The sequence below is a fragment of the Halichondria panicea genome, chromosome 11 (assembly GCF_963675165.1).
Source record: "Halichondria panicea chromosome 11, odHalPani1.1, whole genome shotgun sequence".
Taxonomy (NCBI): domain Eukaryota; kingdom Metazoa; phylum Porifera; class Demospongiae; order Suberitida; family Halichondriidae; genus Halichondria; species Halichondria panicea.
In genome coordinates this window covers 2,467,479-2,599,707 of record NC_087387.1, presented here as the reverse complement: position 1 = coordinate 2,599,707, position 132,229 = coordinate 2,467,479, and the positions used below count along the sequence as shown (strand labels likewise).

The following is a 132,229-nucleotide window of genomic DNA, read 5'->3' as shown; positions in this document are numbered from 1 at the left end:
ATGTAAAATGATCACGTGAACTGCTTCCGTTACCAATCCCTCTTACTTTTCTATCTGCATAGTAAACCACAGTGTACAATAGGCTCTTAGCTTTAAAGCTAAGAGCCTATGTAAAATAGTAAACTTTGTAAATAAATTACATGTACAACCAGTCAAACCGTTACAATAGATACGTGTACATACTAAGCTTTTCAAGAATGCTATCATAGGTATATCTAGGCCCTATTAAATAAAAGAGCAAGCTTACATGTAGGCTAGAATGCAGATAATGATATACGTACATGCAAGGTTTCATCTAGTGCATGGGGGGCAGGGGTGAACCTTCTCCCCCCCCTGTAGAATAATGACGTCATCACATTAGTACTGTCTGTGATGTGCAATACGTAACTAGATCTACTGTGATGCACTAACATGTAATAGGGGGTAGGACATTTTGCGGCGTTCAACCAAACCTTCCCCCCAAACTTTTAATCCTAGATGAAACCCTGACATGGCAATTTTCTTTTGCAAGTGCACTGCAAGTCTGCAATCCCTAACTATGTATACCATATAGGGTATAAATTTTCGCAGAATGACTGTTAGAAAGGTTTTTGCGGAATAGCAACATGCATGCATGCGATATTAAATTCATGGTTATAATCACGGTACATGCTTAATCAGGCGAAAACCACAAAAATAAAATATACACGCTATATACGGTATCTGTATGTATGTATGTGATGACTAGGGACAGAATAGGTGTGGCTTATTGGTTAGGGTGATGGCTTAGTAGATTAGATGATAGATTAGGCGTGGGTTTGATTCCCGGTAACTTTTCTTACTTTTTTACAAATCAGTTAGTAATTTCCCGATACATCATACATACGTACGTAATGAAGTTGGGTCGTCGCCCGGTTTCTGTGAAACTTGCCCTTTTTAGGTAGATTAGGTTCTATCTAACAAATTTTATAGAAATGGCCAAAATTGTTCACTGTAACATGCTGCAGTATGTATATATAAAATTGCATGAAGTTAAGATAAAAACATCTGTAATGGTGGTTTACTTCAAAAATGTTCCAATAGTAGCACAAGGCACTATAACTAGGCAATTTATAAACAACAATGCCTCCATGAATGGTCGTTTTTCTTAGCTGAGTTTTTTGAGCAACTGAGTTAAATGCCATAAAGTTGTTAAAAGCATCATGCAACTCTATGTACGTATGTAAAGCACTAAACCGTTTCCAATCTATTTCCTCCTTAATGTATTGTCATTGGTTTCCTACAAGCTAGTATATAGTGTGGGTGTTTATTTATGGGGTGTTATCTGTGTCAAAATGACTATGACAATGTACACATGGTGTGCATTCATATACACATTACAGTGGACTGGACTCAGAGGAGGTACGCCAATGTCAAAAGGTCACTAATTAAACATCACGTGGGCTTATGTTTTACATGTAAAACTGAGTTTACCCTCGCACCCCTGCATGGGTTTATACACCACCACTAGCTTCATCCTCTTCATAATCATAGCAGAAATCAATTGAGCTATCGCGCCCCAGACGAACAAGCTTGAGAGAAGAGATCTCAGATTTAATTGCAACCTTTGACCTTTGATTGCATTCTTCGAAACCACAAGATATGGAAATTTAAAAGTGACCCTGTTGACCTTGGCTTACCTCCTCTGGACTGGACTAGACTACTGGACTACTGGACTGAACTTTGACTTGACCACAAAACAAAATGATTGTGATTATAAACCATTACAGGGTTTTTTAAAATCCTTGCAACAGGGCTAAACAGACACTACAATGACTTCCATATATGGAAGTCAACTGCTGACTATAAAATTTTGTATTTTGTGTACATGTATTGTATATGCAGCATATAGGGATATATGATTATCAGGTTGTAAGCATTCATAAGGTTGATACGAAACACCCTCCAAACAGTGGTATTGGCTGATATTGATAAGCGTGAAGACAGAAGGTCTTATAATTATTGTAACCAAATCTCCTCTGGCAATTTCTTTTGTCAGCTCCTGTCTCATCAACATTTCAGGATGACCATTGCATAATGTAAGTCAGCAGTTGACTTCCATATATGGAAGTCATTGCTGTGTCTGTTTAGCCCTGTTGCAAGAATTCTGCAAAACCCTGTACTTTTTTACCACATAGATCTATATATGTACTACACTATGTATACATTACAAACACACCCAGAACACAATGATAAGCAGCATTCTTGCTTACACAACAATTGAACTGTTGTTTAACGTAATTATAAACACAGCAAACGTTCAGGTAAACATTTCCAAGTGTATCTCTAAACATTCATGCCTTTTTTCAAACCCCCCCAGAAACAGCACCCTTTTTCAAATGATTTTCCTTGTACAGGAACATCCTTTATCACTACGACTGGATGTCTTGTTTGTGGTTAGTTTACTAGAAAGATAGTGTGTACATGTCATTGTGCAAAGGCTTCATGAAAAGTACGACAGGAGCATGCACACAGACATTGCACATAGACTCTTTGTACACTATGAAAAATGGCAAATATTCACTCTCCACAGCTCAACAGAGAAGCAGACACGCTTTATCGGACTATCAGTGTACCATTTTCAATTTAGCCTCCTTTTGAGCCTAAAACAACAGTTCTATAGATGCCAATTGTGGTTCAATTAAGCAAGAATGCCCAACCAGCTAGGCCATGCAGTTACCTGTCCTCCTATACTATACAGAAAGCTAAACATGCTCTTCCATCACCATGCATGCAGAGTCTAATTTAAAATACACAAGCATTTTGTTCTTGCCACTATGAGGTAAGAAGTATGTTCTTCATAGTAAATGTATATGCATCTGTCATTGTCATTCATTGTGGTCTTGTTTTGAGGAAAAGGAATGTAATTGGTTCAGTCCAGTCCAGTCCAGTCCAGTAGTCCAGTCCACTGATTGCAGACAGCCCATTACAATATGCATGGCAACATTCATATGTACGATATGCATGTTACAATATGCATGTTACAATACAATATGCATGTTACAATATCCATGGAAACATGCATATACACACGGTACAATATGCATGTCAACGTGCCATATGTTACAGTATAATTATACATGTCAACATGCATCATATACATATTACAGTATGTATAATATCAGCATAATTATACAATTAATGTCAATATACACATTACAATATGCAATGTTTAATTATCGTATACCAGCGTGCATGTCAACATGTATATCGTATGCATTCATATATACATGTCAACATGTAGTGTTGCAAGCCACACCCCTTCACTCGAAGAAGAGTCTGACAACAGTCCCAGTGGAATTTAATTACGTATCACTTTTCACGCCCACTATTAGCTGCTCAGCCTATCAGCATGCTAATCCATGACATCATGTGGTGTGCATGGTTTAACGATATGACGTTTCACAAATTTACAATCTGATTGGTGGTGGCACACTGTTGCCAGACCCTTTTAGAGTGAAGGGGTGTGGCTTGGGAGACTATATAATTATAGTCAACATGCATGTCAACATACTTAATTATGATTGTATAGATAGGAAAGGGTGGAGCCTAGATTATTGTAGTCATTGGGTCAAAGTACACTATACATCTATACTCACGTAGAGTATGTATATTGTAACATGTATATGCTTGCATATCGTAATGAATGTGCATGTTGACATGCATATTGTAATGCGGATATGCATGTTGTAGTGTGTACATTGTCATATACTGTACAGCGCAAAATTTTCGAGGGGCTTAATTTTCGCGGATTTTATGGGTTAGCAATCCTACACGAAAATTAAGTCCATGAAATTTGTTCTTTAATTAATTATCTGCTATATAACGTGCAAAGATTTAAAGGCGTGGCTTCCGGTAAGCAGTCACTCCGCGAACATTGTGCAACGAAATACTTTTAGAGGCCATTCCACAAAATATAAGTGCCTCGAAAATTTCGCGCTATACGGTAGTCATTTTGACACACTATAACACCCCATATTTTATTTTATTCATGGATGCTCTTTGCAAATAGTTACCTTTTGCTGGAATCCCTACTACTGGTTCAGTTTACCTTGCCCATGATTTATTACTGTACACTATATCTGGTCCCAGTCGGGATTCCTGGAAGTGAAGGATACTTCCTTGTTACTGAAATAGTTGGATGTGAACATCTGTACATGTTCCGATCGTCTACTCTTTTTTATTACCTCCAACCACAGTGAAAAGTTTACAAGGGTTGGAGGTACTAAAGGAAGATTAGACCATTGGAATGCAATTAAAATGTTTTCTGGAAGCAGAAGAACTTTTGACCCTGACTATCCTCTACTGGGATCTTAGTGGTTTGTTATACAAAAGAAGCATACTTTAATTAAGGGGGCAATCTTATAGCATGTTCATACGTATATATATGAGGTATTTTGTTGGTGTTGGCTGCTGGCTTGTAGTTGTACCTAAGATCTATACTGAGTTGGAGCAGCATGGTCTTAGTCTAGTATAGTTGTGGGGTCTTATATATGTACAGTGGAAGCATAATTATAGTGCCTGCAACCCTTGAAATGAAGTGAAAAATGATGCTACTCTGATTGACCTCCCAGTGTGTAGGAATAGCGCATGTAGTTTCAACGGTTGTCTGAGGGGGTGGGGTATATTGATATTTTAATTGAAATATCAAGCGGGTGACTGACATGTAGGAAATTTATGTGCTCCAAGCAGGTGAGAGAACATTTCAAGCAGGTCGAAATTAATCAGCTAACCCGCACTGAAATAAACCTGACTGTATCTAATGCAGTGTTGATACATGCAGCACAATGCATGAGTGTATTGAAAGTATATGCATGGTGTTGTGTTATCAGTTTGTGCATGTTGGACCGCAGTATATATATACTATCTGCTTGCACATGCAATGTTCATTGTGTCCAAAGAAGTCTGCTATATATCTATAATACACTGATTCAGAAGAAGGTGAAGTTGTTTGCTTTTGTTTCTCTGTGTGTGTTGTATAGATATGTGCATGGTGGTGCACGTTACCATATTTTGCGTGGTTGTACAGGATATTTTGATGTGCATGGGTGCTAGGTTTGTTGTACTTGCATAATACAGTCAGGTACATCTATATTTAAAAATTGGGTGCCTATATGATTTATAGAGACTATAATTATATTTGAACACGATCGATATTGCGTGTTATCTATATGGTAGAGTGTTATGTGTGTATTGGTAGCATAGATGTGCTTTATAATTGTCAGTTTGCTCATTCTCACGGTCAACTTAATTGTTTAAACTATAGTGTCTTGGAGAGGAAGGAAGAGATATATAGATTCTTAGTTTAGTACCAGCTAGAGAGCTCTATAGGCAAAGCTGTGTCCCTCTGCTTCTGATATCATTCAGATTAGGTATACAATATCCTCCCACACTCATAGTACATGGCATTGCTATTGTCTTAAATACTATATATACACAGGTTTGCATGCATGGCCATCTATAGCTTGTATGCCAGAGACGATTGATGGTAAATATATAACTATAACATATATATACATGCTTTGGAAAATAATCAACTGAATCAAATTAGAAGCTCTAGCTAGATCTTTAAATTATAGCAAGTCCTTATGTCAGTTTGTGCCCTCTGGCTTAGTTGCTTATCCTCTCCTTCAGTATCTCTTCAACCGCAGCGAGAATCTCCTCCTCAAGCTCACCTGAATTTATGCAGTAAAATAACTATATGCATGTATAATTGTAGCTGTACTCTTATTTATTTAGTCTTACTACAGAATCACGGCCTATGCATAAGGTTACAAATCCTAATATCCTCACGCCACAGATGAGCGATGATGATCAAGTTCATTCAAGACTGACGAGATTATATGATATAGAGCTACACATTAATTTTTACTTACTCTTAGTGTCCATTTTGTTCTGGCTGACTATTGAATCTCCGTAGTTCTTGGAACCAACGTACCATGGATTATTTATCCCTATAATGAATGGAGAAATCCCAGTACACATGCATGTTAATTCAATCACCATAATTATATAGCCTTATTAAATAAACTGCATGAACACTATATCTTAATGCTGCTATCATGCAGGTCCATAAAGCACAATGCGTAATTAACATTCAAGCTCACCAGGTGGTCCCCCAGGGCAGTCAGGGGGGGCCCGACACTTTTGATATGTTTTCTCAGTGCAGTATCGTTGACATGCAGAGAAATTGTCTCCATTTCTAGGATTTCGAGCAAGCATGCAATAGCAGAATGAATTGACATTGTTAGTGTCTTGAAGACTTTTCTTCAATAATTTCTCACCTATACGAGCATAATTTTATGTTGAAAAAACAACTGTGACTTCAACAATACACTTACCATCACTTTGGCAAATTGTATTGAGATCAATCATTTTCTGTATGAGTTTACGAGACAATTTTAAAGGATTGCTGTCAACAACGACATTATTTTTGTCTCCAGCAATCGTTTCCAAATCCTTCATAAATTTATTTCTTCCTTGAATGTTGCTTTTATATCCATCATGGCCGGCAGCTATGATTTTGATGCTGGGATTTATAGTGAGTTCCCTGAGTTTTTTGATCTGCTCGTCTAGTTTCGGATTTTTCGCTCTTTGAGCGTCAGTATCTGTAGATTCATCGTTAACTCCATCTGTAATCACAATAACCACTCGTCGACGATTCGCTTTTTCTTCTCCATTAACAATTGCCTTGTCTATTTTGTTATTGAGTAATTCAAATGCTGTTGCAGGGTATGTCAACATACTTTTCATGTATTTTAAGTAAGGACTCACTGGGGTGGCCCTATCAACGTTCATAAAACCATCAATTAAGTTGTTGAACTTTCCGACTGCTTCCGTACAACCAACACCAATGTTCAAAAGGTTAATAGCTTCTCGAGGCTTATCTCTTAAATCCTTAAATCTTCCGTCGTCTCCCCTAATAGTGGGGTACATCACTACACCTAGGCGAGTTCCTGCAGTAAGGCTACTCCCCGGATTCAATGCTGATATCATCAACTGGGTGCTGTATTGGGTTCGACAGAAATTTGGACTAATGTAACTGCTAGTAGCATCGATCAAAAGGTAGACGTCTTGGGCAGGGGTACAACTCTCCGTGCAACAATCGTCTCCACTAAATCCAACATTACACGTGCACACCCCTCTGGTACAGGACACAATATTGTCCACACAGGGTTCTGTAAAAATTATAATGCATCACTCACGAATCAGATATGTTACCACCTACCAAGGCATGTTCCGTCATAAGCCTCGTACAAGTTCTTCTCACAGTCACAGCAATCAGGTGGTAAATAATTCTCTTCACAGGTGCACACGCCACCAAAACAGCGTTTAATATTATCACAAATTGGTACTACAGAAGATACGAGTCATTCAGTAAAACAAGTAAGGAATATAGGTTAATTGCTCGGCTTACATTTGCATTCATTACCGTCTTTGTAATAGTCGGGAGCACACTCGCAGCAGTCTTGAGATAAATAGCCATCTTTACAGGTGCACTCTCCATTCATGCACTGAGTTTTTATATTAGGCTGACATCGGGGTACTATATACAGTAAGAAAATATTTTAAGACACGTATATTAAGTATTTATATGTGATGAAATGTAATTCTAGAACCACATGCCTTCTATTATTGAAAGCAGTATACATCCCTCCTTGTATATATATATAAGTTTGTTTCTTTCTCTTAAATCTTACATTTGCATTTTCCGTCTTCTTCATCCTTGTAATAGCCAGGGGCACAATCACAACAGTCGTGAGGTAAGTATCCAGGTTTGCACGTACACTCTCCATCGACACATTTGTCCACATTGAGTTCACATTTAGGTGCTACAAATTCATAATGCTACATAATTATGCAGGTATAAGGAGTATAAAACGCTCATTACATTTGCAGGTATCATCTTTTTCATCCTTGAAAAAGCCTCGATCACAATTGCAGCAGTCCTTAGGCAAGTATCCCTCGTTGCAATAACACGTTCCATTAGAACAAGTATCCACGTTTTTCTTGCAGGGTGCTGAAGAACAACGTGGTGAATTAATTGTTTAAAGTGGGAACTAATGCTTCCCAAGCGACTCACCAATGCAATTATGCAATTAGATTGCTGGAAAACCATACCACCCAGCATGCATTATATAGCATGTATACAATATGCTTTACTCCTCATGCACAAACAGACAATGTGACACAGATGAAGTGACACTTTCGAATATAATTATGCTATTTTAAATAATTTGTTGGATGATTGTAAATATAGTTTGGGAACAAAAGTATATTGAATAAAGTTGTTTTTACTCCTTAGTCCTTATTTGGAGGCCCTATTGTTATTGCACAGTTCGGTAAGGACCGGTATATGCATGAATGCATGTATAATTTATACCTGATTACTCAGCCCTCGGGGCTGGCGCCCTCATGCTTCAGTGCAATATATTCCATACATCCCGAGTGCACAGCATAACAGCTTTTCAGGCATATTACACTCACAATCACAAAATCCCTGGTTGTCAAAGAAGCCATCATCGCATCGACAGCAGTCTCTGGGCTTGAATCCAACAGTACACCGAGTGCACCCATTTATTGTTGGCTGTGGGCAGTTTGCTTGACAGAAAGCTGCACGTAATTAATTAAGCGTGTTAAATTACACTCTGTTTTGTAAGTTTACATGCATTCCCAAGCATGATCAACTTGGGTGCTGTATAAAAGAGCTAGATATGCATGCAGTGTTGTATATTAGCCCTTGATAGGTTGAGTATATATATCAAGTGCATTCAAAGCCACACTGGTTAATTGGTTCGAGCAGGTATATAATATAAATGAAGTATATTTGAATTCTATCAGTGCATACAAGCTTTAAATAACAAACCAAACGCACTTGTTAAGTTATGCAACAATCCTACATTGATGTAACACAGCTTTGTGGGTTGATAAAAATTTATTGAACACCATAGACTCACATGTGCACTGATTTGTGACTGGGTCCACGTAGTGAGATTGGCGTCCATTATTAAGCCCCACACATTCGCAACAGTTAGGAGGGGCAAAGCCCTTTTTGCAAACACAGGCATCGTTAGTACAACTATCTATATTCCCAGTCAAAGTGTTCTGAATGCATCCTGCAAGCATATGCATGGGAGGGAATTGTCAGCATCAGTGAAACTGACAAGGACATGCACGACACAAAATCATATATTCTTGTCTTGCATGATACTTATTAAATTCCAGAACCCATTATATACAATCATAGAAAACTTAGTGATGTTTGTCATGGTATACACACACACACAAGAATAATAGCACAGCTCGATTATTATGCATGTCGCTATATAATTAACCAGTTAACTTACTTGGTTCATCACAATCTCCTCCTGGTCTGCACCCACTGCAACTTTGAATGGCCTCGTTTTCAATATCATAACACACTCCTGAGATGGATAAAACCACAAGAATGCACTAAAGGTTTGTAACCAATAAATTGTAGGTCACCTATCGCTCCATGAGCTGAGTAGAAATTAACACTTGTTGAGAACTGGTCACTGAGTTTGAGTATGTACCCTTCAACAGGAGTCGGAGGGATACTCACAGAGGGAGAAGGAAGGGTGCAACAAAGTCCATCACTAACGAAACAGTACGTATTATTTCCTATATTATTTGAGCATATAGTTATTATAATTATACATAGGACATATAATTATATAGCAAGTAACAGATTAGCTACATCTTATTACATAATTACACCTGGATGAAAGAAGGCTGGCTTACCTAATTGAGAATCGAATCCACTCTCACAAACATGGACGTATGTTGTGAGGCCCTTATGGCTGTATGTAGCAGACTGGCAAATTTCTCTGCCAGATTTCTGTTGCACACTAGCCGTGGAGGATGCCTGGAGTAGTCTCGTTTCTGACTTATGAAAGTAGCCCATGTCGTCAAAGTGGCCTCTCAGCTTGCCAATCCTCGGCTTGGCCGTGGAGAGAGAAAAGACAGTGCACAGGAGAGACAGAGTGAAGATCTTCATGGCTGATACCGTACGTGTTGAAACAAGCTTGCCCAAGACGTCGTTTTTATATGCAATATTTATAGCGCATGCGCATGTAGGACCAGAAATCGAAAAAGGCGGAAGTGAAGGTTAAATGAGTGGGCGTAGCAGGGCAATGCATTCCAAAGTTAACCCCCTTGACTTTGCCCATAGAGATGCTCTTGCCTGATCACTCAGAGGATCACTCTAATCTATGTAAGTATTAAAGTAGAAAGCTGGCCAACCTAGTTTTAAGAGTCAGGTAAGTAGACTCATCATTGTCTGCAGTATAGACTCGATATAGCTAGCTACTTGCACATGTCTGCAGTAGTGTTAATTCAGCCATGCAGTCACCTAACTCCTACTTATACTCCCCAATTTATTGTCCTGAGGTTATTTGGCTCTACTGAAACACACCGAGCCACTTTTCTGACTTTCTGAGAGCCGTGATTCGAGAACGAGAACTGGAAAATAATTATGTTCAATCCTGGTCTATTGACAAGCACTGCAAGTATCAGCCAATAGTTGATCCGACTAGAAAAACATTTGCAATGTGAAAAATTGCTAGGATTGGCCAGGGGAACCACAAAAAAGCGTGGAAACAAGAAATCAGACGAGAGCATAACTCCAATCTGTTACAACGTCAATCACATGTACTGGTAGTTTTCCATGTTTTCCCGTCCATGCGCCAATATACCACGCAATTTTTACTGGTGCATGGAGTGATGACCATGCAATCCCTATATATATTTATATTTTGGAATGTGCGGGCATATAATCATGTGATTTGTACTGAATTGATGTTCCTAATACATGGAGTCTTGAGCACAGGTATACACAGTCCATCCATGTGTAGTAACATTCACAGACCGTACTGGTGACCTGTATGGAATGATGTGGTGGATGGAAGCTGCATGGTAGATGGATCTGGAACACAGTCTATATACTATGCACTGTACATGTTCATGACGTTGTAACGGATTGGAGTTATGCTCTCGTCTGATTTCTTGTTTCCACGCTTTTTTGTGGTTCCCCTGGCCAATCCTAGCAATTTTTCACATTGCAAATGTTTTTCTAGTCCGATTCCCTTTCTTTTTCAGTACAGAAGTATAAATTTATGTATTATGACATGCATAAGTGGAACGTCAAGAGGCAGTACAGAAGTTCAAGAAGAGAAGACAGGACTAATCAGACATATTCTCGAATATCTCTGGACTAATAATTCAGTAATGAGTAATCAGTATTGCTTGATATGTTGAATTTGTGAATCAGTATTATAAATGACAGCCATTTTAGCTCTTAAATTAAGAGCATGATATCTAGCCAGTGCATATAGCATGCCTGTCAGAGAAAGGGAGCTAGAGCTGAACAATGTGAAGAAAAGCAACACCTCAGGCTCTAGCACTGCACTGATTTTAGGCACACGGTTTCTTAGCCACGCCTATCTATTATTATTGGCCACAACGCAATTGCTGAGTCATTAAAGATGGCGGAATTGTCTAGGTAAGAGAAATAGAGACTGAGAGGTCATCTGCCTCGTGGAAGCAATCGCAAATCTGAAGAAGCGCTTTGTAATCCAGATTGTAGTCGTTTGGAAACCCTGTGCAGAATGTCCTGGAGATGGCTGTACTTGGAGTAAATGTTGGGCAAGAAACTTACTCACTCACTCACTTACTTACTTAGTCAGTCAGACAAAGAGCGGTGAAACGTCGAAATAGTGCAATTTTTAAAATGACAATATTCATTCATTAAAATGTTCATGGATTATGAAATGAGAGATACAAAGAGAGAAAAGGCTAAATAAACTATCTGTTTAGCCAGTTTCTTAGTGTGGCCTTTCCCTGCCGCCAGAGATAGAACAGTTTGAACACGAGTCAAAATAATTGAAATATTGCTAAACACGGGCAAACCCATTGCCAATCCTATGTAAAACCTACTGGTTTTACTAATATACTCTATAATCGACTGGAACTTGCTTATGGTGAGCTTTTTGTTTCAAAATGGCGATACAAAATACCATGTGTTGGTGTCCCAAACTGGAAGGATAAATCGACTCGATGTGTTTTATCAACTCGATTTTATCGACTTCATCTGGTAGACTAGGGATCGACTCGATGTGTTTTATCAACTCGATTTTATCGACTTCATCTGGTAGGGATCGACTCGATGTGTTTTATCAACTCGATTTTATCGACTTCGTCTGGTAGGGATCGACTCGATGTGTTTTATCAACTCGATGGTAGGGATCGACTCGATGTGTTTTATCAACTCGATTTTATCGACTTCATCTGGTAAGGATCGACTCGATGTGTTTTATCAACTCGATTTCTTCTGGTGAGAGGATCGACTCGATTCCAGGTCGCTGGGAGAAAAGGCGAGTTTCGAGGGCGACCTGATATGTCTGTAGTCGCTGTATTGCGCTAGGCTCAGACAAGACACTGAGACTCTTGAGGCCACAGGCACGCCTACAGCAGCTCAGAGTAGCTCAGATGGGGACCTTCTGAGCCTGAGATCACACAGCAGCTACTTGCTATGTTTCATGAACTCAAGAGTCAAGTAGACAAGCATGCATTTAGTGATTTAATTTACTGTGATCCAGCACAAGTAAGCTGCTGTGACCTTCTGCAGGCGTGCCTGGAAGGTCAGCTACTCTGACCTGCTGTAGGCGTGCCTGTGGCCTCAAGAGTCTCAGTGCCTTGTCTGAGCCTAGCGCCTTTGTTGCAAGAGTACGGCCATATATAGCCTCGGTATCAAGCCGCCCTTGAAACTCGCCTTTTCCCCCAGCGGCCTGGAATCGAGTCGATCCTCTCACCAGAAGAAATCGAGTTAACAGCTTACTCCGCAACAGCCCTAGCACTATACTATTCTGTCCTAACCAGTATGCCATGATGGTTTGGCTTTTGGAAGCAAGCTGGCTCTGCAGACGCCCGCCCTAGCGTTCAAACCGATCTCTGCCTATAAATGTTTGATTTACAGGTGAAATAGTTGAGACGAGCCGAGGCGAAACCCTAACCAGCTGCCCCCGTCACAGTGCCCTCCGCCAGGGAAGGGCACTGGAGAAAATTATGTTTAACGAAAAATAGATTAAAAATAAGAGGTAAACTAAACATAAGAGATGGGCCAAGCTATGGCGCTAATGGGTGGGAGCTCATGGGTTGGGGAAAGAGATAGCACACTCGTTCTGGTTGCTGCTGACTTACGCCACGAGGTAACGAATGTTACTGCACATGTGTCTAAGTTCCCATGTGAGCGCAAGCCACGAGGTAACTGACTGCCCATTGCTGCGCATGTGCGAGCCCCTTTGACCTGCTCCGCCCTGTTAACCCCATTTAATAAACCACTATATTCAATTTAACAGCTTACTCCGCAACAGCCCTAGCACTATACTGTTCTGTCCTAACCAGTATGACCTAATGCCATGATGGTTTGGCTTTTGGAAGCAAGCTGTCTCTGCAGACGCCCGCCCTAGCGTTCAAACCGATCTCTGCCTATAAATGTTTGATTTACAGGTGAAATAGTTGAGTGTAGGACACCGAGCTATTTGTTATGTTTTGGGTGCAAACGAAAGCAATAGCTTGAGCAACCTCCAAATTAAGCCCAAAACAGAGTATTATGGAGGTTATATAATTATATAATTATAATTTTGAGTCCGGGCACCCGGGCAACACAATAGCAGATAAAAACAAAACTCAACCAAAGAAAACAAAAAAAAAACCAAAATTGAATGACTCAGTACTAGTTGGAAGGGCTCAGTATTGGAGGAGAACACTGCAAGTTGCTCCTTTGGAGTCTTGATATATACCAAATACGCAGAGCTGGACCATCTTCCCAATGTCTGAATTGTAGAGTCATTAAGGCCACGTGAGTGGGCTGTAGTGGCGGCCCCTATGCGAAAGGAATGCCCCGCATAGTCCTTTGGATTGAGCCCAGCTGTGGCCAGTGCAGACCTGACTGCTTCGACAAAACGAGCTTTGGTCAAGGGCCTTCCATCCCGAAATTTAAAAAGGAATCCGGGGCTATTGCCTCTGAGTGCAAGGTAAGCCAGCGTGGCTGCGACAGGGCACAGTTTGTCTGAGGTCCTACCCACCACCACGTCCACGCCTTTACGAAAAGGATCAATTTTGAACGCCTTGAGATGGAGCTTCAGCAGTGAGGGGTTAGCGATGTCGTCGATGGTTATGTCCTCCACGGTGAGATGGGTAGTTGGGTCAAAGGCATTGTCTGACGGGATTGTGAGTTCCCCTGCTCGTGAGAAGCCGAAGAAGCAAACTGTTGATGCTGCCCATAGCATAACATGGTCCTGCGATAGACCCTGGGCCTCCCATACTGAACTGATGCGTCGAAGGATGGTGGGTGTGATGGGGAGCCTTGTGCGAGCTGGGTGATTGGATCTTGCTCTGGTGGCCTTTATGCCTTTTACTACCCCATCAAGCTTGGCTGCTTGACATACATGGGTCTGGGAAGCCCGAGGCGATCTGCAGATGGCGAATCGCTGATAGGTAGCCTTTGATTGTGGAATGGGTGAGGTTTTTTGCAGCTAAGTGGGAGCAGAATCGGCAAAGTTGGTGTTCGGAGACTGGTAAGGGTGAGAGTTGGAAGGTTGTGCAAAATGTTTTGTAGTTTTGTTGTGCTGAAGCATAGATGTGTTGAGAGCTTGGTGCTAGAGCCGACCGAAAATAGAATTCCACAGCTTGGTCCAAGTTGGTGAGGTCCAATTTGGCTGTGACGTGATTAAGAGCTCCACTAGTTCCGGGGGAACTCGAGTTGGGAGGGGTTGAGCCTGAGTGTAGTGAGAGAGGAAGTAGGCTATGTTATTCCGAGATAACGCATCGGCCAAATGATTATCTACCCCTCTGATATGGGCGGCAACTGCCACAAAGTTGAATTTTGCCATGAAGAATGCAAAGCAACGCAGCTCTCTCTGCTTGACCCTGAGTTAATCAGGGCCACCACCGCCGAATTGTCTCATAAAAACTGGACAGATTTGCCGCGCCAGTCACTATAGGAATCATCTCTCGGATAGAGATATGTGAGGCCGCCATGGTAGTGGGCCATTCGGATTGTATCCACTTGTTTCCTTCAAAGGCTCCGCAACCCCACTTCCCGGACGCGTCTGCTGTGACTGAGCGTTGGGGGTTGGCCTTGTCAAAGCGAGTGAGCATGGAGGTGCCGTTCCAGTGGGAGGCGAATAGGGACCACCACCGTATGTCCGACCTGGCTGCTCCGTCGAGGCGGATGTAGTGATCAAGATGTTGAACTGCTGTGGAGCGTGTGATCAGCCTCCGTAGGAACGAGCGGCCCTGACGTACCGCCTTGGAGGCGTGTTGCAAGTACCCAATGAGGGACAGCAACTCTCTCTTCGTGCCCGACCTGCGTCCCTCCCATTCGGATAATAGATGTCGAAGGCACTGAAGTTTGTCTGTCGGGAGACGTATTTCCATTCTTATTGAGTCCAGTTCCATTCCTAGGAACGTGAGGACTGGGCCCTCGCATTTGCTTTCTTCCAGGGGAGTGCCCGTGTAGTTGCAGGTTCGAATGATACCCTCGAGGTTGCGGGAGCATTGTAGCGAATGGGGGGGGGCCCAGGGTAATGAAGTCGTCCAGGTAATGGGCTATGGGGTGGACCCCTTTTCTGGCCATGATCCATTGCAGCGCGTCGGCAAGGGCTGTGAAGATGATGGGGGCTGACCGTAGGAGGACTTTATCGGCAATAATTTGGCCCCCCCCCCCATTGGACGCATAGTAGGTGGCGATCATCTGGGTGGACTGGGACTATGTGATAGGCCTGTTTGATATCAGCTTTTGCCATGAGGGTGCCTTTACCCAGTTGTAGGATGATGTCCACGATGTGGTCGATAGTTATGTAGGTTTTGCTGCAAGACTCCTTGTGTATCCCGTCGTTGACGCTAGCATTAGTAGGTGACGAGAGGTCTACGATCAGGCGCCACTTTCCTGGCTTAGCTCGCTTTGGGATCACCCCAAATGGGCTGATGTAGCCTTGTATGAGTGGGAGGTGGGAGCGGGGGATGATCACCATGCGGTTCAGAAGTAGCTCCTGTCGCAGGTACTCTGAGACTACTTCGGGGTGCTCCAGTGCCGATGCCATGTTCGTCGAGGCGCTTGTTAGCTGGAGTTGGCGGCTGCAGCCAATCCGGAAACCCTGCCGGATGCCGTTAACGATATAGTGGGCGAACGTTGGGCTGGGGTGGTGGGCTAGTTCTGATTCCCAGACCGTGGTGATGAGTGGTGTGGATATTCCTGATAACACCACCGGTGTGCCCACTGGGTGGGTCGGTACACACGCTTCTAGTTGTGCCAGCTGATGGATGTACAACGGGGCATAGGGTTCTGTGAGGTGAGGGCGGAGAGGGTATAATCTTTGTGGCGAATTGATGCCATGTATTTAGTGCCCGTGTGTATAGCATGCTTGATTTGGTATATATATCTGGTGTATCTATGCCCTGCACTGTCATGAACATGTTATATAAAGATTTCATGAGCATATGAAACAATGAGAGAACAACAATGCAAAAGGGGGTATAACACTATAGGAGTGTCCATTGTGAGTGTTCATGCCGCCTTGTGAGATGCATTTCAGCACCCCATGATTGACCTCTCGACAGTTTGAGCATACGTGGGCATAGCCACATGTGTCGCCGTGGGGGCAGTCCATATAGTTGTATCGGTTCCATTTTCTGCATGCCTCCTCTGAGGGGAATTGGGGTCGGGCCCATTTGGAGGGTGGCTTGGTTCTAAGCGACGGCCGCCTGCTCTGAGCATAGTCGACTGACAGGCCGGATGTGGGTCGCTGGTAATCCGATGGGGGTTGGTAGCCTTCCGATGGGGGTCGGCGGTAATAGTCGACCGGGGGTTTGAATGGGCAGGTGGTTCGGACATGGTCCAGGGAGGCACACAGCGAGCACCAGCCCTCCTCGCATAGCGACATTCCCGTAAAGCATTGGGCGTGGATGCTGCTGTCCACCCTGTCCCACTTCGTATTGCTGCTGCCTCGTGACGAAATTGCTGATCGTAGATGATCCACGAGGGCCAACGGAACTTTTTGCTCAGTTTGGAAGAAAGATTGGGCTCTACTGGGGTGTTAGCCTCGATCCCAGGCCGATCCGTCTCTAATTGAACGCTAGGTCGCCTCCTCGGCCGGGTATTGATTGTATCTGGGCGTGACCGGAAACTGGTAAGTATCAGCAATGTACTGTAAAATCTTCAGTTCATCACAGTTGGCTAAAAATACAGTGATATAATGACACTAGAAATTAATACTGTGCACAGCCAGTACTGCGTCCATAATAAATGCAGATGTTTAGAAGCGAAGATCTCAAACAAGAGCTTCCAGAAAGACTTAATAATTACTGCGTTGGATATGCCTGCTAAGCCTTCAGGTGGCATAACAAAGATTGTGTGTTCACAGTGCATCAAGAGACAGTAGAATCCTGACGTCACTGGTCAGGATAGCAACCACAAGTGTTGAAAGAGCCATTCCACGTCAGTAGTTTTAGTGCAGGTAGTTCTATAAGATCGGACCCTTGGGAAGGACACGAGTGGCACTGGGGCATCCTCTTTCAATGAGTTCACACCCATCAGCTAGGAAGAGTACGACGGGGGTTGGAGGGGAAGGTTCCATTTTGCTCCTGTATACAAATTAGTATGAACTTAAATTCACCATTCCACTATACATTTTGTAACTCACAGTGATGGTCCACACAAAACTAGCCACGATCCCAGGCCGCACTTCCTTGAAGGCCGGTGAAGGAGGCTAACACAACACCAGTGCCAGTGCCGTAATGTCATATCTTGATCCAGATACCAAGGATTGGGCTATAGGCTATAGTGTACAATTTCCAATGATGAAAAGGGTATTATTGATTTATATCGCTCACCTTGACAATACATCCCAGGCCCAGCCACTTGTGGACACCCCTGAGCATAGTATACAAGAGATCGATGGCCAGAGTCTGAGGATAGACTCTACCAAGTGTATCTGGCAATCAATGGTCTAATCAAGCGCTTGTATTAAATTGTGTAGTCAATCAAAAGTAGCCACTGATAGCAGAAACTTGAGAACCTAGGTCTGTTCTTTCACAAGAGTGATACTCCTTCTTCCTTCGCACAAGACAGCTCCTCACACTCTAGCTAGCTAAGCCTATATCTATGACAAACTAAACTTGCAAAGAATAGACCTATGACACGGAGTTCTTTGTGATTTCACGGTGATTTTACGGAGTAAGTATGCTTACATACACTATTAGTGTTTCTATTCGCTCCACCTTGCTCAGGTATTCGCTCTTTTTGAGCGAATACCTGAGCAACCACAGCAACCACAGCACATGCCCAGATACACGCCCAGATACAATCAATACCAGGCCGAGGAGGCGACCTAGCGTTCAATTAGAGACGGATCGGCCTGGGATCGAGGCTACTGGGGTGTCTGCTCAGCCGAGTACAGTGCAAAGCACTGGCTCCATGTGGCGAAGTCCTTTACCTGCCGTCTGGACTGCAAGTAGTCAGCCGCCTGGATAAGGACAATTTGTCCTTTTGCATCCCCGGACATGGCCTTTCCGAGACCTTTGGCAGGGGGGAGTTCCCCAAAGTCCACGTACTTCTCAGCGAGGATCTGATCCACGAGGGAGCGTTTCAAGGCTGGGGCTGCCACAACCGTGTCAGAGGCCTTTGAAGTGCTAGGAAGCACCGATGGGATTGTTGGCAGAGCTGGTAGCGTCGGTGGCAGGGACGGGTGGGAATCCCGTCCTAGTGTTGAGGTCAGTGGAGTTGGGCGGCTTGGGAAGCTGCCTAGTCCGAGAGATAGGATGGACCCGCTGCTGGGCATACCGCCGAGCCCTCCTGATAGCAACCCTATTGGGTGTGTGTGCATGTGGCACATGATTAGCGGATGAGCAATAGAAAGTACTGTGGGGGTGGCCTAGACCCGGTAAGCTGCTGGGCTTGTTAGTACTTTGAGGTACAAAGCCTGGGTCTGCCACCCGGACCAGCACTGCCCCAGATTGAGGGAGCTTGGTCGCACCACTGGTGCTAATTCGTTGTGATAAATAGTATGCTTAGGGTGCTTGGGGGTTTTTAACTTGGCTTAAGCGACTGTGTGTACTCGTTTACGGTCGTCATGCTGTATGCTTGATAACTAGTTTACACTGCTACAGTATTGCGTGCCAGGGGACCTATTCCTCCTGTTGATGCTTCCCTGGGGGGGGGGCTGTGTCGCTCCCCTGGCACCTGGCTATAGTATATTTGTAGGATAGTATGGCGAACCTGGTACGAAAGCAGGTAAGGCTCCTGCCGGAGTCCCGCTGGCCGACGACGGGGTGGGGATGGCGGCACGAATCCGGGCGTCCAGGGTTGCCATGAACCCCGTCAGTGAGCTGGCCACCGCTTCATGGACCGATTTGTCCAGCATAGTCTTAACCGTAAACGTTGAAATTTTCGACGCATCAAAATTTCGCACTTTCTGCACTAGGCCCACAATTCTTAAATTTCGTGCGCATAAATTTTCGTCCGTTATATTAACGTAGGTGTGGCTTAATTATTTAATTTCGTGCGTTGAGTCCAAGCATAGATTGAAAAGGAAGGGGATTGGAAACGAAAATGTTTGCGTGAAACACTCCGCGTTATAGGACGTGGCTAAAACTACAAAGGGATTATTTTATAGTCAGCATGCTCATTACCTGTCTTGGTTGCCATACAATGTGCTGTACATAGAAATGGTGAAATTGATCACTTTTAATGTTGAATATTCTAAAAAGTAAAGAGAATATAGCTCTAAAAGGTCGACTAAGCAACGCAACCACTATCACTAAACAAATAAATGGTATAAAAGAAGGAATAGCCCTTACTATGAAGTCGTGAGAGGTCAAGGCCTGTGGTGTGTCTAAAAGTATACTAAAGCAGTTTGAAGGACTATACCTTACCGTCGCGAAAATACGCCCACCCTTTTCTGCGAGAAGTCTAGGCTTATTAGGGGACTGGGCGTTTAATCGCGAATGGCGAGTTTTCATTCGAATATACGCCCACTCGCGGCCTCAAATCGAGGTTTATACTTTGCTCTATGCCAATTCTTTATTAATTTATTGTATTTTCATTTTAATAGATGGTATGAACATTTTAATGTTATAAACTAATGCATGAGTATGATTAAAGCATGGCAAGAGAATGAACATGAAGAAGTGGACTCTGACTCTATTCGTTGCTTGTTGATGTCAGATGTAGCAGGAACTTCTCGAAGGATGGTAGGTCATACTCCTACAGAGCAGCTATCAGGTACTTTGTTTCAGAAAACCAAGGCAAGGTAACCTGCAAAATTAGCCTGTGTGATAACTTTCTTTAATAGACTTTGTGTTTCCTTCTCAGCATATAGGACTACTTGTTCCCTGCATATACATCTTCAGGGGCAAACAGATCCATACAGAGAAAGTTATAATGTCTGATCTTGGTCCAGCAAGGAGTATAGTCTTACTAGCTAGCTACTACCTAAAACTTCCTTTCTTCACATGTGGCATTCAGCTACTGCGCATGCTCAACTTCTTATTCTGGGTGGGCTTATAATCGAGTGAAAATACCCTCGTGCAAGAACTTCGAAGCAAAAGAGGGTATGGGCTTTTATTCAAGATGGGCTTATTTTCGCGAGGGTACGGTACTGCAAACGTTTATGAACAGTAAAGCTTATCCATGGCATGAAACCATTCTATATAGCACTTAGATACATAATAACCAAGTCAAGCAATGTCTTTTGCTGTTTAGGCTTCGCAGCAGGGAAAGAGAAAAGTTGACATGGAGTAATTCAAGCTATACTCAACAAAAACTAAAAACAGAGTAAAGACAGCGGACTTAGACAAGTTAGAGCTTGTCAGTGATGTAAACTTACTTCTCTAGAGTAACCTCCCAGCCTCTGAGTGATCGCTAGTGGATAGGAGAGCTAGAAACAGTTGAAATGCAACCATAGTACGGTCAAAACAAAAATAATCGCGAGCGCGAAATCATAACGCGGAGTGTTTCAACCATTTACATAGGGAGGCCTGGTCGTTTCCAATCCCCTTCCTTTTCAATCTATGGTCCAAGGTAGCCTCGATCCCAGGCCGATCCGTCTCTAATTTAACGCTAGGTCGCCTCCTCGAGGAGGCGACCTATTCCTCCTGTTGAATAAGTCCAAGGACGAAAAAACGAATTAAACACCCGTCGAAAATTTCAACGTTTACGGTTAAACCCTGTGACACCCGGGCTACCCGATGACACTGGGGTCAGTGGCGTTTCTAGGAATATCAGTAGGAGCAGAGATACAAAAGAAGAAAGCGACTAAATACAGGAATATGTCCAATGTCCACCTTTGAACCTTGCATATAAATACACGTTTTAATGGCCGTTAATATTCAAACTGTGAAATCACCAGAGCTTGAGAGCGAGATGCATGGATGAGAGCTAGCTAGCTAGCTAGTTAGGGCCTGGGGCTAGAGGGAACAGACTGCAGTCGTTGCTAGCCTCCTTGTGGTGAACCATGTATTCTCTACTATCTATGGCACAAGTAAGATAAAATTAGGAAGACTCTAGTCTATAAAATTATAATTATATCATCTCAGTACAGTACATGCAGTATACACAATAGCTAGCTGGTACATGGTATGGTATAGATACATGTCTGATGTAGATCTAGTATTAGTAACGCTTGTTTGTAAAGACAGACCCTTCGCACCACCTTCACTCTTGTTTCTTCTTTTCCGCTATATGTCCATTTACTCCATACGTTTCATACTATCTCACTTGTAATTGTTGTTTCACCATTTCCCAGGCCGTACTGTACAAGTGAAAGCAATCCTTGAGATCTGCAACGTCTTGGTCTACAAAGAGTCTGTCGTTCACTTCTCATTTCTGGATTCTTTACCCATGTTCCTGTGCATCATTACTGTGTGGCTTCTGCACTGAGTACATATTCAAATTTTGAGTGGAGTTCTACTGGGGCTATTGTAGCATTGTCCTTGGGACCGAGGCTATAGGACAAATCAGACTGCTCTGCCTCATAAGTGAAGAGGCGAACACAAATGGCAGAATGTTCTTTCACAATAATGATTGTTTTTGTGCAATAAAACAATGTTTGCTGTATTAATTTGAATAGTTTTACAACATGTTGGGATGCATGAGCACATTATTTTAATACCCTGTATGGATCTGCACTAGATCTAGTATTAATTGATGATTTAAAGTTTCATGTGCTTCTTGTGCAAAATCCTCTGGAGCCAGCCCCCACATTACAGTCAAAAATTAATTATAAGGTCAAAGTTCATGGACATATTCCTGTCTTTAGGCTCTCGTCAAAAGAAAGGGGATTGGAAACGACCGCCCACGCCCTATGTAAAAGGACTGACATCCGGTGAAGCACTCCGTGTAATTATTGCGCTCGCAAATAATTACATGGAGGACTGCGCTACGGTTTTGTATCCCTGGTTTCTAGCTCTCCTATCCACTAGAGATCACTCAGGGCCTGGGAGATACTTGAGAGAAGTAAGCTTATACCACTGACAGCTCTAAGTCCGTTGTCTTTACTCTGTTTCCAATTTTTTTGAGTTTAGCTTGAAAGTTGAATTACTCTATGTCAACTTTTCTCTGTCCCTCCTGTGAAGTCAAAACAGCAAAGGACACTGCTTGACTTGGTTATTATGTATCTAAGTGCTACATAGAATGGCTTCATGCTATAAATAAGCTGTACTGTTCATAAACGTTTGCAGTATAGTCCTTCAAACTGCTTTAGTATACTTTTAGACACACCACAGGCCTGTCCCTCCTACGACTTCATAGTAAAGGCTATTTCTTCTTGCATAGCATTTATTTGTCTAGTAATAGTGGCTGCATGGCTTAGTCGACTTTTTAGAGCTAAATTCTCTTTACTTTTTAGAAAAATCAACATTAAAAATGATCAATTTCACTGTTTCTATGTATGTAGAGCAGTCAAGACAGGTAATGAGCATGCTGACTATAATCCTTTGTAGTTTTAGCCACGCCCTATAACGCGGAATGCTTCACGCAAAAATTTCGTAAAAATTTCGTTTCCAATCCCCTTTCTTTTGAATCTCTGGTAGGAGGGTGCTCAGGTCGCGCGACAGCGCTAAAAATTTGGGGTACGCCCACGCACCGGAAGCCGCGCCCACCGTGCAGGAAGCCACTCCTGCATTAGTGTTACTGCGCATGACAACACGCCTTTGACAATAGGACAAAGACAATCAATCTTCAAGCAGATCTACCATCTGCATCCTTCTTGGATGACGCCTACAAAACTCATCTATAGCTACATCAATATTTACAGGTATGTCACGGTGTATGTGTAGAAGTGATAGTCCAGTTAGTCGTTCTGTTGTCATAGATGATCGTACTGCCGTCTTAATTCTTTTTAGACCACTGAAAGACCTCTCTGCTGAGCAGCTAGTGACAGGCAGAGTGCACAATATACTAACCAAGGCTCTGATATTGGGGAACATGGTCGTGGCGTGCTTGAGAGTAACAGTAGGACTTCGTGGAAGGCTACTATCTCCATGGTCCTTACAGTATTGCTTCCACTTCATCTGCCAGCAGTGTAGCTCACTCTCGATGCGGGTTGGTGATGGGAGATCATCCTTGTACAGGTCAACTAGTTGGCTGACTTTGGAGCTGTAATCTTCTGCCAAGAGGCCCACCATAATTGATGGAACTATGGAGAGACCTTGTAGAGCTGTTTTCTGATGGGCGCTGAAGCGAGATTTCATCTCTGAGCAGATGGTCGAGTACCGGGATCGATATCGAACGACAGTAGAACTGTGATGGAGTATCAGCAGGAACATTGCTTCGATGGATTTGTCGACCACATCTCCTCGGTTCTCAAGGTTCTCATCAAAGTTCTTACCAAGGCTCTCGTCGAGGCTAGTGCAATCACCAAGAACATCATTCTGTATCGAAACCATAGTATAGACGATTAGTTTAATTATTTAGGGATTCTTATTATAATTATTGTAAAGTATTTTTACCCGGTAGAGTGTGATCAGATTCGTCCTCTGATGGTGGTTGGTTCACTGTCTTGAAATACTTTAATGATTTTGCAGAGTATAGAATCGTATACATGTAGTATCTTAGCCTCGATTCCAGGCCGCTTGAACAAGGCCTTGTTCAAGCGGCCTGGAATCGAGGCTAGTAGTATCTATGATAGAATGATGGAGCAATATCTAGCAATATCTAGCTTTAATAACAGTCATACTGCCCATGTCCAGGAAACTTATTTGACCTCATGCATACTTGAAGGTGTGGTCTCCAATCATCGCGTATAAAAGCTATTATTCTTGTGTGTGTGTATATATATAAACGTAGTAATGGCCACTTGCACATGCATGATTTTTTTATCATGTACCGTAAAAATAGAGAGAAGGAACATCTTACTATAATTATTATGTATATATAGGGATCACGCTTCGTAAGTAGCTAGCTATAGCGCTATAACTGATAGAATTTGGTATTAAGGAGGATATATTCCCCTCCCCTGGATCTACCCTGCCATTCTATATACAAAATCTGGGTATTTTTACGATTCAAATCATAGCACATGCATTCATGCCCTCACCCGAATAGGTGGGGCATGCAACTCGGCCTATTTTCAGACTCAGCAAATTTCGTATTCATGCCCCCATTTTTATGATACCTTCGTTCCCAATCCCTTTTCCTTTCTATCTATCGTATAACCAAGGGCATGCAACTCACTGTTCATTATACGCAATTTATCAATGTGAGAAACCGGTATATATAAATTATATATACAACTCTATAATTGTATGCATGCATGCTCACGCATGTAGATCCCTTGAGTAACATCAGTCTACTTTACCCCGTGATTCATTCGAGGCTGTCTCCACAAGCCAAAGCTATAGATGGGCGCGGCCGGCCGTCTATGGCCAAGCTGATGGCCTATATTTCTACACACAGTGCATATAATAACCAGTCTGCTTATATTTAAAGGATCTATACCTATTGTAGTATAGCTATAAATTTTAACCAGCACGCTTAAAAGTTAAAATAATAGTATATAAAACTTTGGAAATCTCTTTTCACTGGGTGTGGTCAGTCATTAGCACGCGCATGCATGGCTTGTTATAAATTGCTGATGTCTCGAGCTAGGGAACACAACTTTCTTATTTTGAGTGAGTTCCCGACAAAATAGCCCCATTTATAGGGTGAAAGGCGAATAGTTTTCGAGGCCCCACTATACACTGCAGATCCGAGGAGGTACAAGTACCTCGATTAGGCTTGGTCAGGTGCAAAATTCAACAGTAAAGTCATTGTTGCATGTGACTAATTACCTCAATTTTAGCCTAATTGAGGTACTCGTGTCAGACCTCCTCTGTGACTTGCAGATCCAATGTGAAAGCATCACGTGCACCACTCCGGTACCAATCCTTCTTCCTTTAAACATTTGTATCTATACTGTATTTATCATAGCAAAGAAAAAATATATATACATCATAGTGCAAAAAAACTGTTTTAAAATGCAATTATGAAATTAACTGTTAAAGCTGATGTCAGTCAAATGAATGCAGGGACCGAATCGAAGAATTAAATTTTCTCACAGTCAATCTACCACGTATGCATGCTCCTCTTCCCAGTATTCTTGCAGTTGCACCACCAGCTGGCTGAAAGTAGGCCTTCTCTCGGGCAGTAGCTCCCAACACCCACCCATCACCAAACTGTACCTGAATGCATCACCATTATGTCAATAGTACATTTTTGAAAGACATACCTATAGCCTATAATAATGACAGATAGCTCAAAATAAACATTTTGCGGATTTTATTTTCAAGGATAGCCGAGCCCTTTTACACTACCGGAAGTACTGTATCAAAAAATATTTTCACCTGCATAAAAACTTGAACTCTGCCATGAGAAAGTCTTTGTGAAGCACTAACAAGCTGCTACCTGTACCTAGTAGCTACGTACGTACATGTAGCTAGCTGCTAGCTACGTACAGAAATGCTAGAGTCAAAGTTCACTGAGGCTACTATTTGAGTGCGGCCTCTGATCGAGCATATACGGTATGCGCTAATGGAGAAGTGCACATGCATATGTCATTGAAACGTCGTGGGCGTGGTTAACAGTGGCAGATCCAGGAATTTTGAGAGGGGGTTCCAAAAGTGTAAGGGGTTGTAGATTTGGTCTGGCAAACTCACTCCTTGCTTTGCAGGCGCTGATACTCGTGAATTTCACCTAAAAAAAGGTCATCACTCTTCCTCAACAGTCAGCATGCGCATCAAAATGGCCCTGCCCACACCAATTACATTATCATTCCAGTATACCATGCAGTACGAGTCGGAGTTAAATAGTACAGCTAGCTAGTAAGTTGAGCTCCATCACAGTGTGTTCTTGTGTGAAATTCTAGAGTCAAAGTTCACAAACAAAAAAAAAACTCGGCCTGAAATTCGGCCACTCGCTATTCCGTATTCTGGATGCCCCAAACTAGGTTTTTAAAATAGGCCGGATATGACATTTTGTGTGTGGTTTATAGCAAATTACATTTAAATAGCTATAGAGAGCATAATGATTCATTATTCATTATCCTCAAGACAGAACCGCAAAATTATAGCAGATAAAATTTGTGTTTGTTTTCGAGTTTTGTTCCATGGAACCTGTCTGGATCCACCACTGGTTAATGTGGTTAATCTCTATAAGCGCATTCGGATAATAGGCGCATAGAGGTCTGCTCTTTTCTCTATAGGCGCATACACTTATTATACGGTATACAATGATTCCAAATTTTGAGGCGCAATAACGTTTCGAGATTCATGCAGGCCAATATATACCCAAAAACTGCGAAAATTGATGACATCGTTACTATTAAACGGGTACTCATTTTAGCGAATTTATAATTAACGCTAGTCCACACTAATAATGTTTCTTCTTTTTTCTAATGAAAATGTACTTTTGAGAAAATGCTAAGCAAGCTAGCTAACTCCAAACTTTCCATTCAACCTTAAAACTCATACTTATACAGTACAATTAGTCCGGCCACCCTTGGTGGGACAGTGCAGCTTGGCCGGAATAGCGAGGTGTAGTGGCTGCATTTCAAAAAATAGCAGCGGCTAAAAATCACCCTACCTCAAATCTAATGACTAATTTTGCAGTTCTGTCTTGAGGATAATAAATAATGAATCATTATGCTCTCTATTTAAGTGCTTTTAGCCAATTATCATAGTTGATCATTTCCAGAACGGGTAATAATTTCTGGATTGCTAGCTAGATGTTTTTACTGCACAAAACTCGGCCTAAAATGCGGCCACTCGCTATTCCGCATTCTGGATGCCCCAAACTAGGTTTTTAATGTAGGCCGGATATGACATTTTGTGTGTGGTTTATAGTAGATAAGATTAATTGGCTATGTAAGAAGCCTCGCTTGCACATGCGCACATCGAGGCATAAGAAAATAATGACATTGTATGTAGATTGGAATCCCCCAATTAAGGCATGATTGCATGATTTATTTATAATTATATATGCATGATATTGTCATATACTTTACTCGATAATTGCATGAGGAGCCTCCTATCACAATAACATTCAGTGCTATTTTTATGAGACTATAATTATTATATACAGTAAAATCAAAGTACAAGCAAGTAAACCGTATTGTATATATAAGACAACCCCTCAACAAAGGCCATGACCCTATAGCTCTGCATGCATGCATGCATGTATCCCCAAAGATGTCTAGCCTGTTTCTACCTAACTTACAGCTTAACAGGACAGAGGGATGGCTTCTCTAATCTTCGACCATCATTGGTAATATATTTAATGATGTCCTGATTCTCTATTCCAGGATAAGGGGCTCGTCCCAAAGAAAACACCTCCCAACAAGTCACTCCATATGACCACTGTGTTAATAAATAAAATAATCATAATACATTATAATTGCAAAGGGAGTAGTATACACAGTGTTATAGGCACATAAGCTATTGCATGGGTTTCTGTAAATTCATATGATGCCTGCGTGGAGTTACGTTCTATGATGGGCACAGTATAATAATATTATGCATGGATGTAAGAAAGGAGCCTTGTATATACGTACATGTTCTTAGAGAACAGGAATAGACTCACCACATCAGTTTTCTCGTTGCTAATGGCATCAATTAGTGTCTCTGGAGCCATCCACTTGACTGGGATCTTGGCATCCTTTTTTGCTCTGTAGTAGTTACTGCTGTAGATATCCCTGGCCAGCCCAAAGTCTCCAAGCTTTACAGCCAGTTGAGTGTCCACCCTGAAGACAATTAATAATAGACAATTAAGTGCTAGTAATTTTCAATACAAAAAAAACAAGATAGGTTGGTGTTGGTTGTTTTGTATATGGTCATGCCGCCATCGTTCAACTCTGCATGCATGTATGTGTAGGCGATGCTTTGTTCTTATTGTTTTTATTACGGCCAGATATAACGTTTTGGGTTTGGTTTGGCACATTAAATAGAGAGCAGAATGATTTATTATTATTCATTATCTTCGAGACAAGAATCGCAAAATTTGTTATTATATTGTCGTTTTAAGCCGCGGCTATTTCCTGAAATACAGCCACCTCGCTATTCCGGCCAAGCTGCACCCAAGGGTGACCGGATTAACGAGAGTCTACTGTTAATACTGGCATGCATATACATGGCACTAAGTCTTACATGCAGTTCCTTGCTGCTAAGTCTCTGTGCACAAACTTTTCCATTGCAAGATACTCCATACCACTGGCTACATCCATACACATCCGCACCAGGGTGGACAAACTTAAGTCCTGAATCGGTTTAAATGATACAAAATTAATAAGCTGCTAAGTCATGCAAGCATTTCCCAAAGTTAATTAATTTGTATAAGTACATGCACAGTCATGCATGTAGGATAATACTGACACAATATTACATACAGATGTTGAAACTGTCACTGGATATGACTCATGTATAGTTGTGACAATATGAAAATGGAACCCTGCATGCATGCAGAATGAACACCCACAGATTTTAGATTTTATAAACCTCTGGCAAGATGTCCACATTTGTCACATGGGTTCGTTTCCCCTTTAGGTAATCCTTCAAGCTTCCATTTGCCATGTAAGGAAGCAGAATGTAGGGCATTCCATCAGGCGTGTCAAAACACACTCCAGTGAGACCGAGAATGTTTGAATGCTTAAAGTCTTTCATGACCAAGCTCTCTTCAAAGAAAGCCTTTACCTCATTTTCAGAGGTCAAATCTGATTATTGAATGTAAGTAAAACAGTCAGTTTGTAAACTTAAGGACTTACTTTTGATTGTCTTAATAGCAATGGGCCTTGTTTTGACGTCAGCATTATTCACCAGTTTCAATCTTCCAAGATAGACTTTACCAAATGCACCTGTGCATACATGCATTAACAGAAGAATGATAACACTGCATGCATGGGTGAACACTACTAACCTTGACCGATTTCTTTTTCCACAGTTAATAAAGAATAGGAGACAAGTGTGGCGGAAAACACCTGTTTATAGAAATGATGATCTTCTTTCGACAAGGTAAAACCTTCGGCCACATTAGTGAGCTCATTTAAGTGGTACGGATCGTCTGTGTAGTCAATTAACCACTATATACGCGGCGATAAAAAAGTGTAAACTTATACCTATTTTGTTAGCAGAGGAGTCTTTTCTATCACCACGTCTGCATATAATTTTTACAATTAAGAAGCTGATCACATGATGATAATACATAATTATACACTCACACAAAAGTACATGCAGCTACACTATCAGTAGTAATATAGTGCACTTTCTGTATACAATAGTAGTCTAGAAAAAAACATTTACAATGTGAAAGTTGTTAGGATTGGCCAGCACCAAAATCAGGGAAACTTAAATCCCAACGCCCCATGTTAATAACACATATTAACAGCGTATAAGCAACTTTCACCTTGAACTGTTTTTTCCCAGACTAGTATAATTTTATACTGGTATAGATTGTTGTATAATTATGTGTAAGAAAACTATATAGCTGACAAATTAACCTCAGCGTTACTGTGCCCTTGTATCCAAGCTGGCTAGAATTTGCTTTTCTTTTTCTTATAGTCTTGAAAACAATGACTAGACTGAAAGTGGCCACCAGCATGAGCAGAACACCTGCAACAGTACCACCTGCTATGGTTGCGGCATCAATGGGTGCTGTAATAATGAGTAAAGTTGTACTAATAAAGTGTCATGCACCATGCATGCATGAATGAGGTTAACGAATGGACCATATATGCACATTATTTGATTCACTGCATGCATGCATGCCGCCAATTAATGCGGGCCATGGTGTGCAATTAATGCACCATGTATTGTTTCACTGCATGCAGCCAAGTAGCTTAGATGCATGCCTAATTAGAGTTTCCATCCAGGACAGTACATGGTGGATCTATATAGAGGGTTCTTTGGCTTTAATTGAACCCCTTTCTCAGACAGAAGTGAGTGGGAGGCTTAAGCAACTTTTTCTATTTATAGTTTCAACAGGTAGTTCTGTAAGCCCTGCTATACTATATTTGTTCAGTTTAAGTAAACTAAAAGGTTATATCTCTCCATGGCTACTAGCTAGATAGAGATACTGCGCTATTTTATCAAAACATTTAATTACATGCATGAGTGTGGCCAAAAGGGGCGTATTTCCCAATTTTGCGCTGTATACACGGGTTGTAATTGCTAGCCCCTCTTTAGATCCGTCATTTCTGAGGAGTACCTTTGTCTTTTAATTGGTGAGAAGAGTATTATATATATAGTATATATAGGTCGCCTATATAATATATATAATAATTATGCTTACTTCACGTTGTCAACGTAACAACTTCAAGGGTGTATAAAGTCATAATTATAAAGAATGTTTTGCGAGCATCAAACATTTGCGAATTTTGCGAGGGTTGATCAATTCGCATCAACACAAAACCTAAATTATTACTAGTAAATACACACGATCCTTGCCAGAACGCAATAGTTAGATCACAAAGGGTCAAATTTTCTGCTGATTTGGCTCATTCGCAAAGGTTTTTCACCCGCAAAATATTCTAGTAATACGGTACAGTTCTTTATTATTTTTATTACACGGTCGCGTACCCTCAAGGCATGATTTGGTAAGAGGGCGCCATGATATAAAACACATAATTATGAATCTTCATATACAGGCAACTCACCCTCGTGCTTGTGCCATAAAACACTCGGTCTCATGCTACATACATGCGCATGCTGAAATTTAAGCTCTATTCGTAATAATTATAAGTAATATCAGATGTACTTTTTTACCTGAGTAGGATAGTGTGTCAATACATTGGCCAGTAGACATTGTTTCCGGGAAACCACAGGTAACAAACTGAAACTCAGAACAGTTGAACACATCGAGAACTACTGCGAGTGCATTACTTTCAGTGTATGGCTGACCACATTCCTTAATCAAAGAGGTGATGTTGTTACACAAATCCGAGCAAATTTCAATCCGATACCCTTTGGTAGGATCACATGGTGGAAAGATGTAGAAACAGCTCACAAATGTGAAAACTTCAGTACAGTATGTCGTCACGTTCTCTAGTTTCAAACTATTCAACAGGTGTAGAAGGGAGCCTGTGTCTCTACCTTCCAAGGGTATGTAATGATTGTATTGAGCCAGTGGTGTATTTTCACATTCTGTACCCAGTAATGGGGCTTCCACACAGCTATAGTATAAGTTAACAATATTTATATGGACAAACTATAAACATAAACTCACTTGTATGGTGCATTTATACGACTTTCTGCATAAACGAAGGAAATGCACATCAATTTACATTTACGCATGTATACCGTATATATATAGCGGGACATTTTCGTGGGGTGCAACATTTCGTAATTTTCGAGGGTAGAGCAGTAACGCGAAAAATAAAACCTGGATAAACTCCCATGCACGCACCGGTATTTTCACATGCAAAGCTATTGGTGGGTGTGGTTTCCTGACATTTAACCGCAAATATTAGAACCCACGAACATTTCTGCTGAGGGCTCTGGAGTACGGTGGCCCTGAGCGCTACTCTAGTTGGTAGTTCATACTTGATAGTTCAAATGCGTAGTTGGTAGTTCGCAGTTGCTACTTGATAGTTCAAATGCGTAGTTGGTAGTTCACAGTTGCTACTTGATAGTTCAAACACGTAGTTGGCAGTTGGCAGTTGGCAGTTGGTAGTTTGCAGTTGGGAGTTGGGTACGGTGGCCCTGAGCGTTGCTATTAGTTCACCTTAGCTACTTGATACTACTATCAAGTAGCTAAGGTAGGTGAACTATCAAGTAGCTAAGGTGAACTCTAGTAACGCTCAGGGCCACCGTACAACTGCCAACTACCAACTGCCAACTACCAACTGGAGTAGCACTCAGGGCCACCGTACTGGAGCCATGCAAATAGCGAAAATTTTCACCCACGAAAGTTTCCCGCTATAAATATATATACACAGGAATCACAGAGAGATATTTTCGAGAAATTGTAAATAAAACATACAGCATGCTGGCATTATAATTATGTATACGTACCCTTCTTTGAGGAACTGAACAGATCAGTGCACTGACTGGAATCAATGAGCGAGTTCAAGTCATCATAAAAATAGTAGCTGGTTGGGATTGCACACTCAAAATCGAGCAGTATTTTAATGAGCACACTCACTGTACCAGTATCAATGAAGCTGGAATTTAGTAGACCATCACCAAATTCTTGCAAATTTCTACACCCCCCCTCTTCCCAAATACGACAAAAGGCGAAACAACTTGTATCACAGATAGGTATTAGCAGACCTGTGTCTTTATTACAGGGAGGATTCAAAACCAAGCACAGGGTATGGGTTACCATCGTTACACAGTCGGGATGACTTGGGGGGTTCATGTTGTTTATAAGTGTGAGGAGGAGGTTTATATGCCCGACATCCAGTGACATGTTGTTGCTCGTGAGAGTAGCCGGGAGTTTTTGAGGGTATTGGTAAAAACTGTTTCGGCCTGGTAATGAATAACAAGGGTGGGTATTGCCCACAGGAGTGCAGTTGTACCTGAAGGAAAGGTTACATCATACATTTCGATGCTGCATGGTCGGTATTTATTTTTTTATTTTTTATTTCTCGGTCACCCTTAATTGGGACAGTGCAGCTTGGCCGGAATAGCGAGGTGGCTGAATCTAATTAATAATTTTGCGGTTCTGTCGATCATTAATGCAGTCTATTTAACCATTTTACCTGCCAAACCACACCCAAAACGTCATATCCGGTCGTAAAGATATACACACCCTTAAAAATCTTAAGTTGTGGTTTTCATTCAGTTTATTCATGACTTCCTGTGTATTATTAAACGTTTTTCATGAGTCTGGGTGCATTCCACAGCCACCACAAGTAGTTGAAACTAGTTGTCCTATAAAAGGAGTGATGTGTACACGGAAAGGAATGCACAAGGAATGCAACAAATCAGTTGTTACACAGCTCACTCGTGCGCACATTGGATATATTGGCTCAGTAGTGCCTTTGCCCTCGAGGCCTGTGGCCCTCGGGCCTAAGTCACTACTGAGCCAATATATCCCATGTGGCACTCATGCATGTGTCACAACTATAACGTATTGCAGCCATGGCAGTGATGCAACATGCCATATACTGAGCACTGGATTGCTTTGATCTGCCCACTCACTGGGCAACAACTACATATATACGGTATCAAGAGTACATGAAGGGGAGCTAGCCACACCAGTTGTCTCTCTGTATACGTTACAAACACTTGTAGTAATGTAAACTGTGTGGTTTGACATGACCTAAGGCAGGCAGGCTACAATCAGAATTTCTACCCCATGTATGTGCTTGCGCAATACACCAGGGGCGTAGCTTAATGGTTTCCTATAGTTGCCCAGAAACCCAATTACTGGTAGTTGTAAATGAATAGCATCAGTGATAATTATAACAATTATGACTGTAATGTTGGAAATTTGATTTCACAGTTTATACAACAGCGATGCGCATGTGCATAGTTGTGACTTAGGTTGGCCGGAATGGTTTTATGTGGAGTTGCGTACTCTTCCTATAATGAACTCTTGCCGTTATAAGCTTAGAAAGGTAGTTTTCGTTCAACGAAAAGGGTCAATTCTGCTGATTTGGCTCACTAATAATATTTGCAAAGGTTTTTCACCAGCAATATAATCACACTAAGATGGCCATGCATGGGCGTGGAGATGATGTGACTGATGTGACTGCATGAGTCGAATGTGTGTTAGCCTCAAATCCAGGCCGATTAATTAAAATACATATTTTAATCGGCCTGGATTCGAAGCTGAGTATACATGTAGCTATGTGCATGTGTGTATGCTGTAAAATTAGTACAGTGTATGGCTATAATTATATCAGACTTACTGTGCCAGTGAACTGTTCAGTCTTTGGCCTGCAGCTACATGGGATGAATATATGACTATATCACTCAGCCACTGTCACATTACAGTCAATATGATAGATCTATACACATGATAAATTATAGATAGATATTATAATTTTACACATGCATGAGTAGAAAATTATTTAGAATCTACCTCCACCACATCTCGTAGATAGAGCAAGGATAAAAGTGGAGAAGACAATTAGTTTTGCCATTCAAACAGAGTGCTTTGTAGCTGTAGTTGTAGCCGGGTACGTTCATCAGCTAGACCTAGATCTATATAGTTTTTTTTATAGATCTAATTAGAATTAAAAGAACACATCCCTTTCCGCCCTATCTATAGTGGCCTTTCATGGGCCATGCAGCAGACCAGTTTGGCTGTGTGTGTTGCTGCGCTGTTTGTTATTTGATTTCCTGTCCTGGTTGTAAGAACTCTGCAATCTGATTGGTGCTGCCATGAAACACCCCCTCCTACCACCAAATAGATTCCTCTACAGTGCCTTCAGCTTTGAGAGTAAATTTAACCACAGAGTGAGTAGTTGTACTTAAATGTATCTCAAGATTGGAACATTTCTAAGAAATTGTGCTGATACCATTGTGTAGGTGAATAAATAAGCTACAACCTTATTTGAAAATATTTCCCCAAAAGTTGTTGTAGTGGGAAATCATTTTAGGTAAAAATGGGGGTGATCGTAAAATATATGTGTAATATGAAATATCTCTGGAACTAAAGTATTGCAGGACAACTTTTTTGTATCAAAAGATAGAAAATTTATTAACAATTAATGTGCAAAAACAATTAGACCTTAGCCGACAAATTTGCTTGAGTTCCATCGCTAAGCGAAAAGGCACCTAAAATATCCCATAATTGAGTATTAATCAGTATGTGTACTTATGTAAGCTATACGTAATCATGCATATGTTAGCTAAACTATTCAGGAATGTTGTGCCAAAGTTCCATACCTTAGCCGAAAACAATTGGTCTTTTCCATCGCTAAGCGATTGTCCACTATTGAAAAATGTTGGTGTTTTATAAACCACCACATACCCACCACCTTTGGTTGCCATGGAAATATTTTTGTATATGTTTTAGATAATTTGTTCACCAACACAATGGTATCATCATATTTTCTTAGAAATATTCCAATCTCAAAATATTTACATTTATGTACTAACACGTACCAAATTGCGTTTATTTACTCTATAGACTAAAGGCACTGTACATTTTCCCACTAGATACTAACACTGTCAGATAATTATGAATTTTGATGGGTCTGAGGTGCATGCCCTCTTCTCTTTATATAGTATAAGCCCTTGGTATAATAATTATATAATAACTGTTACAATTCTTCTTATGAAAGGTGTCCTCGGAGATCTGACGCCAAAGTTCTTAAGTCAGATTCTTCAATAGTATCCACCAGTGTCTGCCAAGTTAGTGGATGTCTTCCTTTACCAGCTATCCATTCACACAGGATTTTATCCACAATAGTCTTTGGGTCATAGTGGCTACTCATTTCAATTATGTTCACTTCAGTTTCACTTTCCAGAAGAAGCTCTCCAAATTTTTTGTAGTTCGATCCGACTTCAGTGACAATATCAATAACTCGATTGTCATTCAATTTGAAACTGCGTAGCTGTACTATATTAGGACGTTGACCTATACCGTGATGTGTGGATGGAGGATTAAGATAATTATAATACACAGTGCATGTATTAACAGTTACACAACAGATCGTGATGATATGTCGTCAACTAAAAACACGTAAGTATACTAAACCCTTACGATCATGCAGCAGCTGTAGATAGACCTGTAAATACATGTGTGTCTCACAACGTTTGTACAAATCAATATGAAAAGCAGTAGCATGGATTCCCGAAGCTGATTATCAGCGATTCAATTAGCAGGGACTAAACTAATGAAAGCAACACGGGTGCAGATGCATCGGTGGAGATGCCAAAGCTATACACAACATAAAGCTACTATATATACATGCACACATACTGAATCATCATAATTATCATGATAAACATCTTGTTTTGCTGCATGCAGGCAGAATCCAGAATCACAGGAAAATTAAGAGTGGGTAATGATCGACCATGATTGTTGTAAAAAATCTAAAATTACTAGGGGTTGTAATGGCATTCCAAGTAAACACACTACCGTATACTTCGCTTGCGCATGTGTACTATAGTATGTATATAGGAAACTTATAGCAGTAACTACGAAGGGCGATGAAAAGTAATTTACAGAGAGGACAATCATATATAGATATAGGATCACAGCAGAGTGAGTAAAGAAGCTTAGAATCTTATACCGACAAATACGGCACCTGGGTGACATGCACTGGCCTGGAGTATTACAAGTACGACACCAGGCTGACATATGCAATGGCTGATGGAACCGCGGAGTAGGTACATAGTAGAGCCAGTGTGGAGTCTCTTTCCAGGGCTCCACGTGGCTGTAGTATATTGTCACCGATACAACACTCTAGATAGGACTACTGAGGTAGGACTATAGCTATTCACGGTAGCAATAACAACCAAACAACACACAAGATACAGACACACACAGCGTTCAGTTCTCTACGAGGTTTCTCACAAAAACTAAATCAATCCAGGCTTAGCTGGCATTAAGGTAGTGGGCTCATGTAAAGTGTATCTAGAAAGTGAAAGTACTAGGAGAAAGCAGTGATGTCATTGTAATGATGTCATGAATCGTGTAATCACCGTAATGTGTGTAATCACCGTAATGGGTGTAATCACCGTAATGGGTGTAATCACTGTAATGTATGTAATCACCGTAATGGGTGTAATCACCGTAATGTATGTAATCACCGTAATGGGTGTAATCACCGTAATGTATGTAATCACCGTAATGGGTGTAATCACCGTAATGTATGTAATCACCGTAATGGGTGTAATCACCGTAATGTATGTAATCACCGTAATGGGTGTAATGATCGTAATCACCGTAATGAGTGTAATCACCGTAATCACCGTAATGGGTGTAATCACTGTAATGTGTGTAATCACCGTAATCACCGTAATGGGTGTAATCACCGTAATGGGTGTAATCATCGTAATGAGTGTAATCATAGTAATGGGTGTAATCACCATCAGCCATGGATCTAGCAAAGGAAAAGGGCTCCTCAAGCTGGTTGACGACGTTGCCTCTGGAGGAGCATGGGTTCTGCCTACACAAAGGCGCGTTTGTAGACGCTCTGGCCCTGAGATATGGATGGTGTCCGCCAAACACTGCTACAAACTGTGTCTGTGGTGCAAATTTCACTATCGAACATGCTCTCTCCTGCCCAAGAGGTGGATTCCCGTCAATACGCCACAACGAGATCAGAGATCTAACTGCCACCCTAATGACGGAAGTCTGCAATGACGTGTGTGTGGAACCGGATCTCCAACCACTCTCCTCGGAGACCATGGCAAGACGCACCGCCATTACGACGGATAACGCCCGACTAGACATCGCGGCAAACGGCTTCTGGGGAGGAAGACTGGAGAGAACCTTTGTAGATGTCAGAGTGTTTAACCCCCACGCACCATCGAACAGGAACACGAGCCTGGAGCAGTGCTTCAGAAAACACGAACTAGAGAAGAAAAGAGCCTATGAGCAAAGAGTGAGGGAGGTGGAACATGCGTCCTTCACCCCCTTAGTGCTCTCCGCAAGTGGGGGGCTAGGAAAAGAAGCAACAGTGTTCTACAAAAGATTGGCTTCCCTCCTAGCTGAGAAATGGGACCAACCATACCACCAGGTCATAAACTGGCTAAGATGCTCCCTATCATATAGTCTGCTCAGATCTGCTATACAATGTGTTCGAGGCTCCCGGTCCTCCCGTGGTCGTGCCATCAAGACCATCCCACCAATGGATTTGGTGTCGGCCGAGGCACACTTATGCCAAATGGACTAACAAGTATATTTTTCCTTTTTGTATAATTTTTGTTTTTGTTTTTCTTGTTGTACTCTTTATTATTTTGTCTTGCCTAGATTAGTACCCTACATGAGTAACTTTTATTAAAAAAAAAAAAAAAAAAAAAAGTAATCACCGTAATGGGTGTAATCATCGTAATGAGTGTAATCACCGTAATGGGTGTAATCACCGTAATGAGTGTAATCACCGTAATGGGTGTAATCACCGTAATGAGTGTAATCACCGTAATGCATGTAATCACTGTAATGAGTGTAATCACTGTAATGAGTGTAATCATAGTAATGGGTGTAATCACCGTAATGTATGTAATCACCGTAATGGGTGTAATCACCGTAATGTATGTAATCACCGTAATGGGTGTAATCACCATAATGGGTGCAATCACCGTAATGTATGTAATGGGTGTAATCACCGTAATCACCGTAATGTATGTAATCACCGTAATGGGTGTAATTACTGTAATGGGTGTAATGATCGTAATCACCGTAATCACCGTAATGTATGTAATCACCGTAATGGGTGTAATCACTGTAATGTATGTAATCACCGTAATGTATGTAATGGGTGTAATCACCGTAATCACCGTAATGTATGTAATCACCGTAATGGGTGTAATCACCGTAATGGGTGTAATCATCGTAATGAGTGTAATCACCATAATGGGTGTAATCACCGTAATGGGTGTAATGATTGTAATCACCGTAATGAGTGTAATCACCGTAATGTATGTAATCACCGTAATGGGTGTAACCACTGTAATGTATGTAATCACCGTAATGTATGTAATGGGTGTAATCACCGTAATCACCGTAATGTATGTAATCACCGTAATGGGTGTAATCACCGTAATGTATGTAATCACCGTAATGGTATGTAATCACCGTAATGTATGTAATGGGTGTAATCACCGTAATCACCGTAATGTATGTAATCACCGTAATGGGTGTAATAACCGTAATGGGTGTAATCATCGTAATGAGTGAAATCACCGTAATGAGTGTAATCACCGTAATGGGTGTAATCACCGTAATGGGTGTAATCATCGTAATGAGTGTAATCACCGTAATGGGTGTAATCACCGTAATAGGTGTAATGATCGTAATCACCGTAATGAGTGTAATCACCGTAATGTATGTAATCACCGTAATGGGTGTAACCACTGTAATGTATGTAATCACCGTAATGTATGTAATGGGTGTAATCACCGTAATCACCGTAATGTATGTAATCACCGTAATGGGTGTAATCACCGTAATGTATGTAATCACCGTAATGGTATGTAATCACCGTAATGTATGTAATGGGTGTAATCACCGTAATCACCGTAATGTATGTAATCACTGTAATGGGTGTAATAACCGTAATGGGTGTAATCATCGTAATGAGTGAAATCACCGTAATGAGTGTAATCACCGTAATGGGTGTAATCACCGTAATGGGTGTAATCATCGTAATGAGTGTAATCACCGTAATGGGTGTAATCACCGTAATAGGTGTAATGATCGTAATCACCGTAATGAGTGTAATCACCGTAATGTATGTAATCACCGTAATGGGTGTAACCACTGTAATGTATGTAATCACCGTAATGTATGTAATGGGTGTAATCACCGTAATCACCGTAATGTATGTAATCACCGTAATGGGTGTAATCACCGTAATGTATGTAATCACCGTAATGGGTGTAATCACCGTAATGGGTGTAATCATCGTAATGAGTGAAATCACCGTAATGGGTGTAATCACCGTAATGAGTGTAATCACCGTAATGGGTGTAATCACTGTAATTGGATTGGATTGGATTGGATTGGATTGGATTGCTGAAAGAGACCTGAAAGAGACTGCTGAGTACCTGAAATTCTAATAAGAGCGCACCTTGTGTTTGCAGCATCTGTGTGGAACGGCACTTGGAGAAAGACTGCTGAGAGACTGAGAGATTGAGAGACTGAGACTGAGAGATTGCTGAGCTGAGAGACCTGAGAGATCGACTGCTGAGAAACCTGAGAGACTAAGAGATTGCTGAAAGAGACCTGAAAGAGACTGTTGAGAACCTGAGAGACTGAAAGCTGCTGAGAGACTGAGACTGAGTGGGAGAGGTTATCCTCTTTATTATTTATTTATTTATTTTGTTTTGTTTTTTTATTTTTTTTGTTGGCCTATTCAAAAGAATAGTAGCCCCAACTTACTTTATCTTTTGGCCTACTCCAAAGAGTAGAAGCTATACAATTGACTAAAAAGAAGGTGCAAAACTAAACTGAGCGGAGAGTCTCTCTTATATAGACTCTGACCGGTGCGGTTGGATTTAAGATGGTGTGTTGCAAATGTAACAGAACTGGTCTCTGTAAGGGCTGTGCCTGTGTAAAGGCAAACAGAAAATGCTCTGACTGCCTCCCTAAGAGACTGGGTAACTGTGCAAACCTGGCTACACCAAGCAATCAAATCCCTCCAACTTCTCCTTAAGCATCATCTCAAGCTTCTCATGGCCCTCCAGCATTCCCTCCAGGCCCTACCCTACCATGTTTTACACCCATGAGTTCACCTACATTCACATGGGGAGAATCTAGTGCCACTGACTTCTCACAATCTCTTGAAGAAGCTTACCGTGTTGTAGTACATTGGAGAAAGAACAGCTTCATTCCACCTCAGAACAAAGCTGGGAAAGAATTCGTAAGAGAGCTAGCAAGACTGTACCTAGCATTTGGTATGTCATCTACCCTGGAATCAATCGCTTTAAAGGCCACAATTGTCCTCCCACTGCTTCTCCTGCAAAAACCACACAAAACTTCTAAAAACAAGGACCATACGATTTGCCTAGAAAGAAGAATGGAAATCTGGAGAATGGGGGATCTCTCCAAACTGGTGGATGAAGGCAAAGCCATTCAGAATAGACTCCCCAAGAAACACCCCAAACACGAGGAAAATACAGCCAGGTCCTTCGCAAATTTGATGTTTGCTGGAAAATGCAAGGTGGCACTGGATATGCTAAATAACTCTGAAAGCAACTTGATCCTTCACCTTGATGATCTTGAAAATCCTAACGACCCAACCTCACAATCTGTCAAAGACATACTCATCAGCAAGCACCCTAAAGGCCAAGAAGCATACAGGGAATGTATCACAGAAGATGAACCACAAGAACCTCATCCGATAATATTCGAAGGGATCACCTCCAACAGCATCCGTTCATGTGCTCTTAAGACAAGAGGGGCAGCAGGTCCCTCTGGATTGGATGCCCACATGTGGAGAAGGCTCTGCACCAGTTACAAAGGGGCCTCAAGTGATCTCTGCGATTCATTGGCAAGGGTGGCCAAAAGAATCTGCTCTGCATATGTAGACCCAAACTCAATGAAACCACTACTAGCATGCCGTCTCATTGCCCTATCAAAAAACCCAGGAGTGCGCCCAATTGGGATTGGAGACACCGCAAGAAGGATTAGCTACTGAAATACGACATCCAGCAAGCATGTGGCTGCCAACAGCTGTGTGGAGGGCAGCTGTCAGGTATAGAAGCAGCAGTACATGCGACAAGACCAACCTTTGAAGTGAGAGAAAATGAGGCCATGTTAGTCGTTGATGCATCAAACGCCTTTAACTATCTAAATAGGCAAGTAGACCTACAAAACATAAGAAGAATCTGCCCTCCTATCGCAACTGCTCTTATCAATACTTACCGTCAACCAACAGATTTGTTTGTTGATGGAAACACTCTACTATCACAGGAGGAACAACACAAGGGGACCCTCTAGCAATGGCCATGTACGGCCTTGCAACCATACCCCTCATTAGAAAACTGGAAGGCCATTGTAAGCAAGTGTGGTATGCAGATGATTCTGCAGCTATCGGACAGATAGAACAACTAAGTACCTGGTGAGACACCCCGAGAGAGGAAGGACCAAAATTTGGCTATTTCCCAAACCCATCGAAAACCTGGCTTGTTGTTAAAGATCCACAGTGTTCGGTATCTACCATTGCAAACAGTGGGATAAACATCACGACCGAGGGGAGACCGTATCTTGGAGCCGCCATTGGAACAGAGAAGTACATGGAGGAACATGTGAAATCCAAAGTGGCAAAATGGGCAGAAAATATCACAACCCTTAGTTCGTTTGCCAAAACCCAACCACACGCATCATATGCGGCTCTAACACATGGATTAATGAGCAAATGGACCTATCTGAGCAGAGTAATGCCTGCCATTGGTCAGCTGTTACAACCGCTTGACGAATGTATCCAAGCAAACCTAATCCCAGCCCTTACGGGGAGACCACCACCAAATGACCTCGAAACAACCCTACATGCACTACCTGCCAGCCTAGGGGGACTGGGCATCAACATTCCATGCAGAAAGGGAATTCCGATCCTCACTAGCTATTTGTGGGCCTCTCATTGATGGAATTCAATTGCAGGACCATGCTTATAGATTGGAAACTCTTGACACACAACTGGCCCAGAAGAAAGATGTTAGGAGATTGAATAACCATGAGAACAAGTTAAAAGCCACTGAGCTAAATCAACTTCTCCCAGACACTCTGCAAAGAGCAATGGATCTTGCCAGCGAGAAGGGAGCTTCCTCATGGCTGACGGCACTCCCACTGTCAGAACATGGCTTTACCCTACACAAGGGAGCTTTCCAAGATGCCCTAGCATTGAGATATGGCTGGAATCCAACAAACACTCCAACAAATTGTGACTGCGGCAAAGCCTTTTCTACTGAACACGCTCTCTCGTGTGCCAAAGGAGGTTTTCCGACTATTAGGCACAACGAGATAAGAGACTTAACCGCGGACCTGCTCACTGAAGTATGTAACGACGTTCGCATAGAACCGGACCTGCAGCCAATTACTGACGAAACACTCTGGTGTGCTACAGCCAACACTCAAGAGGGAGCTCGTCTAGACATCTCAGCAAACGGGGTATGGGGAGGCAGACTGGAAAAGACCTACTTCGATGTAAGAGTGTTCAATCCCCATGCCCCATCAAACAAAGGCCCACTAACAGCTTGCTACAAGAAACATGAAAGAGAGAAGAAAAGATCCTATGAACAGAGAGTACGAGAAATAGAACATGCATCGTTCACACCCTTGGTAATGTCCACTACTGGAGGGATGGGCAGAGAGGCCACAACCTTCTATAAACGATTGGCTTCCCTGCTCTCGCACAAATGGGGCAATCAGTACTGCAAAATCCTCAACTGGCTAAGATGCCGCCTCTCCTATTCACTGCTTAGATCCTCGATCCAGGCAATAAGAGGAGCCAGATCTTCTCGCGGCAAGGCAATTATCGCTGCGGAGCTGGCTACAGTGGAATCAATGCTGCAACAATGAACACCTTACTTGTTATAATTCTTTTTATTTTTTGTCTTTTGTGTTTGCTTTAGTTTTAGTTTTTGTTTTTGTTTACTGTTTTACGCCCCGAGATGGAGTGCAAAAAAAAAAAGTAATCACTGTAATGAGTGTAATCACCGTAATGAGTGTAATCATAGTAATGGGTGTAATCACCGTAATGTATGTAATCACCGTAATGGGTGTAATCACCGTAATGTATGTAATCACCGTAATGGGTGTGATCACCGTAATGGGTGTAATGATCGTAATCACCGTAATGAGTGTAATCACCGTAATGTATGTAATCACCGTAATGGGTGTAATCACCGTAATGGGTGTAATCACCGTAATGGGTGTAATCATCGTAATGAGTGTAATCATAGTAATGGGTGTAATCACCGTAATGTATGTAATCACCGTAATGGGTGTAATCACCGTAATGTATGTAATCACCGTAATGGGTGTGATCACCGTAATGGGTGTAATGATCGTAATCACCGTAATGAGTGTAATCACCGTAATGTATGTAATCACCGTAATGGGTGTAATCACCGTAATGGGTGTAATCACCGTAATGGGTGTAATCATCGTAATGAGTGTAATCATAGTAATGGGTGTAATCACGTAATGTATGTAATCACCGTAATGTATGTAATCACCGTAATGGGTGTAATCACCGTAATGGGTGTAATGATCGTAATCACCGTAATGAGTGTAATCACCGTAATGTATGTAATCACCGTAATGGGTGTAATCACCGTAATGGGTGTAATCACCGTAATGGGTGTAATCACTGTAATGGGTGTAATCACTGTAATGCATGTAATCACCGTAATGGGTGTAATCACCGTAATCACCGTAATGTATGTAATCACCGTAATGGGTGTAATCACCGTAATGTATGTAATCACCGTAATGGGTGTAATCACCGTAATGGGTGTAATGATCGTAATCACCGTAATGAGTGTAATCACCGTAATGTACCGTAATGGGTGTAATCACCGTAATGGGTGTAATCACCGTAATGGGTGTAATCATCGTAATGAGTGTAATCATTGTAATGGGTGTAATCACCGTAGTGGGTGTAATCACCGTAATGGGTGTAATGATCGTAATCACCGTAATGAGTGTAATCACCGTAATGTATGTAATCACCGTAATGGGTGTAATCACCGTAATGGGTGTAATCACCGTAATGGATGTAATCACTGTAATGTATGTAATCACCGTAATGGGTGTAATCACCGTAATCACCGTAATGTATGTAATCACCGTAATGGGTGTAATCACCGTAATGGGTGTAATCATAGTAATGGGTGTAATCACCGTAATGTATGTAATCACCGTAATGGGTGTAATCACCTTAATGTATGTAATCACCGTAATGGGTGTAATCACCGTATTGTATGTAATCACCGTAATGGGTGTAATCACCGTAATGGGTGTAATGATCGTAATCACCGTAATGAGTGTAATCACCGTAATGTATGTAATCACCGTAATGGGTGTAATCACCGTAATGGGTGTAATCACCGTAATGGGTGTAATCACCGTAATGGATGTAATCACTGTAATGTATGTAATCACCGTAATGGGTGTAATCACCGTAATCACCGTAATGTATGTAATCACCGTAATGGGTGTAATCACCGTAATGGGTGTAATCATCGTAATGAGTGTAATCATAGTAATGGGTGTAATCACCGTAATGTATGTAATCACCGTAATGGGTGTAATCACCTTAATGTATGTAATCACCGTAATGGGTGTAATCACCGTAATGTATGTAATCACCATAATGGGTGTAATCACCGTAATGGGTGTAATGATCGTAATCACCGTAATGAGTGTAATCACCGTAATGTATGTAATCACCGTAATGGGTGTAATCACCGTAATGGGTGTAATCACCGTAATGGGTGTAATCACCGTAATGGGTGTAATCACCGTAATGGGTGTAATCACTGTAATGGGTGTAATCACTGTAATGTATGTAATCACCGTAATGGGTGTAATCACCGTAATCACCGTAATGTATGTAATCACCGTAATGGGTGTAATCACCGTAATGGGTGTAATCATCGTAATCACCGTAATGAGTGTAATCACCGTAATGTACCGTAATGGGTGTAATCACCGTAATGGGTGTAATCACCGTAATGGGTGTAATCATCGTAATGAGTGTAATCATTGTAATGGGTGTAATCACCGTAGTGGGTGTAATCACCGTAATGGGTGTAATGATCGTAATCACCGTAATGAGTGTAATCACCGTAATGTATGTAATCACCGTAATGGGTGTAATCACCGTAATGGGTGTAATCACTGTAATGTATGTAATCACCGTAATGGGTGTAATCACCGTAATCACCGTAATGTATGTAATCACCGTAATGGGTGTAATCACCGTAATGTATGTAATCACCGTAATGGGTGTAATCACCGTAATGGGTGTAATGATCGTAATCACCGTAATGAGTGTAATCACTGTAATGTACCGTAATGGGTGTAATCACCGTAATGGGTGTAATCATCGTAATGAGTGTAATCATAGTAATGGGTGTAATCACCGTAATGGGTGTAATCATCGTAATGAGTGTAATCACCGTAATGAGTGTAATCACCGTAATGGGTGTAATGAGTGTAATCACCGTAATGAGTGTAATCATAGTAATGGGTGTAATCACCGTAATGTATGTAATCACCGTAATGTGTGTAATCACCGTAATGTATGTAATCACCGTAATGGGTGTAATCACCGTAATGTATGTAATCACCGTAATGGGTGTAATCACCGTAATGGGTGTAATCATCGTAATGAGTGTAATCATTGTAATGGGTGTAATCACCGTAGTGGGTGTAATCACCGTAATTGGTGTAATGATCGTAATCACCGTAATGAGTGTAATCACCGTAATGTATGTAATCACCGTAATGGGTGTAATCATCGTAATGGGTGTAATCACCGTAATGGGTGTAATCACCGTAATGGATGTAATCACTGTAATGTATGTAATCACCGTAATGGGTGTAATCACCGTAATCACCGTAATGTATGTAATCACCGTAATGGGTGTAATCATCGTAATGAGTGTAATCATAGTAATGGGTGTAATCACCGTAATGTATGTAATCACCGTAATGGGTGTAATCACCTTAATGTATGTAATCACCGTAATGGGTGTAATCACCGTAATGTATGTAATCACCGTAATGGGTGTAATGATCGTAATCACCGTAATGAGTGTAATCACCGTAATGTATGTAATCACCGTAATGGGTGTAATCACCGTAATGGGTGTAATCACCGTAATGGGTGTAATCACCGTAATGGGTGTAATCATAGTAATGGGTGTAATCACCGTAATGTATGTAATCACCGTAATGGGTGTAATCACCTTAATGTATGTAATCACCGTAATGGGTGTAATCACCGTATTGTATGTAATCACCGTAATGGGTGTAATCACCGTAATGGGTGTAATGATCGTAATCACCGTAATGAGTGTAATCACCGTAATGTATGTAATCACCGTAATGGGTGTAATCACCGTAATGGGTGTAATCACCGTAATGGGTGTAATCACCGTAATGGATGTAATCACTGTAATGTATGTAATCACCGTAATGGGTGTAATCACCGTAATCACCGTAATGTATGTAATCACCGTAATGGGTGTAATCACCGTAATGGGTGTAATCATCGTAATGAGTGTAATCATAGTAATGGGTGTAATCACCGTAATGTATGTAATCACCGTAATGGGTGTAATCACCTTAATGTATGTAATCACCGTAATGGGTGTAATCACCGTAATGTATGTAATCACCATAATGGGTGTAATCACCGTAATGGGTGTAATGATCGTAATCACCGTAATGAGTGTAATCACCGTAATGTATGTAATCACCGTAATGGGTGTAATCACCGTAATGGGTGTAATCACCGTAATGGGTGTAATCACCGTAATGGGTGTAATCACTGTAATGTATGTAATCACCGTAATGGGTGTAATCACCGTAATCACCGTAATGTATGTAATCACCGTAATGGGTGTAATCACCGTAATGGGTGTAATCATCGTAATCACCGTAATGAGTGTAATCACCGTAATGTACCGTAATGGGTGTAATCACCGTAATGGGTGTAATCACTGTAATGGGTGTAATCATCGTAATGAGTGTAATCATTGTAATGGGTGTAATCACCGTAGTGGGTGTAATCACCGTAATGGGTGTAATGATCGTAATCACCGTAATGAGTGTAATCACCGTAATGTATGTAATCACCGTAATGGGTGTAATCACCGTAATGGGTGTAATCACTGTAATGTATGTAATCACCGTAATGGGTGTAATCACCGTAATCACCGTAATGTATGTAATCACCGTAATGGGTGTAATCACCGTAATGTATGTAATCACCGTAATGGGTGTAATCACCGTAATGGGTGTAATGATCGTAATCACCGTAATGAGTGTAATCACTGCAATGTACCGTAATGGGTGTAATCACCGTAATGGGTGTAATCATCGTAATGAGTGTAATCATAGTAATGGGTGTAATCACCGTAATGGGTGTAATCATCGTAATGAGTGTAATCACCGTAATGAGTGTAATCACCGTAATGGGTGTAATGAGTGTAATCACCGTAATGAGTGTAATCATAGTAATGGGTGTAATCACCGTAATGTATGTAATCACCGTAATGTGTGTAATCACCGTAATGTATGTAATCACCGTAATGGGTGTAATCACCGTAATGTATGTAATCACCGTAATGGGTGTAATCACCGTAATGGGTGTAATGATCGTAATCACCGTAATGAGTGTAATCACCGTAATGTACCGTAATGGGTGTAATCACCGTAATGGGTGTAATCACCGTAATGGGTGTAATCATCGTAATGAGTGTAATCATTGTAATGGGTGTAATCACCGTAGTGGGTGTAATCACCGTAATGGGTGTAATGATCGTAATCACCGTAATGAGTGTAATCACCGTAATGTATGTAATCACCGTAATGGGTGTAATCATCGTAATGGGTGTAATCACCGTAATGGGTGTAATCACCGTAATGGATGTAATCACTGTAATGTATGTAATCACCGTAATGGGTGTAATCACCGTAATCACCGTAATGTATGTAATCACCGTAATGGGTGTAATCATCGTAATGAGTGTAATCATAGTAATGGGTGTAATCACCGTAATGTATGTAATCACCGTAAGTGTAATCACCTTAATGTATGTAATCACCGTAATGGGTGTAATCACCGTAATGTATGTAATCACCGTAATGGGTGTAATGATCGTAATCACCGTAATGAGTGTAATCACCGTAATGTATGTAATCACCGTAATGGGTGTAATCACCGTAATGGGTGTAATCACCGTAATGGGTGTAATCACCGTAATGGGTGTAATCACTGTAATGTATGTAATCACCGTAATGGGTGTAATCACCGTAATCACCGTAATGTATGTAATCACCGTAATGGGTGTAATCACCGTAATGGGTGTAATGATCGTAATCACCGTAATGAGTGTAATCACCATAATGTACCGTAATGGGTGTAATCACCGTAATCACCGTAATGGGTGTAATCATCGTAATGAGTGTAATCATTGTAATGGGTGTAATCACCGTAGTGGGTGTAATCACCGTAATGGGTGTAATGATCGTAATCACCGTAATGAGTGTAATCACCGTAATGTATGTAATCACCGTAATGGGTGTAATCACCGTAATGGGTGTAATCACTGTAATGTATGTAATCACCGTAAGTTATAGTTAAACAATGGCCTCGAGTGGTATATTTGATTTACACGCGAGAGTAATCTGATAAACCACGAGGCGCAGCCGAGTTGGTTTATCTGATTACTCGAGCGTGTAAAGCAAATATACCACGAGAGGCCATAGTTTAACTGGCTTGTACTATGTTTAGAACTGTACTACTATGTTTAGCTACTTCCTGTCATGCTTCTTCAATGAATATGCTTATAACTACTGTTTGACGTCACTGTTGCTATAGCTATGCAATGAATTTGCTATCTTTTTAAAAAGCGCGATGGCTGATTTCAAGCAAGCGTCTATGATTCAAGCAAGCAATTGTGAAGGCTGTGTTTCTGCATCTTTATAGAAGGCACTTCAAGAAAGTACACTGGTGCTACTTGTCTACAAAGAGTGCAAATGTACCCGAAAATATCATTCCACAAGCCTACTGTACTGGCCCAGTGCAGTGCAGTCTCTTTAGTCTGAGAAACACTTGGCAGTCTGGACCCTTCTTACTGCTCCCGGTCCCATGCAGCAATGCAATAAGCAGGTTGTGACAACCAATGTTGAAAGTTGAAAAAAAGCAACACAAACAAACCAGTATCGTTTGGTTCACGGAGTTCTTCCAAATTTGCCTCCTTTTTGGAACTATTCATCGCTCGAACTTGGCTCTTTTTATGTTGACTAAAACATTAGTAGACCCTTTTTTGTATTGAATTCTCTCTAGCTCTAATATTGATTGAATTGAGTAGATCTAGTGTGTCATTGTTTTAATTGAAACAGTGTGTCAAAAAACCCAATTTTGTTGCAAAGGTGGGATACTGTATTCAGTTCTAGCTGTACATGTAGTTTGACCACAAGCCACGGTATATGGCTGTTATACACTAGGGTATAACAGCCATATACCATGGCTGTGGTCAGACAGGTTGTATAAGTAGTATAAACTACAACTGAAGCCTTTGATCTTTGGTGCAACCATAGTACAATGGGTGTAATCACCGTAATCACCGTAATGTATGTAATCACCGTAATGGGTGTAATCACCGTAATGTATGTAATCACCGTAATGGGTGTAATCACCGTAATGGGTGTAATGATCGTAATCACCGTAATGAGTGTAATCACTGTAATGTACCGTAATGGGTGTAATCACCGTAATGGGTGTAATCATTGTAATGAGTGTAATCATAGTAATGGGTGTAATCACCGTAATGGGTGTAATCATCGTAATGAGTGTAATCACCGTAATGAGTGTAATCACCGTAATGGGTGTAATGAGTGTAATCACCGTAATGAGTGTAATCATAGTAATGGGTGTAATCACCGTAATGTATGTAATCACCGTAATGGGTGTAATCACTGTAATGTATGTAATCACCGTAATGGGTGTAATCACCGTAATGTATGTAATCACCGTAATAGGTGTAATCACCGTAATGTATATATGTAATCACCGTAATGGGTGTAATGATCGTAATCACCGTAATGAGTGTAATCACCGTAATGAATGTAATCACCGTAATGGGTGTAATCACCGTAATGGGTGTAATCATCGTAATGGGTGTAACCACCGTAATGGGTGTAATCACTGTAATGTATGTAATCACCGTAATGGATGTAATCACCGTAATGTATGTAATCACCGTAATGGGTGTAATCACTGTAATGGGTGTAATCACTGTAATGGGTGTAATGATCGTAATCACCGTAATGAGTGTAATCATTGTAATGTATGTAATCACCGTAATGTATGTAATTACCGTAATGTATGTAATGGGTGTAATCACTGTAATCACCGTAATGTATGTAATCACTGTAATAGGTGTAATCACCGTAATGTATGTAATGACCGTAATGAGTGTAATCACCGTAATGGGTGTAATCACCATCGCACCCTATTAATCTAGTGTCAATTTCACCATATATATTTTGGCATTATAACTTTATACAGAGAGATAATTACAATAGTGTGGTCCTTTTAACCACAGTAAGTAGAATTACATCACAATTAGACAAATTTACTACGAAGAAGTTTTAATACCGTGTTTAGTAAAGATAAAGTGACTACACATATTCAAATTCACAACACATTTTTTACAGTGTACGTAGTAAGTGAGAATAAACTAATTTAACTTTGTTCAAGTCTATATAAGTTTAGTTATCAGTTCTTTTGTCGTTTTTTATTTGAAGGCAATGAGTCAGGAGGGAGATCATCAAGCAACATTTCAATTTTAGTTCTTTTCCGTCCTATAAATAGAAAGCACAAAATTTACACGTGACCATGCACAAAGTATACTATCATGCACTCACCACGTTTTGTTTTGTGAACACCAACATCTCCAGGACCAGCATCCAGCAACATGTCAACTTTAGTTCTTTTCCGTCTTTTCTGTCCTGCATAATGAAAGTACAAATGTGACTAAAATTGTAAACATGCAATCGTGCACTCACCACGTTTTGTTTTGTGAATACCAAAAACTCCAGCCGAGTCACCCTCTCCACCGTCCTTCACAACAACAACTCCAGCCTCTCCACCGTCTTTCACAACTCCAGACTCTCCACCGTCGTTCACAACAACAACTCCAGACACTCCAGCCTCTTCATCGTCCTTTACAACTCCAGCCTCTCCGTCGTCCTTCATAATTCCAGACTCTCCACCGGTGCCCTTCACAACTCCAGCCTCTCCACCGTCCTTCACAACTCCAGACTCTCCACCGTCCTTCACAACTCCAGACTCTCCATCGTCCTTCAAAACTCCAGCCTCTTCATCGTCCTTCACAACTCCAGCCTCTCTGTCGTCCTTCACAACTCCAGCCTCTCCATCGTCCTTTACAACTCCAGACTCTCCGTCGTCCTTCACAACAACAACTCCAGCCTCTCCACCCTCCTTTACAACTTTAGACTCTCCACTGACAACTCCAGCATCTTTATCGTCCTTCACAACTCCAGCCTCTCCATCGTCCTGCACAACTCCAGACTCTCCGTCGTCCTTCACAACTCCAGACTCTCCGTCGTCCTTCACAACTCCAGACTCTCCATCGTCCTTCAAAACTCCAGCCTCTTCATCGTCCTTCACAACTCCAGACTCTCCATCGTCCTTCACAACTCCAGCCTCTCCACCGGCATGTCCTTCACAACTCCAGCCTCTCCATCGTCCTTCACAACTTCAGACTCTCCACCGTTTTCCTTCACTGGATTGCTTTGATCTGCCCACTCACTGGGCAACAAGTGACTATACATGCACCTATATATACCAACACATGCATATTAAGTATATATACCTAATACTATAAATACCACAACAGGTATCATGTTACTATATACCTATACCAACACATAACTATGTAATAAATTATACTAATATACCTATAAATATCAACACATGCAGTTCCCTTTTGATAAAGGGTGCACTGTACACGTATTGTATAGTCATATAATCATATAAGCGCTTAGTACAATTGTGTGACTGATTATGAAATTCATCGGTAAATAGTGATGACATATTCAAGTTTGGCACGCTCATGCCTAGACTCACAAAGCAGCACCAGCAACCTGACTACCTAGCTGAGCTGGACGAGATCGCAGAGCTTTCAGACATGAAGGATGAGATACTGTCCCGTGTATCATCTGCCATAACACAGGTGAACAAACAGTCAGTGCTGTTTACAGTGATCTCTCTATAGTATCTGGTAGTATATGCATAGTTGCCCAGAAAGGAAGTTGTGAAAGTTAATAGCCACAGAGTGGTGGTGGTGTCAGTACAGTGGGGCAATGGTGTACGGATAGCAATTTGTACCAAATTTGTTCATCTGACCCTGCATCTCACACACCCCAATTGCAAGTGTGTGTTCTAACTGTTACATTGGAGTACCGTACATTCACTCCTGTAATTTTGGAATTACGAACTTTCACTCCTGCATTTATTATAGCGGGTATAATTATTTCGAGGACATAAAACTTCAAGTTCGCAGAAAGACCGTTAGAAAGGATTTCAAGAATATAACTTTCGTGGACTATCAGCATTTTGGCACATGGTATGCATGCGATAATAATATTCATGGGTATAAATGTTTGCAGTACATGGTTACTCAGCGAAAAACGCTGATGTTTATACTCTAGAAATATATCCGCTTAGCGGCTATACTGTATACGTACATTAGTATGTTACATGTGTTCATTTTACCCAATAGTGTGTACATTTTATTCTATTTGTGTTCAGAGTATGGAGTTCTGCCAATCCTATGAGAACTATGCCTACCTTTGGGTGGATGATCGCAATGAATTCCTACGACAGTTTCTAATTTATGGACACGTTCTCACACCGGAAGAGGTATTTTTGATGTGCTGTTTTTGTAACTAAACGTTTATTTTGTATTATTTTGTACTGTGCACAGTATACCTGCAGTGTATGGTGACACACATGTAGTATTATAGTCACACAGTATTGCATCTCCCTTTGAAAATTGATTACCATAACCAAATACTGTTAGCCACATTTTGTACGTTAATATCTGTAATCTACGGCCTCTAACTAGTTATAAGGGTTCACAATCAAACATGTGTAGCAACATTGTTCATATTTACGTGTGTGGTCTTGATATAAGTACGACATAAATGAATAAAAATTATGAAGTCTTGAATTGACAGTGGTAGCTACCCTAAAATCAATCTGTATAATGAGTTATCCTGTCATGTGCTACGTTAGGTAGAGGAGGCTGGTGATGTTGGTGTACCAGAGACTCCTCCCAGTCTGAACCAGTTCAACGAGCAGGTGGATAGCTACGAGAAGATCCACTCAGAGGTGGAACAGTTTCAGGTGAGAATAGGGTTAATTATGATTGTTTTCAAATTTCATGTCCTGCTGTGTCACTATTCTGAATGTTTCGGTTGGCTATATCACCTACAAAAATTGCATACGTAATGGCAGTAATGATATTGATATTTAGAAGCTTTTTTTTTTCGTATTGTAAAATCCCATAGGTGGCTGTGATGTTTAATTAGTTGTGCATGCTGTGACAACCCAGATTCGATAGAGATACCATGAAGTTCTAATTTTGGTTTATTGTTGTTTATTGTTATAAATTACTGTACATGTGATATATTGTGTGTAGGGCACCACCGTGTTCAATTTGTGGTTCAGAATTGACTCGAGGCCATTCAAGCAAGGTCTGCTCAACATTGTCAAGAGATGGTCGTACATGTTCAAACAGCACCTCATTGACCATGTTACATCAAGGTAATCAGTACATACATACTGTACATTATATCCTGAAGTGTGTCTACTGATCAGTATATCACCACCATTGTACATGTACGTATGATTATGACTATATAATTCAAAATCGCTCCTTTCCCTAGTTTGAATGACCTTGAGTTATTCATTAAGACAACTGTGACTGGTCTGGGACTAGAGGTCGAGGAGGGGGACTATGATGGACTAGTTGATGTACGTTGATTATATCACAACATAACTGATAGAATGCACTAGCTTTTATATGAAATTTGCTGTATACATGTAGATGTGTTTGCTACAAGTCCTTGTTGTATAAATGTACTTATCGGTATTGTATATGAAGAGAGGAAAACTACAGTACATGCCTGTTTTAATGTTATTGCTCCAAATTTATGTATGCTGTTCTCTGTTCAGATGATGAGTCACCTGATGGCAGTGAAGGACAAGCAAACAATTGCTGACAACATGTTTGAACCTCTCAAAGCCACCATCGAGCTGCTCAAGACGTACGAGCAGGAGCTGAGTGATGATGTCCATCTTCAAGTACAGGTCATTACATAGCCAAGAATCCTGGCCGATTAAAATACGGCCTGGTACCTATTGCATGTGTGATAGTGCGCATGCGCTTCAAATTACCCAGAATATGGGTAATCAATCGTACTACGAACGTAAAACCTTAGTAAATTTTACCATAAATTAGTCTGTTTACTAAGAATATTCCGTAACACTTCATCTCCATGACTGAGTTCCTTGAAGCTGTGGCTTATGCCATCTATTGCGTTGGTCTAGAAGGCTTAAACACTAGTCTGAAGACAGAAGAGGCTCTCATCTACGTCTATGATGGTCCTATAGCCGGATTCTCTTCGCAAGTAGCAGCTAGAAGCACCATACACTTCCCATAGCCTGTACACATTTATTATTAAGCTAAGAGACCGTACAGCTGTCATAGAGGTAGATGAGAGCCTCTTCTGGCTTCAGACTAGTATGAAAGCCTTCTGGAACAACGCAATAGAGAGCTATGCTGATGTACGTAGATAGAAAGTAAATGAGAGAAATAAAAAGGGGATATTCCCCAGATTCTGGATAATACACTAACGCATGCGCACTATGACCATGCAATAGGTACCAGGCCGTATTTTAATCGGCCTGGATTTGAGGCTAGTCTTTACACTGACTATGATTTTACCCACATGTTTAGTATAGTGCCGACTAGTATTGCTTACGTACACATTTCTGAGTCTGGGGTCATGGCAACTACTATTCTAACTACATAATTAGTAAATGATTTCTAACTATTCTGTTAATTCATTCTAGGAGCTTCCAGAGCAGTGGAACAATGTGAAGAAGCAGGCTGTGTTAATGAAGCAAGCAGTGGCTCCTCTACAGGCCACAGAGGTTGGCATTATTCGGAGGAAGCTCGCTTCCTTCGACGTGAAACAGCATGAGTTCAGAGAGAAATTCAGACAGACTTCTCCCTTTGAGTTTGATGCTAAGCTGGATAATGTCTACAGCAGGATTGATAAAGTGAGACCATGCGTGTTGTACTGTGTATTTTTTTTTATACGTACGGGTCGATTTGGATCACAAGTCCAGTAATGTGTACAGTAGCCCTCATATAAAAGTACCGTTCAATTGCATAAAATGATTCACGTAGAAATAGAACAAAAACGGATGTCCAGCTCTATTAAAAATTAACACGGTGCGGAAATTACCCGTTTCAATTCCGAAATAACAATCGCACGTATATGCTACCTTATTGCTCATTGTGGTCAGACATCAAAGGGTGGTACTATGGTTGTAAGCCTGGGTGATATGTATATTACCAGGATGTGGTCAATATACCTGGATATTACCATAGATAAACGAACAGTTATCTATGATATTACTCAGGATGTAGACCGATGCAACCTAAAGCAAATTACATGTAGCTTGCATTGCTTTTACTAGCCTCCTTCACAAGGCCTCAAAAAGGAGGCCTGCTTGCGCATGCGCAAAATTATTGGATAATTTCCCCGTAATGTTTCCCATTAAACTGAATTTTTACCCGAATTATATCCTGAATAACATATATAGACAAAGAATACTCTTTATAAAGTCAGACACAGAGCTATATAGCTAGCTAGCTAGAGACAGAGCTGTATTGGTTACAGCAGCAATTTCTTTCTGATAGAGTCGACTTTCACCATGGTTAGTGTCAGATGGGCGTGCCCTATCCATATAGGCTATTGTCAGCCTTCCCTCCGTTCAGAGGATTGTTATCTACACTGTTGCAGGCTGTGAGTCCTTTGTTAACATAGCAGGCTAAGGGTAGCTATTAGAAACCTTTACAATCGCACTTCTATCCACTTACTTAAATCCACTTCTGTTTGTCGTGACGTCATTGTTTTACTGAACATTATACGATGATATCCGGAGTCCCCAGTTTCTGGGGATTATGTGGCGCATGCGCAAACAGTCGATACCAGGCCCTCTCTTCGAGGAAGAGCGGCCTGGGATCAAGGCTATACTTTTACATGATTATATTTCCCACCTACTACACTTTTGCTATGTAGTCTAGTGGGGTTTAACTGTCATAAATTGGCACCTCAGGGCTACAAGGGAAAATATGACTCATAAATTGGCACCTCAAGCATATGCAGTAAAAATAAATTAATGGTGTTTTCGATGAATGAAAATGTCTTGCATGAGAAACAAAAATTAATGTCATAAATGAAGACAGAGGGTGTAGTCTGTAGACTAGTTCATCAAAAATTATGCTGTGTGCTTGCAGAAGGAGCTGCTTTAGAGACACTCTGGGAGAGGGCTAGGGCTCAGGCTGAGGCTTACTCACTAGCACTAGTACTGCACACACTGCACTAGGCCTGTTCAGCTTCTGTAAAAAGAAACCAGTTTAGTAATAATATAGGAGTGGCTATTTTAAGCTTACCTTTGCTTGCCTACTAGCCTGGCATAGCTGAAGAGAGCTGGTCTAGACACCGTCTAGAGCTAGCTGTGTTGTTTCTTCTGGCTGGTTGCTGCGCAGTAAGTGGAGGGAGGGGCTTACTAATTGAACAGAGAGGGGGAGTGGCTCTGTACCGTTCGCTTTGAGGGAGGGGCTGGCTGCTCATATCCTGTCCAGGCTGCGCAAGGATTTGAGTGTGAACAGCAGCCCTGGTGTGAACGAGCTATCTTTTCCTAGTTGTCTTCTTGTTATGCCTCGAGGCGTAGCCGCACCAGGGATACGGTAAAGCTGTAGCCTCGATCCCAGGCCGAGTTTTCGCTTTTATAACGGTTAGGCGAACAACTGGGCCTGGTACTAGTTGTCTGCGCATGCGTCAATCGTTTGTCAGATTCTGACGAATGGATATTCTCGTTCACTTTCGTGACATTTATATTCGTGTACTATCGTGTACTAGAAGTCAGTTCCCGTTTTATCATTATTGGAATCGATTGGAATGGCTCTTAGCTGAAGCTTCTCTCTTCTCTGAAGCTTATTCTGAAGACTGAACAACAAGGGAAGAGGTATAAAGCTTTGTCAAGCTTGTTAAGGTCAGATATTTTTGTGTGGGCCCTATGGCCGGCTATGCTATCAAGTCTTGTTCATGTTTGGCAAGAATGTAGGTAGACTATAGTTTCATCATTAATATGGTGGATCAAGTGAAGAGTGTGAGCTAGAGAACTTGGTGCTGCCATCATCAGCTCGTCGACAATGACACTATAACCGAGAAATTTAATATGTATAGATCTACACGTATTTAAAATGTCTACTTCTCTGTACAGGAGCAATGGCTAATATCCAGCTATCCCAACAGTGCTCCTCTTGGCTATACTAACGGACGAGACTGGACAGTTTGAGGTAAGGGTTTTACCGTCTTTGGTTTCTTTTAATATTGTCCTATACTCACAGACACAGGACTGGAGTATGACCTGCTCATTCGAGCGTTGCTGGGTAGCTCAGAGACATCAAGAGAATCTACGTTTTCTCAAGCAATGAGTTACGAGTTGGGGCCTAGAATCAGAGAAGTCCAGCAGCCTGCTAAATCTTTTTGAAACGTAATTTGAAGGCATTCAATCATCCTGAAGTTGCCCTGGGTCACTGTAATTGTGCTGCAGCACAACTGGCAACTCCCCAGGCCTTTGTGAAGCAGCTCCCTATGTGCATCTTTTGTGTACTCACTCTGTGCATTTTCTGTGTACAAATTTCTATTATTGATTTATTAAATATTTTTGCCGACCACAAATATACAATGAAAATTTGACGCATGCGCAGACAACTAGTACCAGGCCCAGTTGTTCGCCTAACCGTTATAAAAGCGAAAACTCGGCCTGGGATCGAGGCTAGGTAAAGCTGCTGACTGTGTGTGTGTGTGTATTCCAGCTATAACTGCTCAACGGTTGCAATGTAACGAAAACTAACAGCTTCTATAGGCTTCTAGCCACGTTCTCTTGGATTTTGATTCGTGGATTAGCAAACTAAAGCTTCTTTCTCGAGTTATGGCTAGTTTGACTCACATTGAAGGCTGTTGCAGTCTCTTCAGAATCTTTCATAGCATCATCTGTCCGCACAAACTTTCTATTCAACATATGAGTTAGCCTTGCACTAATGCGCTAGCTTTTTGTTAGCTACAATACTCAGAAAATATATGTTAAAACAGCTAGCTAGCAGTAGCCATTTGTGAAATTGATCTCTTTGGACACACCTTTAATTATTCCTGTGGATGTAATGCGCATGCGCGCTCATTCCCATGTGTGAGAAAATAATATCCAAGATCCTCCTGGCAGAATCATCTTTGTCTTGAGGGCCTGGTAAGCCACAAAACACTACCATATAACAATATAGATAACAATATGCATGTACACAGGTCTTAGATATTATATACACTGAACTACAGATCCTGGAAGAATCAATTTTCTTCTTTCTTGAGGTCCTGGTAAGCCACATAATACAACAATAGATGCATGTAAATAAGTCTTTTCTTCTCAGTGACTTTATATAACTTTAATACTAATATAACACTCTAGCGAAAGCAAAAACATGGCGAGAGGCATTAGCACAGCGCCAGCTTGAACACTAGTTTGAATAGTGTTGCTATGTGGTAGTCATGCAGCTTGATGCATAGCAACCAGTCAGCCAATCAGATGGGACATATATCAATAGAAAATGATCACCAAGTGGCAACTGTGTTCTTTGACGTCAAGAAAGCATTTGACTCAGTACCCCACCCACAGATCATATCCTCTCTCCAAGTCGTAGGCATTTGTGGCAACCTACTGCATTGGATAAAAGACTATCTTACCAACAGAGAGCAAAGGGTAGTCCTGGAGGGAACTATGTCAGACCCTGTTGCAGTGACCTCAGGTGTCCCACAAGGGTCAATCTTAGGACCGCTATTATTCAACATTTTCATGAACTCAATTGCTAACATCAACCTGTCCACCAATGCCAAACTCATTCTATACGCAGACGATATCCTTCTCTACAAGCCCATAAACTCGACAATTGAAACTCAGGACCTACAGGGAGACGTCAATGAAATAAACTCCTGGATGCAATCTCACGGCCTCACAGCAAACCACTCCAAGACCAAACTGCTTACAATAACTCACTCTACACGCACTATCCCAATGAATATAGATATAAATAACCATCGGATCTCCCCATGTGATACTGTAAAGTACCTTGGTGTTACTATCAATAATGATCTAAAATGGGCATGTCACATACACAACACCTGCAAGAAGGCCAAACAACATCTTGGCTTCATCCATCGCAAGTTCCATAAATCACCACCTCAGATCAGGAACCAGATCTACCGCACGGCTGTTCTGCCTAAGTTAGACTATTGCGGTGCAGTCTGGGACCCTCATCACCACACAGATATAAAAAAACTGGAAAGCGTCCAAAAATTTGCAGGGAAAATTGTAACGAAGCAGTGGAGGGCAGAATACCCTGACCTGCTTGCCTCCTTAAACTGGAAACCTCTGTCATCTCGAAGAAAAAACCAAAAACTGAAAGTCTGCTTTAATATACTTAATAATTTATCTATAATATCTCCCAATGTTTTCACCCTCCATCCTCGCCCTTCCCCCCGTCACCCTCATAATCAAATTATTTTTAAACCATATGTTAAAACCCTAGCCCATAGACATTCCTTTTTTGTAAGCGTAATCCCCATTTGGAATTCCCTTCCCCTAAATGTTATCAGTAGCCCTAGCCCATCTGCTTTTAAATTATCCCTGTCAAAATTATAGCAATAAGTTAAAATTTTTTCCTTTTTTCTTTTTTTCACTTAAGTACACCTGCACCTGCACCTTTACTTTTCGGTTATGGACTGACTTCATTATTAGCTTCATTTAGCTACCTTGTCATATCCTGTATGCTTCCTCTGCATCAAACATTATAAAGGAAAAAAAAAAAAAAAAAAAAAAAAAAAATGCACAGTGCCTCGGGGTTTATGACAGTAAACCACACCTCCCCCTCAGGCTTACGCCCTCGTAGTCGGGAGGTTTACTGTCATAAACCCCTCTACACTGTACATTAACTAATACGTATAACAAACTGGAGTTCATTGATGCATGCACGCCGAATTCCAATGGGGTCGGGTATAATCCTGCAATCTGATTGGTCCATAAGGTAATGATCCTTAAGATTTGATCCTTGAAATTATTACGCAATCAGGTTATTACGTCATGCCCTTGTGTTGTACTGCTAATACAACTCTAGCCTCGACCCCAGGCCGATCCGTCTCCAATGGAACGCTAGGTCGCCTACTAGGCCTGGTATTGATTGTATTTGGGCGTGATCTGGGCGTGGTTTTTTAATAAATAATTGACTCTGTGGTACAAAAAATGAATCCTCCAACAGTGGTCTTCAACAACAGCCTCTGGGGCAGTATACAGCAGGAAATACTTCCCAGAAGACACTTCTTTGGCAGTGGCAACCAAATCTTTGTTGATTCCTTTATTGCTACTGAGGATGGCAGCAGAAACACCTCTATTGTTTAAACTCCTGACCTGGTCAATCATGAGTCTCATGATGAGAGATACAAGGGGAGAGACAATTAACAAGAACAACACTTTTGTCAACAGGAGGAGCCTTAGTCCTACCTAGCTTGTAGTCCATTCAAAAGGGTAGCAACTGATATAGCAGAGAGACTTGCCATACCCCGTTGGGAACCAGATAAACACGTCCCTTCCCTCAAACAGGAGCTTGAGAGCCTGGGCCTGTTCTGCCATGAGAGTGAGGCCATCTTGCTTCAAACAAGACAACGCGTTGCATGCCATAGCTAGCTAGCTAGCTAGATATAAATTGAGAACATGACACGGAGCTACATTACTGTAACTTTTACGGGAGTAAAATGCCTCTACGTACACCTTTAGTATTACAGAAAAAAAGCAGGAAACAAAATGTGAAGAATCTCTGCTTTAGTCTCCGGTTCCTGCCACGCCCAGATACAATCAATACCAGGCCGTATTTTTCAACTTCGTTCTATTAAAAAAAAATCGGCCTGGGACCGAGGCTAATACAACTCTTGCCCTCGGGCTCGAGTTGTATTAGCTGTACATCCCCTGTACCTGAGTACTAACCTATACTTGCTGTGTGATAGTCGTACGGTAGCTACATGTAGCTGGCTATAGTGTTCTAAGAAATCAAGTTGGTGAACTGTTCTACTAAACAAAGAATCCTCATCCTTTACGGACAGCTACAGAGCAGGTACAGAACCCCTAGGAAGCAAGGTCAAGCGAGCTAGATCTACATGTAGTTAGACTACTGACATTCAGTTTATACTATTTACATGTATTTGTTCTTCATGTGACATTGTAAGATTGCGTATGAAGTGTACAACAAACTAAGATTCCAGAGGGCCAGTTGATTTGATTTGCTACTGCCAGCTTTCTTATCTTCTTCCAACCTTACATAATTATAAGTGCAGTATTCCCAGTGCTTTTCATATGCCGCTGGATTACACTAGAGAAGTTAGTACATTTTTGTAGCTAGCTTAGTAAGTACAGATATATTATTGTTAACTCAGTAAATTCCACCTGTTTTTTCTCCGTAGAACGGTATACGTATTACAGTGCGTTTTATAAATAATACGCTACCGTTTAGTTTGCGTTTTTCTTGAAAACGGAACGATACGTGCAACGCAAACGCAACGGGAACTTTTATTTGAGGGCTATTGCAACTATTATTCTGTGTACAATGTATATATACATACATACATTTGCATACTCATACAAATAGTACGCAATCACGAATGTTACTGTATCTTAGATTGACTGCATACGTAGCTCTATATCATGTGTCTCTAACTGTCCTTGTTTCTGTTCTTGGATATCTTTACGCACCAATATAGCAAGCAATTCCTTCAAAAGTGTAACTACCTTGAACCACCTCATTCAAGTCAGGTGTGTAAAAGTGCTCACCATTGTATGCACGGTACAGTGGCGTATTTCCATTAGCTTCAATGAGTTGCTTTGGATAGCAGTAACCAGCGACACCTTCAGATGTGTATCCGTGCACTGTAGTACCAATCTCGTGGCTATTTGTAGTGTAGAAATGGTCTCGTCCATTGAAGTATCGATATAGTGGAATGGTGCCAGAAACTTGTGTGTCATGAATACGACCTGCTGTACCCTCAGATCGGTAGCCGTGTTTTCCGAGTTTCCCGTGAGTAGCTGTTCCAATTTCATTGATGTTGGTAGTGTAGAAATGATCGAAACCATTATAGTAACGGTAGAACGGAACAGTTCCTGCAGTGGTGGCTCATTTACGATGTTTTTTAAGCTCCCATTTTTCAATTGATATTGGGTTGGTACTTAGTGTACCACATACTGGACTGTATAATTATCTGTGTACTATAGCTATACTAGTTAAAACATTTTCCTTAATGCGACTAGTTAAAACATTTTCCTTAATGCGACTTACCTGAGAGTCCTCCAGTCACTTGCATGAGTGTAACCACACTCACGAGCAAAGCAAGGTTGAGAAAAAAAGCCGCCATTCTTGAGGTACGTATCTTCCCACTATTTTTTTACCAAGTATCCAATTGAATCAGGAGAATGTACTGGAGCTGTCCAATACATTCTTCTGCGTCAGTTGCTCATTTTATATTCTACGGTGTGTATGGGGAAGTAGAGCACATGAATGTGCCATGCGCTAGTACAAAATAATGTCAAACATCTATACGCGTTTGTAGTACAAATACATGTAACTGATAGTACAGGTTACTGTTTGTAGGTAGCGAGTACAGTTTGTGTAAATAAAGCACTGGTCTTCCTTGAGCTCCGTGTAGAACAAGTAACTGTTAATATACAGCCTGTATAGACTAAACATGTAGTACATGTACATGTAATTGTTCGTGTAGATAGTATAAAGTTCTATCCTTGATGCACTTGTTCGCTGAAGGTAACAAACTTGTAGTACAAGTAACTGATGGTCCGCTGTAGACTACTGTTTGAGAATAAAAGCACTGGTCTTCTTTAAGCCCAATGTAGAACAAGTAACTGTTAATGTACTGAAGTCTGTGAGCTCCAAATGCGTATGTTATGTTAATGAGTCTAGTAGTTTCTACGTCAGAATGACAAAGCTCTAGTAGTTTCTACGTCAGAATGACTAGAATATTTGGCTGATGAAAATCTTTGCGATTGAGCCAAATCAGCAGAAAAATTGACCCTCTGCGATCTAGCTATTGTGTTCTGGCAAGGATCGTGTGTATTTACCATCGTCGTACAGATTGCAGTAGATGATTGGGGTCTAGGTACTACGTCATATCATATGCGAGGATATTATTATCTTTGTCTAAGCCGATGTCACATGCCCATTTATCTCTGTCACGCTAAAGGTTGGGGGTCACGTGACTGCGGTTAGGTTTTGGGGAGTACTGAGAGAGGGGTCCCTGCGATTAGCATTAAACACGTAAGTGTTAGAGGCGCTTATTTAGCCCCCCAAACAGTATACAACATCGTTGAATGGAAAATATAGGTCTTAACCTCGTGAATGGGAGGATGGGAAGCTTAAGATTTGAGCAGCCAATTTGTCTGTGGATCGTTGACAGCAGCTGTACTTTAGCACGTTGATGCTAGTGGATGCGCATGTGCGGTAGGCATGCATGTGACTGGAAACCACGCCCATGACAATATGCTTCGAGATAAGGCCGCTGTTAGTGTATTTCCTTGCGCATAAAATTGATACGCAATCTATGAACTGCGCGTTTACGCACTCGTTGCTAGAGCGCTACGCCCACGGTATAAAAGGGGCAGGGCCCGGCCGGAAGTGAATGCTGCTGCAAATGGCGGCTAATTCAAACTCTGGCTGCTCTCTGACTCTATGCACACACACGTACAGTACACAAACACACTTATTTTACTGCACATGCCCAGAAGTAGCCTTAGAAGGCCTGAACACATGGCAGCAACACTTCTAAGTTTTTTCAAGACCCATATGGTTTTTTTGTGGTACAATGGCTTCTGGCAGCTCCAACAGCGATGGAAATAGACAGTAAGAACACAATAGAACAATGTAAAAAGTCATACAAATCCATACTTTAGCTAATACTAATGAGTGGGGAAGCAGTTCCAAGTGATTGGGTGGACAGGTTGAACGACTTTCTCCGGAACAACCAACCAAGCGGCAATCGAACAGTACAGCTGACGTTGAATGCAACACTAGCACTAGACACTCATAGCGACGACTCAGAACCACAAGAAGGTACATGTAGAAATAAACACACAAGTCAAATTTTTTTATTAGAATACCCGCACCATGTTCGTGGTTACCAGCACAACCCAGCAACTCCAGTTCTCCGTGGCATTGATCACTGCATACACTGCCTGTGTTCACCGTGTGTGATTCAGCTTCCTCCAGACTTTCTAAGAGGATCTTGTGGCCCCCATCCTGCCAACGATGAGAAAAGACATCAACTGTACAGAAAGTTCTGGAGGTTGCTGAATACACTGAGAGTGTGGGTAGATGATGAGTATTTGGCTAGGAAGGAGACGAAGACAGTGATACATGACAAGAGGGAAATAATCCCGAAATGTGTAGTTTTAGTAAGTGATAAAATTTTACAGGTATGTACATGTACTGTTTCTCTTGTGTAGGAGATTAGGAGGAGGTACCCCAGCCACAATGGCATATACCGTGACTACAGGTAAGGCCTTGATATCAAATGGAATAGTGTGCCTACTATGCTAAGAGACTAGGAATTTAGCATAGGGGGGCTAACAAGAGCAAAGCAAATACTAATTCCTTATTACTATTACAGATCAACATTTGAGGCAGAAACTGATGAGTATTTGCCAGAAGAGGCTGGTATGGAAACCGAGTCCACCTCTAGAGAGTGACTGCCTTATAATTATCCTGTACACACCAATTACGTAGTAAATAAAACTCATTAATTGTTAGTCGGCCATGTCATCATTAATTGTTAGTCGTCCATGTCATCGTCCTCAGCCTCTGACTCGTCAGAATATTCTGGTGGCATCACTCCGTCTTCTAAGGTCACGTCATCATTCTGCTCCTCTACTACGTCATCTTCTTCGATCAATTCTCTACGAAAGTTACATGTCAAATGCCCTTACATGTACGTACACATTGTAATCATACCTCATATCAGCTTTGTTTTGTTCAACATACATTGCCCATAGCAAAGCAACAAATTTAAAACCTTTCTTCACTAAGGCTTTCATTGCTGTGCGGTGATCTGGTCGTCGAAGGTCACTCACTTTGCTCACACTGGTGTAAGAGCGATTGACGTTCTCATTCTAGAATAAAGCAATTATCGATAGTATAGACTGAAATTTAAAGTAAATGTAAGCTCTAAATACTACTACAAATTAGTGTACGAGAAGCTCTCCCCCCACATAGTGTACACATAATAATATTCCATGTACGTACCCAATCCAAGACAGCCAAATTCATTCGCATTATGAACGTCTCAGTCGAAAAGTGAATGCGCTTGGGCAGGTAGGTGAGGAGTTGATGGTTGAACGGCTCAACCCAGTAGGTATCACGACACTATACAATATACGGGTATGTTATACAAACAACACATGTTTAATCCTTACCGAACAGAAATCTTTAGCATAGCGGTAAATGTACGTCGTATGGAGCTGCTTTATGAGAGCTTCTATAGCCTTTCTGCTAACAAGCTTGTCCCTACTGGGTTCGTAGTCGTCCATGTGGCAAGTAGAGGAAGGGTGGCAATTTGTGTGGATTCTCTACAAAAACATCAATGTATTACTAATAAACACGCAACAATAATAACTAACCTGGCAGTGATTAGGGATATTCATTATTATCTCCTTCAGTTTCTCAGCAGACCCTCCGCAATTTTTCATTGCCCAATACAGGTGGATCTTTATACTTCTTCCTATTAATGCACACCTTACTAGTGTACATGAAAGTTTAATTAGTAGATTCTTACGTTTATCTGATAATTCAGGAAACCAGACCTTCCCTCTATCACGAACTAGGCCCTGTGTTACTTTCTTTATTTCCTTCGACACATTCTTCGTTCCTAAAATGTGTGTGAAAATGATACAACATACCACACATTTTCTTACCATGCCAAGTGTCGTAGGAATTGATGAGTCCCAACTCGTCTGACACGTACTTTGCGACCTGCGCCTGCATATCATGAGCTACCTCGATGACTTCAATACCTAGATTTGGCAATAATTATTATGTGCATTCATTTATTATGGGGATAAACCTCTGCTTTACACTTGAGGGATAACAAGCTTGGTACACACAAGTTCTCTGGTCTGTGCAGTGGAGTGTTCGGCCCGAGAGAGAGTTGATATGCCGAGTATCTTCTTGTTGCTGAAAATATACAAAATAAATACAAAACCGACAGAGACACACTAACTTCCCACCTTCCAGACAGGCAAGGCACAGTTGTGTGGTATGCGTTGGCTGTTGAGTCGTGCCGGGCATCAGTGATTACCCACTAAGTTTAAAACAATAATAAAATTATTTATTACTAGTAATACGGTACACAAACACACCTCTCCTTTGTTGGTGGTATACTCAGGAAGGGCCTTCACATCAAAAACAGCCGACATCATGCTCACGTTTGCTGCCCTTTGTACAATGTCACGGTAACCTAGCTTTCCGTACACTGAGGAAACATAATTATGAATTTACTTACACTCTGGGTATAGTTGGAGTGAGCTAACCTTGTCGGATGTAACTTTGACCAACAGTCCCTAAACCACAGAACTGACTAAAGTGGGTGTATTGGGAGGGTAGAATTCCAGCACAAGTAAACCCATGAACAACCCTATATAAAATATACCAGAGATGCAGTAAACACATAACTATGGTGTGGTATCCATAAGCTTACTTCTGGTTCACCAAATAATGTCCTCCAAATACACGGGAGCTAGACCACTTTCTCTTCTGCACCTTACAGCGTCGGCAGCAAAAAAGAGCTCGTACCACATGTCCTTTCTACAAAAAAACACACGTGTAATTTATAAAACTGATAGTCAACTTTCAACACACACCTGTACTATTGACTGGACTTCCCAGGGACTTCTAGTTACCCCACACGGACAGGGCGTGGCAAGCCCTTTCACTAGGTCAGTGAAACAATGATATTCCGTGGCAAAGAGTTGTTGCCCATCGGAAGTATCGTTTTTGTACATACCTGTATGATACTTCATAGAGCATTTACTTATGATGCTTGTATTGCTTACCATTGTTGCTCATAAAGCTCCTGATTGCAGTAACAGGGGTAGGGGGAGGGTGTGAGTGATCTGGGTCACCTTCAACAGAAGCACAGAGCGTGCTCAACAGGCTAAAGTTGTCAAGCAGAGGGCTTCCAGGAGGCTTTAGCAGCTCACGGACGTGCTTTAGGCGACCAAGAAACGCTTGCTTCTCCTCTTCATCAACGAAGTGAACGTCCATTGTGTAGCGCACCCGTTTCCTTGAAGTAGCCATCGCAAACTAGCTTACTGTTTACTGACTAAAAGACCACGTGTCTAAGCGGATGTCAAGCGTTCAATACGCCCCTTTTACGTTCATAAAAGCGTTGCTAAAGGCAGTGAATCTGGGATACAGCCTGAGCGCAAAGAGTAGCCATTTTATCCCTTATAAATTTTGCGTGCGACATTTTTTTGGCCGGGCCCCGCCCCTTTTATACCCACGCTTCTCGTTTAAAACTACATTAAACTACATACTAATTTAGGTTTTGTGATTTGTTGCTAATTGATCAACCCTCGCAAAGTTTGCATATGTTTTGATGCTCTAATAATACGGTAGTCATTTTAACGGAGCTAACGGTGATTACATACATTACAGTGATTACACCCATTACGGTGATTACACTCATTACGGTGATTACGGTGATTACACCCATTACGGTGATTACACCCATTACTGTGATTACACCCATTACGGTGATTACATACATTACGGTGATTACACACATTATGGTGATTACACAATTCATGACATCAATACAATGACATCACTGCTTTCTCTTAGTACTTTCACTTTCTAGATACACTTTACATGAGCCCACTACCGGCATTAAGGTAAGGTAAATACATCTACCTAACAAACACAAAACGATCAACACACGATGTTCCATATAGTGCGCGTGTGTATAAATAATAGTTAGACACTGTTTAGGAAGTTTCTACATGATATAGAAGCCCAAAGGGCTGGTTGTAGTATCCCGAACGCAAGTAAGTACATGATTTTCTAAGTTGGATAGAACACTTCCTTTAGCCAATCAGATTGCAGTATTAATGGCAAACATGATCTAAAGCTTCTTAGACTAAGACTTAAGATTCGCTTGCTCTTATTCTATACATGAAGCTTTAACATGAAACGGCCACTATTAAAACGAATAACTTAATTGCTGCATGTGTGAAGGCATAGATTATTGAAGGAGGGATTGGAAACGCATGCGTGGACTCAGTGAAATTCTGGCCCATCCGTGTTTCGCCTACACCCACGCAGTACTGTTGTGGCGACTTAAAGCATGGAGTCTTTTAGAAGGACAGAGAAGTGCCTTGGCCTCAGGGGTATTGCACAGGGCCATTCCAGCGAGTACTATATAATTATGCTCTTTAGTACCTATTATAGTTGTAACCTATAGCTTCACCTGAAAGTGTCTACTAAAGGAGTTTCATGAGTTTTTTTTAGCTTTCCTCGACTGGCTGAGGATTGTAGGATTTTTTTATCTCTCCAAAAAAAACTGTTCGAGATTGGAGACAAGTACAGGGGTGTGTTTTGAATGTAGCAACTTTGTTTGACTTTCCAAGGTAGTAGTCTATTTGCAATCAAATTTATTATCACTCATGACTTTCACTTGTGGGATTTTGTGGAAGTGTAGGTGTTGAAGTAGCAAATGTATATAGGCTAGAAGTGACCCTTTAATGTTACTACATACTTTTGTACACTTTATTTGTAGTCATACGAATGGGTCACCAAGTTTTTGGGGGAAGAGTTATGAGAGAATAAACGACGAAAGTGTCAGTTGGAAGAGCCAAGGTAAACTGTTATCTCATTGTTTTTAATCTCAGATTGTATGCATCTTATGATGCTTCTTCAGGGTGTACTTCGGCAGACTGTAGCACGTTCACTGAACCACTACCAAAGAGGACATTCAAGGAAATCACATAATTATTTCTGTATTTACATCATAAGTACAAAACAGTACAAATAATTGCTATTTGTAAATAAATTGTATATGATGTATACTACTTTCTGAAAAGAGGAGTTGACGTGTTCTCGAACTTCTGTTAATACTCCGTCTGATCCCACTGTAAAATTTTTCATACAATGATGAAGAGCTCCTCTGAAACACGAATGGAAGGTAGTAGCCCAACTTGATCCTAAAAGCTAGTAGCCTCCCTGCCTGTCTCATGTCTCTTTCTGGCTAGTCAGCTAGTAGTAGCCTTCCTGCCTGCTATTAAAGATGTATTTACTAAAATTATCATAGGACAAAGGCCAATTTCATGTGACGGAGGCAGAAAAGGAGGAAACATAACCATAACACGAATAGGCCACGCATTTACGTATGCGTTTCCAATCCCTCTCTTCAATAATCTATATGGTGGAGCCTATATCCATGCTATAAACGCAGTTGCTATTATATGGTACCGTATTACTAGAATATTTTGCGAGCGTCATAACTCAAGAAACAATGCAAATCACGAATCAAAATCCACGAGAGCATGGCTATATATAGAAGCCTGTAAAAGCGGTTAGTTTTTGTCGCATTGCAACTGTTCACAGTGAGCAGTTACAGCTGGAACAGACACACACACAAGATTTAATGCATGTATCCCTCGTGCGGCTATGCCTCAAGGCATAAACTTACTAGTAATTCACTGTACACATGTAGTAGAGCGTACCTGTGTGGATGAGAGTGACTGACTTCCTACGATTGATGACAGATTGCCTCATAGCTGTAAAATGATTATAATTATAATTATGTATTATATAGATGCGTAAATCTGAAGTGAATGACAGTGATACATTATATGCATGGACAGGTACACCTATATAATTATAATAAATCACTGCTTTAAGGGTGTTGAGTTCTTTCCTGTGCTATAAACAGAAGGATTCTAATCAAAAAACGATTACAGCTCAGAGCTGAGGCATTTCAAACTAGCAGAGACTATCAACAAGTTGAAGTTTACTTTCAAACAAATTCTTAGAGATAATAGCGTAACAATAACTGACATTTTTAGAACAAGAGAACTGACATTAACATCAGCAAACATAAACAACGGGCTTGCTAAGTACAGTGGATTAAATTACGTAAACACTTGGATCAATATCGACAGTGATCATAAATTATTAGATGGTTCTTTTGCTCCAAGTAAAGACAAGCGGTGAAACAGTCTGCTCAAAGGTTCCTTTGCCCATGCACTTAACTGATAGCATGGGATGATTTTGCCGGGACCAAAAGAGTCTACCTGCTTACGCTATAATAGAATAATACCCCTATAGATCTAGATACAAGGCTCATTGCATTAAGGCCAGACGTGTTGTGAAACTAATAGTATATTGTGCGTGAGAATAATTACGTAATTATAATAACTTTTCATGCTGTTAGCCTCGATCCCAGGCCGCACTTCATCAGGGAAGTGGGCCTGGTATCAACTGCTTGCACATGCGCTAACCATCCGCCGGTATCTGGTGGATCCAGATGAACAACATTTGTGGTCAGTAAAACAGTGACGTCACAACGAACGGCAGTGGATTGAAGGAAGTAAAGTTCAATTGAAGGTTTCTAGCCCATCCCATCTGACAGTATTCTATAAATTACACACACTATACAGTATTCACCACTGGTACTGTGAGAGGTGTGATGCTCCATCCATCAATTGAAACTCCGTCCAATGGGATGTAGAGTTTTAACGTATCATCAACGAGCTCGATTGCAATAAAGGGGCCACTTAAAATGTGAAGATACTCTCCACCGTGTTTCACTTCTTGATAGTACAGCTTGACATATTCTAAACAATGAAACCAGGTAGCATTGACAATCCATGAATACAATGCATGCATGCATGGTAACATACTCTGATATGTACTTCAGTGTCCCAAGTGATAACGAGGTGAACTACCCAGTCTCCCAGAGCTCGGCCCAAATAGAACAGACTAGCACTGTACAGCCGGTCAACAGCTGCATGTGTAAAGTGTAACCATTCAATAAGAACACCAACCCAATTGTATGCATAATGCACTATATAGGTATAGGCTAACTGAATATACACTTTTACACAATCTCATAACTGCAGGGTACATAAAACACACCTTCACATGCAGATCGATCAATGAAAGTAATTGCATAGCCACTAAAATGGCTTAACTCAAGTGATCCATAGAGACTTTTTTCTGAGAAATGTCCGAGGCTAGGAACTTCCTTAAACCAGTTTGTAATATCCGAATCAGCTCGAACAAATGTGAGTTTGTTGTTCAACTTTAAATTTGCACAGTGTTGTAAATTAATTGTTAAACACTTTAAAAAGGTGCAAGACGGGCTGGAATTAATCCAGAAAACAGGGCTAACTAGCTCATTCTTATAAGGAAACTTGTACGATCCAGAGGTACTGCTGTATATATATAGCGCACATGTAGTGTAAGGGACAATCGAATTATCAGGGATGCTAATTTGGAATCCATGCTCCTTCCATGTAAACAGCTTGGATCGACGATCAACTTGTATGGAGATAAAATCTAAGTGACGGTCCGACAGCACACCCTTTTCAATCGCATCATTTCTCTTTTCAACTTTCAGAATCGCAAAATCTATTAGCCATGAATGCATGCATACATGCAATCAATGTGAATACATGCACAAATGCAATCAATGTGAATATATGAAATTACAGGATTCAAGAGCGAGTTCATCTGATTGGAATCCCACCAAAGGTTAGGTTTAGCCTTCAGTGATTTAGGTCTATACGATGGCCCTGAAGGTCACTCACTACTATACTTGTGTTTGCTCCAGTTAAGGTTATATCTATATATATATGAGTCTTTCTGGTTGTGGAGTTTTATACCCGAGCCTTCGCTAGCTGACAACCTTTTACCTATGGGTGTGGCTTTGGCTATACCATGCATAAAACAAAACTATGAGTATACCGTAGAAACTGGATTATTAGCGCATGATGCGCTTTTAGGGTCAATAGCAGAGCTCTATACGCTTATATTCGAGAATGCGCCAGTCATTCCGAGCCCCACCCAGAAACCGGATGTCTCTGTGATGAGAGCTGACTCGCAAGCTGGCTAGAAAGTGAGCAAGCAAGGCAAGCATGCAGGCAACCCTAACTGGATCTATAATTATCATACTATTATGTTACAGTTTATTTTACAGTTCATTTACATCATTTAAATTCATATTATAAAAACATTCATATTGACCAGGAACTTGGAATAAAAGGACCTCATCCATGTCTCACATTCTCTCAGCATGATCAGACAAGGTAACAGCATGCCCAGAGAGTCCTTCCAGATGGATATCACCAGCTAGCTATCCATGCACTGTACAAGCTAACTTAGCTCATAGATAAACAAATTAGCTGAATCAATTTCCTAATAACCTTCTCATAATTGGAAAAGCGCTTCAATTCGAGTATAAAAAGCCTGCAGTTGAGCATGCGCTTAAAATAAAGATACGCTTATAGTTGAGTATAGCGCTTAATAATCCAGTTTCTATGGTAGCCTCATCAAGTTTTTCACGGAGGAATATGTGTGTACGGAGAAAAAGAAAATAATTATACGAAAAAACAACATCAAAACTTGCATGCTTTACCGTAGAAACTGGATTATTAGCGCATGCGCTTTTGGGGTCAATAGCAGAGCTTTATACGCTTATATTCGAGAATGCGCCTATAATACAGTCATTTCGAGCCCCACCCAGCAACCGGATGTCTCTGTGATGAGAGCTGACTCGCAAGTAGTCGGGCGCTGCCGCCCTCTACCGTTGGCGACGATGCCCGACTAACTCGCAAGCTGGCTAGAAAGTGAGCAAGCAAGGTAAGCGGCAACCCTAACTGGATCTATATCATACTATTATGTTACAGTTCATTTTACAGTTCATTTACATCATTTAAATTCATAATTTTATTAATAATATTATTATTATAATATTGACCAGGAACTTGGAATAAAGGATCTCATCCATGTCTCACATTCTCTCAACATGATCAGACAAGGTAACAGCATTCCCATGGAGTCCTTCCAGGTGGATACCACCATGCAGCTATATATATAGCTATCATGCACTGTACAAGCTAACTAGCTCACAGATAAACAAAATTAGCTGAATCAATTCTAAAATTTCACTAATAACCTTCGCATAATTGGAAAAGCGCTTCGATTCAAGTATAAAAAGCTTGCAGTTGAGCATGCGTTTAAAAATAAAGATATGCTTATAGTCGAAGAAGTGCTAATAATCCAGTTTCTACGGTATATAGCTAAGCTAAAAGACTTTAAACAATCATAGCACTCCACTGTACATGCAGTTATAAATAATGTCTACACATAAAGAAAATGAAGAGCGCATAGTCATTCGAAGAAACGAGTAGAAACTTACAGTGTAAGAGTTTGTTGCGCTTATGGCTCCTGTTTAGGTTACGGTAAACAGTTTGCTCATGAATATAACGTGTGTATATACATGTATTTTTATACCGGTTATTTTCAGGGCAAAATATTTTCAAGGTTTTCGAGGAATAACGAAAATATTTAGTGCCTCGAAAATTGGTTTACATCCGGTATTGAAACCTCTCTACTGTAGGGGTGCATTTGAACCGCTATCCTCAAAAATAAAATCCTTGATACGTTTTGTTTGGGCAATCCGTGAAAATCTAGTGCCTCAAAAATAACCCGCTATACGATAGTCAAAATCACATCCATAGGTCAAAGGTCGCCAACACGTCAATACTCAAGAAGAGAAAACAAACTAGCAGAAAAACACCAACCAACTAGCAAACACTAAGCAGAAAACACCACTAGCTAGCACACTAACATAACGAACACAACTATTATGTGAGTGACCTTCTAGGGACTGGGACCAGCAATTATTGTTGATTCAGCGAAAACGAACATGCTTTACTATCAACTGTGCAGTAAAAATGGAGTTTAGTTGCTCCAAACTTTAGCTCAAATTCCGGAGCATAAAATCTTCGTTTAAGTGCTTTTTAGTGCAGTAGTTAGTTCAAAGCTATAATTATACAGACACTATACCGTTAGAGCCTAACAGTGCATGGTATCTACGTAGGGTAAGTTATTAGCCTTTACGAAAAAGTATGTTTTATAGAAAATCTCACCTTTAGCTGAGCTCACTGATGATATAGCACCTGCAGAGCTTTGAACTAACTACACTGCATAAAAAGTAAGCACTTAAACTAAGGTTTTATGCTCTGGAATTTGAGCTAAAGACTAGAGCAGCTAAGCTCCATTTTTACAGCACAGTTGATAGTATAAAAAGCGTGTGCAGAGCTTCGGTTTTGCTGAATCAAGATAGAGAATAGCGCTGCTGTTCTAGAGATCAGTATCTTTTCGTACAAACTCACGTACAAGTTGTGCACATTCTGATGACAAGGATGATGAGGAGCGATAGTAAGAACATAACCACCAGACATTCAGGGATACATGTAGTACAGGACACTGCACAAATTAATAACACTATGATACATGTATTTGGATGTTCAAGGGGCAAGATGATAGACTCTGGAGACTAGTTAGAATATTACACCTCAGAATGCAACTATAGACAGTATACAAAGCCTTGCTTACCTGGGGTAGTAACAGATCGCTTTGATAGAGCCCCCTGACCTGCTGCAGAACCAATCACTCCACTAACACTAACAGGTTTCTTGGTACGGAAGGAAACATGTTTCTCCATTATTGTTTTTGGGAGATTTGCTATTGAGGTGAATGAAAGCTCTGGTTCAACTGCATAATTACTATAGGAAGTACGATACATTTACAATAATAATTGTATCAGAATAAAGTTACAGCAACAGAGATATGCAGTACATCTATCTTTGTAAATATTGCTCGACTAATTCTCTTATATATTATACAATGCGTCGAGGCCATGCCGTGGCCAGCGGGTAGATTCTATAGTAGTCCGTTGGTTTGATTGTCTGTTGGTGTATTCTGAGTCTATATATAATTATATGCTCATGCACCTGGATATCATCGCGCCATGGATATATATAGCCTTCACACAACAATTACAATTACATGTTGTTGTTATTAGTTTTAATAGTGGCAGCTTTTGATGTGAAAGCTTCATTGTCGAATAAGCTTGAACTTGCACTACGTTGACTGCTTGCTAGCTCCCTGCGGCCTTTATTCGAGACAATTATTATGATTGTTGTTTTCTCTTTGCTGTGCTGTCCGACTCAGTCAATATACATGTATTATATATCACTCCTCTGGTTTCTTTATTATAATTATGTCACCAGCCGAAGGTTAGCACTTTAGTGCTCTAGTTGTTATTGTGTGCTAGAATGCACTTACTAGATACTTCTTTTGTGGGTGTCTCGACGAATGAGCTTGATGATTGTCCCTTTCGACCTATACATTTGTAGTATACAATAACAGATATAAAGACAACATTTACAGTCACTGCAAGATACAGCTTTATTACCATGATAACTTTTCTTCAAGGCTCCATACGATGACGAAGGTAGTCGTTCAAGACAATCAGCAGTGTTCAGATTCTGCCAATGCCAGGCTATGTCAGAAGGAACCACCTTTACAACCAACTGCATCTGCATAATTATAGCTTAGCATGTCTTACAATTAATTGATAGAAGAGGAAGAGGGATTGGAAACGGGAGCGATTCACGTGATGTTTTACAATGAAGTCTATATACGTATATTGGCTCTGTATAACGTATGGACCATCTGTGTATCTGTTCACAACTCCAATTATGCATACATCTCAGAGGAGCTACCACTATCTGAACCACATGAGTCACTTGGAAACGATATCTCAATTGTCGTGAAGTAGCTATATATATATAGAGGTACACAGAGTGCTTATTCATGCATGCTTGTGTTCCCATAGTATACCTTATAGCTATAAGGCTGTGTAACTAAGTATAGTGTGCTGTGTCTCAAATAATTATATGAGATGAAAGTTATGTTTAGCAGCAAGACTGCTCGTGAACTTTTTACAGAAGCAAAACAATTCTCATGAATTTTCATATAATTAAAAGTAAGCCTTGTTTAAAACCGCGGAGATATACATGCAACGATGGTACTTCGAGGGTACTTCTGTTCCAATCCCTCTTCCTCTTCTATTTATTCTGTTTCCTACAACTGTTGCAGACAACAGATCAACTTCACGAAAAGAAAGGTCCGTCAAACTCGTTTTGTGCTGCACTGTCAGTTTCCCAGTTTGTAGGTATGAACATGACCACGTAGTGTTTGCTTGTATAAAAACGAAAGTGTATGGGTAGATATGAATGGCTGCAGCATTACCCATAATTATGTCAGTACTATTAAAACATTAGTCAACTCTACTGACATTGATCTGTTTAGATACTGTCGCAATGGGGTCGGCTGAGTTTCCATGCAGCTGTTTGTGGTCGAGAGGACCTATCAAAAGCAAGAGGAGCCTCTCATCCACCTCTATGCAAAGAGGGGTTCTCTGCTGCTATACTCTTTTGCAATGGTGAAACCAAGGGGCGTGGCTTGCGAGACTACCAATTGATTGCAAAATCAGAGCTTCCCATTGCAAATGTAAATCAGTATACTTTTTGCCCAAATGTATGGGCGTAGCTCTGATTTTGTAGTACCGTATGTTGCTTTGCTAAATAGCTTAATTAGCACATAGACATACAACAGCATAGCTAGTTAGTTAGCTGAGTCAGTCTGCAGTTTGACCCGTATGCAGAAATACTATAAATTATAGTCACTCTAGATTAATTTTAATTTTAGTTACCTTAAGGTGGCATACTTTCACATGTATATAGATTTGTCAGCGATTTTACTGTTTAGCTTATTTTGCTAGTTATGAGCATCAAACATTAACAAATATTTTGTGAGTGCTGATTACTTCCCAATGCTTCGCAAAAATAAAAAAACTGATTTGGCTTATTCAGCACTGTTCACCAGCTAAACATTCTAGTAATACCTCGATTTAAGGCGACCCTCCAAATATGCGACACCCTGAAGCTTCAGCAATTTTCTGACTTCAATCGAGGTCTTACATGCATACACGGTAATTAAATACGATCACAAGGCGAAGCAAGAACTACCCAATTTAAGTCTAGTCAGCTTACGTTCAGACAAGTGTCTCAAACAGTCTGGTTCTCGAACATGTATACGTCTGTAGACAGTACAAAAAGGGACCCAGGCTGGAGAGGATCTAGGACAGAGAGGAGATATTAGTCTGGTCACGCCCTCCTCAACCACGCTATGTGCATGCTAGCCTCGATTCCAGGCCGCACTGAAGTGAAGGAGGCTATGCACATGTGTGTGTTGTCTGTGCTCAGTGCCTCAGTGCAGAACTGAGAGTCTGCCTGTTGTATCCGTTGTGTCCTCTGACAGTGTCCGCATGTACCTATATAGATCTATAAGGGAGTATTATGGAGTATTATGAGACATCTAAATGTTTCTTACCCCCTGTAGACTTTGCAGCTAACGCTTAGTCTCGGGCAGCCAGCCCCGAACGTTTTTTCTATTTGAGCGCTAGGTCAATTTTTTTATCGGGGCTGGTGCGAGACTAGCTAAAGCTTAGCTTTTAGTGTTCAAAGTGGTTCGGGCACTATGAGACAAGGGGGGTACTTGCAAGCTGTCACGTTTGCCGTGCAACAGTGACGGCTTGACAGAGAGTTTTAAGTTGAATGGAATGTTTGGAGTCAGTTAAAGAAAAAAGGGTTAGCTTGCTTAGCATCTCAAAAAGTACATTTTCAACCTTTTTTGTACATGGCTATGAGTGCCACAAGCAGTTTATTGGCCCGGTATAGTATATATGTGGCCCAATCATGCACTATGCATGAATTGCCATGTATATACAGTAGACTTTCGCTATTCTGACTCTCTGAAGTATGACCACCTCGATATACCGGCCATTTGATTTGAGCACGGATTGCTAGCTAGTTGTTTACTGCAATGTTTACTGCACAAAACTCGCCGTGAAATGCGGCCACTCGTTATTCTGTATACTGGCTGCCCCCAAAATAATTCAATGTACGTTTATTACGGCCGGATATAACACAGATTACAGAGAGCAGAATGAGGAAAATAAAGGTGATAGTGATGGAATTTATGACCCACATGCATGGTATTCTGATCATATTTAACTTAGCTATCCGTCTTCAGTATTACAATCGTGTTCGGTAAATACTTGATTGGTGCTACTTTTGTCTTGGACGTTACCAGATATATTTGATGGTGACCAGAAACATCATAATTATGTGAGGCAAAGGGAGCTGGGTTATGTAGATAGAAGTTACGTGTTTGTGCAATGGGAATAAACTTAGTTTGGCAATTTGGCTCGTTTGGTGAGTGTGTTTCAAGTGAGTCGAACTTCTTTGCACTCCACTAATGCCAAAAGTTTATTCAATGTTGGTGGATAGTCGTTGTAGCAGCTGATCTGACTCTCTCTGAGCCCGGGAGGTGACCAGGGATTGGTACATTATGCTCCAGTAATTATTGCTAATATGCTATTCTTTTATGCTCAAGTTTACAGCCTATTAATCGCCACAAATCGGCTGTTATTCCCGCACAACATGTATGTCATCGCACTAATACAGAATGCCAAGGAGATAATTAACCACGTCACCAGCTAGTACTTCCATTACAACCATCAGGCCAACAAAATAATGTTTATATTATGATTCGTAGTGACTTAATTGTACTTCCAAAAGCAGCCTATTAATAGTATGGCTAAGAGTGCAATATGGGATTAATAGCACGAGTAACAAGCAATGGTTAATTGCACGAGGCGTAGCCGAGTGCTATTAACCTTGCCAGAATAATCGCATATTGTATAAGGGATTAATAGCACTTATAACAAGCACTGGCAAGGTTAATAGCACTCGGCTGCGCCTCATGCAATTAGTGTCCTTGCCATTGCTTGTTACTCGTGCTATTAATCTCATATTGCACTCTATAGCCATACTATTAATGTATGCCTTCTCACCAAAAAAATGTGCCTATTACGTTCAAAATTATTCCAGCATAATTATTATAATCTACCAACTCCTATTTGACCGAGTTGTGTTATTAGAATTATGTCTCCCTTAATTTGCAAAGAGACCGTGTAGTGTTCGCAACCATCGACGTAGAATAAATAGTATTCACTACGTTTGCGTGTGGGAACTCACGTTAACTGCATGATTATTGGCATTTGGTAGGATTGCTGAACGCGGGACACCAAACATGATACATGATTTTCGTCATTTTGTAGTCGGAATTGATAGAATACAGGGTGTATAGTTATGGTTGGTCCGACCAACAATTCAGCAAAATGCCCGTAGTAGCTTAGACTTGGCTGCCATGTCCAATACAGCACGCCCTGATCTTTATATAGTTGTAATGCATGTGCTCCTTGTTGAACGGCATGTATTGGCAAATAGAGCACGTCTTCGTCAAGCGTCTGCATGTAAATCAGCAACTTCAGTATCTCTAATTCCATGCATTGACAAACTATGAGAATTGTTCTCAGTTGGAGTTTAGGGATAGAACCTGTAGATGGCTTGTGCTCTGAATTCTGCGATCAGTTTGGTATATGGATCCTTGGGAAGTGGAACAACAAAATAATATACCACTTTCTCTACGAGAGTGTTTTTCTTTGAAGTATAGTAAACAACAGTGCGTTCTTGTGCATGGGGATAGTTTTGGTGCTTTCTTTTTACCCAGAACTTCGTAATCACCAGTAATTTTTGTGATCTTGCTGGCAAGTACCCAACCAAACTTCGTTTAAAGCCATAGGGGATACAGCCTTCAGTCAGCCCTGCATAACACCTCGGTGTAACTCCAAGAACAAGAAATCGATTCTTCCAGATTAGAGATTTAAATCTGACAGGTGCTCTCATTTCGAGTGGGTTGCACTGGTAAGTTCGCATGTGACCCTTAGAACTACACTGCCGCAGTGGCCTGCACCACGTGAATCCAGTTGGTGAGATATGGAACGTCAACACTTGGCAGGCCATTAAAAGTGTATTTGAGCCCAAGCTGCATCAAGAAAATCTTTGGTGGTGGATTGCGAGTCATGGGTGTCAGAAAGTTGTTGGTTTTTGGCATCAGTGCATGTGCAGCAAATTTTTATGAGTGTTCTCTGACACCTTTTACACCTCGTACAATTTCTCGCTGTTCAGAGCATAAAATAATGATTGGAACGGACAGTTAAACTTAGGGCACATGAATAGTGGTCTTGCACACTATAAATTATAATTATATGTCACAAACAGTGGAATTCATCTTGTTGCACATGTTGTACAGTGTGGTACTCCTAGTAGCCACTAACCACAAACACTCAATCTGTGGTCAAGTTGAACTATGTGCTGTGTTTATGGACTAGAAATATCTTACTGCCCTTTGCAGCTCACTTGGAAGTTTAGGGCAAATGATAAATTGCAAAAAACCACTTGAGATAAGTGTAACAGTTTACATAAGTAAACCACAATACTATAGAACAAGGGACAAAGTTTAAATTTTGGAATAGACCAGATCTTTATGTTTTGTTACCCGAGGCGCGCGTGGGCGGCCACAGGTATAGTAGTCTGTTGGTTTGTTTGTTACCCGAGGCCGTGCCGCGGCCAGCGGGTATAGTAGTCTGTTGGTCTGTTTGTTTGTTTGTTTGTCACAGGTACATTTTGTCTGTTTGTGGTGAGTATATCTACTCACCTGGATGCCATAGCGCTGTGTTTGCAGCATAGGTAGCCTTCACAGAACAATATCTTGATTTAAATAGTGGCAGATTTTGATGTTAAAGCTTCTTTGTCGAGCAAAAGCTAAGAAGCTTGTGACTAGGTCTGCTTACCTGGATGTTCTAGCACTGCGTTTACAGCATGAGTAGCCTCCACACAACAAGTTAGTACTTTTGATAGTGGCAGCTTTCGGTGTCAAAGCTCCTTTGTCTAATAAAAGCGAGCAAAATGTAGCTTGAACAGAACTTGCACATGCGTTACTTATAACTGAAGTGATCCTGTACCAAGAACGATGGAACAGGGTCACTAAAGTAGAAAGCTATATATACCAGGAACAATGGAACAGGGTCACTAAAGTAGAAGCTTGAATTATAGCTCCTGCTGCTGACTGGGATCCTACTCCATGCAGAACCTGGAGCCATACTTCTCTGAGACTCCAGGCTTCTTTACTGTGATCCTAATCCACAGTGCATATATCTAGTACCACTACCTGTTCTCAAATGTTTCAGCATGCCTCCAGTCTGGTTTAGTTTTATTGCTCCTGAGTTGCTGTGCAAGTCATACATGATAACAACATCACTATATTCACTATATGCACTGCATTATATTTCTGCTTTCTTTTTAATCATGTCACCAGCCAAGGGTTTGCACTTTAGTGCTCTAGTTGTTATAGTTTTTCACGCTATTTGTTGTAGCTCACATAAGCTCACGTGAAGTTTGGCAAACAATATTACTGTAAAATGCAAAAAACCACTTGTCAATGTAACAGTTTACAGCTAAACCACAACTTGGCCAAATCTCTATCTACAAGTACTCAGTTTGGGCTGTAGGAGTAGCTTGATTACGAAATAAACTGCCTGTTCGTCTAGCTATTGTTGACTGAGAAACAGCCTGCTGCTGAACCAGTCTCCAATTCTCTGCCACAATGACATAGTACGCCACTTAACTCCTCTTGATAAGGATTAGTTTTTTCATGGTTACCCAACCAGTAGTTTATGCTGAATACTGTACTAGGTATAGCTAGAGATCTATATATCCACATAAAGATCTGAATCCAACATTTTAACTTTGTCCCTTGTTCTATAGTATTGTGGTTTACTGGTGACTGTTACACTTATCTCAAGTGGTTTTTTGCAATTTACTATTTGCTCCAAACTTCCAAGTGAGCTGCAAAGGGCAGTAGTTGTTCTAGAGTATTCTTACACTAAGCAATTCTGGACTATTCTGTGTATTGTTCTGGTTTGTTCTAGAACTGTTTTGTTTTGTATTTAAAACAGTTCAGTTTTGTGTGTAAGGTGTGTTATTCGTGCGTGTTCTTTATTGTTCAAGACAGCTATTACCTTACTTACAGAATCAGTTTTCTTGGGTCATTTCATATATTCTGTTTCTTAATTTTTCATCTTTGAGTATATATATAGAGAGCATGTGCCTGCGTGGTTGAAGGTCTGATCACGAATATTTTACCCACGACCTTGCCTATACCTTTACCTGCAGTGGCAAGCTCCAACCAGGAAAATATTACCCACGAATATTTTGTCCCCCGAAAAAATAATACCCGCTACCGTATAGCGGGTAATTTTCGTGGGACAAAAAATTAAACAAAACGGTGGTTTTCGTGAGTAAAAATGTCATTGCCTGCACTGCATTCATACGTTTCGGTAAGCCACGCCTACGTTAAAATTTCGTGGAGGTCAGCTTGCCCACGAAAAAAAAAAAAAACCCACGCGAAAATCATCCGCTATACGGTATACGGATGTGGGTTTGATGAAATAGTTTTGGTCTATCGTGATGCAATATTGCTTCCAAGTTTGTGTGTGAACACGGTTTAGCAATACACAATGTGCCAGGTGATGGACTAATGGTAACTGCATGCATGTATTTCCTTCAACTTCAATGTCTCAGGCATGACGTCAACGGCAGTACGGTTACCCTATAAGAGAAATGGTGACAGCTAACAGTAACCAGCCATGTTGTAGTATAGCTACAATGCTGACTAGATGAGGAGGATGCACACATTAATTACCTTTCTTGCAGACCCAAAAGAGTGGCGACTCTTACGGCAATATTTGCGCAGGTTCACTGAAAAAACAAATGGTTCATAATAACCCAGAAAAATGGGTTAAAACATGTGCAATTCAGATGACCCACTCGCTGGGTTACAACAACATTTAAAAACATAGGTCGGATGTACCTACAGCTTGATGGGTTATTCCAACACATTCACAAAAGGTATAAATACCCAGATATATATTGGTTGTAGCAACCAGCCACATAGGTTATTTTGAGCATATTCGTAATGGGTTGTATCAACCTCTCATAGGTAAAAATACCCAGCTATAATATAGGTTGTAGCAACCAGCCACATAACGTATTTTAAGCATATTGGTAATGGTTTGTATCAACTCCCATGGGTAAAAATACTCAGTTATACATAGGTTGTAATAATCAGACACATAGGGTATATTTGGTATTGGTTGTATAAAGAAACCTCCCATAGGTAAAAATACCCAGCTATAGGCTGTAGCAACCAGCCACACAGGTTCCTTTGAGCATATTGGTAATGGTTGTAGCAACTTCAAATAGGTAACAATACCCAGCTATATAATAAGTTGAAGTAACTAGCAACCTCCCATAATAATATTATGTGCCATAGGCTCTATAGCACAACCGTTATTTTGAGTAGTAGCTAGTCATAGCAGTCATCACCCGGCCATAATTATAACAGTACACATGAATGGGTATACTAACTATATTTGCACAAAAACAATAAACTGATAACGTACTTATACACATAGCTAATAATTATTATAGCTAGCTGGTCTATAGTGAATAGTTATAACGTACTTACATAGTGAAATGGTTGATTGTTATCGTTTAACTTGGCTTTTGATATCTGAGACCACAGACAGGTATGTAGCAGGCCGTTTAAGTGAATCAGGATATGCAAGAATATAGTCTTGTAGGAAATAAAATATTCCAGCAGCTTTTTTCGGGTACTCCAAGTTAAACACATAGTAGGCTGAAAACGTATAGAACAGAGCACTTGGGATCGATGGAGCTTCACACAAAACAATTCTCTCAACAACGACAAAGTATTGTGTTATTTCTGCGCCACAAAGAGCAATAATTCTTGGGGAGTTTCTAACGGGCTCTCTTTGAATGGCATCTGTAAGAGATGTATCCTACATGGGAAAAACAAAACAATAGGTCAGTAGGGAATACACACCACACATACACGCATGCAAGGTTAAAGTGCATACAAAATGAGAAAAAAATCTTACCATTGAAAATTCTTGATAAAGATAGATAAGGGCATCATCTAGCATTTTAGCCACTAAAACTCCTAAAAAGCTCAATGGGCCAAGATCTGCATGCCTTTCAACTGTAAAAAGAATGCGTTAAGTACCTATACTCTCGTTACTGTAATCCTTTACCAGTGTCATCAAGGGTTTCAAATATAGTTGAGAGTCCTTTTTTCCCCTTATTCTTCCTAGCATACCTCATGATTGCTGGAACAAATAACTTCCAGTTATTAATGAAGGTTTGCTTGACATCATGACACCCCGTCACTAGCCCCATTTCCTGTTCCAGCTATAATTAGGTAAGAAAAAAACTTACTAATTTTACTTGTTAATTTTAACACTTACAGCAGCTGGCCGTTTTAGTGCTGCATGGCATTCTTTCAGTACCTCTTGCACAGACACTGCTTCAGCCTCGATAAATGTTCTTCTTTTTGAGTAGGTAGACTTCATCAAGGGAAGAATGATAGTGTCTCTGGGATTAGCCTTTTCCATTTCTATTGACAACGCTTTCATATGTTCACCAAAGCTTCCAATGTCTTCTATTGGTCTAGTCACTCCAATTGGGTACCTCCGGAGAAGCTGGCCTCGTTTTAAAGGCATTTTTTGTTTCTTCTGTTTAGGACAAGAAGAATCTTCTCTGTCTCTCTTTTTTCGAGCACATTTGATCACATTTCTTACACGCTCAACCATTTTGTCCTCCCAGGTTTGCTAAAGAAAAATAATTATATACCACCTGAAATTGAAAACCAAGTATTAACTTACATATCCACTCCCCTGGTCATCCTTCATGAAGCCGTATTGTAAAATAAGTCTTCGAGCTAAGGAAGAACACTGCGCCCGAGTTGGGGAAGAGTAACAGGTGAAGAGAATGTTGACAAGGGTGCGTACTATCTCGTTTCTCGCAGAAATATCTAGCATTTCATCCGTTATGCAATCCTGGATTTCAGGACGCCAAGAAGTTGGTATAGTCAATATTTCTCTGTCGCGTGCTCTAGGCATGGTGCTAGCTTCCGACGGGGGCGACTCAGAACTTGACCAGATAGAGGAACTTGAGCCGATCGAGATATCATCATCACCACGTTCAGGATTGAGAGGATTGAGAGAAGAAGGTGAGGGTAGAGCAGGTAAGGTGAAACAATCGTTTTGAATCCTTAGAATCTTTTTCACAATTCCAATTGGAGGCACCATCTCCTTGATGTCAGATTCTTTTATGCATTTAAACGCTTCTCCATCAACAAAGTTTTCTGTCGAAAAGAGTAAAATAATGATGGCTTACAAAATACAGGCGAACACATGCAAACAATTCTTGCAATTATGCTAGCTGTAGCAAAAAATATATTACCTTCAAACACTTCACAAAACTTGTCAGGAACACCCTTGTCTTTCAGCATCTGGGAAACTTCATCCACCTTCATCGCTTCCACGGACATTGAACTCATGTTCTCATCAAAAGGATGTCCTAGTACTTGCTTTCCTTTTAACAGTATAAATAATTATAGCTAGATAGATCTATATAGGGTTAGGGTTTGAGAGAAGAAGCAAAAAGTACTAACTTTAAACAGAAGTTGGACTTTAGCACATGTTTGTGAAGAGCTCACATGCACTCTGGATCACCTGAACCAGAATCACATGATATGAATTTAACCCTAACCCTAGGTTATACTAACCCTACCCTAGGTTACCCTAACCCTTAACCATAGGTTACCTAACCCAGAGGAGGTTTAATTAACCCTCCTAAATTAGCACATGATTTTTCAATGTCAAGTTTGAGGCAAAAACACTGTCCTTTGTGTTCATTCGAACCACCAACTATTGCTCTGCTACTAAGCCATCTACGATTGGTTCATTCTAATGATCCTAGGTTTCTCGTTACCTGTGGAATCAATGGCTGCACCGTAACTTCAAAAAGTTTTTCTGCCCTATACTCCCATGTTTACAGGCGTCATCCAGAGTTTTGTATCAGACGTAAGACCCCCCAACTCCTTCCACAAACAGAGCCTGAGATCAGTGGTGATGATCACAGTGGAATGACTCCTCTTCCAGGTGTGTACAGTGTAGATATGTTGTGGCTGCGAAGCTATTACACCTAACAGTATGATTGTTCGTCTGCAGAGTTTGTTTCTAGTGACATTAATCGGCTTACTGGAACAGACACAAAAATTCGATGCCGTTCTAGTGCCCTACTAATTCTCAAGCTAAAGGAAACACGAAATGTGTCTCAAGTAGCAGTCAATGATATGATTGACAGCAGCATAACCCAATATGATGAAACCGTATCAATGATACTTGCTGGCATTCGTTCTCAACTGGCAGATAAGGGATTAAACCCTAATGACTTTGATTTCGACACTCCTCTTAATGGTATAGGTCATCCCTTCACTGGACTTGAAACAAAATATAAGCAGGACAAGTATTTCAAAGAACAGCTTAACTTTATTGTAAGTGTTAATTATACATAATACCCTTGTAATAATTATGTATGTATATCTGCACTCATTATGTGCAATCAGTAATTGACTGCTAATACTATATAAGTGCATCACTCAAACTACATGCAGGAACCAGTGGAAGTGCAAGTTGGGACGCCAAAGTATGTCAGACAATTCACAGGGGAAAAGTCTCGCTTTGTCTCTAGGTATAGTTCATATCATTACGTTCCCCTTTTACCAACTCTCAAGAGCCTTCTAGAAGACCCTACCGTTATAGAGCAAATAGATGATTTTCCGTTACGAGTTCGTAATGATGGTATATTTGAAGATTTTTGTGATGGAAATTTGTTCAAGAGTCATCCTTTATTCTCAAGTGATCCATATGCCTTACAAATTATTGCATATTTTGACGAATTGGAAATTTGTAATCCCTTGGGATCGCATATCAAGAAGCATAAAGTGGGTATTTTTTTCTTTTCATTGGGAAACATTCATCCTAAATTTCGGTCGTCACTGAGAGCTATGAATTTGGTGATTGTTTGTTCAAAGCCTGTTTTAGAAGAGCATGGGCTAGATGTTATCATGGAACCATTTATTCGTGATTTGAATGTGTTAGCAACTACTGGCATTAGTGTACTTGTAAATGGGACTGAGCGTGTATTTAAGGGTGCTTTGCTTACGTTTTTGGCTGACAATCTTGCAAGTAATGAACTAGGTGGATTCAAGCTTTCTTTTTCCTTCTCGTTTCGTTTCTGTCGAACTTGTTTGCTAAAAAATGATGAGATGTCACAGTATGTTACATGTGTTGGCTTGGTAGATCGAAGTCTTGCACTTCACGAAGAGCAGTGCAAGCAATTAGTAGGGCCAACAAGGAGTCATTATTCAAAAACATATGGTATAAACCGCAGATCAGCATTACTAAATGTCACTCATTTCTCTATGTTCGGTGGTGGATTGCCGCATGACATCATGCATGACATTCTTGAAGGTATTGCACCAATGGAAATCAAGCTTTTGCTGAAACACTGTATATCTGAAAAGTTATTAACTCTTGACCAGTACAACAAAAGACTAGTTGATTTTAACTACGGTTATTCTGATTGCGATAAACCAATACCTATTACGAGTAGTCACTTTCAAACTGACAGATCACTGCGTAGCTCTTCATCTCAAATGTTATTGTTGCTATATATCTTACCTTTCCTTATTGGTGATAAGATACCTGAGGGGGATGGTTATTGGAAGTGTTTTTTACTTTTGCGAAAGATCGTGGACATCGTGCTTTGTCCGTGTGCATCAGAAAACACAGCATCCAGTCTGAGGATTCTGATTGAAGAGCACCATACAGCATTCATCACCTTGTACACAGGACGCTTCATTCCAAAAATGCACTTCCTTCTGCATTACCCTGCCCAAATCCTACAAATTGGTCCAATGGTCAGAAGCTGGACTATTCGCCATGAAGCAAAGCTATATTTTTTCAAAAAAGCGACTATTACATCTAGCTTCAAAAACATTACACTATCATTAGCCAATCATCACCAAAGATTAATGTGTTACGAAATGTCTACATCTAGACTTATTTGTTCTTCTTTCGAATGTGGTCCTGCAAAATCGCCGACTTTGTTTAAAAATGAAAGATCAGACATTCAAGATCACATAATTAGGGAAGTGCCTAATATTACTATGGATACAGTGCTGCATCGTCCTAATTGGGTTCGTCAAGATAGAGTTCAATACAAAAGCAACAATGCTTACATTATTGTAGGAACTGATGGCCTTGATCCCTGTTTTGCTTACATCGACGAATTGATAGTAGTTGGTGGTGATCTGCTTTTTTTTCTTGTCAGGTTGTGTGATATGCTGTACTTCGATGATCATTATCATGCTTATGTCATTAAAATAACATCCCAGCAATCCATCTATACCAAATTATTGGATAGAAATGTGTATCACAGTCACATACTCTCGGATGGACTTCGCTATATCACATTGAAACACTTTTTTATGTCATAATTTCATAATTATCAGAACATTTATGGTTGTTTTGACACAGTGCTGGAGGATTTACTGCATGAGTAAAGGAATTGACCACACCAGTAGTTTTAACCAATTATATATTTATTACCTACCACAAATGGTTATTTTGACACAATTATAGAGTTTTTACTGCATGAGGAGAAGTGATTTGACCATTGTGGAAGTTTTAACCCTTTACATTTTTATTACCAATCACAAATGGTTGTTTTAACATGGTGCTGGAAGTTTTTACTGTACGAGTAAGGTACTTTTGACAACTACAGTAGTTTTAATCTATTACAGTTGAAAAAACTCCAAAATGTTACTTTGCTATTCGCTGGTTTTTTTAACCCTTTGGTTGAAAGGTACATTTACCCATTAAGGTTAAACTAACCCAGTTGTTTTTTCAGTGTTGAGTGATCACATTGACAAATTTCGTTTGAAAATTAATGCGTTCACTGTATAGTGCTGGTGAGACTTGGTGTGTGGACATGTACATACTAGATCTAGTGCTGTCACTGCTGTGTACATGTACTTTAAATATATTATTACGTTGTCTTTGTAAGTTAACATCAGCCTGAGAATGCAATATCATTGTGTGGGTTTAGACAAGCTAACTGTGCCAACACACTACTTGTAAGCACCCCCACCACACCCACCTTTATTGGCCAGTTATAGATGTGGTCAATTAGGGCATGTAGGGCCAATTGTCCTGTAATAACTAGATGGAAACCATTTGCTGCATATAGAAACCATACCACCAAGCATTCCTCAGGTATAATTATAGCCCTAAGGGTTTTGTTTGAGTGGAGGCAAGAATTGGTGGAGAGTGCATCTCTCTGGTTTCCAGATCACTTCGGCCACAGTGCAGTATAATAATTATCATAGATCAGTATAAGTTTTATGTATTAATCGACAAAAGTCTTGAGAATCAGCTCAGTCCCATATACCCTCCCAATTCAAACTCCCCATCAAGAACATGTTAAACAAGCTCACAATGACATGGTCCTAACTAATTATAAAGCACGTAATCGTTGCCAGGTTGTGCCAGGTGCTAAAAGTTTTAAAAGCTATAATTAGATCTGTACCTCGGTCAGGTACCTACCAGAAGTCATTCCTGGAAAACTACTTATCTACTATATATGCTGGGCACAGCCCTGTTTCTGAAGCCAAATCACATATACCTACTGTCTGACAAGTCTAAGCTATTATAACTGCATGCATGGAGCAGAGCTGCATGTATTATCATTAAATATACAGTATAGGTTCAGGCTGCCAGGTGCCAACAGTCTAAAGGCTATCTACAGGCCCAACCCTGTTTCTGCAGCCAAACCATAATTAATGGATCTACAGTGTACGGCGCAAGCAGTGCTGAACATGGTTGCAGCGCGCATGCGCCACAAATACCAAATACTACCGTATAGCGCGAAATTTTCGAGGCACTTATATTTCGTGGATTGGCCTCTAAAAACCATTTCGTTGCACAATGTTCGCGGAATAGCTGCTTACCGGAAGCCACGCCTTTAAATCTTTGCATGATAGCAGGTAATTCTAATTAAAGAACACTTTTTGTGGACTTAATTTTCGTGTAGAATTCTAACCCACGAAATCCGCGAAAATTAAGCCCCTCGAAAATTTCGCGCTATACGGTATATAAAGACCATGTCTCAGGCAAGCTCTCAGGCAAGCTTTCAACACATATCCAGCCATGAAGTTATTCACTCTGTCTCTCCTGTGCACTGTCTTTGCTCTCTCCACGGCCAAGCCGAGGATTGGCAAGCTGAGAGGCCACTTTGACGACATGGGCTACTTTCATAAGTCAGAAATGGGACTACTCCAGGCATCCTCCGTGGCTAGTGTGCAACAGCTTGAACCCGGCAGAGAAATCTGCCAGTCTGCCACATACAGCCATATAGACCTCACAACATATGTCCATATTTGTGAGAGTGGATTCGATTCTCAAGGTAAGCCAGTCGTTTAGGTGTAATTATATAGATGTATAGTATAATGATATATATCACAGGAAGGAAACAGTACTGTTTCGTTACTGATGGACTTTGTTGCATACCTCCTTCTGACAGTATTCCGCCGACTCCTGTTAAAGGGTATCAACTCAAATTCAGTGACCACACTGAAAAAACAAATGGTTCATAATAACCCAGAAAAATGGGTTAAAACATGTGCAATTCAGATGACCCACTCGCTGGGTTACAACAACATTTAAAAACATAGGTCGGATGTACCTACAGCTTGATGGGTTATTCCAACACATTCACAAAAGGTATAAATACCCAGATATATATTGGTTGTAGCAACCAGCCACATAGGTTATTTTGAGCATATTCGTAATGGGTTGTATCAACCTCTCATAGGTAAAAATACCCAGCTATAATATAGGTTGTAGCAACCAGCCACATAACGTATTTTAAGCATATTGGTAATGGTTTGTATCAACTCCCATGGGTAAAAATACTCAGTTATACATAGGTTGTAATAATCAGACACATAGGGTATATTTGGTATTGGTTGTATAAAGAAACCTCCCATAGGTAAAAATACCCAGCTATAGGCTGTAGCAACCAGCCACACAGGTTCCTTTGAGCATATTGGTAATGGTTGTAGCAACTTCAAATAGGTAACAATACCCAGCTATATAATAAGTTGAAGTAACTAGCAACCTCCCATAATAATATTATGTGCCATAGGCTCTATAGCACAACCGTTATTTTGAGTAGTAGCTAGTCATAGCAGTCATCACCCGGCCATAATTATAACAGTACACATGAATGGGTATACTAACTATATTTGCACAAAAACAATAAACTGATAACGTACTTATACACATAGCTAATAATTATTATAGCTAGCTGGTCTATAGTGAATAGTTATAACGTACTTACATAGTGAAATGGTTGATTGTTATCGTTTAACTTGGCTTTTGATATCTGAGACCACAGACAGGTATGTAGCAGGCCGTTTAAGTGAATCAGGATATGCAAGAATATAGTCTTGTAGGAAATAAAATATTCCAGCAGCTTTTTTCGGGTACTCCAAGTTAAACACATAGTAGGCTGAAAACGTATAGAACAGAGCACTTGGGATCGATGGAGCTTCACACAAAACAATTCTCTCAACAACGACAAAGTATTGTGTTATTTCTGCGCCACAAAGAGCAATAATTCTTGGGGAGTTTCTAACGGGCTCTCTTTGAATGGCATCTGTAAGAGATGTATCCTACATGGGAAAAACAAAACAATAGGTCAGTAGGGAATACACACCACACATACACGCATGCAAGGTTAAAGTGCATACAAAATGAGAAAAAAATCTTACCATTGAAAATTCTTGATAAAGATAGATAAGGGCATCATCTAGCATTTTAGCCACTAAAACTCCTAAAAAGCTCAATGGGCCAAGATCTGCATGCCTTTCAACTGTAAAAAGAATGCGTTAAGTACCTATACTCTCGTTACTGTAATCCTTTACCAGTGTCATCAAGGGTTTCAAATATAGTTGAGAGTCCTTTTTTCCCCTTATTCTTCCTAGCATACCTCATGATTGCTGGAACAAATAACTTCCAGTTATTAATGAAGGTTTGCTTGACATCATGACACCCCGTCACTAGCCCCATTTCCTGTTCCAGCTATAATTAGGTAAGAAAAAAACTTACTAATTTTACTTGTTAATTTTAACACTTACAGCAGCTGGCCGTTTTAGTGCTGCATGGCATTCTTTCAGTACCTCTTGCACAGACACTGCTTCAGCCTCGATAAATGTTCTTCTTTTTGAGTAGGTAGACTTCATCAAGGGAAGAATGATAGTGTCTCTGGGATTAGCCTTTTCCATTTCTATTGACAACGCTTTCATATGTTCACCAAAGCTTCCAATGTCTTCTATTGGTCTAGTCACTCCAATTGGGTACCTCCGGAGAAGCTGGCCTCGTTTTAAAGGCATTTTTTGTTTCTTCTGTTTAGGACAAGAAGAATCTTCTCTGTCTCTCTTTTTTCGAGCACATTTGATCACATTTCTTACACGCTCAACCATTTTGTCCTCCCAGGTTTGCTAAAGAAAAATAATTATATACCACCTGAAATTGAAAACCAAGTATTAACTTACATATCCACTCCCCTGGTCATCCTTCATGAAGCCGTATTGTAAAATAAGTCTTCGAGCTAAGGAAGAACACTGCGCCCGAGTTGGGGAAGAGTAACAGGTGAAGAGAATGTTGACAAGGGTGCGTACTATCTCGTTTCTCGCAGAAATATCTAGCATTTCATCCGTTATGCAATCCTGGATTTCAGGACGCCAAGAAGTTGGTATAGTCAATATTTCTCTGTCGCGTGCTCTAGGCATGGTGCTAGCTTCCGACGGGGGCGACTCAGAACTTGACCAGATAGAGGAACTTGAGCCGATCGAGATATCATCATCACCACGTTCAGGATTGAGAGGATTGAGAGAAGAAGGTGAGGGTAGAGCAGGTAAGGTGAAACAATCGTTTTGAATCCTTAGAATCTTTTTCACAATTCCAATTGGAGGCACCATCTCCTTGATGTCAGATTCTTTTATGCATTTAAACGCTTCTCCATCAACAAAGTTTTCTGTCGAAAAGAGTAAAATAATGATGGCTTACAAAATACAGGCGAACACATGCAAACAATTCTTGCAATTATGCTAGCTGTAGCAAAAAATATATTACCTTCAAACACTTCACAAAACTTGTCAGGAACACCCTTGTCTTTCAGCATCTGGGAAACTTCATCCACCTTCATCGCTTCCACGGACATTGAACTCATGTTCTCATCAAAAGGATGTCCTAGTACTTGCTTTCCTTTTAACAGTATAAATAATTATAGCTAGATAGATCTATATAGGGTTAGGGTTTGAGAGAAGAAGCAAAAAGTACTAACTTTAAACAGAAGTTGGACTTTAGCACATGTTTGTGAAGAGCTCACATGCACTCTGGATCACCTGAACCAGAATCACATGATATGAATTTAACCCTAACCCTAGGTTATACTAACCCTACCCTAGGTTACCCTAACCCTTAACCATAGGTTACCTAACCCAGAGGAGGTTTAATTAACCCTCCTAAATTAGCACATGATTTTTCAATGTCAAGTTTGAGGCAAAAACACTGTCCTTTGTGTTCATTCGAACCACCAACTATTGCTCTGCTACTAAGCCATCTACGATTGGTTCATTCTAATGATCCTAGGTTTCTCGTTACCTGTGGAATCAATGGCTGCACCGTAACTTCAAAAAGTTTTTCTGCCCTATACTCCCATGTTTACAGGCGTCATCCAGAGTTTTGTATCAGACGTAAGACCCCCCAACTCCTTCCACAAACAGAGCCTGAGATCAGTGGTGATGATCACAGTGGAATGACTCCTCTTCCAGGTGTGTACAGTGTAGATATGTTGTGGCTGCGAAGCTATTACACCTAACAGTATGATTGTTCGTCTGCAGAGTTTGTTTCTAGTGACATTAATCGGCTTACTGGAACAGACACAAAAATTCGATGCCGTTCTAGTGCCCTACTAATTCTCAAGCTAAAGGAAACACGAAATGTGTCTCAAGTAGCAGTCAATGATATGATTGACAGCAGCATAACCCAATATGATGAAACCGTATCAATGATACTTGCTGGCATTCGTTCTCAACTGGCAGATAAGGGATTAAACCCTAATGACTTTGATTTCGACACTCCTCTTAATGGTATAGGTCATCCCTTCACTGGACTTGAAACAAAATATAAGCAGGACAAGTATTTCAAAGAACAGCTTAACTTTATTGTAAGTGTTAATTATACATAATACCCTTGTAATAATTATGTATGTATATCTGCACTCATTATGTGCAATCAGTAATTGACTGCTAATACTATATAAGTGCATCACTCAAACTACATGCAGGAACCAGTGGAAGTGCAAGTTGGGACGCCAAAGTATGTCAGACAATTCACAGGGGAAAAGTCTCGCTTTGTCTCTAGGTATAGTTCATATCATTACGTTCCCCTTTTACCAACTCTCAAGAGCCTTCTAGAAGACCCTACCGTTATAGAGCAAATAGATGATTTTCCGTTACGAGTTCGTAATGATGGTATATTTGAAGATTTTTGTGATGGAAATTTGTTCAAGAGTCATCCTTTATTCTCAAGTGATCCATATGCCTTACAAATTATTGCATATTTTGACGAATTGGAAATTTGTAATCCCTTGGGATCGCATATCAAGAAGCATAAAGTGGGTATTTTTTTCTTTTCATTGGGAAACATTCATCCTAAATTTCGGTCGTCACTGAGAGCTATGAATTTGGTGATTGTTTGTTCAAAGCCTGTTTTAGAAGAGCATGGGCTAGATGTTATCATGGAACCATTTATTCGTGATTTGAATGTGTTAGCAACTACTGGCATTAGTGTACTTGTAAATGGGACTGAGCGTGTATTTAAGGGTGCTTTGCTTACGTTTTTGGCTGACAATCTTGCAAGTAATGAACTAGGTGGATTCAAGCTTTCTTTTTCCTTCTCGTTTCGTTTCTGTCGAACTTGTTTGCTAAAAAATGATGAGATGTCACAGTATGTTACATGTGTTGGCTTGGTAGATCGAAGTCTTGCACTTCACGAAGAGCAGTGCAAGCAATTAGTAGGGCCAACAAGGAGTCATTATTCAAAAACATATGGTATAAACCGCAGATCAGCATTACTAAATGTCACTCATTTCTCTATGTTCGGTGGTGGATTGCCGCATGACATCATGCATGACATTCTTGAAGGTATTGCACCAATGGAAATCAAGCTTTTGCTGAAACACTGTATATCTGAAAAGTTATTAACTCTTGACCAGTACAACAAAAGACTAGTTGATTTTAACTACGGTTATTCTGATTGCGATAAACCAATACCTATTACGAGTAGTCACTTTCAAACTGACAGATCACTGCGTAGCTCTTCATCTCAAATGTTATTGTTGCTATATATCTTACCTTTCCTTATTGGTGATAAGATACCTGAGGGGGATGGTTATTGGAAGTGTTTTTTACTTTTGCGAAAGATCGTGGACATCGTGCTTTGTCCGTGTGCATCAGAAAACACAGCATCCAGTCTGAGGATTCTGATTGAAGAGCACCATACAGCATTCATCACCTTGTACACAGGACGCTTCATTCCAAAAATGCACTTCCTTCTGCATTACCCTGCCCAAATCCTACAAATTGGTCCAATGGTCAGAAGCTGGACTATTCGCCATGAAGCAAAGCTATATTTTTTCAAAAAAGCGACTATTACATCTAGCTTCAAAAACATTACACTATCATTAGCCAATCATCACCAAAGATTAATGTGTTACGAAATGTCTACATCTAGACTTATTTGTTCTTCTTTCGAATGTGGTCCTGCAAAATCGCCGACTTTGTTTAAAAATGAAAGATCAGACATTCAAGATCACATAATTAGGGAAGTGCCTAATATTACTATGGATACAGTGCTGCATCGTCCTAATTGGGTTCGTCAAGATAGAGTTCAATACAAAAGCAACAATGCTTACATTATTGTAGGAACTGATGGCCTTGATCCCTGTTTTGCTTACATCGACGAATTGATAGTAGTTGGTGGTGATCTGCTTTTTTTTCTTGTCAGGTTGTGTGATATGCTGTACTTCGATGATCATTATCATGCTTATGTCATTAAAATAACATCCCAGCAATCCATCTATACCAAATTATTGGATAGAAATGTGTATCACAGTCACATACTCTCGGATGGACTTCGCTATATCACATTGAAACACTTTTTTATGTCATAATTTCATAATTATCAGAACATTTATGGTTGTTTTGACACAGTGCTGGAGGATTTACTGCATGAGTAAAGGAATTGACCACACCAGTAGTTTTAACCAATTATATATTTATTACCTACCACAAATGGTTATTTTGACACAATTATAGAGTTTTTACTGCATGAGGAGAAGTGATTTGACCATTGTGGAAGTTTTAACCCTTTACATTTTTATTACCAATCACAAATGGTTGTTTTAACATGGTGCTGGAAGTTTTTACTGTACGAGTAAGGTACTTTTGACAACTACAGTAGTTTTAATCTATTACAGTTGAAAAAACTCCAAAATGTTACTTTGCTATTCGCTGGTTTTTTTAACCCTTTGGTTGAAAGGTACATTTACCCATTAAGGTTAAACTAACCCAGTTGTTTTTTCAGTGCAGTTCTCAACAAGTGTTAATTTCTACTCATCTGGTGGATCGAGAGGTGACATTTATTTGCAATCAAACCTTAGTGCATTTTGTGATCTTATCTTTCTCAGGAGTGTGTTATGATATTGAAAACGAGGATATTAAAAGTTGCAGTGGATTTGGGTGCAGACCAGGAGAATGTGTTGAATCAAGTAAGCAAAGACCATCTTATAATAGTCTGTCTTTATAATTATATACTGCATGACATTTTACCATTATATGCACAAGTTGCATGCATGTGTATACATCTACCATGAAAAACATCACTAAGTCTTCTATATGTATGAGTTCTGGCATTGATACGCGTTAGTAAGTATATTATATGTGGTCATGCATGCATGCATGCAAGGAAGGCTCATTGAATCAAGAATATGCTTCCTCCATGTCCTTGACAATGTGTCTGACGCCGACAATTCCCATGCATGCTTGCAGGATGCATTCAGAATACTCTGACTGGGAATATGGATAGTTGTAGTAACGATGCTTGTATTTGCAAAGAGGGCTTTGCCCCTCCCGACTGCTGCAACTGTGATCTGACGGGAGTTAGTGGACGACCTCATTACTTGGACCCAGTCACAAATAAGTGCACACGTGAGTCTATATGCATGCATGGTATGATTGGTCCAATTATTAACCCCACAAAGCTGTTAATGAAAGGCTTGCATGCACGTACGTCTTTTCTTAATAGGATTGTAGTGCATGTGGTTTGTGCATACATATCATGCATGCACTTACTTACATGCATGTGTACATGCACATGCAATCATGCAGCCTACTGCCGGGAAAATTGCCCACAGCCCGACCTAGACGGGTGTGATCAGTGTACAGTTGGATACAAGCCTAGAGACTGCTGCCAATGTGAAGATGGTTACTTTGACAAGCAGGGAATATGTAGTAGTGAGTGCTATAATTATTTGACCAAACGTATAAATCACCGCAGCTCGATTTGTTAACTTTAGAACCCGTCTGTGAGGACAATGTGGAACTTTGTACTGGTGGAGTGTGTACCTGTGATGCGGGATATTTGCCTCAAGACTGCTGCGATTGTGCTCCAGGATATTACAAGGATAAAACAGATAATACATGCAAACGTAATGAGGATTTTATTGCTTGCATATATTATAATTATAGTTATTTATCATCATAATTATTGCCACAGCCTTAGCATAATTATTCTTAGCCCTATTATAGTGTGACCCCCTCCCCCCAGGGAAGCGTGCACAAATCGATCCCTACAAGTCTTTATTTTCAGTCACGCAATAACGTCCAGGCCAATACACTGTACTTGTAGTGGTTCGTGCATGCATGTCGGACCTCCTTTGCCCACGCATGCATGAATGGTGGTACAGTTCATGTTATAATTATGACGACATTATATGTAGTACCGTGTGTGGACAATGTGGACGAGTGTGTCAATGGAGAGTGTACGTGTAAACCTGGATACTTGTCTCCCGACTGCTGCAAATGTGATAAAAACTATTACAAGGATCCTGTAGATAAGAAGTGCAAACGTAAGACATAAGTAACATGTATAATATTGGGGGGCATTGATATACTGATGTAAATATTCAGCACACATACAATTATGTGTAGGGGTGATGCTAAATTCTTCAACCATGTAATTTATGCAATGGCTGTCTCTCACTGCAGTGCCAGAGTGTCAGCCTAATCTGAAAGCTCCGTGTGTTGGTGGAGCGTGCACCTGTAAAGATGGCTATTTACCTCAGGACTGCTGCGAGTGTGCTCCCGACTACTACAAAGACGGTGATGAATGCAAATGTAAGCCGTAAATTAAACTTTTATTATGTGCTTGTTTTACTGAGTGACTCGTATTTTTGCAGTACCAGCTTGTGATAATATTAAACGCTGTTTTGGTGGCGTGTGCACCTGTGAAGAGAATTATTTACCACCTGATTGCTGTGACTGTGAGAAGGACTTGTACAAAGGTCCTGATGGAACTTGTCGGGGTAGGCAGTATACATCATTGATTCATTTTAATTAGTGAGTGATGCATTATAATTTTATAATTTTCACAGAACCCTGTGTGGACAATATTGTGTCCTGTACCAGAGGGGTGTGCACATGTAATGTAGGATTCAGTGGAGACGATTGTTGCACGGAGAGTTGCACCCCTGCCCAAGACGTCTATCTTTTGATCGATGCCACTGCTAGTTACATTACTCCAAATTTCTGTCGAACCCAATACAGCACCCAGTTGATGATATCAGCATTGAATCCGGGGAGTAGCCTTACTACAGGAACTCGCCTAGGTGTAGTGATGTACCCCACTATTAGGGGAGACGACGGAAGATTTATGGATTTAAGAGATGAGCCCCGAGAAGCTATTGACCTTTTGAACGTTGGTATAGGTTGTACCGAAGCAGTCGGAAAGTTCAACAACTTAATTGATGGTTTTATGAACGTTGATAGGGCCACCCCAGTGAGTCCTTACGTAAAGTATACGAAAAGTATGCTGACGTATCCTGCAACAGCATTTGAATTACTCAATACGAAAATAAACAAGGCAATTCTTAATGGGGAAGAAAGATATCGTCGAAGAGTGGTTATTGTGATTACAGATGGAGTTAACGATGAATCTACAGATACTGATGACCAAAGGGCAAAGAATCCCAAACTAGAGGAGCAGATTAAAAAACTCAGGGAAATCAGTAACAATCCCAGCATCAACATCATAGCTGCCGGGCGTGATGGATATGGAAGCGACATTCAGGGAAGAAATCAATTCATGAAGGATTTGGAAACGATTGCTGGAGACAAAAATAATGTCGTCGTTGACAGCAATCCCTTAGAATTGTCTCGTAAACTCATACAGAAAATGATCGATCTCAACACAATTTGCAAAAGTGATGGTAAGCTAGTGCATGTTGAAGTTACAATTCCAATATAATTATTCCTGTTATAGGTGAGAAAATATTGAAAAGTCTTCAAGACACTAACAATGTCAATTCATTCTGCTATTGCTTGCTTGCTCGAAATCCTATGAATGGAGACGATTTCCCTGTATGTCGACGATACTGCACTGACAGAACAACTCAACAGTGCCGGGCTCCCCCCCAGTGCCTTGGAGGACCAGCTGGTGAGCTTGAATGCTATATACACTCGAAATTATGCATTTTGCTTTATCGACATGCATGCTTGATAGTATTCTGTCTGCTATCATTAAGGCTATAAGTATAGCGATTGAATAAACATGCATGTGTGTACTGGGATTTCTCCATTCATTATATAGGGATCAACAATCCATGGTACGTTGGTTCCAAGAACTACGGTGATTCAGTCACTTCAGTAGTCAGACAGACAAAAATGGACACTAAGAGTAAGTACAAATGTGTAGCTCTATATATATAATCTCGTCCGTCGGATTATAAACTTGATTATCACCAGGCATTGGGATATTGTAAGCGTATATGTGCATTAGTATATAGGCCGTGATTTTGTAATCAGTTCACGCATGCAATGAGAGTAACAATGATACAGCTATAATTATAGCTATATTTTTCATGCATAAATTCAGATGAGCTTGAGAAGGAAATTCTCGCTGCTGTTGAAGAGATACTCAAGGAGAGGATGAGCAACTAAGCCAGAGGGCATAAACTACATGACTTAAAATATTGGACTATAATTTTAATTAGAGATCTATAGCTATAACATAATATAGGGACTTGTATTATAGGCCTTGACAAACTATTTTGCCTATTATTCTTTTTGACTATTTCGCAAAAAGTCAGCCTATTATTCCAGTTTGGTGTACACCTTCGAATCAAAGTATGCAATGAGTTGATTATTCTGTGTATCAAACTATCAACACTTTATCTCTGGCAGCTTGCATGCAAACCTGTGTACAACAGTTATTATTAGCTTAAAATGCTAATAATGTATTTCTGAGCAAACTGCATGACAATGATTATTACAATTATAATTATATCTCTGCTCCCAACACACACAAGACACCGACCATGACATGCAACATCGATTGTGAATGTATAATTATATAGTCTCGAGCTCTATAATCATACGGTGCCCAATTTTTTAGTCAGTTAACTCTTCTTTGTCTTTCACATATTATATAACTGTCAACTGCACAATGAAAATACTGTTAGTAAAATTATACGTATTGAACTATAGACTATACGTGCCTGATTGTATTATGAAAGTACAAAACCAAGTACTACAACACAGGCAGTGACACCTAAACCTGTAGCACCAACAAAATAAATATCCTATATAAAAAAAATTATCAGCAACCACAACATGTTACCATACACTATGCGGCACATGCATGCATCTATATTTACGATCTATATACTGTACTATGATGTAACATCTGTGTTCTAGTTAGTTATCTTCAAAAATAAATAATATTCCTTGAGTTATCTAATACCTGTGTAAGTCTTATGTTAATAATTATTGTTGGATTCTTCTTGCAACCATACAGACTACTATTGTTGAGATTGACTGCCAATAAACATTTTCTTCCATATAGTAAATTCACAATAAGGGAATAGTACCAGCAAACTATACAAAGACAGCAACTCAAAAACCAACAACTAAAAGGTAATGGATGGACAACTATTTATAAGAGTCAGGTCCCAGGGGGGTGATCGAGAATATGATCCAGAAACAAGGATGCATGATCAATGTGAGAATAAACAACCACAAAGAAAAACTGTGAATTACACAATAGCGTAAATGTATGGGTATGACACATGATAAATAGTACATCAGGATAAAACAGGATAGAACAGGATAGAACAGGATAAATCATGAACAATCACGCCAGTACACATGCCAACAATTATTATGAATCAGAGTTCTTTAATTATTCAAGTCCATCTACAATAATTATTACAACTGGCGATGAGGATTGTGCATTAACAAATTCTACGATGGCAACTGCTCACCTATAGGAAAACTCTCAACTCATTCAACATAACGGACGAACCTATCACCTCCTACCTGGAATATGTCCAACTTTTATTCGCTGCAAATTCAGTCGGTGATGGCAAACAAGTGCCCACTTTTCCCAGCATCATTGGTCCTGCGAGCCCAAGAGAGCTATACCATTGTGGAGCGCTACCACTTTCACAAAAGAGATCAACAACTCAAAGGAGAGACTGCGTCAGTACGATGCAGCTCTTCGCAAACTCGCAACACACTGTCAATTCACTAACTACCTCGAGGAAGCCCTTTGCGATCGGTTTGTCTGCGGCCTACGGGACGGAGCTGTTCAACGACGATTGCTCTCAGAGAAGGAACTCTCACTCGCAAAAGCTATGGACCTTGCCGTTTCAATGGAGGCATGCAATTGAGAAAAATGCTCGCTCCGTCAAAGGTCATGATTCATCAATTAAGAAGATCAAGGAACAGTATCGACCTCGCTCACACTAGACCTCACAGCAATCCTGCTATAGATGTGGGAAGACCAACCATCCAGCTAACGACTGCAAATTCAAGGATACCATCTATCACACTTGTGGGAAGAAGGGCCACATTGCCCCAGTCTGTAGATCTATATGCCTGCAACAAATATACGCAACAACGCCACCAACGAAATAATTTGGTGCAACAAGATTCCTTTGACTCGGAATCTGAGGAATACTTTATGTTTAAACTGAGTGCTCCTGCATGCTACTTCAACTATCGAAGTCACTGTGGAGGTGGAAGGAAAACTGCTGACGATGGAGTTAGACACTGACGCAGCTGTTTCTATTGTTTGATGCCACAAGAAGGAGGATCTTCCCAGATGTCCAGCTCCGCATCAAGCATTATTTTGAAGACCTACACTGAACAAAAAATAAAGGTCACAACGTGCATGTCAAATATGGCACACAATCAGCCCTGGCCTCTTGTTCTCGTCATTGTAAATGGAAATGGACCAAGCCTATTTGGACCGGAAACTGGCTTAAATACATCCAACACTCTACATGTCAATCACAATGCTCACCCCAAATTCTATAAGCCTTATAGACCAATGAGATTTGCCACATTGTTGGACAAGAGCTCAACCACCTCGAGGAACAAGGCGCTCGTAAGAAAGTCGAATGGGTTGCCCCAATTGTCACAATACCAAAGAAGGAAGGCCAATCGAATATGTGGCTCACCACTTACAGTGGACCAGTTACGTGCTTTATAATTAGTTAAGACCATTGAGAGCTTGTTTTAACATGCATGCTCTTGACGAGAAGTTATCTGCAATAACCGTGTTTGAACTGGGAGGAGGGTGTGGGACTGAGCTGGATCTACAAGTCTTTTGTCGCTTACAGTATAGCTATAGAATGTTTTTGTTGCTGACTACTATATACTGCACTCATCTCCTGGGATTGCACATGCATACATATACTGATTAGGCCCTAATAAATCATGCTGGAAATGTTAATATTAATTGGCATATTTTGGTAAAGATCATTACATTAAGTTTTATATAATGATGTTCTCATGGTGTCTACCCGGCAGGAATCAGGAGTCACACCTGAAACTACTTATCTACATTATAAGCTTACTGGGTCCACCTGTTTCTGAAGCCAAAGCACATCTCTAAATGTCTAAAAAGCTATAGCTGCATTTTATTACACTATAGAACACTATAGCATTTATAGTCAGTAGTATAGGCCTTGGCACATTACATGTATGCTTTTTATTTTGCCTATTATTCTTTTTGAGTATTCTCAAAAAGTCAGCCTATTATTCCTGCATCCATTAAAGACATCAATTTATTTGTAGTTGTATTGATAGCACTACCTGAGGTAGCCTCGATGTCTCTAGCTAGTCTAGTATTTTTCAATTCGGCCCGATGCAGAAGCGATATGGGGCCCCCGGCCTTAAAAAGCTAGCGATTTGGGATGTTAGGGGGGCCCTCAGTATTGCACTAGCTGTATAGGCCCCCCATAGTGATACTAGGGTGATTATGCCTCGGTGCATGCGCATGAATTCAGAAATGATTCATGGTTCAGCACTGAGAATTCAGATTCCTATAGAGGGACAATATACTCTCTACATTATAATAAGAAGAGACTTCTTGATCCTTCTTTGGCTCAAGCTCAAGCGGCTCATCATTGCTGTGTGTACTCGAGGAAGTTGTGGTAAACCATAATTAGATATCTGGCACTGTTGCATTGCGCATGTGCCAAAATATTATTTTGCTATATATAAAAACTATATAGATCTACGTCTCACACAAGCTTATTTCAACACGTTCAGCTATGAAGTTATTCACTCTGTCTCTCCTGTACACTGTCTTTTCTCTCTCCACGGCCAAGCGGAGGATTGGCAAGCTGAGAGGCCACTTTGACGACATGGGCTATTTTCATAAGTCAGAAATGGGACTACTCCAGGCATCCTCCATGGCTAGTGTGCAACAGTCTGAACCCGGCAGAGAAATCTGCCAGTCTGCCACATACAGCCATATAGGCCTCACAACATACGTCCATATTTGTGAGAGTGGATTCGATTCTCAAGGTAAATGATTGTTAATACTTGCAATTATGTGTCAATAACTATATATAATTATATATACTCCCATGCATGCACTAATTATAGGAAAGAAACAGTACTGTTTCGTTAGTGATGGACTTTGTTGCATACCTCCTTCTTTTGTGAGTATTCCGCCGACTCCTGTTAAAGGGTACATACTCAAACTCAGTGACCAGTTCTCAACAAGTGTTAATTTCTACTCAGCTAGTGGATCGAGAGGTGACATTTATTTGCAATCAAACCTTAGTGAATGTGTTTCTCAGGAGTGTGTTATGATATTGAAAACGAGGACGTTAAAAGCTGCAGTGGGTGCAGACCAGGAGAATGTGATGGACAAATAAGTAAGCAAAGACTATTATAATTATAGTCTGTCTTATAATTATACTGCATGACATTTTACACAAGTTATGTCTACATCTATATACCACGAAAAACATCACTAAGCCTTGGGTTCTGGCATTGATTCTCGTTAGTAAGTATAATTATGTGGTCATGCATACAAGGAATTAGGCTCATTGAATCAAGAACATGCTTCTTTCATGTCCTTGACAGTGTGTCAATATGCACTGACACCGGCGATTCCCATGCTTACAGGATGCATTCAGAACACTCTGACTGGGAATATGGATAGTTGTAATAACGTTTCCTGTGTTTGCAAAGAGGGCTTTGCCCCTCCCGACTGCTGCAGCTGTGATCTGACGGGAGTTAGTGGACGACCTCATTACTTGGACCCAGTCACAAATGAGTGCACAAGTGAGTCCATGCATGCATCATGCATGCATGGTATCCAATTATTAACCCCACAAACTTGTTACACTGAATAATGAAAGGTTGCATGTATGTATGTTTTTTTATAGACTAAGTGTGGTTTGTGCACATTTACGTATATCATGCACATGCATGGAATCATGCAGTTTTCTGCCGGGAAAATTGCCCACAGCCAGCACTTGACGGGTGTGATCAGTGTACAGTTGGATACAAGCCTAGAGACTGCTGCCAATGTGAAGATGGTTACTTTGACAAGCAGGGAATATGTAGTAGTGAGTGCTATAAATCACCGTAGCTTGATTTGTTCATACTAATGTTAGAATCCCGCTGCGAGAAAAATGTAGAACTTTGTACTAATGGAGTTTGTACTTGCGATGCGGGATATATACCTCAAGACTGCTGCGATTGTGCTCCAGGATATTACAAGGATAAAATAGATGATACATGCAAACGTAATGAGGATTTTATTGCTTCCATATCATTATAATTATGCCACAGCCTTAGCATAATAATTATTATTCTTAGCCCTTTAACCCTATTTTAGTGTGACCCCCTCCCTCCAGAGAACCGTGCACGAATCCCTATATTTATTTTTAATCACGCGATAACATCCTGGCCAATACACTGTACTTGTAGTGATTCGTGTATGCATGTCAGACCTCCTCTGCCCACCTATATATGCATGAATGGTGGTACAGTTCATGTAAATTTAATTTCATGACGACATTATATGTATAGTACCATGTGTGGACAATGTGGACAAGTGTGTCAATGGAGAGTGTTCGTGTAAATCTGGATACTTGTCTCCTGACTGCTGCGAATGTGCTCCAGGCTATTACAAGGATCCTGTAGATAAGAAGTGCAAACGTAAGACATAAGTAACATGATAACATTGGGGGGTATTGATATACCGATATAAATATTCAGCACACATACAATTATGTGTAGAGGTGATGCTAAATTCTTCAACCATGCATGTAATGTATGCAATGGCTGTCTCTCACTGCAGTGCCAGAGTGTCAGCGTAATCTGAAAGCTCCGTGCGTTGATGGAGCGTGCACCTGTATAGATGGCTATTTACCTCAGGACTGCTGCGAGTGTGCTCCCGACTATTACAAAGACGGTGATGAATGCAAATGTAAGCCGTAAATTAAACTTTTATTATGTGCTTGTTTTACTGAGTGACTCGTATTTTTGCAGTACCAGCTTGTGATAATATTAAACGCTGTTTTGGTGGTGTGTGCACCTGTGAAGAGAATTATTTACCACCTGATTGCTGTGACTGTGAGAAGGGCTTGTACGAGAGTCCTGACGGAACTTGCCTGGGTAGGCGGTACACCTCTGATTCGTTTTAATTATAGTGAGTGATGCATTATAATTTTCACAGAACCCTGTGTGGAAAATACTGTGTCCTGTACCAGAGGGGTGTGCACGTGTAATGTAGGATTCAGTGGAGACGATTGTTGCACGGAGAGTTGCACCCCTGCCCAAGACGTCTATCTTTTGATCGATGCCACTGCTAGTTACATTACTCCAAATTTCTGTCGAACCCAATACAGCACCCAGTTGATGATATCAGCATTGAATCCAGGGAGTAGCCTTACTACAGGAACTCGCCTAGGTGTAGTGATGTACCCCACTATTAGGGGAGATGACGGAAGATTTATGGATTTAAGAGATGAGCCCCGAGAAGCTATTGACCTTTTGAACGTTGGTATGGGTTGTACCGAAGCAGTCGGAAAGTTCAACAACTTAATTGATGGTTTTATGAACGTTGATAGGGCCACCCCAGTGAGTCCGTACGTAAAGTACACAAAAAGTTTGCTGACGTACCCTGCAACAGCATTTGAATTACTCAATACGAAATTAAACAAGGCAATTCTTAATGGGGAAAAAAAAGATCGTCGAAGAGTGGTTATTGTGATTACAGATGGAGCTAACGATGAATCTACAGATACTGATGCCCAAAGGGCAAATAATCCCAAACTAGAGGAGCAGATTAAAAAACTCAGGGAAATCAGTAACAATCCCAGCATCAACATCATAGCTGCCGGGCGTGATGGATATGGAAGCGACATTCAGGGAAGAAATCAATTCATGAAGGATTTGGAAACGATTGCTGGAGACAAAAATAATGTCGTCGTTGACAGCAATCCCTTAGAATTGTCTCGTAAACTCATACAGAAAATGATCGATCTCAACACAATTTGCAAAAGTGATTGTAAGTTAGTGCATGTTGAAGTTACAATTCCAATATAATTATTCCTGTTATAGGTGAGAAAATATTGGAAAGTCTTCAAGACACTAACAATGTCAATTCATTCTGCTATTGCGTGCTTGCTCGAAATTATGGAGACAATTTCCCTGTATGTCGACGATACTGCACTGACAAAACAACTCAACAGTGCCGGGCCCCCCCTCAGTGCCCTGGAGGACCAGCTGGTGAGCTTGAATGTTATATACACTCGCAATTATGCATTTTGCTTTATCGACCTGCTTGATAGTATTCAGTCTGCTATCATTAAGGCTATAAGTATAGCGATTGAATAAACATGCATGTGTGTACTGGGATTTCTCCATTCATTATAGGGATCAACAATCCATGGTACGTTGGTTCCAAGAACTACGGTGATTCAGTTACTTCAGTAGTCAGACACACAAAAATAGACACAAAGAGTAAGTACAAATTTGTAGCTCTATATATATATACTCGTCAGTCGGATTACGAACTTGTTTATCACCAGGCATTGGGATATTGTAAGCGTATATGTGCATTAGTATTATTATATATAGGCCGTGATTTTGTAATCAGTTAACGCATGCAATGAGAGTAACAATGATACAGCTATAATTATAATAATTATAGCTATATTTTCCTGCATAAATTCAGATGAGCTTGAGGAAGAGATTCTCGCTGCTCTTGAAGAGATACTCAAGGAGAGGATGAGCAACTAAGCCAGAGGGCACAAACTACATTACATATAATGACTTGAAATATTGGACTATAATTTAGAGATCTATAGCATAATAATTATAGCTATTGTCAGTTGTATTTAACCAAAGCATGCATGAGTTGATTATTCAGTGTATCAAACTATCAACACTTTGTCTCTGGCAGCTTGCATGCAAACCTGCCATGCATGGCGTATAGGCAACAGTAATTATTAGCATAATGTATATATTTATGAGATGCACATTTTAGTATGTATCATTTAAGACACTCATCAGGTGAGAATGAGCAAACTGCATGACAATAAATCCTTAAATCTATGCCCCAACATGCACACACAAGACACTCGATCATACATGACACGCAACATCGTTTGTAATTATAGTCTCTATAATTATTATAATCATTCGGTGCCCAATTTTTTTTAGTCAGTTAACTCTTCCTTGTCTTTCACATATTTGCCTTTGTATGAGCTGCTTCAATCAACTGCACAATGAAAGTACCGTAATTGAACTATACGTATAGAACTATAGATATACGTACCTGACTGTCAAGTACAACACATGCAGTGACACCTAAACCTATATAGCACCAACGAAATAAATATCCTACATGTATATAAAAGAATTATCAGCAACCACAACATGTTACCATATACACCATGCACACATGCATCTATATACAATATACACAGAGAAACAAAAACAAAAAACCCCACCTTCTTCTGAATCAGTGTGTTATATAGAGAGCAGACACGTAGCCTGGTGTTCTCAGGCTGATTTTTTTCTAAGGAAAGAAAGGGGGAAAAAAGGCCTGGTGTTCATTGCATAGGTATTTGCGTTGATGGTTTATGAAACTTTGAATTTTAGTGAAGTATATGCAAAGTTATGACAACTTTATGAAGGTCGAACTCAAAAAATTAGTACACATGCGCACCACAATTACCCAGAATCTAGGTAATCGTGCACTAACGTAAAACTTGTGTAAATTATATCGGAAACTATATAGTCCGTTTACTAGGAATATGTTCTGTAATACTTAATCTCCATACTCATCGAAACTATGGCTTATATAATTATGCCCTCTATATTGTGTTGGCCAAGAAAGCTTTCACACTATAGTTTGAAGCCAGTATAGGCTCTCATCTATACCTCTACGATGGCCGTATGGTCGAGTTGTCTTCTCAAGCAGCAGTTGTAAGCACCATAGGAAGCACAAAGACTTGCTATAATGCCTGTCCTTCCAAGCTCAGACATCCTGACCATACGACCGTCTTGAGGTAGACGAGGGCCTCTTTTGGCTATTCTCCATATTCTACAGCATGACTAAGCGCATGCGCACTATCACCCTTGCAATAGACACCACGCCGTATTTTTCCCCCTTCTGTTCCTTAGAAAAAAATCGGCCTGGGAACGAGGCTAGCATGCAGACACAATGAACATCACATGTGTAAGCATATATATTATACTGGTCTAACACCTGCACAAACTAATGACACAACACCATGCACACTTTCAATACACTCATTGTGCTACATGCATCAACACTGCACACAAAATTATAGTTATTCATAAGCAGACTGTTTGCATGCCCATGCAATATATGCACTTGTTATGGGGGACATCAATCTACAATAATACATAAGTCACTACAAATAATTATACATGTACATGTATATACGAGGTCAGGTGTCTTGGGGGGAGTGCAACGAGTATCAGAGTAATGTGAGCACTGGTACTGTAAAGGTTCAAACACCCATGCACAGTACATTTACATTGCTGACAGGAAACCACTGGAAATTAAAAGTACCTTGAAACTGTAGCACTGAATGCATGTGTATCTGCTCCCCTGTTCATCTTTCTCAGTACACTTGGTGGGGGTTAGACTCTATAAGGAAAAGATGTGCATTCACTATACTACAAGTATATATAATTCAGTGAATTCTCATTAATACTTTAGGGAGGCCATATTCACCTCACTTGAAATTAGAAACATAAGTCAATCCTCCACCCTCAGACTCGAGACCGATGCTCTAGAGGCACACCCTCAGACAACTGTTGAAACTATACAGTGAATAGTATAGGACTGCATGATAGGCTCTTACACACTTGAAGACAATTATAACAGCATCGCTTTTCGCTTTTAAAGTTTCATTCCAAGGGTTGTATATAATTATAGGCACTATGATTCCTCTGTACGTGTATAAGACCCCACACCCTGCTAGAACATGCTGCTCTAACTATAGACTAAAGATCTTATGGTCCAGCTAATTAAACCAGCAGCCAACCCAACAAAACATCTCATACATGTAATTATAACATCCCTTAGTATATGCTTCCATGCACTGCAATGGGTCCAAACCACTAACATCCCTACCACCTACAATAACATGAACAGATGTTCACAAAGTTTTCAGTAACAAGGAAGCATCCTTCGATTCTATGCAGGAATCCCAACTGGGACAACCCTTAACTAATAATTATAGTGCACAGTGCATGGGCAGGGTAGACTGAACCAGCATATAGTATAATGATTCCAGAAAAAGGTATATACATTTACATTGGCGCAAAGTCTCCCGAGACCACAGCCACTCAATATACTTTGGTCTCCTTACTCAGTGGAAAAAATGCAATGTTAAACTACACTTCTGCTTGTATAGGAAACCAATGACAACCCTTGTGAGTATACAGTGCTTTAGTCTACAGAGTAAATACCACAATAGGGTGAGTAGTTGTACTTAAATTAATGTATCTAAGATTGAAACATTTCTAAGAAATTGTGCTGATACCATTGTATAGGTGAATGAATAAGCTACAACATTTTCAAAAATATTTCCCCAAAATTGTTGTAGTGGGAAATCATTTTAGGTGAAAATGGGGGTGATCGTAAAAAAATGTGTGTAACATAAAATATCTTCGGAACTAAAGCACATTGTATTTCTGGATAAATTGTAATAAGATGCAAAAAAATTTGACCTTAACCGACAAATTTGCTTCGCTAAGCGAAAAGGCACCCAAAAAACTCGATAATTGAGTTTGTGTACATATGTATAAACTTTACGAAACCATGCATATGTTAGATAAACTATTCAGGAATGTTGTGCCAAAGTTCCATACCTTAACCGAAAACGATTGGCCTTTCCATCGCTATAAGCGATGTCCACTATAAAAATGTTGATGTTATATAAACCACCACATACCCACCACCTTCGGTTGCCATAGAAATCTTTTTGGGTGTGTTTTAGATAATTAATTTTGTTCACCTTGCACAATGGTATCATCATATTAATTTTTCTTAACCAAACCCAAAATATTTACATTTATGTACCAATACGCACAAAATTGCTCAATAGACTATGTATAGATAACAGTTTATACCTTAAGTTGCATAATGCTTGGGTTGAAGGCCTTTATAACTCAGCAGCTAGAAAATCTCAGCTAAGAGAGACGACAATTCAGGGAGGATTGTTATAAACTGTCTAGTCAGTGCCTCGTGCATTTTCTAAGTAAGTTGCCATTTACAGCTGTTTTTGTCTTTTCAAACAATTCCCGTATTGTTACGGTAAAACTAGTGCATCAAGAAGCTTTTATTAGTGCATGATCAGTGCATGGTCAGAAGTGGGTCATCTGTTTCAACTGTGAAAGCACTCATAGAAATTGATTTTTTTCCCCTACTCACTTTGACAAAGGATGTACTAACTGCATGCACCTACATAGCTAGTCAGAATTAAATGCAGAATATTAGCATGTGCAAACTGCTGGCCAATGCATACAGGGTGCTATATACCGGTACTAACAATAACGGCCTCCCTGTATAGAGTACGCTTCCATTTAATAGCCCTTAATAATATGCACTCAATACTGAATAAGGACAGATCCATTGATAAGGAAGATTTACATGGGACTTTATGCAGTTAAATACAATCATGTATTTCATGGACTGTAAACGTACACTACAGATGTTTCTATTCACGGAAAGTGTCCAATGATCCCATGCACGATTCCTGACTGGGACTATAGACCTCAATACAGTTTCAAGGACATATAACTTTACCACAGTATTTAATAATGGACAAGGATAGACTGACAGCTAGTAGGGATTCTAATTACAGTAGGTACTTTGGCCTACAATGTACATGTTACAATCCTGTATATCTACAAGTGCATAAGTCTTATAATTATGCACACCAACACTGTAGAACGTGCATGTGGTCAAGTAAAGACATTGCTACCAACAAACAGGTATCACAAATTAGCAGTATACATAATAAACAGCTCACCTCTTCCTGTCAAGATGTTTCCATTCACACCTTGCATGACATACAATTAAGGAAAGAGGAAAGTGTCCACGATCCCATGAATCCTGACTGGGACTATAAGACCGAGTTTAAAGGACATAATTATACCACAGTATTTAATTATGGGCAATAGACTGAACCAGTAGGGTTCACAAATTAGCAGTATACATAATAAACAGCTCACCTCTTCCTGTCAAGATGTTTCCATTCACACCTTGCATGACATACAATTAAGGAAAGAGGAAAGTGTCCATGATCCCATTCACACCTTGCATGACATACAATTAAGGAAAGAGGAAAGTGTCCATGATCCCATGAATCCTGACTGGGACTATAGACCTATAATAGAGTTTAAAGGACATAATTATACCACAGTATTTAATTATGGGCAAGGTAGACTGAACCAGTAGGGATTCCACAAACTAAATTTCAGTAGCTGTAGATACTTCGACTTAGCTACACATGCATGTTATATTGGGAAAAAAGTACAATGTACAGACTGTCAGTCATGTATATCTATAAGAACATATTAAGTACAGTAGAACCTCGCTAATCCGGACCCTTTAGTCCGAAACCTCGCAAATCCGGACAAAATAGCAAACTGAAAAAGAGGAGGGGCTGTCAGTAGAATAGACTATACAGTAACTGCGCATGCACACTCAGCTGAATCAACAAGTTGAAATTTACATTCAAACAAATTCTTAGAGATAATAGCGTAACAACAACTGACATTTTTTAGAGCAAAAACAGAACTGACATTAATCAAAGAGGCCCAAATTAAAATACTAGGAGCAGAGCCCCTAGAGGTGAAGTTTCAGTACAAAGATGAGGCCAAAACCAAAATTCGAAGTGCATGTGAACAAAGACTCTATGATGCAATACAACATAATAAATAAGAGTGCATGGATGGGAGTGGATGTGAATTTTTATTAATTAACATCAGCAAACATAAACATACAAAAACATACAAAATTAATGGTCTTGTAACCATAGGTGTAGACATAGTTCAGGTTCAAATAGCTCGATCCGTTTCGTCAGATGGTAGAGTAAGGCATCTATATTCAGACACAATGCATAATCAGACACTCATTCAATGATCAGACAGCAAATGAGGTCAAAGGTGGCATCCCACAAGGTTTTTTAGTAGCTGTACATGAGATGCCAATAACCTTTGATTGCTGTCTGATCATTGATATGCGAGTAACTCAGCAGAAATAATTGCTGCATGGACATACAAGCGTTTTGCAACGACATACAAGCGTTTCGCAACTCCAACTTTGGGGGTTTAGTAATTGTCCTTACATAATTACTATGTGACTCTCTATGGTGAGCCTTTTGCTTCAAAATGGCGATACAAAATACCATGTGTTGGTGTCCCAAAAATCAACTCGATTTGTTTTATCAACTCGATTTATCGACTTTATCTGGTAGGGATCGACTTGATGTGTTATATCAACTCGATTTTATCCATTTCATCTTGTAAGGATCGACTCGATGTGTTTTATCAACTCGATTTCTTCTGGTGAGAGGATCGACTCAATTCCAGGCCGCTGGGGAAAAGGCGAGTTTCGAGGGCGGCTTGATATCGAGGCTATCTATTGCTGTACTCTTGCAACAAAGGCACTAGGCTCAGACAAGGCACTGAGACTCTTGAGGCCACAGGCAGGCCTACAGCAGGTCAGAGTAGCTGACCTTCCAGGCACACCTGCAGAAGGTCACAGCAGCTTACTTGTGCTGGATCACAGTAAATTAATCCCTATGCTTGTCTACTTGACTCTTGAGTTCATGAAACATAGCAAGTAGCTGCTGTGTGATCTCAGGCTCAGAAGGTCCCCATCTGAACTACTCTGAGCTGTTGTAGGCGTGCCTGTGGCCTCAAGAGTCTCAGTGCCTTGCCTGAGCCTAGCGCCTTCGTTGCGCGCACGCTATATCAGGCCGCCCTCGAAACTCGCCTTTCCCCCAGCAACCTGGATCGAGTCGATCCTTACCAGAAGCAGTCGCTAAATCGAGTTGATAAACACATCTAGTCGATCCTTACCAGATGAAGTCGATAAAATCAAGTTGATAAAACACATCGAGTCGATCCCTACCAAATGAAGTCGATAAAATCGAGTTGTTAACACCTTCGTATTTTCTCAACACCAACCACCTAATTAACCATTAACAACTTACCTTATACACTGTAAAATAAGCCACAGTAACCAAGTTAAGACTTGGCCATTGTGTAGAGATTTGGCGAAGGCGTTCCCCGAGGGGAGGGGGGTTGACCCCATCCCGCGACCCCTAACTAATTAGTCATGGGTCACGAGAGGGGTTTTGAGCCCAAATTAAGGGGAATTCCCCTTAATTAACCCCACAAGCGGCTGTGAAAGTATTCTCCTTTTAGAGGGGAAAAGGGAACAGCCCCCCACCCAAAACCACACCGAAAGCCTAAGCCAAAATTCAAATAACAGTAACAATGACATTGCTAATATAAATTAAGTGTTCTGTTCATCATTCAAGGTGCTGCGAGAATGTTAGAGACACCTACCAGCTGATCTCGAGACAGACAGACATACTGAAGATAAGCTGAACTTTCCCACCTTCCTAGCGTCTTTATGATGCAGTCTTCCACACCCTTCTTAGCTGCCGTCGTTGCTGCTCCGACTGTGGCTGCAATAAGTAGTAGGGTCTATACCGGCCTCCTGCAAACCTTTTCGCAGCCGATCAACAAATTGAGAACGAGATAACAATTTCCCGTCCGCGAAAACAAATAACGGACCCTGCGAAGAACCTCTAGCACAAAGGTAGTTCAACAGGGCTGTTACAGGACACAAATCTGTTCCTGTTCGACCCAAGAAGATGTCCACACCCTTACGAAAGGGGTCTGTTTTAGACGCCTTAATGCGTATTTTGATGGTGTTGGGCTTGTCCTGGTGATCCACCGCCAGATCCCGATATGACAGATGGCAAGATGGATCATAGCTGGGCACAGTCATTTCGCCACATCGGAGAAAACCGAAGAAACCCAGGCAACAAGCCGCCCAAATCATTTTTGTGTCGTGGTCCTCAGAAGACACATTCCAAACCTGTTTCAACTTTCGAAGAATGGTTGGGGTCATGGGCAAGCGAGGTTTGGATTTTATGCCCTTTTCGGCCTGGTCCCTCTTGATCCCTTTGAGCACGTACTCGAGACAATGCCACGGGGTGGCAAACGGATCCTTGTAACCTGCTGCGATTTGAGAGTACCTCACTCCAGACAGGTACACCTTAATAGTGCCATGCTTTAGACCCTCCCCTGCTAAAAAGGCAACAAATGAAGAGGCACATGATTCTGATATTGGAAATGGTGACCACGAGAACATAGCACAAAATTTAATATACCGGGCCTGACCCGCTTTGTAAGTGTTTTGTGTCGATTTTGCTAAACCTTTCACTAAAATAGAATGAAACATTCTTTTCCAGCTCACAGACGTCCAGTCCAGTTGCGTGGCAATGAGGGCCTGAAACAGTTCCTGTGGGATTACTACCGGAGTCTGAGGGGCCTTGGGGCAGATCTGGAAGAAGTGAGATAGTTTGTCTCTAGATAATGCATCTGCAGCAATGTTCAATCTACCAGGTAAGTGCTCTGCCACTATGGTGAAGCCAAACTCTGCCTTGAAAAGGCTAAGCATCGCACTAAATGCATGGCCAACTTGTCTTTGCTTGTGCCTGAACGCAGAATTGCCACCACCGCTGCATTATCACACCTGACTTGAATAGAATGACCCTGGGATGACCTTCCCCACAAGGCACACGCGACCACAACTGGTAGTAGTTCTTTCACCGTTATGTGAACTCCGACCCAGTAGCCTTGCCAAGGAATTTGCAACCAGTCTCCCATCTGTGAAAAGGCTCCACAGCCCCATGATCCAGACGCATCAGAGGTGACCACTATGCCTGAGGGTCCCCTTGGATCATTCGAATACCATTCCACCTGCCAAGGAACAAACTCCACCAATGAAGGTCAGACCGAAAACCTAGACCTATAGCCGAATGTGGTGATGGTTCTGAGTCGACGTGTCGATCATCTTTCTCAGGAATGTCCGCCCCGGTGGAACAACCTTGGCAGCATGGTGAAGCATTCCCAGCAGGGAGAGAAGATCCCTCTTTATGCACATTCTCTTGCCTTCCCATGTGTGAATACATGCCTGTAGCCTTACCAATTTGTCTTTTGGCAGCCGGACTTTCATGTTAATTGTGTCAAGGCAGATCCCCAGGAAAGTCAAAACCGTTGACGGGCCTTCCACCTTATGGGGGGCCACTGGGACTCCCAGTGTCTGACATGTCGCCAGGGCTGTCTGAAGGGAGTGGGCACAATCCCCTAATCCAGGCTTCCCCACCAGCAGGAAGTCGTCCAAGTAGTGAATCCCCAACGGCACCCCTTGGAAACCCATTATCCACAGCAAGGCATCAGCGACTGCATTGAATATCTTGGGGGCCGATCTCAAACCCAACGGTAATGCAGCGTCCACATAAAGGGCCCCTTTCCATTTCATACCGAGAAGCCAGCGGTCACTAGGGTGAACCGGCACATTACGATACGCACTCTCCAGATCAAGTTTCGCAAGAAGGGCGCCCTTGCCACACTGCTGGATTATGTGCACCACCGAGTCCACAGTGACGTACCGTAGGGAGCACAGGGGCTGGGGAATACCATCGTTGACACTGAAATCAGTGGGGTGTGACAGGTCAACTATGAGCCTCCATTTACCTGGCTGGTTTGCTTTCGGGATTACCCCAAACCTATTCACATGAATACCAGGGGTGTCCACGGGCAAGGGGCCAATTACTCTGTTCAATGAGCATTCTGTGCCCAAGTAGCTATCAATAACCTGAGCGTTATCTCTCGCCGATTGCATGTTACTGTTTGTACTCTGAAATTGCCCGTTTATGAGAGATGGGTCTACACCAATGCGAAAACCCGATGTAATGCCACGAACAATGTAGGCCACAAAGTCCCTGTCTGGGTGGGATGCTAGTAGCCTTTCCCACTCTGCCACGACATAAGGTGTAACAATGGCCCCCAAACAGTACAGCGGTGGGGCTCCCTTTAATACCACTTGCTCCAGTGCACGAAGATCATCCATGTAGATGTAGCCACCTCCTGCCAGTGAGGCTTCAAGAGGGGGAACTGCAAGGAAGAACAATCGTTCTTTTAACAAACCCTCCCATCTGCGCATAGTAATTATTGAGAACAGCCCCACCTCTTATCCCAAACTCACATCGCGGCAAAGCCGCGAGACTCACCCCATCACAACAGACGACCAGTACCCTCCCAAGTTCTTAATGTCCCTTCAGCCTTAACGACCAGTACCCACCATACCGTCATAATATTTAATGTCAATTCAGCATGAAATAATGAGTAGCCTGCATGCACCAAGAAACACAACACACCAAGAAACACAACACAACACTCAGCCAGGTTCCGTTTCTGCTAACAGTCACTCTTTTGACCAATCCTCGGGCTTAGCCCCTGTACATTTGAGGTCCGTATGAGGAGTCACCCCACACGTTGCACAAACGTGCTTAAACCGACAGTACGGAGAGGATTATTTCCCGTCGTTCCAGTCAAAACACGCCATTTTTACACATGAAGCCGGGTCACGCCGGTGTCTGTCCGAGTGACCCCTATCCGAATGCCTCAGACGGGAGTCTCCCAGATTTCTACCCGTGGAAGGAGGGGCGAGGGCACAACTCTGAGACGCATGATCCGTTTCCATGCAATGTTGGCACGTCCTCCCCTGCTGGTTCTGATTAGCCAGGAAGGAGGTGGCATACAAAGAGCTGTTCAGCTGCGACCAGACCACTCTGGGGTTGTTAGCCGCCTGCTGCCGGAACATGGAGTCATAGGCCTGCCAGCCCCTGCCACCACAGCGTCTCGCCTCTCGGACCACCAGAGTCTGGTATGCCCAGAGCTCCTTCACCCTCTCTGGCTGTTTTTCAGCTACAATACTGGCATACATGCCGAAACACGTCACCCAGCTCAGGAGATCAGGAACTGCCCTCCTGGAAGGTTTGGGACCCTCCTCCCCACGCCGACCGAGTTCCATGTTATCTCGGAGCAGCTCCGCCATGTCCACATAACCCCCTTTTTGAATTTTTCGGACCAGCTTTGCTGGGAGGCCATCACTTAATACGAACGGGGTCTCGTCCTCCGACGACCCGCCCACAACCGCACTGGTGCCACCCCCACTCAGGGTGAGAGGTGTGTCTCCTGCCCCGATCAGCTCAGGTCCCGCACTTCCAATGGGAGACCACCCAGGCCACTACCTGCAGGTCGCCGGAAATTAGCAATGAGAGTGAGGAACCTCATGTCCACCACCCCATCCTTGTGAGGACACGGCATCCGCCTCAGTGGAGGCACAGTCACCCGCGCCAGAGGGCAACCCGGGGGGGGCCTCGGAGGAGGCTCAGCTTTCCCAACGCCGGAGGGCGACATGCATCTGCCTCAGAGGAGGCCCAGTCACAGCCATCATTTTCTTTCTAGTCTACATGCACTTAGAGTACATACTATAATTATGCCCTATCCAACTACAATATTAATTTCTCGTCTACATTAGAGTATCTACTATGCCAATTATTATAACAGTATGTAGGGCTCCAAGGTTTTGAGAGGCTAGGCTGTGACAGCACGTACCGGTGTGGGCTGGTGGGGGGGGGTTCCCTTACAGCAGCCCTTAACATGTCCCGGAGTTCCTCGCGGGAGACGTTAGCCTGGGATACCCCATCAACGAGAGGGTCTCTATCTCCTTCCGTGGCCATAGTACCGGTGTAGAGAGAGAGTAGCGAAAGAGGATCAACAAGGATTAAATATCAGTTTGCCGCGACTTATACTACCACGTGGTCCACCACGCGCATGCTCAACACTCGACTTAACCCGCGGCTCATACTTGGCGTTAACTACGTTTAATTGCATTAAACTACATATAAAACACATCGAGTCGATCCCTACCAGATGAAGTCGATAAAATCGAGTTGATAAAACAACATCGAGTCGATTTATCCTTCCAGTTTGGGACACCAACTGTTCAGGCTCAATGTACCTTACTTTAAATTAACATTTATTAGAACCTTATTAACACCTTACGTTATGTAATATTTACTACTACCTTAACCATGATTTGATGTTGATGTTGATATCATACTCTTCCCTAACAATTCTCATTGTTAGTGCTCCACTTCCTCCCTTTGTTGTTGTGCGAGCCTCTGGGGCCAGGTTTTTGTTTACCTTTTTTGCCTCACTTCACTTTAACTTCGTTTTACCCTGTATTGTCAGTTGATGTTTTGCTTCTCAATCTAAGAATTTGGTTAAGCTACACTGTGAAGGAAGTCAATTTGTCTATAATTAGTTGTTGTTGCCTATAGCTAGGAGCCTGTCTCTAGCTAATTTGTCTAGCCTGTCTAGAATCCCTCTACACCAAGATAAGAGCTCAACACCAACACATGGTATTTTGTATCGCCATTTTGAAAAAGGCTCACCATAACTCTCAGCATATCCCCCTACAGAAGAAACGGTAGGTTGTGTCTGATGATCGATTTTTTTGTCTGTTCTTACCGTTTATCAGACACTAGCACATTTTCAGCTCTTAAAGACTTTAATAGTAGTTGACAATTCTTTTTTGCATACATAATGTACATTCATAGTACATTCATAGTAACACATGCTTGATCAGATCATAGATTGAAAAGGAAGGGGATTGAAAACGAAAATTTTTGCGTGAAACACCCCGCGTTATAGGGCGTGGCTAAAACTACAAAGGGATTATTTTATAGTCAGCATGCTCATTACCTGTCTTGGCTGCCATACAATGTGCTGTACATAGAAATGGTGAAATTGATCACTTTTAATGTTGAAAGTAAAGAGAATATAGCTCTAAAAGGTCGACTAAGCAACGCAACCACTATCACTAAACAAATAAATGCTATAAAAGAAGAAATAGCCCTTACTATGAAGTCGTGAAAGGTCAAGGCCCGTGGTGTGTCTAAAAGTATACTAAAGCAGTTTAAAGGACTATACTGCAAACGTTTATGAACAGTAAAGCTTATCTATGGCATGAAACCATTCTATATAGCACTTAGATACATAATAACCAAGTCAAGCAATGTCTTTTGCTGTTTAGGCTTCGCAGCAGGGAAAGAGAAAAGTTGACATGGAGTAATTCAAGCTATACTCAACAAAAACTAAAAACAGAGTAAAGACAGCGGACTTAAACAAGTTAGAGCTTGTCAGTGGTGTAAACTTACTTCTCTAGAGTAACCTCCAGCCTCTGAGTGATCGCTAGTGGATAGGAGAGCTAGAAACAGTTGAAATACAACCAGAGTACGGTCAAAACAAAAATAATCGCGAGCGCGAAATCATAACGCGGAGTGTTTCAACCATTTACACAGGGAGGCCTGGTCGTTTCCAATCCCCTTCCTTTTCAATTTATGATCAGATGGTGCAAAAGAAATTTTTTTATCACTGCTTGTTTCCTCAGAAAGCTACTAATAGCTTTTATACACATGTAGCCTCGATTCCAGCCCCTTGAATAGTGGGCCTGGTATTTACTGTTGGCGCGTGGGTGGACAATTAATTTATTATTTACCGTATTTTATCTCATTGAACGTTAAAACAGTAATTTATCTTATTGTGATAAAGAACAGAAAAAAGAAAAGGAGAGGCTACCTCTCTGTATATACTGTAGACAGAGACAGCTAAGTAAAACATCATCTCTGTAGATTTATTCATTAACTTGAGGCTCGGATCGGATACACACTCAGGTGACAAGTTAATCTCATAAGAAATTAGTTAAACCTGTGGGTAAAAAATAAATGTGGATAAGTACAGTGGCTGTGACGTAACATAAGTGAGCACTACTTATTGATTTACACAATAGATTTACCATTGGAAGCACTATCCACACTCAAGCAAAAAATCCGGATACACACTCAAGCAACAAGTCCCTCGGATTGTAAACACATTCAGGCCACACAGTTCTCGGATCAGATACCACGTACTTACTCTGTGACCAATTTTCGGCAAATGTCACAACAATACTTCCTTCCAGAGAGAATGGCACTGAACGTCGAACAGACACACACACCAACACTTTGAAGATGGCTTCACTCAGAGAAACAAGAGGAGAAATCACCATCACAACACTTCTTTCATCACAACACTTCTTTCAGAGAGAGGTGCACTGGTCCTGTCAAGCTTCACATCAATCAAGAAAGGGAGTGTCTGGAAAGCAGATGGACTTGCTCTGGGACTCCGGTCGGTACGGTACCCACATAAACACCAGCGTACAGACACTTCAACGCCTCCAGCTGCTTGTCTTTCAAGATTAGACCTGGTTTTCCAACACAGGATAACGCGTACGCGAGAGCAGAAGAGAAGGTAGCAGCCATTATATACACAACTTGGACTAGATTTCTTTTTTCAATGACATCATTATAAATGAAACGGATATCAATGTTTTACAACTAAATGCGGAATAAGAATACTGATAAATATACTACAATTTACGATTACCAAGATTCTTGGTAATTCTGGCGCATGCGTAAACAGTGTATACCAGGCCGCCTTTCTCAGCGGCCTGGAATCGAGGCTAATACACATGATGAACATTTTTACATTGATCAATTTTGCTGCATGCAAACTCAAAGAGTGGGTAATGATCGACCATAATTGTTGTTAAAAACGATCAATGCCAAAAGTTCATGTCTAAAATTAATGGCTGCATCAGGGGCCTTACTCTCAGTCGATACTGACTCTATTGACCTGGCCGTCCACGAAGGCCAGGTGCAATCTTTTTAAGTCAACCGTATAACAATAATTAGCTCTAAACATGTATAACTTTTTCCTTTACAATGTATCGTCATACGTGTACTTATTTCAAAAAAAAAAAAGTTCAGGTCTAAAATTAATGGCTGCAAGTCAGCAGAGCCTTGCAGCTCTCTTCTCACTCTTGCAGCTACCAATAGCTAGCGTTCTAGTGCAGAGCTAACTACTAAGTAGAGTAGCAACACTCGGTAAACAAGTTTGGCTACGTGCTCTTCTGAAAAGGCTGCAATGGCATTCCAAGTAAGCAAAACTAAGCATAACTCGTTTGCAAATCCACGAATTAAAATCCAAGAAAACATGACAAGAAGCCTATAGAAACTCTTACTTGCACTTCATTGATCCTTGAGCAGCTGTAGCAGTCTACACAAACACACACACAGACACACAAACACACTACCGTATATCTTGCTTGCGCATGTGCACCGAGGCATAATGATACGCACTCAATAAAAAGGATAGATCTACAAGGAACACTATACTTTAGAGGATTCATACATATGTAATAGTTGTACCATGGATATCGTATTGGATTTGTACCCGAGGGCAGTTATATGTATTCCCCAAACGTACACCCCTGGAGGGTACATGGCATTTGTACCCTAGAGTATCCTGAGAGTTTCAATCGATATTCCTTAGTATCAGAGCACATCATAGTACAGTCAAGTATTTCATGCATGGACTGTAAACCACAGATGTTTCTATATACCTTAACAACTAGAACACTGAAGTGCTAACCCTCGGCTGTTACTACAATTCTAGCTTTCTACTTTAGGGACCTTCGATTTTTCCTGGTAAAGGATCACTTCAGCTGAAAATACGCACCTCAAATATAGCTAGCCTAGCCTCGATCCCAGGCCGCACTTCCCACTTCACTTAGGGAAGTGGGCCTGGTATCGACTGCTTGCGCATGCGCTAATATCCCCCCGGTATCTGGGGGCTTTGGATAACATTGTATATGCTCAGTAAAACTATGACATCACAATGTACGGAAGTGGATTGAAGGAAGTAGATAGAAAGTTCGATTGAAGGTTTCTAGCCCATCGGATAGCATTCTCTGATAGCTACCCTTAGCCTGCTATGTTAACAAAAGATTCACAGCCTGCAACAGTGTGGATGACGATCGTCTGAACGGAGTGAAAGCTGACAAGAGCCTGGTGGACAGGCCACGCCCATTTAACATTAACTTTGGTGAAAGTTTACTATACTACTGCTATAGCTGTACAACAAACATACACAGCTCTGTCTCTAGCTAGCTAGCTATATAGCTCTGTGTATGACTTTTAGGATATTTTCTCTAATCAGTTTGCGCAAACTTTATCCAGTATTATAGGAAATTTTACGGGGAAAAATATCCAATAATTTCGCGCATGCGCAAGCAAGCCTTCTTTTCTATGAAGGCCGGTGAAGGAGGCTATAGGGTCATTCCAAGTGACACACAAAATGCACGCCCCCCTCAAATTATCCCGAAACTCGGTAAATTCAGAGTATGCATAAAGTTATCGAACCACAAGAATTTTTAGGGTCACTTATTGCATGGCTTCTGAGATACAAGGTGCCAAAGTTGTGACTTTCGTGCAAGATTTTGTCTACCTTCTGTTACAAAGTGTGCCATATCTTTGGAACAGGTTGCTTTTAAGTCGATATAAATATACTACCTTAGAGCATTTTAATGCCCTCTAAGATAATATGGTACCTTGAGGTGAAAGGTCATTGTCCGCAATATTGTGGTTTACTTTTGTAGTAATGGGGATCCTTCGATTTTTTTTACTTTGACAAAATGTTCGTTAGGTATTCTTCTTTAAGCGGTAAAATGTTGGTTCTGGGACTGCCATGGGTTTGAGAGATAATTATGATAACTACAGTGGGCACTGATGGTGCAATATGTATGTAGACTATACACAATACAACAGTAACTCTAGATAAATCTTTAGCAATGCAATAATTATAATTTCATGCTGAGCCTTTAACATGAGTGAACACACGTTTTCAGGCATTCTAGCTGACCATTTGGGTATATAATTATGACAAAACAAGGTGTCAACAAGTAATTAATCACTAAAATTCTATAGTGATTAAATACTTGTTGACCCATTCGGTTACGTATATCATTGCGTCTCCACTTGAAAGAGACTCAATAAAGGACTATAATTATATCTATAGCAACTTACTATAATAATGTATAATTAATAGTATGGCTAAGAGTGCAATATGGGATTAATAGCACGAATAACAAGCAATGGCAAGGATACTAATTGCACGAGGGGTAGCCGAGTGCTATTAACCTTGCCAGCTAGTGCTTGTTATGAGTGCTATTAATCCCTTATTGCACGAGTAGCCATAAGCCTTTAAGGACCGTACATTCGAATAACGGCCGTGGCTAATTTTTTACTGAAACTGCATGTAGCTAATGTCCTTAAAACTGCATCACAAACGATTAACAATCAATAGTATGGCTACTCGTGCAATAAGGGATTATTTTATTTTACCGCTTAAAGAAGAATACCTAACGAACATTTTTTGCACCTCAAGTTACCATATTTTCACATATCATCTTAGAGGGCATTAAAATGCTCTAAGGTAGTATATTTATATTGACTTAAAAGCAACCTGTTCCAAAGATATGGCACACTTTGTAACAGAAGGTAGACAAAATTTTGCACGAAAGTCACAACTTTGGCACCTTGTATCTCAGAAGCCATGCAATAAGTGACCCCAAAAATTCTTGTGGTTCGATAACTTTATGCATACTATGAATGTACCGAGTTTCAGGATAATTTGAGGGGGGCGTGCATTTTGTGTGTTGATCTCACTTGGAATGACCCTATAGCTAGCCATGCAGCCAACGTACAAGTTAGCTTTTGCTCAACAACAAAGCTCTAACATAAAAAAATCTGCCACTATTAAATGGTTGTGTGGAGGCTATCCATGCTGTAAACGCAGTGTTATGGCAGCCAGATGAGCAGGCTCAGATGTCAAAAACAGACTAACAAAAAAACCAATGGACTTCAGTGGCGGATCCAGGGGGAGATCCCAGGTGCCACGGATCCCCCGTAGTATTATATATTACTGGCATAACATAACGTTACAAGGAGTAGATGGCATTACCAATGAGGCTACGGGAAATTCCAAAAGCATCACCTCTGGAACAGACCAGTTTCACTACAGATGTTTCACAACAAGGAAAGAGGAAATTGTCCAATGATCCCCATGAATCCTGACTGGACTACACCTCAATACAGTTTCAAGGACATAATTATACCACAGTATTTAATTATGGACAAGGTAGACTGAACAAGAGGGATTCCACAAAGGCCCTTAGCTACACATGTATGAAGGGCAGTAAGTACAATGTACTACAAGGATATTAGTAGATGAAATATAATATTTATCCATTATAACAAACAGGTATCACAAAGCAGTATATATTAACATGCAGGTATCACAATTGCAGTATACATTAACATGCAGGTATCACAAAGCAGTATACATTAACATGCAGGTATCACAAAGCAGTATACATTAACATGCAGGTATCACAAAGCAGTATACATTAACAGACAGCTCACCTCTTTCTGCTCTAGTAAATACCTGCACCGGTTGCCCTGGCAGCAAGCAGGTCCATACAGTCACCCTAAGGACTCAGGTCCGTAGCCGATCAGCTCCTTGAAGTGGAGAAAGTTGAAGGTGAAGCCTCACAGAGATATAAATAACAACATAAATAACAGTCGCTCACCGGTCAATTTCCAAGCAATTAGCCTATTTGACCGGCCATTTAACTACTTGCTCGGTCATAGTGCCTAGCAGAGGAGGTAGAACATGCGTGTACCTCCACGTTTAACCGCAAAGATATAGACAAGAATTTGTGCAACGAAAAGCCAAAACAGCAGCGACCTCAGGTAATTTCTAAATTTAGCTATCGTGTAGTGAAGGATGGTACTAACTTATGAATCAGCAATCCCAGCTCAATAGCTTGAAATTCACCATCACATGCTAGCTATAAATAGGCTGCTATGAGCAGTCTAGGGGGTTAACTCAGGTTAGTTGTCGTCTTCCATAACATATTCGGGATTACTAAAAAAAGTGACGTGAGCTTGCTAGAGAGCACAACAGTTAGATCTACCACAGTCACCATAGCTATACACTAGCTGAAATGGTTAAAGGTCAAGAGCCTAACGTTAAACTTACATGTATATGCTACACATTCCATTGAGAATTGACCCAAAAACACGAAAATTTAGTGCCTCGAAAATTGGTTTACATCCGGTATTGAAACCTCTCTACTGTAGGGGTGTGGTCATTTGAACCTCAGCCCTAAAATTTAGTGCCTCAAAAATAACCCACTATAGGGTATACGGGACATTCCAACAATTTATGTGCACTGAAAAGGTTCACCTCTGAAACAGGCCAAAGCTACCTGGTATACATACATTGTTTATATTTCTTCAAAATATGAAATATTTGGTGTCCGAAGCAATCATTGATTTAAGTGATACCAGCTATATGTACCAAATCAGATACTAGGAACACAAAGTTGACTCGCTCACTTTTGTTTGAGGGCCTTGCCCCGCTAGAAGAAGTGTCAATAGGTATCCGGCACGAATAGACTACCAGTACACTCCAGCATTACCTCGTGGCTCTGAGGAGGCAGCAAAGGTAGAACTGACATGCATTTACATGTATATATACAACTTACATGTACATGAGCAATCATTGTTCAGCTGTGGCTGCTATAAAATCATCATGCAGGTTTGAAATTGAAGCAAGTTAAGAGAAACATGCATGTACGTGCTTCATAAATACCTGTGTTATGAGGAAGAGCATGCATGAAAACTTCTGACAGATAACTCTGAGAGACTTGTCCCAATGACTCCCAGGGCCTCTTCACACACACCCTCACCTTCATTTGGAGAGGATGGGAGGTGCCTTAAGTTCGTACAGCTAATGAAAATCGGGGACATGGTATAAAATGGGGTTTGAGGGGGGAGTGAGTGATGGGTTACCATACCATACACAAAAAAGCACTGAAATCTACAATCAACAGCTTAATTTAAGAGGCCAGCTTAGTTTTAGTACATACTGTCTGTGCAGTACATATGCATGGTTTCGTTTCGTCACTTATTTCGGTCAACCAAGGCACAAATCGGTACGTCAGACATACTAGTGGTTACCTGTTAGGTTAGCCAGTGTGACTAGTAGACAGTCCTAGTTTTTGGACTGCTTAACTATCTCTCCAGCGGGTTAATTATATGTACAGTCATGTAGATTGTACGTCTATTTCGGTACCTAGCGACGCTCTCCAGGGTGAACTCGACTCAGGCCCGTACTTGAAACCAACCTCAACCTCTCCACAATCTGAGGGAGGGGATAGAGTAAAAATTAATGTCTATATCATACTGGCATACAGGCAGCATGTACATTGCATGTATCAATTGGCTCACTTTTCTATTAAAGTACAAAGAGTGACTTGTTTGGGTATACATGTACCTGATTTTGTGCTCATTGTATGATTGTAAAATGGGAAAAGTCCGTCAATTTAGTTGCTGCACATGCACATAACCACTAATTTTGCATATAAAAAACGTCTCGGGCAAGCTTGTTTCAAAACGTATCAGCCTGATACGTTTTGAAACAGAGACAGCCATGAAGATATTTACTCTGTACTTCCTGTGCACTGTCTTTGCTCTCTCCACGTCCACACGGCCAAGCAGAGGCTGAGAGGCCACTTTGACAACATGGGCTATTTTCATAAGGTCGGAAATGAGACTCCAGGCATCCTCCATGGCGGCTAGTGTGCAACAAAAATCTGGCAGGGAAATCTGCCAGTCTGCCACATACAGCCATAAGGGCCTCACGACATACGTCCATATTTGTGAGAGTGGATTCGATTCTCAAGGTAAGCCAGCCTAGGTGCAATTATGTAATCAGATGTAGCTAATCTGTTATGCTTGCTATAATTATGTCCAATGTACAGTACATTATTTATATGCTCACAATAATTATAGGAAAGAATAAGTACTGTTTCGTTAGTGATGGAATTTGTTGCACCCTTCCTTCTCCTTCTGTGAGTTTTCTCCGACTCCTGTTGAAGCGTACACACTTAAAATCAGTGACCAGTTCTCAACAAGTGGTTAATTTCTACTCAGCTAGTGGAGCGATAGGTGATCTATACGATTTATTTGCTGCAAATTAATGGAAATAAATCTTTAGTGCACTTCTGTGATTTTAACTTTCTCAGGAGTGTGTTATGATATTGAAAACGAGGCCATTCAAAGTTGCAGTTGGTGCAGACAAGTATAATGTGTTGAAACAAGTAAGTGAAAAATTTGTTTTATATGCATGTGCTATTATTTGTGTGTGTGTGTGTGTGTGCGTGCGTGCGTGTACGGAATAGTGTGTTTGTGTGTGTGTGCATGTTTGCATCTATCTGTCTGTTTGTCTGTGTAGCCTGCGGGTCAATAAAATGCAAGTCAGAACTTTTACAGGCTTGTATAGTCCCCAATTTGTGGGTTTGCAATGATGCTTCGTTCTCAGTTCGCTTACTTCAGTGGAATACCCATGCATGCAGCCTTTTCAGAATAGTGTGTAGCAAAACTTGAAAACTATATAGATTCTGCTCTGCACTGAGATCAGAGCATTAATTATGAACTTTAACAATCGTGGTCGACATTTCCCGTTCTTTTGCGACATTCTCTGCGTGCAAATGGTATTAGCTTCATGCGTAAAAGTTCTAGCAAAGCTTTGTCGCCTCCACCGCGTGGTGCTTTAATTAATCAGTATAATATTATAGTTCTAATAAAACCAGTGGCGTATAGCCAGGATTTTGGGAAGGGCAGGGCTCAAATCAGTTAAGTATAGGCGCTGACTTTCATTGAATTTTATCTATAGTCTTCACTTTTCCTCAGCAGTAAGCATACCATCAGATGGCCCTGCCCACATATCAATTACATGACATCATTCTATATAGTAACTATACATGCAGTACTGCAAAATAGATGGACAGATCAAGCTAAGTTGGAGTTGATTGAGCACAAATGGGGGAGGAGGGGGGGCTCTAGCCCCGTTAGCCTCCCTCTACCTACGCCACTCATAAAACAGCATCCAAGTTGAACATGCTTGGGAATGCCAACTTTACAGTAAAACATTTAATTATTACATGCAGCTTTCTGTCGAGCAAACTGCCCATGCACAGCCAACAATAAATGGATGCACTCAATGTACTGTTGGATTTAAGCCCAGAGACTGCTGTCAATGCGATGATGGCTTCTTTTACAATCAGGGACTTTGTGGTCGTAAGTGTATATGGCATTGCCTAAAAAGATAATAATTATATGTTGCTATAGGTATACCCAGGAGTACATGAATACCGTAGAAACTGGATTATTAGCGCTTACTCGACTATAATATAGTTGAGTAAGCGCTAATAATAAGCGTATCTTTATTTTAAGCACATGCTCAACTGCAAGCTTTTTATACTCGAATTGAAGCGCTTTTCGCGAAGGTAATTTTAGCAGCTAGCTTGTACAGTGCATGATAGCTATATAGCTGGTGATATCCACCTGGAAGGACTCTCTGGGCATGTTGCTACCTTGTCTGATCATGTTGAGAGAATGTGAGACATGGATGAGATCCTTTATTCCAAGTTATGAATTTAAATGATGTAAATGAACTGTAAAATGAACTGTAACAGCCAGTTAGGGTTGCCTGCTTGCTCACTTCCTTGCTAGCTTGTGAGTCAGCTCTCATCACAGAGACATCCGGTTGCTGGGTGGGGCTCGAAATGACTGCATTATAGGCGCATTCTCGAATATAATCGTATAGAGCTCTGCTATTTACCCCAAAAGCGCATGCGCTAATAATCCAGTTTCTACGATACATTCATGCATATATCGGTTCGTACTAGACTGCATGTGCATCAACGATATATAGAGTCTCCTAGTACAATATAAAGGTATATTATTATATATACATGCTATACAGTGCATGCTGGTGCTATGCATGGTTTTCTAGCAATCTTCATTGTTGACTTATAGAGACGCTTGGTAAGCATTAGCTACCTGCCTGACCGGCGACCACTTTTAACAATTAATTTACCTCTTATTCTTAAAGCACCTTGCTGCATGCAAGAACAGTGTTGCTATAGTTGGAACGTGTTATTGCAACGAGTGATACTTGCCTTTACCTGCATATATTTATGTATGACCTTGAATTGTAGAACCTGATTGTAAACTCAATGTGATGAAGTGTGTCGATGGAGAGTGTAAGTGTAAACCTGGATACTTATCTCACAACTGCTGTGATTGTGCCCCTGGCTATTACAAGGATAAAGAAGACGGAAAGTGCAAATGAAAGATTTAAGAGCAGGGAACGAACTTACAAGTAATAGTTGTACCATGGATATCAATTGAGGATGTATGGGATTTGTACTATACCGAGGGCGTAGCCCAAGGGAATGCATACAACTGCACGAGGGTAGTACAAATCCAATACACGGTACAGGTAGCTTGTACTATGAACACCTACTGATTAGATGCAATTAGAAGCTGTTATATCCAACCCATTTTACAACGTTTTGTGTGTGTGTGCTTGCACTTGACAAACCACATTTACAACTTCAACACCCGCACATTTTTATGCTTTCCACAATTTTTGTCACAGTATAGTGTTCTTTAAAAGAGATGGTCCTTAAAGGGTGGAGGGAAGGCTTTAGGCTGACCACAGCCATGTAACCTAGAGTACCCTGAGAGTTTCAATGGATATTCCTTATAATTATAGTGTCAGAGCACATCATGGTACAAGAGGCAATAACAGAAGGCATGACTTG

At 40.9% G+C, this 132,229-nt stretch overlaps 15 protein-coding genes and 8 long non-coding RNA genes across 30 annotated transcripts; 10 read left to right on the top strand and 13 right to left on the bottom strand.

The window, feature by feature from the left end:
• Positions 1 to 5,477: 5,477 nt before the first annotated feature.
• On the bottom strand, positions 5,478 to 9,672 carry LOC135343909 (uncharacterized). The gene is made up of 12 exons (XM_064540938.1): positions 9,505 to 9,672; positions 9,366 to 9,443; positions 8,976 to 9,134; positions 8,506 to 8,631; positions 7,910 to 8,038; positions 7,719 to 7,850; positions 7,436 to 7,564; positions 7,247 to 7,372; positions 6,360 to 7,196; positions 6,126 to 6,302; positions 5,895 to 5,972; positions 5,478 to 5,693 (listed from the first exon to the last, which is right to left on the bottom strand). The coding sequence occupies exons 7-12, from the start codon at positions 7,527 to 7,529 to the stop codon at positions 5,629 to 5,631; spliced, it is 1,377 nt and encodes a 458-aa protein (XP_064397008.1). The 5' UTR covers positions 7,530 to 7,564; positions 7,719 to 7,850; positions 7,910 to 8,038; positions 8,506 to 8,631; positions 8,976 to 9,134; positions 9,366 to 9,443; positions 9,505 to 9,672; the 3' UTR covers positions 5,478 to 5,628.
• A 7,633-nt stretch (positions 9,673 to 17,305) lies between these two features.
• On the bottom strand, positions 17,306 to 18,423 carry LOC135344387 (uncharacterized). The gene is made up of 3 exons (XR_010397431.1): positions 17,932 to 18,423; positions 17,742 to 17,876; positions 17,306 to 17,682 (listed from the first exon to the last, which is right to left on the bottom strand). It is a non-coding gene; the product is annotated as an uncharacterized LOC135344387 (long non-coding RNA).
• A 7,028-nt stretch (positions 18,424 to 25,451) lies between these two features.
• On the bottom strand, positions 25,452 to 34,808 carry LOC135344500 (fibroblast growth factor receptor 3-like). The gene is made up of 14 exons (XM_064541710.1): positions 34,589 to 34,808; positions 34,416 to 34,449; positions 32,572 to 33,077; positions 31,784 to 31,808; positions 31,324 to 31,730; positions 30,060 to 30,213; positions 29,679 to 29,716; positions 29,480 to 29,623; positions 29,328 to 29,417; positions 29,062 to 29,276; positions 28,714 to 28,823; positions 28,151 to 28,310; positions 27,788 to 27,927; positions 25,452 to 25,755 (listed from the first exon to the last, which is right to left on the bottom strand). The coding sequence occupies exons 1-14, from the start codon at positions 34,647 to 34,649 to the stop codon at positions 25,635 to 25,637; spliced, it is 2,205 nt and encodes a 734-aa protein (XP_064397780.1). The 5' UTR covers positions 34,650 to 34,808; the 3' UTR covers positions 25,452 to 25,634.
• Positions 34,809 to 37,556: 2,748 nt separating this feature from the next.
• On the top strand, positions 37,557 to 38,485 carry LOC135343707 (uncharacterized). The gene has a single exon (XM_064540702.1). It carries the CDS (start codon positions 37,557 to 37,559, stop codon positions 38,355 to 38,357), a length of 801 nt encoding a protein of 266 aa, XP_064396772.1. The 3' UTR covers positions 38,358 to 38,485.
• A 4,426-nt stretch (positions 38,486 to 42,911) lies between these two features.
• On the top strand, positions 42,912 to 43,753 carry LOC135344497 (uncharacterized). The gene has a single exon (XM_064541708.1). It carries the CDS (start codon positions 42,920 to 42,922, stop codon positions 43,700 to 43,702), a length of 783 nt encoding a protein of 260 aa, XP_064397778.1. The 5' UTR covers positions 42,912 to 42,919; the 3' UTR covers positions 43,703 to 43,753.
• A 7,787-nt stretch (positions 43,754 to 51,540) lies between these two features.
• Positions 51,541 to 52,132, bottom strand: LOC135343643 (uncharacterized). The gene is made up of 3 exons (XM_064540613.1): positions 51,932 to 52,132; positions 51,791 to 51,874; positions 51,541 to 51,727 (listed from the first exon to the last, which is right to left on the bottom strand). Exons 1-3 carry the CDS (start codon positions 52,119 to 52,121, stop codon positions 51,642 to 51,644), a joined length of 360 nt encoding a protein of 119 aa, XP_064396683.1. The 5' UTR covers positions 52,122 to 52,132; the 3' UTR covers positions 51,541 to 51,641.
• Positions 52,133 to 52,988: 856 nt separating this feature from the next.
• On the top strand, positions 52,989 to 57,280 carry LOC135344314 (dynein beta chain, ciliary-like). The gene is made up of 8 exons (XM_064541480.1): positions 52,989 to 53,121; positions 53,700 to 53,810; positions 54,186 to 54,296; positions 54,592 to 54,716; positions 54,839 to 54,926; positions 55,128 to 55,262; positions 56,028 to 56,237; positions 57,266 to 57,280. The coding sequence occupies exons 1-8, from the start codon at positions 53,002 to 53,004 to the stop codon at positions 57,278 to 57,280; spliced, it is 915 nt and encodes a 304-aa protein (XP_064397550.1). The 5' UTR covers positions 52,989 to 53,001.
• A 67-nt stretch (positions 57,281 to 57,347) lies between these two features.
• Positions 57,348 to 57,939, bottom strand: LOC135344503 (uncharacterized). The gene is made up of 2 exons (XR_010397465.1): positions 57,640 to 57,939; positions 57,348 to 57,585 (listed from the first exon to the last, which is right to left on the bottom strand). It is a non-coding gene; the product is annotated as an uncharacterized LOC135344503 (long non-coding RNA).
• LOC135344502 (uncharacterized) lies at positions 57,939 to 58,914 on the top strand. The gene is made up of 2 exons (XR_010397464.1): positions 57,939 to 58,548; positions 58,600 to 58,914. It is a non-coding gene; the product is annotated as an uncharacterized LOC135344502 (long non-coding RNA).
• A 3,317-nt stretch (positions 58,915 to 62,231) lies between these two features.
• LOC135344494 (uncharacterized) lies at positions 62,232 to 70,320 on the top strand. The gene is made up of 3 exons (XR_010397460.1): positions 62,232 to 62,406; positions 70,121 to 70,200; positions 70,262 to 70,320. It is a non-coding gene; the product is annotated as an uncharacterized LOC135344494 (long non-coding RNA).
• Positions 64,889 to 66,094, top strand: LOC135344493 (uncharacterized). The gene is made up of 4 exons (XM_064541705.1): positions 64,889 to 65,403; positions 65,446 to 65,744; positions 65,796 to 65,845; positions 65,960 to 66,094. Exons 1-4 carry the CDS (start codon positions 65,253 to 65,255, stop codon positions 66,036 to 66,038), a joined length of 579 nt encoding a protein of 192 aa, XP_064397775.1. The 5' UTR covers positions 64,889 to 65,252; the 3' UTR covers positions 66,039 to 66,094.
• LOC135344492 (uncharacterized) lies at positions 65,967 to 68,871 on the bottom strand. Of its 3 annotated transcripts, XR_010397459.1 has the most exons (9): positions 68,397 to 68,871; positions 68,205 to 68,347; positions 68,042 to 68,148; positions 67,875 to 67,978; positions 67,704 to 67,816; positions 67,572 to 67,645; positions 67,409 to 67,518; positions 67,260 to 67,358; positions 67,172 to 67,213 (listed from the first exon to the last, which is right to left on the bottom strand). XR_010397459.1 is itself a non-coding variant. In XM_064541704.1 (8 exons), exons 2-8 carry the CDS (start codon positions 67,327 to 67,329, stop codon positions 66,122 to 66,124), a joined length of 819 nt encoding a protein of 272 aa, XP_064397774.1. In that variant the 5' UTR covers positions 67,330 to 67,358; positions 67,409 to 67,500; the 3' UTR covers positions 65,967 to 66,121. The 3 variants fall into 3 exon arrangements, 2 of the variants coding, with proteins under 2 accessions (XP_064397774.1, XP_064397772.1); XM_064541704.1 differs by lacking the exons at positions 67,572 to 67,645; positions 67,704 to 67,816; positions 67,875 to 67,978; ... (1 more) ...; positions 68,205 to 68,347; positions 68,397 to 68,871 and adding exons at positions 65,967 to 66,245; positions 66,301 to 66,458; positions 66,592 to 66,711; positions 66,762 to 66,914; positions 66,966 to 67,066 and having other exon boundaries at positions 67,121 to 67,213; positions 67,409 to 67,500; XM_064541702.1 differs by lacking the exons at positions 67,409 to 67,518; positions 67,572 to 67,645; positions 67,704 to 67,816; ... (2 more) ...; positions 68,205 to 68,347; positions 68,397 to 68,871 and adding exons at positions 65,967 to 66,245; positions 66,301 to 66,458; positions 66,592 to 66,711; positions 66,762 to 66,914; positions 66,966 to 67,066 and having other exon boundaries at positions 67,121 to 67,213; positions 67,260 to 67,399.
• A 1,695-nt stretch (positions 70,321 to 72,015) lies between the features above and the next one.
• LOC135344386 (uncharacterized) lies at positions 72,016 to 78,732 on the bottom strand. Of its 2 annotated transcripts, none has more exons than XR_010397430.1 (7): positions 78,471 to 78,732; positions 76,829 to 76,952; positions 76,699 to 76,755; positions 75,967 to 76,095; positions 75,744 to 75,837; positions 72,481 to 72,975; positions 72,016 to 72,349 (listed from the first exon to the last, which is right to left on the bottom strand). XR_010397430.1 is itself a non-coding variant. In XM_064541590.1 (7 exons), the coding sequence occupies exons 2-7, from the start codon at positions 76,950 to 76,952 to the stop codon at positions 72,180 to 72,182; spliced, it is 1,065 nt and encodes a 354-aa protein (XP_064397660.1). In that variant the 5' UTR covers positions 78,471 to 78,731; the 3' UTR covers positions 72,016 to 72,179. The 2 variants fall into 2 exon arrangements, 1 of the variants encoding a protein (XP_064397660.1); XM_064541590.1 differs by having other exon boundaries at positions 75,748 to 75,837; positions 78,471 to 78,731.
• Positions 78,733 to 84,766: 6,034 nt separating this feature from the next.
• LOC135344490 (uncharacterized) lies at positions 84,767 to 86,845 on the bottom strand. Of its 2 annotated transcripts, XM_064541700.1 has the most exons (6): positions 86,709 to 86,845; positions 86,129 to 86,610; positions 85,712 to 86,074; positions 85,499 to 85,655; positions 85,346 to 85,446; positions 84,767 to 85,246 (listed from the first exon to the last, which is right to left on the bottom strand). In XM_064541700.1, the coding sequence occupies exons 1-6, from the start codon at positions 86,803 to 86,805 to the stop codon at positions 84,932 to 84,934; spliced, it is 1,515 nt and encodes a 504-aa protein (XP_064397770.1). In that variant the 5' UTR covers positions 86,806 to 86,845; the 3' UTR covers positions 84,767 to 84,931. The 2 variants fall into 2 exon arrangements, with proteins under 2 accessions (XP_064397770.1, XP_064397771.1); XM_064541701.1 differs by lacking the exon at positions 85,346 to 85,446 and having other exon boundaries at positions 85,118 to 85,246; positions 85,564 to 85,655.
• Positions 86,846 to 87,271: 426 nt separating this feature from the next.
• LOC135344491 (uncharacterized) lies at positions 87,272 to 89,987 on the top strand. The gene is made up of 3 exons (XR_010397458.1): positions 87,272 to 87,409; positions 87,479 to 87,804; positions 87,925 to 89,987. It is a non-coding gene; the product is annotated as an uncharacterized LOC135344491 (long non-coding RNA).
• A 1,493-nt stretch (positions 89,988 to 91,480) lies between these two features.
• LOC135343883 (uncharacterized) lies at positions 91,481 to 101,844 on the top strand. Its single transcript, XM_064540916.1, has 14 exons — positions 91,481 to 91,778; positions 91,838 to 91,943; positions 98,031 to 98,074; positions 98,130 to 98,210; positions 98,491 to 98,649; positions 98,830 to 98,955; positions 99,018 to 99,149; positions 99,441 to 99,569; positions 99,709 to 99,837; positions 99,900 to 100,025; positions 100,095 to 100,928; positions 100,982 to 101,155; positions 101,309 to 101,395; positions 101,594 to 101,844. The coding sequence occupies exons 1-14, from the start codon at positions 91,523 to 91,525 to the stop codon at positions 101,656 to 101,658; spliced, it is 2,448 nt and encodes an 815-aa protein (XP_064396986.1). The 5' UTR covers positions 91,481 to 91,522; the 3' UTR covers positions 101,659 to 101,844.
• On the bottom strand, positions 92,569 to 94,647 carry LOC135343886 (uncharacterized). The gene is made up of 6 exons (XM_064540919.1): positions 94,511 to 94,647; positions 93,931 to 94,412; positions 93,514 to 93,876; positions 93,301 to 93,457; positions 93,148 to 93,248; positions 92,569 to 93,048 (listed from the first exon to the last, which is right to left on the bottom strand). Exons 1-6 carry the CDS (start codon positions 94,605 to 94,607, stop codon positions 92,734 to 92,736), a joined length of 1,515 nt encoding a protein of 504 aa, XP_064396989.1. The 5' UTR covers positions 94,608 to 94,647; the 3' UTR covers positions 92,569 to 92,733.
• Positions 101,845 to 105,249: 3,405 nt separating the features above from the next.
• On the top strand, positions 105,250 to 109,418 carry LOC135343884 (multiple epidermal growth factor-like domains protein 10). Of its 2 annotated transcripts, XM_064540917.1 has the most exons (13): positions 105,250 to 105,534; positions 105,616 to 105,768; positions 105,813 to 105,890; positions 106,144 to 106,302; positions 106,464 to 106,589; positions 106,638 to 106,769; positions 107,056 to 107,184; positions 107,327 to 107,455; positions 107,518 to 107,643; positions 107,705 to 108,538; positions 108,592 to 108,759; positions 108,907 to 108,993; positions 109,208 to 109,418. In XM_064540917.1, exons 1-13 carry the CDS (start codon positions 105,279 to 105,281, stop codon positions 109,270 to 109,272), a joined length of 2,442 nt encoding a protein of 813 aa, XP_064396987.1. In that variant the 5' UTR covers positions 105,250 to 105,278; the 3' UTR covers positions 109,273 to 109,418. The 2 variants fall into 2 exon arrangements, with proteins under 2 accessions (XP_064396987.1, XP_064396988.1); XM_064540918.1 differs by lacking the exon at positions 106,638 to 106,769.
• Positions 109,419 to 109,435: 17 nt separating this feature from the next.
• LOC135343888 (uncharacterized) lies at positions 109,436 to 128,909 on the bottom strand. Of its 3 annotated transcripts, XR_010397241.1 has the most exons (11): positions 128,847 to 128,909; positions 128,577 to 128,760; positions 128,209 to 128,346; positions 127,953 to 128,044; positions 126,975 to 127,070; positions 113,749 to 113,903; positions 113,547 to 113,639; positions 111,242 to 111,330; positions 111,077 to 111,154; positions 109,986 to 110,053; positions 109,436 to 109,753 (listed from the first exon to the last, which is right to left on the bottom strand). It is a non-coding gene; the product is annotated as an uncharacterized LOC135343888 (long non-coding RNA). The 3 variants fall into 3 exon arrangements; XR_010397240.1 differs by lacking the exon at positions 109,986 to 110,053; XR_010397242.1 differs by lacking the exon at positions 109,986 to 110,053 and having other exon boundaries at positions 111,242 to 111,321.
• LOC135343484 (uncharacterized) lies at positions 115,140 to 117,520 on the bottom strand. The gene has a single exon (XM_064540438.1). The coding sequence runs from the start codon at positions 117,215 to 117,217 to the stop codon at positions 116,186 to 116,188; it is 1,032 nt and encodes a 343-aa protein (XP_064396508.1). The 5' UTR covers positions 117,218 to 117,520; the 3' UTR covers positions 115,140 to 116,185.
• Positions 117,556 to 119,104, bottom strand: LOC135343483 (uncharacterized). Its single transcript, XM_064540437.1, has one exon. It carries the CDS (start codon positions 118,763 to 118,765, stop codon positions 117,569 to 117,571), a length of 1,197 nt encoding a protein of 398 aa, XP_064396507.1. The 5' UTR covers positions 118,766 to 119,104; the 3' UTR covers positions 117,556 to 117,568.
• Positions 122,191 to 122,603, bottom strand: LOC135343485 (uncharacterized). The gene is made up of 2 exons (XR_010397183.1): positions 122,468 to 122,603; positions 122,191 to 122,379 (listed from the first exon to the last, which is right to left on the bottom strand). It is a non-coding gene; the product is annotated as an uncharacterized LOC135343485 (long non-coding RNA).
• Positions 128,910 to 129,200: 291 nt separating the features above from the next.
• Positions 129,201 to 131,763, top strand: LOC135343887 (uncharacterized). The gene is made up of 5 exons (XR_010397239.1): positions 129,201 to 129,301; positions 129,411 to 129,566; positions 129,644 to 129,718; positions 130,568 to 130,697; positions 131,621 to 131,763. It is a non-coding gene; the product is annotated as an uncharacterized LOC135343887 (long non-coding RNA).
• Positions 131,764 to 132,229: the final 466 nt, after the last annotated feature.

Coding starts and splice junctions, on each gene's coding strand:
- LOC135343909 (XM_064540938.1), bottom strand. CDS start 7,529: ATGAATGGAGAGTGCACCTGTAAAGATGGCTATTTATCTCAAGACTGC. Junction 6,303..6,359: donor TACAATTTGCCAAAGTGATG/GTAAGTGTATTG, acceptor ATGCTCGTATAG/GTGAGAAATTATTGAAGAAA. Junction 5,694..5,894: donor GAACAAAATGGACACTAAGA/GTAAGTAAAAAT, acceptor GCATAAATTCAG/GTGAGCTTGAGGAGGAGATT.
- LOC135344500 (XM_064541710.1), bottom strand. CDS start 34,649: ATGGCAAAACTAATTGTCTTCTCCACTTTTATCCTTGCTCTATCTACG. Junction 29,277..29,327: donor TGCTATTAAGACAATCAAAA/GTAAGTCCTTAA, acceptor TTCAATAATCAG/ATTTGACCTCTGAAAATGAG. Junction 25,756..27,787: donor TCCCTCTGTCCTGTTAAGCT/GTAAGTTAGGTA, acceptor TGATGCATTCAG/GTACAGTTTGGTGATGGGTG.
- LOC135343707 (XM_064540702.1), top strand. CDS start 37,557: ATGGATCTAGCAAAGGAAAAGGGCTCCTCAAGCTGGTTGACGACGTTG.
- LOC135344497 (XM_064541708.1), top strand. CDS start 42,920: ATGGATCTTGCCAGCGAGAAGGGAGCTTCCTCATGGCTGACGGCACTC.
- LOC135343643 (XM_064540613.1), bottom strand. CDS start 52,121: ATGAAGGACGACGGAGAGGCTGGAGTTGTAAAGGACGATGAAGAGGCT. Junction 51,875..51,931: donor TATTCACAAAACAAAACGTG/GTGAGTGCACGA, acceptor TTCATTATGCAG/GACAGAAAAGACGGAAAAGA. Junction 51,728..51,790: donor TGTTCACAAAACAAAACGTG/GTGAGTGCATGA, acceptor TTCTATTTATAG/GACGGAAAAGAACTAAAATT.
- LOC135344314 (XM_064541480.1), top strand. CDS start 53,002: ATGCCTAGACTCACAAAGCAGCACCAGCAACCTGACTACCTAGCTGAG. Junction 54,297..54,591: donor CAGAGGTGGAACAGTTTCAG/GTGAGAATAGGG, acceptor TATTGTGTGTAG/GGCACCACCGTGTTCAATTT. Junction 55,263..56,027: donor ATGTCCATCTTCAAGTACAG/GTCATTACATAG, acceptor AATTCATTCTAG/GAGCTTCCAGAGCAGTGGAA.
- LOC135344493 (XM_064541705.1), top strand. CDS start 65,253: ATGAGTGGGGAAGCAGTTCCAAGTGATTGGGTGGACAGGTTGAACGAC. Junction 65,745..65,795: donor TCCCGAAATGTGTAGTTTTA/GTAAGTGATAAA, acceptor TCTCTTGTGTAG/GAGATTAGGAGGAGGTACCC. Junction 65,846..65,959: donor GGCATATACCGTGACTACAG/GTAAGGCCTTGA, acceptor TTACTATTACAG/ATCAACATTTGAGGCAGAAA.
- LOC135344492 (XM_064541704.1), bottom strand. CDS start 67,329: ATGCAGGCGCAGGTCGCAAAGTACGTGTCAGACGAGTTGGGACTCATC. Junction 66,915..66,965: donor ATATCCCTAATCACTGCCAG/GTTAGTTATTAT, acceptor ATGTTTTTGTAG/AGAATCCACACAAATTGCCA. Junction 66,459..66,591: donor ATTTGGCTGTCTTGGATTGG/GTACGTACATGG, acceptor GCTTTATTCTAG/AATGAGAACGTCAATCGCTC.
- LOC135344386 (XM_064541590.1), bottom strand. CDS start 76,952: ATGCAGTTGGTTGTAAAGGTGGTTCCTTCTGACATAGCCTGGCATTGG. Junction 75,838..75,966: donor GCGATCTGTTACTACCCCAG/GTAAGCAAGGCT, acceptor TAATTTGTGCAG/TGTCCTGTACTACATGTATC. Junction 72,350..72,480: donor TGATCGATCTGCATGTGAAG/GTGTGTTTTATG, acceptor TTACACATGCAG/CTGTTGACCGGCTGTACAGT.
- LOC135344490 (XM_064541700.1), bottom strand. CDS start 86,805: ATGAGTTCAATGTCCGTGGAAGCGATGAAGGTGGATGAAGTTTCCCAG. Junction 86,611..86,708: donor GTTTTGTGAAGTGTTTGAAG/GTAATATATTTT, acceptor TCTTTTCGACAG/AAAACTTTGTTGATGGAGAA. Junction 85,247..85,345: donor TTTATCAAGAATTTTCAATG/GTAAGATTTTTT, acceptor TTTCCCATGTAG/GATACATCTCTTACAGATGC.
- LOC135343883 (XM_064540916.1), top strand. CDS start 91,523: ATGAAGTTATTCACTCTGTCTCTCCTGTGCACTGTCTTTGCTCTCTCC. Junction 91,944..98,030: donor CAACTCAAATTCAGTGACCA/CACTGAAAAAAC, acceptor TTTTTCAGTGCA/GTTCTCAACAAGTGTTAATT. Junction 98,956..99,017: donor CAAGCAGGGAATATGTAGTA/GTGAGTGCTATA, acceptor TGTTAACTTTAG/AACCCGTCTGTGAGGACAAT.
- LOC135343886 (XM_064540919.1), bottom strand. CDS start 94,607: ATGAGTTCAATGTCCGTGGAAGCGATGAAGGTGGATGAAGTTTCCCAG. Junction 93,877..93,930: donor ATGACCAGGGGAGTGGATAT/GTAAGTTAATAC, acceptor ATTTTTCTTTAG/CAAACCTGGGAGGACAAAAT. Junction 93,049..93,147: donor TTTATCAAGAATTTTCAATG/GTAAGATTTTTT, acceptor TTTCCCATGTAG/GATACATCTCTTACAGATGC.
- LOC135343884 (XM_064540917.1), top strand. CDS start 105,279: ATGAAGTTATTCACTCTGTCTCTCCTGTACACTGTCTTTTCTCTCTCC. Junction 106,770..107,055: donor AATAGATGATACATGCAAAC/GTAATGAGGATT, acceptor TTATATGTATAG/TACCATGTGTGGACAATGTG. Junction 108,760..108,906: donor GTGCCCTGGAGGACCAGCTG/GTGAGCTTGAAT, acceptor CATTCATTATAG/GGATCAACAATCCATGGTAC.
- LOC135343484 (XM_064540438.1), bottom strand. CDS start 117,217: ATGCTTAGCCTTTTCAAGGCAGAGTTTGGCTTCACCATAGTGGCAGAG.
- LOC135343483 (XM_064540437.1), bottom strand. CDS start 118,765: ATGCGCAGATGGGAGGGTTTGTTAAAAGAACGATTGTTCTTCCTTGCA.